Genomic DNA, 119,887 nt, shown 5'->3' with positions numbered 1-119,887 from the left:
TATAAACAAATAAAAGCAAAAGAAGACAAAGTCTAAAGAAAAAAAAATTAAGATAAAAAAATAAATAAAATTCTCTTTTGATATAGTAGCATTATAATACCATCAAATCAAATACAAAATGTTCGTTCTCCATCTCATTGTGTATGAATTTATTTATCTAGACAATAGATAAACCTTCACAATTACTTTAGTATACATTTAAAATCATGAAAGACGATGAAGTTATATAAGTATATTTTTACAAAACTTTATTCACATTAAAAAGTGCATGAACAGTTTATCTCTCATTATCGAACAGTACAACACAACTTCATACATAAACTTGATCCAAAAATATTCTACATCCATATCAAATAATACTAAAAATTGATATTGTTTTCAAAACCAGTTATTGAATGCAAACATGAATGACATACACACTAAGCTGTTTAACACCAATAAAATAAATCTTATTCATTTCTATTATGTTCCCAAGTAATTAATTCGAAAAGATAGAAGCAGAGCATTTATTTCAAAATCAAGGAAACAATGGCAAGTACACTTCATTTGTAGTACACTTCATTCAACTTTGATGAACTTATCATTCTTTTCAAGAGAAAAAATGTATATCAAATTGTGGTGACTGAAAACAGCAAGAGAAATAACTAGTACATCAATGATGTGGAGCTCATCTGGCATCTCACAACGAAATTTAACACAATATTTAATTTCAGCCCAGTTGACACTATAGTGAATTATATTGGTGACATAAATTGATGAAGAAATAAAATAGAAGCCTTTTTTCATGATTTGTGAATAAATTTTGCATAAATTAGCATAAATAATTTGTGAATTCTTTTTTAATAAAAAAATAAATAAAAGTCAGTCATGAATAAGTACCGGTACTTTTTGTGAGTTTTTGAAAAATATGCATAAATTAGCATAATTAATGATTTTCAAAATTCAGTGTTGAAATTGTGTATCCCCACCTCAAGCTCACATAAAAAGCAAACAAAATTGAAATTGATCAACAAATGAAGGAGAAAAAGCATTTTTTGTGATTTATGAATAAATTTTGCATTAAGTCAAAATTTAGAAATTCTGTGGTGACTCTCATGTAGCTCTAACAGATGGATGAAAAAAAATCAAAATTGGTCAACAAAGCATTTTTGTGACTATGAATATTTTTTGCATAAATTTACTATCATAAATAATTTTCTAGTCAAGCTTTTACAATTCTGTGTACAAGTTTGGTAATCCTAATGCAGCTCTACCACATGGAAGAAAAAAAAAATCAAAATCAGTCAACAAATAAAGGAGAGGCATTTTCTGTGATTTATGAATAAATTTTGCATAAATAAGCATAAATTATTTTCTATTCAAATTTTCAAAATTCTGTGTAGAAGTTAGTTGAACCTCATAAAGTTCTACCAGATGGAAGGAAAAAAAATAAAAAATTGGTCAAAAATAAAAGAAGCAACATGTTATGTGATTTAAAAAAAAATGTGCATAAATTTATTTTTCATAAATCAGCAGAAAGATTTTTGTCAAAATTTCAAATTCAATGTAGAAGTTTTGAATCCCCCACCTATCATATAAAGCAAACAGAACTGAAATAAAACTTGAAATGACGAAGGAGAAGCATTTTGAAATTGAGGACGGACCATGGACACCACGCCACGGCATAAGCTCATCTGGCCCTTCAGGCCGGATAAGCTAGATAAAAACTTAGAGAGGGGGTGCAGACATGTGTAAGGGCACGGAACAGAGAAAGATACAGGGGGGAAAAACCCCAGAGAGAGGGGGGGATGGAAGTCACAATTCTTTCTTCAGAATAAATAAATAAATCAATCAATCAATAAGCAAATAAAATTCCATGGAATGTATTTCAAACATAACATCAACCCAGTTCCCCTATTAATGTACCACATCTATTAAACAATAGAGGTACAAGGATTTTTCTTAATATCATTTTAAAAGTAGTCCTTAATAAATTCAACAAACTTGCAATTATGAACAAGTGGAATGCCTCTGGCAGTCTCGCCTGCATTACGCGATTCGATATAGCAGCAGTGCTCTCTTTAAAAACAGCTACTAAAAAATTATTCACAAAAGAAAACACTCACATGATAATGAAATACTATGTTCATTGACACAACATGACCTTTGACCATGATCATGTGACCTAAGACATATGCAAAACAATTATTCATACTTGATTACCCTTGTGTCTACATTTCATGAACTACATATGTAGATCAATAAACTTTCTAAGTTATGATGCAAATTCAACAAATACCCCCAACATGGCAAAAGTTCATTGACCCTAAATGAGTTTGAGTTTGGTCATGTGACCTGAAACTTGACAGGATATTTAGGGATACATCATTACTCTTATGTCTCAAATAAATCTATAAACTTTTAAAGTTATGACAATTCTACAAATACCCCCAACATGGTCAAAGTTTGTTGACCCTAAGTGACCTTTGACCTTGGTCATGTGACCAGACCTGAAACTCAGCCAGGATCTTCAATGATACACTACCACCCTCCAAGTTTCATGAACTAGGTCCATATACAATCTAAGTTATGATGACATTTCAAAAACTTAACCCTGGTTAAGATTTCAATGTTGACGACGCTGCTGTCGGTAAAGCGGTGCCTATAGTCTCGCTCTGCTATGCAGGTGAGACAAAAATAGACACAAGAATTTTAACAATAACTGGAAATCAATGATAAAATACAAAATAAAATCTTAAAGAGATTCTGATCATTTTACTGTTGCCAGCTAAAAATATTATTTACTTTATTTCAGACAAATTAATTTGATAACATCTTGTGAAGCATGAAAGCAGTGTTTTTACTTATCCATTCACACAAATAAAAGGTAACAAAGTCTGTTCAGAGACCAAAAGATAATTAAGCTTTTTATCACAACTGTAACCCTGAACAAACAACAATCAGTACCAAATCAGAATATCATTTGAACGCAATTACAAGAGCCTAAACCAGAGCTGCCAACCTGAACAAGAACATTTCAGTATTTTCAAGGCTGAAAATCAGATTTTTGGTGAGGAAATTAGTATTTTCACAGGAATACCATAGGACAACACATAAACTGAAACTTAAGAAATCAGTATTTTGCATGAAACCATCAGTATTCTTCTCTATTTTCAGTACTAAATATGGAAAATCAATACTACTTGGCAGTTCTGCTAAACCAGGTCATTTGTCATGTCTCTTAAGAACATACCAAAAACACAGCTCAACAAAAGACAATAAGTAACTTATGAAATAGGAAGACTACTTCTTGAACAGCTTACAATACTTTAAAATGTCATTTGAGTGTTTTGACAAGTTCATTATGAACACTTATGATAATTTACAAGTATTTCATATCAGAACTTGATAATGCTACATATATTTTCATTATGCATTTGTTGAGGATTCTAAAAATACAGAAGCTTGTCTTTCTCATTTACTATTCAAATTCAAAACTCTTGGCATTGATTATTTGTATAGATGTCAGTGTTGCTTAATGCTTTAATACAGATAGAACTTCATTTGGGAACATGAATTTTTTTTGGTTACTCTTATTACTAAAAAAAGTGTTCTTGTCTGACATCTATCAGAATACCTGATTCTGACCACTAAGACATCATCAGAATCTAGAAAAATTTTTTTTGACATCCCCCATCGACATAGCAGGCAAGACATTATACAGTTGCTTTAATTTTGTTGCATCATATATGGCATATTGAGTAAAATTTATTTTAAAAATCCAATGATATTCATAAATTTGAAACTACATGCAACATTTAAACAAATAAAAGATCAATTTTTTGTTTCTGAATAAATAGTGAAGTCTGCACAAGTCCAGATTTTATATCAAAGTCAAATATTACTAGTCAATACAATTTCTCAGACCAATACATATAAAGCATGTTTGATTCACAGGTTCTAATTTCTCTGAAGTCGAATATATATTTGTGGTCCCAAGAATTATACTAGTATATCAAGCCATAAATGATGGGCTATGGACCACACCATTGCAGCAACATAGCTAACCAAAGAGCCATAAGACAGCTACATGACATGAATAGGGTTTATTCATTCTGAAATTTGTTAATGTAAAATAAGTTTCATTGCATTATATTAGTCAATCACATTAGCATGAGCTCTGATTCCAGATAAGATAAGCTACAACAACTAAACGTTCTACTACATTCAAGATTAATACAAGAGAAGATTAGAAAGTGGTCCCTAGGATGTTGAAATTGTTGCTTTAAAAAAATACTTTCTTTAATGAAACCTTTATAATGAGATTATTCTAGGGGGAAAAAGTTGATTGTCCATTATAGGCAGGTGATATATATTGACCTGTTTATTCAGCAAATTCGCCAATATGTGATGGCATTAAGTTAAAAAACAATAATACAGCTTCTATAGACATTAGATCACTAAAGTAGGTTTGGACACCATCAAGTTGAATAAAAACAAATAAATATAATGATGAATAATCAGTTTAACTTTGTGTTATCAGGACGGTTTTAATATCTGGTTTCATTATAAGTCTAAAAAGTATGCCCTTAATTTGTATTAAGACTAATTTAATCGAGCAACTTTATTTATTTATCCAGTGAAACATTCTTTGTTGTCTACATCTACAAACTCACCATTTCAGGCCACTGTAGGCCTATTTATTTATGTACATGGTAACTTATCTTGGGTACCTCTTAACAGGAATCCAATTCAGTGTCTTTTCATTTTAATCCTCCCAAATCAACAGGAGATGGGAGTAAGCCTTAGTGTCAATGCATAGAAAAGACGTTCTATCAAATATCTTCTGGATCAGATTGGATTAAAATCCTAAATGCAGAGATGGGCACATCATTTGTTTAGGCACATTATATATGAGTGTAGTGTGTGGATTGGTTTCACCTTCTAGCTGCCCTTTTCTCAAGTCCTGGAGTTGTTTGTGTACTTGAAGCTACCATCTTACCTGGCTTGGTCTTTATCTTCCTTACTCTCCTGCTTGGAGTGGATACACCATCTAGTATAAAAGATAAAATCAGTTTTATTTATTTTAAAAGGACAATTACCAAAATACATGGGAGTACTCAGTCACTTATATAAAAAACAGAATCTGTAAAATATATTCAAAGGAGAGATAGTAGTAGTTAATTAAATTTATAATTTATATATTCACAATATTCATAAGAATAATATTTGCAAATGTGAATGTTAAGGTACGAGTGTCAGTAATACACTAGTGGTGGTGGTAGTAGTAGACTTTAAAGGACTACTAGCAGTAGTAGAAGTAGTATTAGTAGTAGTAGAAGACTTTGAAGAATTAGCAACAGAAGTAGTGAAAATAATGGTTAAGTTGCACCAATTAAAATTAAAATACATTTTAAATCCTGTTACTACCAAAAGCAGACCAAGTTTTTTTTTTGCGCATGCTCCGAAGAATGTGAACACCTATTCTTTTTGGCTCGGTCAAAACAACATTGTTTTTTCGTTAAATTCCTGTATTGAAGTGACGAAATCGACATGCTGGAGCGTTTTTTTAGTAAAGACGGGCACGAAGCCCGGGGATTCGAATGTAAAGACTAGAAAATCGACGAGAATACAAGAAAAAATGGCCTCTCCGCTCTCGAAAGATGCACCCGATTCATTTCCAGCACAGGAGTCTGCGAGTGGGACTGATAGCAGCAATACTGTACATGGTAAGCTTGATAAGATAACTTCTATGCTCGAGTGCGTGATTACACGGCTAGATACTATGGAATCGAAGTTTCAACACATGGAAGTAGAATTCTCTACCACTAAGCAGAAAGTAGGCGATATTGAGAATTGCCTTGAATATGCTATGAATGAAATTGAAGAAATAAAGAGTCAAAAGAGAGAATTTGGTGAAGAGAAGCTAGGAAAGATAGACAAGATAGAAGAAAGATGCAATGACATGGAGAGTAGGATGAAGCGGAATAACCTTGTATTTTGGGGTATTCCCGAAGGAGCTGAGGATAGCTTTAACAGCTGTGCAGATTTCATATCAGATACCATAACAAACTTTATGAAATTGGAAAATGGAGATGCAATAGAGATTGAAAGAGCACACAGAAGTCCTACAGGGAAAAAGGCAAAATCTCAGATAGAAGCTAGTTCAACACCACCTCGGCCAATTCACGTGGCTTTCTTGAGATTCCGAGATCGTGAAAGAGTTCTGAAATCTGCTGCGTCATCTCTGAAAGAAAAAAGAATGCAAGGTAAACAAATATTCATTACAGATGATGTTGCAAGATCAGTGAGAGATGATAGAAAGAAGCTACTTCCAGTAAAGAGAAAACTGAGAGAACAAGGTTTCTTCGCAATTATACCCTTCAATGTACCAGCATACGTACTTTTCAAAACTGAAGGACTCTTTAGGAAAGTATTCGTCACAGACATTGATAAATACAAGTGAACTGAAACAGTATTGATTGATCTAGCAGGATATTTTGGCCTTAAATTGGATGATTCTTCTTTTTTGACAGGGCCTTAAGAATGCATGCAATTTTTATTCAAGACAAGGGACAGGCTGATATAAACAGACATTGCCCGAACTCTATGATCTTTTTTTTTTCGCTTCTTTTCTTTTGTAATTTTTACTTGTCGTGTTTGAACTTTCAGGTTATAAAATATGTCAAATAGCAGATCTCTTTTCGAGACGAATGATAATGTCCTTAATATGTTATCTTTAAATGTGAGAGGTATGCAAAACGCAATTAAAAGGAGGAGTATTTTTCATTGGGTGCGAAATCAAAACGTAGATATTGTAATGTTGCAGGAGACCCATAGCTGCCAAAAGGATGAAAGCTACTGGGCAAGTGAATGGGGTGGCAATATGCTATTTTGTCATGGAACGACTCATAGCATTTTTAGAAATGGATTAGATATAAACATTAGACAAATATACAAAGACTATTTTGGAAGAATTTTATGTATCCATGCAGATTGTGGAAACGTACATTTTCTTATAGTTAATATATATGCACCAAATATAGAAAATATGCAAATACAGTTCTATAAAGATCTGTTGAATGTTATCAGAAAGGAATGGAATGGTGAAGAACACATAGTAATTGGAGGAGATTTTAATTGTGTCTTAAACCCCAACATAGATAAAATGGGTGGAACAAAATCTAGTAAAAAAAATGTTGTTGAACGGATCAAAGATATTATGATTAATTTCAATTTGATAGATATCTGGCGAAGTATGAATGTAAATAAATCCTGCTTTACTTGGAGACAAAAAGGCCTTTTGTCCAGTGTAGGCTAGATTATTTTTTAATAGATTGTGATCTTAGGCAAAAAATTAAGAAAGTTGATATAACTTCTGCCCTACGAACAGATCATTCTGCAGTATGTATGTCAATAAAGTTGAGTGAAATATCCAGAGGAAAGGGATACTGGAAGCTAAATACATCCCTATTGCAGGATGACAATTATGTTAAAGCACTATCAGAAAGTATTAAAGAATGGAAAATAGACTTTATGCATATGGACCCTCAAATAAAATGGGACTGGATAAAGTATCAAATTAAATCATTTACAATCAAATACTCAAAAATAAGAATAAAGAATCTTATAATGCTGAAAATGATCTGCGAAAGAAATTAGAAATCCTTGAAAAGGATCTAACAACCGTGAACAATACAAACAAAATTCAAGAGATAGATAAATTAAAAGAAGAAATTGTTAAAATTGAAAACAAAAAAATGGAAGGTGTTATGGTAAGGGCTAGATGTAGATGGTATGAAAAGGGAGAAAAAAGCAATGATTACTTTTTAGGATTGGAAAAAAGAAACCAAACAAGAAAATTATGCTATTCTCTTATAAGATGATATGCAGGAATTGATTACAAATCAAAAATATATCTTTAAGATACAAAAGGAGTTTTATGAAACATTGTTTAAATCAAGAACAAAAAACGACGCAAACCAGGAGGCGGAGATTTTTTTACAAAATTTACAAATGCCTTCTTTAAATGAAAGTGAGAGAATTATTATAGACAAACCTTTAAATAAGAAAGAAATTAAAGAAGCATTATATAGTATGTCGATTAACAAAAGCCCTGGAAATGACAGCCTTCCAGCCAAATTTTATAGAGTTTTTTGGAATATTTTAGAACATATCTATATAGAGGCGGTTAGCCTAAGTTTGGATAGGGGGGAATTTACAACGTCACAAAAACAAGCAATTATTACATTGATTAAAAAGGAGGGAAAAGATGAACGCTATGTAGAAAACTGGAGACCGATCTCACTACTTAATGCAGATATTAAAATTTTATCCAAAGTCTTTGCTACTAGACTCTGCAAAGTTTTACCTAGATTGATACATCCATGCCAGACAGGTTTTATGAAAGATCGATACATAGGTGAATCGATTCGAACTATCATAGATACTATGTTCTACACAAAAGAAAATAATATCGCAGGTTTGCTTTCATTTTTAGACTATCAAAAAGCCTTTGACTCCTTAGAATGGAATTTTATTTTTTCTACCCTTAGCAAATTTGGATTTAGTCAGAAATTTATAAAGTACATTCAGTCTTTTTATACAAATATCAGTAGCTGCATATGTAGTAATGGACATTCATCAGGATATTTCGATTTAAATAGAGGGGTTAGACAGGGTGACCCCTTGTCCCCGTATTTATTCATACTTTGTATTGAATCTTTTGCATGTGAGATTAGGCAAAGGGATGATATTATAGGTATTCTTATAAATGAAAATATGATTAAACTGGCCCAATATGCCGATGACACGACATTGATTTTAGCTAACAAAAAGTCTGCAGAGAAAGCATTTTCAGTTATAGATAAATTTTCCTCTTTTTCTGGTTTGAAAATAAACAGAGATAAGTGCAAAGAGAATCTCAAGATAAATATTTTGATATTGAGTGGCCAGAAAACCCAATTAAGGGTCTTGGCATTTTTTTTTCTTCTGATACTGACTTAGCTTTAAAGCTTAATTTTGACAGATGTATTAAAGATGTAAAGGTATTGCTAAATATTTGGCGAAAATGTAATCTTACTCTGATAGGAAAGATACAAATTTTAAAAACTTTTGCATTATCAAAGTTCATATTTTGTGCCTCAGTTTTATCTGTCCCTGAATATGTGGTGGAAGAACTTGAGAAAGTTATACATACTTTTTTTATGGAATGGAAAAAAGAACTATATAAAAAAGTCAACATTGATTGCCCCTTATTCTAAAGGGGGACTGAATATGATCGATATTCGTTCAATGTTTAAGGCACTCAAAATAAAATGGATAGTAAGATTTTTTGATGAAGGATCTTCTTCATGGAAAATGTATTTTAATCATTTTATAAGAAAATATGGTGGGCACTTTTTACTCTATTGTAATTTTGATAAAAAAGATTGTTCAAAGCTAAGATTTGTACCCTCTTTTTATAAAGAGGTCTTATATGCCTATTTTGAGTTAAGAGATCTGAGTAACCATGATGCATTTTCTCATGAAAGTATTATTTGGAATAATAGACAAATAAAAATAGCTGGTGTGAGTTGTTTTGTGAAGGAATTGTTCAATATTGGTATTTGGTTTATACAAGATTTATTTGATGAAAATGGTCAATAAATCCCTTTTTTAAAATGGCAACAAATTGGCTTTAAAAACTATCTTCTTTGGCGTTCAATCGTTTCTTCTATTCCACAGATAGTTAAAGCTCGTTGTTTGGAGAGGAGACATTTGTTAAAAAAATTAGATATTTTTATAGTTTTTGGTAATAAAAAAATGTTTATATCAAAATTGTCAACCAAGATCATAAATATGATATTAAAGGAAAATAAATACCAAACCCCTACTCCTGAAATATATTGGAGATCAAGGTATGATATAAGTAAAGAAGATTTTAGTTTTATTTATGAATTGCCTTTTAAAGTTATTCCAGATACAAGAACAAGAATATTTCAATATAAAATAAATACAAGATGCCTACTTGTAAATGCAAAGTTAAATAAAATGAAAGTTGTAGAAATGAGATGTGTTCTTTTTGTAAACAAGAACAGGAAACAATTGAACACCTACTGGTAGAATGTTCGCATGCTCGAGATTTTTTGAATGAATTTCTAAGATGGTGGCATACTAAATTTAAAAAGGAAACTATCCAAGTAAAGGATGAAGAGATTTTATTCGGAATTAAAAACAAGCAAGATGTGTTATTAAATCATTGCCTTATTGTAGCAAAGAAAACTTTATATCTGTGTAGATATATCAATATCCTTCCTTGTTTTGACTTGTTTATCAGTAAATTAAAACAAGTGTACCAAACAGAAAAATGTATTGCTTATAGGGACACTTCTATGTATAGATTTGTTAAAAAATGGAATCTATTAGATTTTGGGTAATGTAGACGAACAGACCTGTATTGTTTTTCTATGTTTCTATTCTTTTCCTTTTGTTGGTTTTGTATGTATTTTTTTATCAAAATGTAACTTATCCATACTGTACATCGTTATTTTATATTGCTATTAAACTTGTTTGTGATATGTGTATGAGATGGTTATACTTAATAAAAACGTTTAAAAAAAAAAAAAAAAGCAGACCAAAAAGTAGTGAAGTGGCAGTAGTGAAACTAGGAGTACCAGCAGCAATGCATTGACTTTTGAACACTGTTGAAATCACAAGAAACTTCAACTTAAAAAGTTTCCCATATACCATTAATCTATGTTCTCCATACTTACTTTGGTCTGCTTTCTTAGCTGCTGGAGTTTTTTTTCGTGCTGCGGGTGAAGTAACACGGTGCGACTTTTTGAGCGGTGACTGAGCTGGAGACTTTTCTGAAAAATACATGCACAAGAAGAAACACAAGTTAAATGATCAACATCATACAAGTCTGTCTCAATATGGGGACCCTTCGTTCAACGAGTGCTCATCTAGAAAACAATTAGGAGTATACTGATTTGTACAACAATGATGCATGAATGAGGGAATAGCAAATCAAGAGATGTGCATTTTAGATCAAGTCACTAACCTTGACGAGTTGTAATTAATCTCTTAAATCATAGCTCTTTGTAAGACAGGGATGAGAGATCTCAGCTAACCTTCTGAGAACCCCTCCTCTCTCATCTCATTATTTTTTTTATAATAATCCTGCTTAATACCAAATTAACTGTTTTCAAATATAATTAAAAAGGTAAAGTTATAAGCAACTGAGTGAAATCTTACACAAATACCAAAGATTTCAAAGAAAGTTTTAATGGTTACTTTAAAGGTATTATGATGCAAATCATCAGTATACTTAACTAAATATTGCCTCTGTTATTTTTGTTTAAGTCTTAGGAGATTTGATACTTGAATTTAAGATTTTGTTTCAATTTCTAGCAAAATACTTCATTGATTCACAATAAGTTTTTGAAATTCGCAGTAAACTGCTCCAACAAGGCAAACGCCAAGCGTTGTCTCGCCTGCATATTGCAGTCATGAAGAGACTGCATGTCAAAACTATGCTATATGACTTCTGAGGCTGTCAGCAGTTTAGGGGGTGAATTGTGGTTCTGACAGTTTACATATGCATTATGGTATAGGCCTACTTTATCCCTAGAAAATCAGATAACACTAAGAATGCTGTTAATACTATGAAGCTATAATTCTTTCCATGCAAGTAAGGAAATGAATGTTAGTGAAAAAGAATGTAATTGATAATAATGTGAGTAAAATTGTAAAATTAAATTAATTATCAAGATGCCAATCTTTAGCATTATGTTGAATGATGGTAGGGACATAACTTTTCTCAATTTGTTTTGTACAGTCTACAGTATTACCAGAACATGCACATACAGCAAATCTGAAGGGTAACATTTAAGAAACTTTGACAGCTTTTCTATTGTACCATTGGCAAATTTGTGTGAATATTACAAATGGTGCCAAGAACTATAGCTCATTAAATAAATAACAGTTTTTAAAGAATAAACAAGTAAAATACAAAATCTGGTTCAGGTATAGAGAGTACTGAGTTCTGAAGTAAAATGTTAGTGTTAAAAAGTATAAAATTATAAAGTTCATGTCATAAGATGAGCAAAGTAGTGTGAAAGTTCATTGATCTTTGACCTTAATCAAATTCAAATCACATTCGAACATGACCTGCACCTTCAAGAGATGGACCTCTGTTACGAGTTTGGCGATCAGACCTCGAAGCTATAGAAAGTTATTGTGTGTACAACACAGCACAGTGCCAGTCATGGAAAATCCATTGACCTTTGACCTTAATCAAATTCAACTCACATTCGAACTTGACCTGCACCTTCAAGAGATGGACCTCTTGTATGAATTTGGCAATCCTACCTCGAAGATATAAAAAGTTATCATATGTACAACACAGCACAGTGCCAGTCATGGAAAGTTCATTGACCTTTGACCTTAATCAAATTCAACTCACATTCGAATTTGACCTGCACCTTCAAAAGATGGACCTCTTGTATGAATTTGGCAATCCTACCTTGAAGATACAGAAAGTTGTTGTGCGTACAGCACAGCACAGTGCCAGTCATGGAAAGTTTATTGACCTTTGACCTTATTGAAATTAGGCTCACATTTGAACTGACCTGCACCTTCAAGAGATGGACCTCTGTTATGAATTTGGCAATCTCACCTCGAAGCTATAGAAAGTTATTGGGTGTACAACACAGCACAGTGCCAGTCATGGAAAGTTCATTGACCTTTGACCTATTCAAATTCGACTCGTATTCAAACTTGACCCGTGCCTTCAGGAGATGGACCTCTGGTATGAATTTGGTGATCCCACCTCAAAGATATAGAAAGTTATTATGTGTACAACATAGGACAGTGCCAGTCATGGAAAGTTCATTGACCTTTGACCTTATTCAAATTCAACTCATATTCGAACTTGACCAGTGCCTTCAGGAGATGGACCTCTGGTATGAATTTGGTGATCCCACCTCGAAGCTATAGAAAGTTATTGGGTGTACAACACAATTGTGCCAGTCATGGAAAGTTCATTGACCTTATTCAAATTCGACTCATATTCGAACTTGACCTGTGCCTTCAGGAGATGGACCTCTGGTATGAATTTGGTGATCCCACCTCGAAGATAAAGAAGGGCTATTCCACGGTTACTCACGTTACATTTGGACATTACGAAAATTTCCCGTTTGATTCTGGACCGCACTTCGGACTGCAAACTGCGGTCGGATACCCCGTTTTTCGTTTGGAAACTCTCAAACAACATTTCCAACCCCAATAAACCCATCTTGGCCAGGTAATCCCCTTGTCTCAATTTCACCACCACGGGCCAGCCAAACGAGCGTTGAGCCAAGGACGAAATGATAAACAACAGCTGTGCTATTACGTAAGACTTGTCTGCCTGTAGAAGGATCTTCGGAATGAAATTATTGTATTCGATATTAATCACGTTTTCAAAGGCATATTACATTCAGACATCCAATACTAGTCCATTTTCAATTTCGAACGAAGAAAATCGACCTCGAAATAAGGAAAGTAAGCGGAATAAAAATTACGGTATGCTTAGCATGCAAGGACCGCGATGCATCCCATATAGTTTCTGTCCGTCCAGCAAGAAAATATGGGATGCATGCCGTTCACTCACGCAATGATACAGTCTTAACGAAAGAAAGAAAGGAAGGAAGGAAGGAAGAGAGAGAGAGAGAAAGAAAGAAAGGAAGAAAAAGTTTCTATCAACGCGTGTATACATGGAACTCCATGCACTCACCAGAACTTTCAATCCATCGTGTGTGGCCCCCTGCTGTGACCGTTGATGCTGGGGTGTATTATCTTCGGACCGAGGTCAAGAAACAGGTGTTTCTATACTTAAATTTCATGCTTGAGGGCAATAGGGTTTGTAGTACTGGGAGAAGAGATTTGATAAGGGAAACTGGGGTATACTGCTCTTAAAAGCAAGATTTTCGTCATGAGACACCTTGACTCATACTTGGAGCTGAAACTCATTATTGATAGGAACTAAACATCTCCTTATCACAACAAAGTACACAGTCTGACTATCCTTGGTATAAGAACAAAACTTGGGAAATTTTATTATGCTCCTGGCAAATCTTTGAAATGTGTCGGTTACTCACTTTACATGATATGGACATGCATAAAATGAAATGTCAACATAAGTGAAAAGTCTCCTCATACAAGGCTTTTATGAAAGTTGATTATATCCATTTCAAAGAAATATATTAGGGAGACAAACTTTGTATATAATTAAAAAATAAAGAACACATGGTTTTTACTAGGGGTGCAGATAAAGTGGTTACTCACATTACATTTTGTCCATGTATGGTTAACAACATAAATGTCACTGAAAATTCAATGTTTGTAAAATTCAGGTTTCTGTTTCTGTAATAATATGAATAGGATTTCAGACACCTGTTTTTTAAGTTTAAAGTTAAAATTTCTGAATAAGTTTCCTCCTCTCTTAATATACTTATCAGTCAGTATATTGGTAATGTATTCACTAAACTATAAAAGATCTGGCTTGGGCTGTGTAAAGAAAAAAATGTAAAACCCTCAACATCCATTAAAGAACCAGCTATAAGGATAAGTAAGGCAAACACAATTAAAATGTACAGTTCAGATAGGCTGTACAGTACAAAGACACATTGAGCTCCCATTTCTTGATACTCCCTGTGTCATTTTAACCTGCATTTTGACTGTACTATACAGCTGATTAAAATGTGTCTGTGAATACTATTATTAGCAATAGACGGTGGATCTAGTTTCTTTGACATGAAGAGTGTCAGTAATATTGATCTTTGCAGAATGACTGTCAAAGTAAAAATGAGATCCCGTACATGTACATCAACCACTGGTAAACGAAAAAAAAAGCTAGAAACTGATCAACCAATCACACCATCATATCAGGATTAGAAAAAGAGCAGGTTCTACAAAGTCAATGCAAATTCTGTTTTCGACCAAAAATCATAAATGTATGATTATTTTTAGTTTTGCTGGTCTAAATGCATTTATTTTATGCTGTTTATGATCTCAGAAGTGTCCCCAACAAATTTAATGGAAAAAACAATAAAAAAACAAAAGGTCCAAAAAACAAGGAAATACATAAGAAATGTAAAAAACAATAAAATATATAAGAAATCGATCTGATATCGCAATTTTTTTTTCAAGTACACTTGCTAGGAACGCCAAAAAGTTTTTATACCAAAATTTGGAACAATTGGAGCTTTATTTAGGGAGTAAGAGGGAAAATTATGATTTCGCTTACTAATTATGCATAAATTAGCATAATTGCTTAATACCAAGCGATCGCGCAGCCAATGGCCGAGATCTCAAGGGGGGCCTGGCCCCCCTCCCCCCCGGCCATATGAACACCCAAATTACCCTGGCCTAGATAGGGTTACAGGTAAGGGCCTTCAATGTATTGTTCGAACACTCTTTAAAGTTTGTAATCGAAACATTGAGTCTTACTAATTCATTCTTGCATTGTGAATACTTCTACTCGTATTCAATTTTGTGTGTGGTCGTATGACCACTGATATTTTGATGAAAAAAAAGAGTCACATCAAAGAGGTGTACCCTTATTTTGCTTTTAATTAATCAAAAATAACTTCACAACTCACCATGAGACTTAAAACTTGACATCCCACAGAAAATATTACCTAACTTCATAATTTTTACTGGTTACTCACATTAAATGATGGTTAGTCACGTTACACAGTTACTCACGTTAGTTTTATGAACTAGACCAACATACTTTTAAAGTTATGATGGTAATTCAACAAATACCCCCAAACTGGCCAAAGTTCATTGACCCTAAATGACCTTTGACCTTGATCATGTGACTTGAAACTAGCACAGGATGTTCAGTGATACTTGATTACTATTATGTCCAAGTTTCATGAATCAGATCCAAAAACTTTTAAAGTTTTGATTGTAATTCAACAGATACCCCCAAATCAGCCAAAGTTCATTAACCCTAAATGACCTTTGACCTTGGTCATGTGACGTGAAACTCATGCAGGATGTTAAGTGATACTTGATTAACCTTATGTCCAAGTTTAATGAACTAGGTCCATATATTTTCTAAGTTATGATGACATTTAAAAAACTTAACCTCAGGTTAAGATTTTGATGTTGATTCCCCCAACATGGTCTAAGTTCATTGACCCTAAATAACCTTTGACCTTGGTCATGTGACATGAAACTCTAATAGGATCTTCAGTAATACTTGATTAACCTTATGGCCAAGTTTCATGAACTAGGCCCATATACTTTCTAAGTTATGATGTCATTTCAAAAACTTAACCTCAGGTTAAGATTTGATGTTGACGCTGCCGCCGCCGCCGTCGGAAAAGCGGCGCCTATAGTCTCACTCTGCTTCGCAGGTGAGACAATATGAATGTTTAAATTTTGTATCACCACATCCAGCTACCATATAAAGCAAACAAAACTGATCAACAAATGAAGAATATTTTTTGTGATTTATGAATAAATTTTTCATAAATTAGAATAAATAATTTTCCAGACAAAATTTCAAAATTTTGTGTACAAGTTTGGTGAACCTCATGCAGCTCTACCAGATGGAAGAAAAATATCAAAATCTGTCAACAAATAAAGAAGAAGAGGCATTTTCTGTGATTTCTGAATAAATTTTGCATAAATTAGCATAAGTAATTTTCTACTGAAAATTTCAAAAATCTGTGTAGAAGTTTGGTGAACCTCATAAAGTTCGACAAGATGGAAGAAGAAAAAAAGTAAAAATCGGTCAACAATTAAAGAAGAAAAAGCATCTTATGTGAAATTTTATGAACAAATCAATTTCGAATAAATTAGCATAAAAATTGTTCTAGTCAAAATTTCAAAATTCTGTGTACAAGATTGGTGAACCTCATGAAGCTCTACAAGATGGAAGAAAAAAAATCAAAATCGGTCAATAAATAAAGAAGAAGAAGAAGCATTTTATGTGAATTTTTAAAAATATGCATAAATTAATTTTGCATAAATTAGCATAAAATTGTTCTGGTCAAAATTTCAAAATTCTGTGTAGAAGATTGGTGAACCTCATGAAGCTCTACCAGATGGAAGCTAAAAATTCAAAATCGATCAAGAAATAAAGAAGAAGCATTTCATGTGAATTTTTAATATGCATAAATTAGCATAAAAATTGTTCTGGTCAAAATTTCAAAATTCTGTGTAGTAGTTGGTGATCCTCATGAAGCTCTACCAGATGGAAGCAAATAAAGAAGTAGCATTTTTTGTGAATTTTTAAAAATGCGCATAAATTAGCATATTTAATAAATTTCAAAATTCTGTGTAGAAGTTTTGAATGCCCCATCTAGTGCTATCATATAAAGCAAACAGAATTGAAATCGGACTTGAAATGGCGAAGTAGTAGCATTTTGAAATTGTGGACGGACGACAGGCGATGGACGCCACGGCATAAGATCATCTTGCCCTTCGGGCCGGATGAGCTAAAAACATGGGCTGACCCTCTGCAGAAGAATCCAGTTAGACAAGATACAAGATAAATAAATGTTGATATATCATAACATTCTCCAATCTTATATACAGTTTTTATAGGCTCCAAAATTAAAAATAACATAGTATATAAAAGCATATCTTAACCTAGAGCAACTCACAAATAACAATTAAGAAGATAACCTTTAAGTACACGCTGAAAAGTATAAATGCTTACCGAATTTTTTATATTTGAATTGTGAGAGTTCCAGAACCTGGGTCCTGTATTTACAACTGTCCTAAAAGCAAAACTTGTATGTAACTTGGGTAAGTGGAATGCAGAAGCATTTCGTGTATAATAGTTATGTATGTCACTATTTTTCATGAACATTGTGACCAGAGCTGGTGGCATGATGCCTGCATTGTATGCATACATTAGAGTACCAAGTTGAAAATCATAGATATCTTGTAATTTTAGAATTCTATGCTCATAAAAAAGTGGGGTAGTATGCAAGCGATAGTTAACATCACCTGAGCAGGTTGCAATATTTATTTTTGAATGAGTACTACAAATTTACTTGAAAAGCTGTTGTGTATTTCAAGTAATTTGACTCTTGTAAACTTCAGAAATATATAAAGTGGTATGACGTGGCAATAGCAAAATGGTAATAAGGCATATTTCATTTTTCACTATTTTTCTTGTATTTTGGTACAGAATGTAAAGTATCTGGTTTCCATCTCTTTGGCATTGAGGATTTGTTTAGTCTTCTATTGAAACAAGATAGATATAAAGTCAAACAAGTGGAGCGCCTCTGACAGTCTTGCCTGCATTACGCAATTTGATATAGTAGCAGTGCTACCTTTGAAAACAACTATCAAATAAATAAAAAAAAAAAAAATCTATGATATATACGTTCATTTGACCTTGGTCATGTGATCTAAGACTTGTGCAAGATGATAAGTAATATTTTTGATTACCCCTATGTCCACATTTCATGAATTATATCTATAAACTTTCAAAGTTATTTTATGATGGCAACTCAATGATTACCCACGGCTCCACACTAACCCATTTTTTCTACTGGTCCAACCTATTCATGTCGGACCAGTAGATACCCAGTTTTTCAAATTTTTACTGGTCCGAACCTAAAATCTACTGGTCCCCAAAAATAAAGAAAACATTAAAAAAAAGGCGCAAGTTTATTTTTCTATTCTTTCGTGACCCCCCCCCACCGTAAAACGAAGGAATGAAGGACAAAAAGAAAGCAAGACAGAAATGAAGAAAGAAAGAAAGAAAGAAGGAAGGAAAGAAAGAAGGAAAGAAGGAAGGAAAGAAGGAAGGAAAGAAGGAAGGAAAGAAGGAAGGAAGGAAAGAAGGAAGGAAAGTCAGAAAGAAAGAAAGGATGGAAGGAAAGAAGGAAAGGAAAGAAGGAAGGAAAGGAAAGAAGGAAGGAAAGAAGTAAGGAAAGAAGGAAGGAAGTAAAGAAGGAAGGAAAGAAAGAAAGGATGGAAGGAAGGAAAGAAGGAAGGAAAGAAGGAAGGAAAGAAGGAAGGAAAGTAAGAAAGAAAGAAAGAAAGGATGGAAGGAAGGAAGGAAGGAAGGAAGGAAGGAAGGAGGGAGGAAGGGAGGAAGGAAAGAAGGGAGGAAAGAAGGAAGGAAGGAAAGAAGGAAGGAAAGAAGGAAGGAAAGAAGGAAGGAAAGAAGGAAGGAAAGAAGGAAGGAAGGAAAGAAGGAAAGTCAGAAAGAAAGAAAGGATGGAAGGAAAGAAGGAAGGAAAGGAAAGAAGTAAGGAAAGAAGGAAGGAAGTAGAGAAGGAAGGAAAGAAAGAAAGGATGGAAGGAAGGAAGGAAAGAAGGAAGGAAAGAAGTAAGGAAAGAAGGAAGGAAAGTAAGAAAGAAAGAAAGGATGGAAGGAAGGAAGGGAGGAAAGAAGGGAGGAAAGAAGGGAGGAAAGAAGGAAGGAAGGAAAGAAGGAAGGAAAGAAGGAAGGAAAGAAGTAAGGAAAGAAGGAAGGAAAGTCAGAAAGGATGGAAGGAAAGAAGGAAGGAAGGAAAGTAAGAAAGAAAGAAAGAAAAGATGGAAGGAAGGAAGGAGGGAGGGAAGAAGGAAGGGAGGAAAGAAGGAAGGAAAGAAGAAAGGAAGGAAAGAAGGAAGGGAAGAAGGAAGGGAGGAAGGAAGGAAAGAAGGGAGGAAGGAAGGAAGGAAAGAAGGAAGGAAAGAAAGAAGGAAGGAAGGAAAGAAGGAAGGGAGGAAAGAAGGAAGGGAGGAAAGGGAGGAAAGAAGGGAGGAAAGAAGGAAGGAAAGATATAGAGAAAAAAAAATTTTAAAGAAAGATTGAAAAGAAAGAAGGAAAGAAAACAGGAAGAAAACAGAGGAAGAAAGCTAAAACTATTATTATAAATAATTTGTTTCTTTTTTGGCTCAATTAAAATAGCTACGAAAGAAAGTCAGAAACCAAGTGTATCAACACACACATAAATGCATATGTGGGGCTAATATGTATTCAGACGATACCACCCGAAACCCGATCTGTTTGAACCAAACAGAAGTGAAAATTTACCCTTTTACTGCTTACAGATGACAGAGTTACTCCAATTTTTAGGAAATATGGACATTATAAGAGCCTTTCATGAGTATGAACCGTGAATTTTGACAGTTCTGTGAGAGATTTCTGCCAGAGTTTAGCCAAGCTTCGTTCGCGCAGCCAGTAGAGAATTTACCATGTGGGTTGTGTACGTATGGCCGTGGCTGGCTACATGTACACTGATCTACTCTAGTAACACTTACGTGCGATTCATTCTGTGTGTATTCTGTGTGTGAATGGCAGAATTTATCGGGGGAAATGTTCATGCAGTGAATTTGACCATTTCTGGAAAAGTTAATTGGCCCAACAATGGTTTTTATTACTGGTCATGTCGGACCCTTAAAATCTTGCTGTTTTTTTTGAAAAATTACTGGCCCGACAATGATATTTTTTACTGGTCATGTCGGACCAGTAAATCTTCCAATTTTTGAAAATCTACTGGCCCGACGGCGATTTTTACCGGTCTGGGACTGTCGGACCGCCGCTAGTGTCGAGCCCTTGATTACCCCCAGCGGGAACAAAGTTCATTCACCTTTGACCTTGGTCATGTGACTTATAACAGGCACAGGGTGCTCAGTGATATTTGATTACTCATATGTCCAAGTTTTATGAAATAGATCCATACAATATCAAAGTTACAATGGTAATTCAACAAATACCCCCAACATGACCAAAGTTCATTGACCTTAGGTGACCTGGGTCATGTGTTCTAAAGCTCGCATAGGATGTGCAGTGATACTTGATTACTCTTATGTCCACATGTTATGAGCTAGCTCCATAAAATTTCAAAGTTAAGATGGTAATTCAACAAATTCCCCCAACATGGCTTAAGTTCATTGACCCAAAATGACCTTTGACCTTGGTAATGTGACCTGAAACTCTGGCAGGATATCAATTATACTTCATTACCCTTATGACCCATCTGCTGTATGGGTCGCTAACTAGTGCATTGTTTTCATCGGCTGGTCAGTTGCTCGCGCTCGGGATTTAAAATGCCCAAGAGTTTGCACCGGCCTATACGACTATTGCAAGCCTTATCTACGCCCTAGGTATCATAAAAACATTAATGTTTGGATAAAAAAAATGGTGGAAAAATGTGCAATTTTGTTGTTCATAGGATTTAAACTTGTTCACTCAATAGCCTGTAATGAAATTTTGAGCTACTTGTAACAATTATCAATATGTTGCTGTTAATCATTGCATGCTTTGGGAAATGAACAAGGCAAAAGCGATTTTGTGTCTCGCCCACGTATGAAAATAACCAGAAATATCATGATTCGCGAGGGCATGCAACAGAATTGTATCGAAACTTCATTGTAATATGACTGGGATGGAATAACACTTGCCTTAAGAGCCTTGCAAGTAAATTTTAATGTTGACCTGAAAATGACCTTTGACCTTATCATATGACCTCCGACTGCAGTATAACATGCAGGTCCCCCAAGTCAATCTACCATCCAAGTTTGGTTGAAAAGCACCTTACGGTTGCAGAGTTAGGTAAGGTTGACCTGAAAATGACCTTTGACCTTATCATGTGACCTCCGACTGCAGCATAACATGCAGGTCCCCCAAGTCCATCTACCATCAAAGTTTGGTTGAAAAGCACCTTACGGTTGCGGAGTTAGGTAAGGTTGACCTGAAAATGACCTTTGACCTTATTGTGTGACCTCCCACTGCAGCATAACATGCAGGTCCCCCAAGTCCATCCACCATCCAAGTTTGGTTGAAAAGTGACTTACGGTTGCAGAGTTAGGTGTCATAAGAGAGTCTTGCATGTAAACTTTAACATTGACCTGAAAATGACCTTTGACCTTACCATGTGACCTTCGACCTGCAGCCTAACATGCAGGTCCCCCAAGTCCATCTACCATCCAAGTTTGGTTGAAAAGCACCTTATGGTTCGGAGTTAGGTAAGGTTGACCTGAAAATGACCTTTGACCTTATCATGTGACCTCCGACTGCAGCATAACATGCAGGTCCCCCAAGTCAATCTACCATCAAAGTTTGGTTGAAAAGCACCTTACGGTTGCGGAGTTAGGTAAGGTTGACCTGAAAATGACCTTTGACCTTACCATGTGACCTTCGACTGCAGCCTAACATGCAGGTCCCCCAAGTCCATCTACCATCCAAGTTTGGTTGAAAAGCGACTTACGGTTGCAGAGTTAGGTGTCATAAGAGAGTCTTGCATGTAAACTTCAACGTTGACCTGAAAATGACCTTTGACCTTATGATGTGACCTTCGACTGCAGCATATCATGCAGGTCCCCAAAGTCCATCTACCATCCAAGTTTGGTTGAAAAGCGACCTACGGTTGCGTAGTTAGGTGTCATAAGAGAGTCTTGCATGTAAACTTTAACGTTGACCTGAAAATGACCTTTGACCTTACCATGTGACCTCCAACTGCAGCATAAGATGCAGGTCCCCCAAGTCCATCTACCATCCAAGTTTGGTTGAAAAGCGACTTACGGTTGTGGAGTTATGTGTCATTAGATTTGTAACGGACGGACGACGTTTGGATCCCTAAGTCTCGCCTTCACCGCTGGTGGGCGAGACAAAAATGATGATTATGCATATTTTTAAGCGTTAATACATGTATTGTTAAAAATAAGTAATTGGCGAGTTTGGACTATGGCTTATAAACTTGCTCTTTGCAAAATTGTAACAGAAATTGACAAAAATTTCTGACAGGACAGCAGACAAACGAGACTTGATAATGGCAATATAAGAAGTGATGCCACATAAATTTGATAAGGGGGGGGGGAAGGAAATAGAAATTGATTCTGAACAAGAATTAAAAAGTGTTTGAACTTGTAGTAAAATCAAGCTTTTACTAGTATTCAAATGAGGAAGAAAATCCATAGATTTTGCTGGAAAACTATTGAGCAAGAAGCAAGTAGAGCATAAAAAAGAAGCAAAAGAAAACTAGACAATTGTAATATACAGATAACGATGTGAGACAGAACCCCAGAACATTACCTACATCAACTAATATTGACTTATGCTGTTAATAGTTTCATATGAATACAAACTTCTGTCTCATACAGACCTTGATTTAATGGATATATCTTGTGTCTTTCTTATTAGATGATCAACGCCTACATTTTCAGAAATTTACAAGGTGTGAGGTTAACAATAAAAGGTTGAAAATTTTAGAAAAAGAATGAGGCATATTCTCGAATATCACAGCAACAATAGTTGTTAATAAGTTCATAATGATGATTATGACTCTTTATGAAATAAAAATCAACAACACATCTCTATAAAGAGCCTCACTAATTGGATTCAATCATTCCAGATTACCCCAATTCCTTAGAAATATTCTAGTCATTTGTAATGCCAGGCACTCACAAATGAGATAAGTAGACTTTTGCATTCTACCTGGCCCACAGTAACACAGGCCAGGAATAAATAAAAATTTACCCAATAAAGCCATTGGGTAAAATTTTATATTGATGTTGTACATTTAAACTTCTTCAGTCGGGAAATTAAAATTGAAACTCTTCAACATAATTGATATCAATTACAATTTTTGTGTAAAAAAAAATAATGAATTAATATTAAGTTTTTACCCCCTCTAAAAAAGTCTAATGAAGGAACATTAACATATCATTGCCAAAATTAGATAAATTCTGAACTGCACACAGTAAAAATTCATGACTGCAAATTCCAGATCAAATATATATTACACACATAACTATAATAACATTTTCAAATAAGAACCTCTGTAGGCAACCTCTGACCTTTGAACCCCCAAACTGATCAAATTGTCACTCCAATATGTATACTTTGAATTTCATCAAACAGTTCTTAAGCTATCATGTGAACAACATCAGGGAAAGATGGACAGCTAGAAAACATGCCTCTGGCAACCAGATGGGTGTTTCATAAAGCTGTTCACACATTAAGAGCATCTTGATGAACAACTGGTGATCCTTCTTAGGAACTACCTGAGCACAAATGAAAATCGTTCACCACAAGAAAGGATCACCAGTCACTCATAAAGGATCAGTCACTCATAAAGTCGCTAATAACTTTCAAACAGCTATATGAAACACCCACCCGCTTTGGTAGGCAGTTGCATAAAAAGAGCAAAGGGTGTAATTTCAAGCTCCTTGCATCTTTTGGGAAAGCCTTACCTGATTCTTTAGCTGATGTACTTCTTTTCTTAGGAGGGGCTCTAGAGGCAGCTCCTGATGGGCCTGGTTCATCATCCTTTGACATCTTACGCCCCTGAGAAGGTTCTCTTTCCTTAGAGGAGGCTTTTCTCTTCTTGGATATCACCGGTGATCCAGTAGGAACATCAGATGATTGAGAGCCAAAGTCAAAGACAGATCCTTCTTTAATTCCTTCACGCTTGATGACAGTTCTACATAGTGTTCTTAGTTTATTGTAATCAGGTTTCTCATCATATCCCATCTGAAAGGCATAGGTCAGGAAAGTCTTGAGTTCACCTAGGCAGGAAAAAAAATTGTTTCTCACTAGGCACATCCATTATTTTAGGTTACATAAGTCTAAAAGACTGAATATTGCCAAAGCAGGTACTTTTCTTTATTTTAATTCCAGTGCTACTTTTGAGCTCACCAACCCATTTTTGCTAAATTGTATTACTGTTTATATCAGACACTATGTGAATTTCAGGGGCCCTTTATTTATTTTTCCAGGGCTCTGTCCAGCATTTTGAGGGTGAATACGCCCTGAGTCCCTGTATAATATTTCCATGCCTATTATTCATCCATCTCATTCCCCTTGTACAAGCATAGCTCATACATTTCGAGGCATTTTAGAAACTTTAATAAATAATACAACTTGAATTTTAAAATGATGAAAATCATTTAAAGCATTCAAATAATAGAATCACAATCTCTTTTCCTGCTAAGATCCTTGATATATAAGGTGAAGCTTGTGCAAGGGGAATAATGCATTATGGGTCCACATCTTTGTATTTTGTTTCTCACCTTCATCTGGAGATGAGTATTCAATATGTTGGTGTAGTGTACCTTTAAAGTGACCAAGAAAAAAAGCCCCCAGAAATATATTTCCACAAATGCTTTCAAATACATGCGGTTCATTGCAACATATCATTTTTTGGCTTAAAAAATTAGAGTAACATTATCTACGAATAATACATACTTGGATATGAAGAAGTGAAACAAGCCTTGAGTAGTCCTGGAACATCCTTTGAATATCTGTAAGAAAATTATATTGAGGGAATGCAAGGTCATATGCAATTAGTCTTAGCCATGCATAGCCGAGGGTGGAGAGGGGTGGGGGGTGCAGATGGGTAATACACAGGCAAGCAATTTTGGTCTCATTTGCATATTGCCGACCCACGGCGTATTTGCATATACCCCCGGCTTATTTGCATAACTCCTGACCAATCACACAACGGATCAGTGCCCACCTATTGTTCTCGCGTTTGTGCGTACGGTCTTGGAGATTAGTATGAATAGAGTACGATATCGGACAATCTTTGTCACTTGATAAAGAGTTGCAGCGGCACTCGAAAGCTCGTGAACTTGTAAGCTAGTGAACACTTTTTGCGAGAGTGATCACGAATTTCCTAGAAAGCCAGTGAACACTTTTTGCGAGAGTGATCACAAATTTCCTTGTTGACCATAGTACATTGCGAGACAAATGAATACCCTCTAGCGATTATTTCAATCCGCAATAATGAACCTATTTAGTAATAATTTCATTATTTCCCAGCTGAGAGACCCCCCATAATACTTTGTGTAATAAAAAATTCATTATTTGACTGAAATCTTGTTAGTATTATGAATTCAAGTTTAATATGGAAATAAATGAATTGACATAAATCAAAATTTGCAATGTTTCCTTATTAGTTTTCTTGGGTTTTTATGATTAAAAAAGTGTCATAAATGAATTCCATCTAATAACGAGGGAAAAAAGGGTTTCAATGGACTATATAATCTTACATAAACTTAATAGAGCTATTAAAACAGTAGATCATTATCTTAAAGTTTAAACAATAAACTGCCTAATTTACTAGTTATACAGATGCCTCACTTATATTCAGTATTCTTAGATGCTAGGACAAGACAGTTGTCATTACTTAATGTTGATAACTGAGGTTAAACAAAGATGAGCTTACTTGATTTTTTGTTTCATAACGTAGTCTAGATCTGTGAGTTTGTTTTCCCACGGTAACGTTGTACATAGCCATTGAAGCATTACATAGCCAAGGATCTGTATGTCACCACGACGTGATGGAGCTATCTCAGGCAGACAATTCAAAAGAAACAAAATTACAAAATCATGAGAACCCATGGCTTGATTTTTTCACCTGGTCCCCTTATTTCTAATAGATATTACTGATATAGTCCTTGTAGAATTATAAATAATATGTTTAAGACATACATGACTGGTTACATGAAATACAAGAATAACATTAATCACTGAAAATTCCACATTCTGATTCATATACATTATCATTGAAAAAATGCAATAATGATTGTCGATTTCTAACTTAGAGAAAACGAAACACTAATACTTTGGTTGATTCTCTACTCAGAAAGCAAGTGTTTTAGCTAAACAATGATATATTTACTACAGCATAATGGAACTGAACGATCACAGTCTTTTCTCTATCATGCACTATACAATGTACAATATCCACTCCGTATCTATTACAGTTGAAGTGGTCGGTAAATCCAAAACAATACAGGTGTATTCTATCTAGGCCAAAGAATGAATACCAAAATGACTCTTATCAACCACGGAAAAAGATATATTTTTTCTTCAAATATTTGAAGTACTATAATTTTAGGTTAATATGAATTAAAATATCCAAGGTTACTGGTTGGATACATTTTTAAAACCATGACTGACATGCCCCCACAAATTTCTATGAAAAACCTCAACTGGCAAGATAGTAATTATATCTCAATGTATCATTTGGTCTCATAAATTTTCTGCGATTTCTAGGTTTTATTTTTAATTAATGCCACCCATATTAACAACTTATGTATATCAAATTTACAATTATATGTGAATAGTAAAAAAAGTGATAAACTATCTCATGTTTATGGCAGGCATATTGAAGGGGTACTCCAGGCTGAAGTAAATATGATTTAAACAGATAAAGAAATATCAGACAAACAAAACACTGAAAATTTGATCAAAATCGTTATGACATTTTAAAAAGTTTTGCATTTCCAGTGATGTCCACAGTTCTAGGCATGTCTTCATGAATATTCAATGAGCAAATTGATGATGTCATATCCCAACTTGTTCTTTTGTGTTTTATTATATGAAATCGGGTTTATTCAAAATTGTTCCTCCAAGAACTAAAAAGATTTGACTAACAACTGATTTAGTGCATTAGATGTTCATTGCTGCAACTTATTTCATTATAAGAGAGACATATTTTTCACACATGTTTGAAATAATGAAACAATTATGATTTCATGTGATAACAAGTGGGATCACACCACCAGCCCACCTAATGAATATTCATGACGACATCCATAAACTGTTTTTATAAAATATTGCTATACTTTAAAATTCAATAACTTTGTTATTTGTTATCCAATTTTAATGAAATACCAAACTGAAGCACTATCAAAACTAATGATAAAGGCCCGCATTCTGAAGTCAGGTTTAACTTAGACCATGGTCTATCTCTGTGCTAAAATTAATGGGAAGCAAAAAGTGTCAAAATTTGCATTACGTTGTATGTTTCTTATGTTTACTGTTCTCTTTCCTGATTTATCGATGGTGAATACAATCATCATTTATACTTCCTTGACAATTATGAATGATTTGATAGCCAAATGAGCTGAAATATGATATCTCTACTGTTAGTGATTTATGTAACAATTGGCTGCCCATACTTAAACCACAACTTTAAACCTGATTTAAGGTTAAACCCGACTTCAGAATACAGGCCAAAGAGTATAACTCACAGACTCCTAGGTGAGCATCAATGCTTGTGAATTCTGGAGTGCCATTGTGTCCTTTCTTGGGAAATTCTTTGTACTCTCTATGTTTACCATCAGGCCTGTATCTGTTCACCAAACCATAGTCAGCAAGGAACACCTGCAAAATGCAAAGTGATAAATACTGGATAATAAACCAGTTAAATGTCACAGCTTTCTAATGGGTTCATTAGTGCAGCAGTAAAAACAGAAAGAAAGATGTGGGCTCGACCAAAATAAATGTTTGTTTGATTCACTTGTTGGCAGTTAACCAAACAATTACAATTTTTAGAATCAATTACGTTCAACAATGCTCTGAATGGTGAAGTTCCACATTCTTATACCACTGTATTTTTAAAGTTTAATTCCAAGTTTGTAAACTGTCTAATACTTGTATTGGTGACGTAACATTTATGGTGCAAATATCTCCAATGATTGGAAACTTTTCAATTATCTTCCAGACCCCAACAGATATAAAGAAATAAGGATAGCACCAATAGGGAGTGCCTGTATTTGCAAACACTTTACACTGCATTCAAATATACCTGCATAATTAAGAAGTTTCATCAATTTACTCCCTATTTCTATATATGCTCAATTTATTCATTTTTTTTTTTACCTTATTCTTATCCTTTTGTGAGTAACCTAGTAGCAGATTGGCACTCTTGATATCAGCATGAACATAATCCTTTTCATGGAGGTATTCTAAGGCATCCAGCTAGAAGTAGTAAAAAAAGGATTTTAGGAAATAAGCAAACGTAATTCACACCTTCATCTCTTCTCACTAATGCCCCTTTTGTCTCCTTGTTTCCAGTGTTGCTGTTGAATGTCTGTGGTCTATATTATGGTTGTTCCACCTTATATGTTTGTCATTTTGCCTCCGAAGAAGATTCTGCTCGGATCGAAAGCTTAGGCCCCTTTTGACTCTCTTATTTACTCCATTGGCTCTTTTTTAGATAAGCAGTTTTCAGCAGCTTCTTTTTGCCATACTAAAATCTTATGAAAAAATTAGATCATATGAATCTCTCAAGAGTTTACTGAGGCTATTCTACATAATTTTGCTGTAGAAAAGTTAACAAAAAATATATCTGCAATAGTCCTATTCCGTTTCATGATAAATATAAGTTACATAAATCACTGAAGTTGATAGATCTATTTTATCTTAATATTTAATCATCATTCCAAAAGCCTAGCTGATGCAAACCAGAGCACATTTCATAAAAACTTGAGTTTTGACTATGTTACTAGCTATGATGGAATCCTAACTTTGAATGGCTAAGTCCTCTTTTCATGAGTTATTAGCATAATTGCTAAGTAATAGCAGTCTTATGTCCTTTACTAAATGGGCCACAGATGCAATGGGCCACCAATGCAACATTACTTAATAAACAATAAGAGTGTCACTAAGGCGAGCTCATAATACATCCACCTGAAACATGGAAAATGGAGTTATTGGTCAAGCAAGAAAAGTGGGAGGTGGCGACTTCACCTTTGACCTTCGGAACTAAAAATCAATAGAATTCCTGGGATTTATGCTAGTATCATACACACCAAATTATATGAGCCTGGATTAAGTTAAACCAAAGTTATCGCGTTTACAAGTTCAGAAGGGTAAGATGAAAACATGTCACTGTGATCTTGACCTTTGACCTCAAAATCAATAGGCTTCCTGGGATCCATAATAGTATCATACACACCAAATAATATGAGCCTGGTTTTAAGTGAAACTAAAGTGATTGCATTTACAATGACTTCATAAGGGCAAGATGGAAACATGTCACTCTGATTTTGATCTTTGACCTCAAAATCAATAGGCTTCCTGGGATCCATGCTAGTATCATACACATCTAATTATATGAGCCTAGGTTAAGGTAAACTGAAGTTATCACGCTTACAAAGATTTCAGAATGGCAAGATGAGAACATGTCACTGTGACCTTGACCTTTGACCTCAAAATCAATAGGCTTCCTGGGATCCATGCTAGTATCATGCACACCAAATTATATGAGCCTTAGTTAAGTTAAACTGAAGACATCGCGTTTACAAGGAAAAGTTAACAGATGGACACCGAGCGTACTCTATAATATGTCCCATAGGACAGGCGTATAAAAAGACACAAAAATAGTAGAAATTTAAAAAATAGTAGAAATTTAGATAAGAATAATATATGGTGGTGTAAAGATGACTTACGACTTGAATTGTTAAAGCAAAGACTATTCCTGGTGTAAATTTCTTGTTGCATGCCAGATATTTCTTCCATATATCTTCACCAAACAAAGGCATCACTAGGAATCTGTATTTGATTCCTTGACAGTCATGGCTTCCAAATCCACAAAGCTTAGGCACACCTAGGTGAGATAGTTTCTGTTGCTTCTGCCACTTTGTGACTGTTTGTGAAAATGAGATGCATTGTTACATGGGTACAAGAAAAAGATTGTCACCATATTTGAACTATTTAGGGCTCAACTCCTGTGATCTTTAAGTGTTAGATCCATCTTGAATACAGGCCTCGAAATAGGATGGGGGGGGGGGGGGCAAGGCCACTTTTTTGAGGGGCACTTTTTCACTGAGGCCAGGCAGCAGAGGGCACCAAGGCCATACAGAGGGGCACCAAGGCCACTTTTTAAGGGGCATGTAATAAATTATTTGTAGGTGTTACAGTTTCGCGGCGTGGGGGGAGGGGGGGGGGGGGCTTTCCATAGTCGATGTTATATATCAGATTCATTACCAAACCACATTATTTACTTTAGAAAGAATGAACTTTACGCACGACTGGTGATACCTTCTTGAGCTACATGTAATCAAATGTGAATCTGATTAGCACCCAAGAAAGTATCACCGGTCGTTTGTAAGTTGTTCGTAACTGACGAACAGCTTTATGAAACACTCCCATTCAAAGTACTGTACTTACGCATCGTGCGCGCTCGCCAGGACAGTACAGCGCGCGCGACATTTGTGTAGTACACATACGGAGCTCGCGCTCGTCCATTCTTATGCTGCAGCTTACATAGCATATGTAAAGCGCGCTAGCGGCCGGCCAGCTGTGTATAGCTAGCTCATCGTTCGGCGCGGCTTCGGACTAGACTGCATACATGCACTGGACGTCGCTGGTAAAGCTAAGGTATTGAATACTTTTTGAGATCGGAGAAAAGTTTTCCTCGCTCAGAAAAAAACATGCAGACTTTCAAAAGGGGTACATTATATATCAGAAAAAGGGCACATTTATGAGAAAAAAGGGCACCACGGCCATATAAAAAAAGGGCACATTTTTAGTGGCCGTAACAGTAATGGGGGCATCGACGGCCATGGCCGTCGATTATTTCGAGGCCTGTGAATATGATATTGCCAAACTAGATAGATTTGATATAATGAGCACAAGATAAAATTCATTATTCAGCTATTCTGAATGATAATTAGTTGATACACTATATTGTTAAATTTGCTATACAATTATAGTAAATACATATTGACTGACATAGCAGTGTGAATGCTTACCTTCCTCTGCTTGAGCAGCTCTCTGATAGAAATGGAGTTCTGTGTAAAGGGGTCCATTCTCATGGGGTTCCTATATGAAATGTAAATGTAATATAATGTCTTATTCAACATTATGAAATGAAAACTGCAAACAGGGACAGAACTATTTATTTGGAAAGATTAGAATGGTGATTAATAAAAACAAATAGATCTTGATAGATTTAAGATTTTCTTCAAAAACATGAACTTCCACTCCACTTCATATTACCTAATGCCCAATTATTTACAATGGCAATACAATTGGCAATTATCATATCATGACTGTGTTAAACTTTAAATTCAAATAATAGTTAACAGCCTACATGCATCAATAAAATGTAAGAAATATGATTGCATTTTGTCAAAAGGTCCTCTTTACTTTTTAATAGTTAATCACGTTGACCTCACTTACTCTACGCCTTTATTTGATTCTGATGGACAATAAAAAGAGAATCTGGCCAGGAAACACAGCCACTTAAATGAGAAGTTAAAAAAGCAAGGTTGAAATATAATAGTGATGTTATCTATACTTTTAGTGCTTTTCAACATCACTAACCCTCTCCATCTCAAGGCCAACTTTGGCTTTTATGAATATCTTGATAACAACTTTTACTATATTTCAACATTAATCAGAAAGACATTAAATATCAGAATTAAACCTGACAAACAATAAATACTATATGTTACAAATATTGCCTAGAAGGTAACTACTTCTTTCCAACTTCATACAGAAATGTTTGACTTTTAACATGATCACATCTTATTGATAACGATCTTCAAATTGTAAATTGAATGCCAATATGCTGATTGGGTGAACTGAGATGTGAAATCAAAATTAGATTTCATTCTTTAATTTTTGAAAGTTTCAGGTGACTCATGGACAACTAGTTAGAGGTGATGTTATATCTTAGAGTGTGATATGATATTTCTTTTCCAAAGAAATATTAAACCAAGTAAGAAAATATATTAAAGAAAAATAATGATTTTTTTTCTAATTTAAAGAAAGTGCTAAAAATAACAATAAATTGAAAATTTACTTACAATCTTAATTACAAAGGTTCCATCACCTTTGGATTTACCAGGAGTATTCTCAGAAGCTATCAGAAAAAAATAAACATTTTATAGACTTTAGATGCACTTTAAATTTATATATTTATTTTAGATTTCGATTTATATGAACAACATTATACTGATCAAATGTACACACATGACCAACTCTCAAGTCAAAAGAATGCATAGAGCCTTCATCATTTTTACAATGTACTCTGATCAATCATTGTTTGATTGATCATTAAATGATGAAAAAAAATAATGATGATAATAATGATGATAATAATTATTATTATTTAGAATAAAATCAAAGTAAACAACAAAGTGAGTGTAAACCAAGTCACAATTTAACCTCTGTAAATCATTCCAAATCCTCCTTGTCCAATGGGTTTTCCAAGTTTCCATTCTTTTTTTCGTATATCTCTCAAGACCTCACCCTCTGGAAGAGTCTCAGGAAGTTTGTAAGCTCTCTTGCGACCTGAACACACAAAGAAAATAATGAATTCTCAAGATCTTAATTACTGCAACATCATCAATATAGTAATGAGTTAGTGTCACTGAACTCAAGATTAACATTTTGAGGATAATGAATTCTCAAGATCTTAATTACTGCAACATCATCAATTTAGTAATGAGTTAGTGTCACTGAACAAGATTAACATTTTGAGGATTCCAGGTAAAAATATGCACAGTACAGTGTATAGGTCTATGACAGTGATCTTGGTTGGCCATTGAAATTGATTGCAACCAGTAGCGAGAGGCTTGTGTAATAATAATAGGCATTTTTATAGTGCCATCTATCTAGAAACAAACTATTCTGAGGCCCATTGTTATTATCATTATCATTACCTTGACTTTAGCGCAATCTGCCTTTCAGCGCTCACGGACATGTAGAACAGAACTAGCCAACCATGAACAGGTCAATGAGTACTATTCACACTGATCTCTTACTACTGGTTTTAGGACAAAATGTTTTCCTTTTTTTACTTGAGAGTAAATTCTAGCATTTGATCACAATGTTATATCTGACAAAATTAAAATATCAAGCCATTGAAGTCCTTAACTACATGTACAATCCATATCAAAGTTTGATTAAAAAAACCCAAAACAGTCAATTGCCAAGTTATCAAAGAATAAATGATGTTCACACTGTCTTTTAAAAAGCAATGCCCACATACGAGTAGATATACAATGTAAATTATGTTGATGATTCACTCATACCTTTGGGAGGCATTTTCTTGGATGTAGTAGATGAATATATCAAGAGGTTAAACCTATGCCATGCAGGTTGTGAATGCTGATTCTGTATAGATAGCAGTAAGAAAAAAGGCAACAATGGGCAAAGCAAACTACTTATTTGAAAATAATGTCTTCAAGCATGAGAAAATTACACAAAACGAAATTCAGCCAAATGTTTGAGACAATCTACACAAAATCATTCAGAATAGAACATGTATACTGGAGATTGGGGCTCTCCTATTGAGACTAACATTTGCACCCTTTTGGACCAAGTTTTTTTTCCAACTGTATCTAGATCTACTCACAAACAGATCCATCACTGTCCCTGGGAACATTTTTTACATAGGGGCTGCAGTGGGCTTGTTCAGGGAGTTGTCAGTAGAATATTTTCCCAAACTCTTGGAATATTTCTGGTATTCCATTCTGAGCAATATAATATAAATATTTAAGCTGTTTGAGGCTGAGACCCTCGCATGCGATGTTTTGAAATCGGCCGTGAATAATACGTGTGAGAAATTAGATACTGGCCCAAAATCACCAATTTTGATGACTGGAGGATGGACACTTAGTGAAATAAGGGTGTAGAGTAAGAAATAAAGCTTTTATTTAATGTTGATGTCTTTTTTGGGGGATAATTTTTACAATAAATATGCATTTTTTTCCACCTTTGCCACTCGGAGTATCCGAACGAGTTCACTGTCTTGATGTTAAGGTAATGTTAGGTGGAGCGTAGTGTAGCCTGCACGAACATCACTTGAGGTAGATAGTTAGAAAGCCTTTCGTGAAACAGGTTTAGTAAGATTGGGACTAGACCGAATCCTTCGGTCTCTGTTATTATGTTGGTTGTTTTGCTGAACTCTGTTGAATCCACTCACCAAATACAGAGACCCAAGATGTAGCTCGATTAGTACAGGGACTCAATGGCCTATGTTTATGTATTAAGTTCAGATAAAACAGAGAAGTGAAGTTGCGCAACAGCCAAAGTCACTGTTTTTCCTCCTTTTAAGTTAATTTTTCCCCGTTTTGGTGCATTTCAGGGGGGGTATTCTAAAAAGTCTTGTAAGTTTCCACTTAAGTTTCCTCATAAGTTACCCATTTAATGGAGCGCTAATGTGCCTCCAAATTCGTATTCTGAAAACTCTATTAGCGCTCAATTAACTCCCTTTAGTCCACTCCCCCACTCAGCCGAATTAGTCAATCAAATGCGCTCTTACAACGTAAAATTTTCTACTAGCACGCAGGGATTCTTCACTTAGCTGGCTTGCAGCGCAGCACCCAGCTGCTGCAGGTGCACTGCACCACTATCTTAGTACAAAGAATTTTTGCTGAAAAACGTATTTGCATCGGAGATTAGAGGTTCGTTATGTTGTTGAAATTAATTGTTGTCTTGTCCCTTTCTCTCTCATTTATTGTACCTTTGTGCTTCCTCTTTTTTTTTTCGAACGCGTTCTGATTTTCACATCCACCTCAGTGGCGTACCTAGGATTTTCCAAAGGGGGGGGGGGCAAATTCGTCTGCCAAAAAATTTGACAAGCACCTCCCAAAAAGGTCTTCAACCACAAATAAAGGATTTTGTACTAGAAAAAAATTTGACAAGCAAAAAAAAAAAAAAGGTCTTCATGTTCAAAGGAGCGGGCCACTTGTGGCTTGTCATCAGTTGTGACTCGTCAGGGGGGGGGGGGGGCAGGGATATGTCCCTTGCATGGGTTGTGACTTGTCAGGGGGGCAATCTGCCCCTTCTGCCACCCCCCTGTAGGTACGCTAATGATCCACCTATTTGAATCCATTTGTAGCTTTCTATCTTTCTTTTTTTTTACAATATTTTATTTGCCTGTCTCGGGGCCCTCAGCACGGGGGGGGGGGGGATTCTGCTTTAACTTAATTCCTACTTATATTTGAAATAACATACTTTTCATTTAAATAAGAAATCTTCTCCAACAAAATGTTTTTCAAAATTATTTCAATAAAAATATTCTAAAAATCAAACTAATACCCCTTTCACAAACCCATCCTCCAATTATCCGCCTAAGACTTAATGCGGATAATTCAATAAAAATTGCATTCACAAACTCCGAAAATAATCCGCACTATTTTTTACGAGTGCCCAACCTGAAAAAGACGGATAATTGCCATTGCAACTGCACACACCCTCTCCGATAGGGTTGTGTTGGAAAAACCGAAAAAGGTAACCTTCCTTGTGACCGCACTATGGCAATTATCTGCATTACTTTGGCAGTAGAGGTGCGCAGCCAATATTGGAGACTGTCTCCCATGAGAGAGATAATCTCCAATATCAGAGACTTTTGTGAAGAATTTGGGTGTCCAATTTCAGAGACAGTCTCCAGTTTGGGAGACCAATTTCCTTTGTTTACATTTGCTGCAAAAGGATTAGGCCTACCTTGGCAGCAAATAAAAATGTGATTAGCAGATTCCTCATGAATACCTTTTCACCGTCTACTTTAAAAATCTACCATCTACTTTATCTTTTGATAAGGATTTTTGTTGTCATCCACACACAAAACAAACAAGCTTCTTACATGGACCTCTGTGAGACAAAATTTTGAGTGGAAAAAACATGCTTTTGTTGGTGTTGTTTCTTTTATTTTTTTGCAAAGCAAGTCTCCAATATGGGAGACAATCTCCCATATTGGCCGTGCGCCTGTACTGGTTGGAAATGCATTCATAAAGTCAAAATCTGGTCCCGATGCTGCTATCATGCAGATAATTGCAGCACTGAAATAATGCGGATAACTCTGGTCCTGCTCCAATTTTACGACCAAATTATGCGGATATCTGCAATTTTTAATTGGGTTTATGAAATGAGTATAACTCTGGTTGGTGGATAAACTTATGACTAATTAAACTAATGTTAACTTGTCCAGGTGTTGAGGAACAAAGTTAGATCCAGGCCACTCATTCTGGTATGAACTTTAATGTGTATGGTCAGTTCCCCCATGTCTGCGCGGTCTCCCAAGTCTGCGCACCAGCGTATCTGCGCGATTCTAGTAAAAGAAGATACGCAACGAGCACGAACTTTACACATGCAATACATAGACAGGTATTCATAAAAAAATCTGACTCAAAATGATGGTAAAATAATGAATTTAATTAGGGCATTTCGTGCGACAGCCTCAAAATGTGGCCTTTCTCAACAAAATCCCTGAATCGTCATGATCGTGTGTAAAGTGAATGAGTGCGCAGACATGGGGTACCATTTTTATTTCAATCTGAAAATGACAGCCCGAGGTTTTTTCAAGGAAAATCATATATTTCTTTCAATTTTTTATGAGATATTTGGCACACTAACTCATTATGATGTAACTTGTAAGGATCAACATTATCAACTGAAAGATTTTGTGAAATAAAAAGAAATTCACTTTTTAACTCAAATCGTTAGGTGCGCAGACTTGGGGCCCACCATCATACAATAACGTTACTTAGGTCTGATTTGACCTGCAAAAATAATTCTTCAACTTCAATTCAACTAAAGCCAAAAAAGGTTTACTTTTTTAATCTTTAATTCATCTTACAATGGTTGATGTCTTACCGGCCGTGGCGTTGATCTCGGCCTGGTTCAGGTTGTACCCTAAAGGTTAACAACACCTCGACTTATGCTCGCTCATCAAATTTCAAAAGAATATGACGCCGGTTGTTTCTGTTTTTTATGCCTTTGATTTGATCTGTTTGTTTGCCACGCCACACGAGTACCGTACAGTCGTACTTCTCCGGCGCGACTTGAAGGTAAACGTACCCAGAGTTTCGGGGCAAATCTACGCCCGTTATCGTAAGACACTCGTACTTTCAAAAATAAAAACGGCGAGCGCGCCAGTTGATTTGCTGGTTCCGGGTTCAACAAAACTTTGTAGATAATGTATAATATAGCTAACTCAGCGAAAATATGGCTTAGTCTTGAAAGCTGTTGCAGTCGTTCTTACTCAAATATAATAAGTCGTAGCAGGCTTATCCACTTTGAAAAATCATGAGACCGATCAAAAGTTTAGGAAAAAGACCGGGACAAATTTCTCCATTTACCGTAATTAACTGCGTTGAGAAGAGAAGAGGGAGCAATAAGGAGTTAGTCTGACATTTCTAGATCTATAGGCGTGGTATTTACAGAAAATTTACGTTAAACTTTAACTAGCCTAGACTAGAGTAGAGGTCCCGGCATGCCGAGGTCCCTTGAAATTGAGTTCAATGCTAACGTTAGACTTTTAATTCTAACGGCGGCGTAGCGGGTGGAGTGCCTGTCCGAATTCTGAACGCCAGCCTGAATTCAACTCTGCTGCTGCCTTGCCTTGGGATGGACCTGACACTCAGCGGACACCCCAGACCGTAGACGCCGCCTACTTCCCGAGGCGAGGACCTCGGCCTTACGATCACCTGTGTACGTACCTGCTAACGTTGGGCCTACCGGTATACCGTTACATAATACGGTATGTGTTCCCTGTGCGTGTGGCCGGATTGTGTCTACCGCGGAGCCGATCGACATTGAGAAACTTTAAAGGGCCAAAGTTCCAAATCCAATTACTGACAGTACCGTACTGCCACAAAAAATCAGCTAAGCTTCACTGGCCGTGTAGATTGACTGCCAGTGTAGATTGACTGCCAGAACATGCAGAATTTCTAGACTTTTCACCTTTTCTTCTAACTTCAAAACGTCACTCGTCGTCGTTACTGATCTGACTCCAGTCTCTGTTTTAAATTAGGCCTACTGGTTGTTTATCATGTCGACAATTGATAATCTTGTTCACTGTTCTAATATAACAAGTAATTTATAGCTCAGAATTAGATTTACCTGTGGCAGTAGGGAATTCAGTCAGAAAATATTCGCAAGACAGGATCTGAATCTGAGCAAACTAACAAAGCTAATTTGAATTTTGATATAATTACAAAAAAGGAATTTAGGAAAGCCAATTCATGGCAATTGTAAATTATAGACATGTCTGTGATGCATAGACTTAGATTGGATCTGACTTATTTTGACTTTGGGGCCCTAGTGAAGTCTTCGGAAGCTTTGCTTGTTGACTCACTATTTGTATGGTACACTGTATGCTTTGACTCTGACTTCTGAGTAGCTTGCTGAATGAAAGTCTGACTGAGCCGAGTTTAACCGTCTGCGTCTATTACGGCGTACTGTCTGCGTCTATGTTACCGAGTACAGTAGCTGGTGACACGGTACACAACAACGTCAATACTCCAACAGTCTTGACAGTTGTCTGCTGAGTCGCTGACTAAGTTTCAGACAATGCAAGGTTCATGAAGTTTCAAACACCAATTATAGCTCTAGGATACACAGCTCTAGAAGTAGAACTATGTTTGATTGAAATGAGAGGAAGTACTTATTTCTAAGATATCAAGACTAAGCTTTTGAACCAGTGGCCGGTTGCCTGCTGCCAAAAGACTAGTAAAATGGACAGTATTGTGTCTTCTGAGGATTTAGCAGGGGGTTCTGATGCACAGACAGTCGTACCACTTCCGTTTAAAGAAGGGAGCAGTGCAGGTAGAGTCACAAGTGAACATCCTTTATCAGAAACGGAGATGCCTCCTGCAAGAGTGGATCATGCTGCAGAGACATGTGACAAGACTGTTACAGGAGAAGCTTGCCAGTCAGATAGGGAAGGTTTGCAAGATGGTACAACAGTGAGTCCAGCCCCAGGAAAAAAGGGATCAGGACGAAGGGTCCGATTTCCTGAAGGGAGTCTTGTTACAAGCGAGTATGAGCCACCCAATCCATGGATTAATGGTGAGATTTTTTTTTTAGTCTTGTAACATGTCATACATGTCCTTTCAGGGAATGGAAATGATTTACAAATGTAGGTTTATTCTTTTCCTCTAAACTCAAATTTTATTTGGGTTGGATTCCCCTGAGAGGTAATCTTCTTCAGTATAGTCTGCTAGTGCTACATGTATGTTCACAGATTTGTACAGAACACACATGGCAGAGTACAGTGATGGATGTAAATCTAGCTCAACTTTTATCATTTGTAGATACAAGGTTTTCCCTCCCAATGGCCAGCAGAACATTGGCTATTCCATAAAGGGCAAGTCTACCCCAACATAGAAAATAATTAATCGAGCATAAAGCAAATACAAATGATCAAATTCCTAAGTGAAATAAGAAAGTTATGTCTGGGACTAGTTATGACGTTCTAAATTTTCGCTTATTTTCACAAACTTTTGCAGTTTTAAATACATGTATGCACAACTTTGATTATAATGCAAATGAGAGAGTGAGAGTGGCAGTGTTTTACACTATTTCTTTATTTTTGTTATTTAAAGATATGACAATATGGAAGTCTCACCTTTATTCTTGCATCACAATCTAAGGTAATCCCACATATTAAAGGACAAGTTTTGATTTTAATAAATCAGAGTAAAATCAAACCAGCATAATGATGTAGATTTCATCAAAATCAGATGTAAAATAAGAAAGTTATGTCATTTTAAATTTTTGCTTATTTTTCACAAAACTATTATATGTACAACTCCATGATATGCAAATGAGAGAGTCTATGATGTCCCTCACTATTTCTTTTTTTTAATTATTTGAATTATACAATATTTCAATTTTAACAGATTTGATAATAAGGACCAACTTGACTTTGAAGTGATAATGGTAATTCCACATGTTCAGGGAGGGATTCAATTTTGTTTCACATGACAGGAGAAAATTACAATTTTTCATATTTCAATAAAATACAAAAGAAATAGTGAATGGGTGACTTTATCAGTCTGCTCATTTGCATGCCGGCCTTGATGTGCATATATTACTGTTTTGTGAAATTAAGTAAAACTTGTTAAACCGTAACCTTATTTTATGAAATTTTTGGTGTTATGCTTGTTGGATTTTTCTCCTTTTATTCAAATTAATAACTGTTTGTTGGGGTGGACTCGTCTTTCAAATGAGGAATCAAACCCTTTTTCCCATGATGTTGAGGAAAAAATTAAGATATTTCATCTAATAATGAAAAGAAACAGTGAGTGACATCATCAGTTCCCTCATTTGCATACCAACCAGAATGTGATCATGTGCACATACAATGTTCCATATATGTATATATATACTGGACAAATAACTGTCTTTTGAAAATGAGTGAAACTTAAAATTCTAATTTCTTTTTTGCATCAGATTTTGATGAAATTTGATTATGGATACTGTTTCTAAGAAAGCTAGAAACTACATGTATGTAAAATACAAATATTTAGAAAAAATAAACATCTATAGGGGAAAATACTCAAAATAGAGAAAAATTTATTGCAGCTGCTAATATTCAGAGGCGAAAGGTATTGTACATTTGTAGCTTTTTATACTCACGCCAAATGGATTTTGAAACTTTAAAGGGTATAAAAGAATAAGCGGGCTGTCAGCCCATTGCAAATCTTGTGCATCGGACTGCTTCCTCAGTTTAAATTTATAACCAATTCTCATGAAATTTTGGTGCAAAAATTGATCATGGAGTAAAGATGTGCAAGACATATATTTTGTGTTCGTCAGAAATCATGTTGCCATGGAGCAACATTATATGGCGAAAATTAGGTAAAAATCTTGCAGTTTGAATTAATTCCTCAGTTTTCAACCAATTCTCATGAAATTTGGGGTGCATACATTGGTCTTGAGGTACATGTAAAGATGTGGAGGGCATATTTTTTTGTGTTTCAGAAAGTGTATTGCCATGGTAACAGTATATTAGCAAAACTAAGGTAAAAATCTTGCAGTTCAAACTACTTCATCAAATTTCAGCTAATTCTCATAAAATTATGATAGATAGATAGATAGATTTAAAGATCTAAAGATAGATAGATAGATAGATGTACATGTAGATAGATAGATGGATAGATAGATACATGTAGATAGATAGATAGATAGATAGATGTAGATACAATGTAGATAGATAGATCATAGATACATGTAGATAGATAGATAGATAGATAGATGGATAGATAGATAGCTGTAGATAAAATTGGTTTGAGGCAAAGATGTGTTTAGTGTAATGGGGTGTTGCAAGAAATATGCGATCAATTGCAAGTCTATATCTGGTCCCTAAATCATTCATACACTGTATGTCTTGCAGTTAATTGCAAATTAGTGATTGATTGCTAATCTGCTCCTTGAAACAAGAAGTTTATTCTTATTTGCTTTAACTAATATTGATCTATCAGTTGTAAAATTGCAACAGAATATTTGCAATTGATCGCAAATATTTTCTTGCAACACCCTAATGTTGCAACCCGCTCCCGTTGTGGTATGGGTTAGCCGGGCCAAGTTCATTCTCAAACTCGCAGACTGTCATAAGAAAAAAAGGGAGAAGTAACGACGCATAATAAACACATTAACACTAAATTGAGTTAGGATCATGTGCTTTTTACGTGGCGGATTCTTTTAGAGACGTATATATTTCCTTTAAAAAATGCTGTTGTATTTTTGTCTTGTGAACAGTGAACAGGACTGAGACAGTTTGACATAATACATCGAGTTGCTCTTTCAAAGCGGTAGTTAACACGAGCTGTTTACGTAAGTTTATGGGCGCCCTCGTGCACGTTTGTATTAGTTTACAAAGAATTGGGAGAAATACAAAAACAGAAGGAAATAATATTGGAGATACACAAGAAGAAAGAATTGATTATATCATTATCCAGGTATTTATTTCAATTTTGATTACTTTATACATGGAGACGATGTCCCATAGAATTGAATATTGTAACTATGATTGTTGTGGGTCGCTGTGTCGACTGACCTGGACTGAAAAACAACATTGCCGATCTTTGCTGGGCAGCCTGGGCTAGCTAGTGTGCGCTGAGCTGCGACTCCGATCCGAGGAGTTAATTGCATAATGCTTTCAATTTCGAGATCAGAGCGGACCCATTTCATGGTACAAAGTCACGCCCAAAAACATTTTCTCTCCGGAATAAAAGGCGAATTTGCAAATTGTAAGTAAATTCACTCTAGGCTAGGTTAGTAGTTGGCATATATTTTCCTGATTTGAGCCTGTATTGTGTGGGGATTGCAGAAATAATAATTTTCATTTTTCAAAGATAATTGATTTGCGGGTTAAAAACAGTATTGTGTGCGCCTCACAGGCGACTGACTGGAATACTCCCCAGGGAGTGGAGGATGTGCACACATTGTGTGCGGGAATGACTGATTGAATCCGATGACCGGGGTAATAATATATCTGTAAAGCGCTTAGAAACGTCGTTCCGATGGATTAAGCGCTATATAAAAGCGGATTATTATTAAACCCGACAGGTCAGCGGGTCCCGCTTGCAAGCTATTGGATTATGCGGGACGGTACGGTTGGGGTTACAACATTACAACACCCCCTTAGATATTCTGTATTTTTCAGTTTGTAGCCAGTACTCATGAAAGTCAGTATAAATATTAATCTTGGAGTAAAACATACAAGATTTATTTTTATTGTGTTAATCACGTTCAGTGATTTTTCAGTGCTGAACATAACAAAATCACAATTAGAGATAGGCATTAACAATTATATTACATGGGATGGCTCAGAATGGAATACCATAAAATATTCCAAGAGTGTGGGGAAAATATTCCACAAATTGCAGATGAGTGGAATGTTGGCCCTAACGAGTGGAATATTTCTGGTATTTCATGAAATAAAGCCATGCAATATCATCTACAATGTATACAACCCCCCCCAAAAAGAGGGAGAAATTTAACAAGTCATTTCACTTACACATTATGGCATCATCACGTTAGGATCAAATTTGGTCAGTGACATGCGACTTGCATGTACATGTAGTTCATTATGACGTCATCATGATCTATGCTATGCATCGTATTACTTTATTGTTGTACGCGTTGTATATTTCACGCATTCGTGCATGCACACGAGACTGTTGATGGTCTCATTTAACTGAACGGTAAATTTTGAACAGGAGCCTATGGGATATTTGTCTGATTTCACTCATTTAAGGATACGCTCTGTTACTGCTCAGGCAATTTATGCAGACCAAAATAAAGTTGTGTTTTTAATGTATGGCTAAAACACTCTATATTATTATACTGAAAAAGGTGAGCCCGGGACTATATATACATGTACTAGCAGCTACATACATGTACCCTCCCAGCTCTATGTACATGTAGCATGTAGGTGTATGAATGTGCACTGTATCATTTCATCAAGAAGTGCAACCCAGCTTTACATGTACATAAATCTAGGTTTATTGTCTAATGCATTGTATTTTAATTTTTTGGTTTCATGGTTCAAAAAGGATTTTTTAAATGAATAGTGTAGAGAATGATGCACGAAAGGCTGCATTCATGAGGTGCTTGATTATTTCTAGGAAATGTCTACCTCAGATTAATTAGCCATGTACTTGAAGCTACAATGTACATGTACATGAATCAAAATGCATCATTACTACAGTACATTATACATGTAGGCCTATAATTGCCAGATTATAATACTTGAGATGAAGTTTTGGTCTTCCATTGCATTAAAAATTACATTGTGATAATCAAAGACTCCTTTGGCCTGGGAATGGTGTGAGATGAGATAGCCAGAAGCATGTCTTATAGTGACCAAATTTACATGTACATGTACAAGCAGTTACCTGATACGAAGTGACAGATCAAGTGAAGTAACCACCTTAGCCCTAATGGGTTTGACAGAGTGGATCATATATCAACCACTGTATACTTAGCCATCAGTAACTGAGTAATATCATCATTTGTATGCCACACCTTGAATTTTTGATATATTTTCAATTTTTTTCAAATCCAGAATAATTGACTCGTAAATTACGAATTTCTTCGTAAAAAATAGAAATCGGCATACGGTATATGTGTCGGGGGGGGGGGGCCAGTCAAATATATTGCTGTACACACGCGTGACCAAGGAATTTTCAAACACCCCCTAAACAAGTTTTTCTCTGTGTGCAAAATAACCCCCTAAACAAGTTTTTCGCGGGCTTTATTTACACATTTTGGCCCCTAAACAAGTTGTCGCCAGAAATATGACCTCATTGAAAAAGCTTGGGGAAAAAAACACCCTAAGCACGTGTTTGGCTAGTCTTTTAAAAAAAAAAAGCTTTGGGGAAAAAACATCCTAAATACGTTTGACCCCGCGATTGACCATTGACTAGTTTTTCAAAACCACTCTTTTTCTTGAAAATCTGTGTTTTTGATACCCTTAACGAGTCCATGGTGGACCTCGTCCAAAACTGAAAAAACACCCCCTTAAACACGTTTTTTTGGGGCATGCGTGTGTACAGCAATATATTTGACTGACCCCCCCCCCTGGGATATGTGTAGATGATTGCACATGTAGGCCTACATGTAGACCTTTATAGGGGTCATGTACAGTAGTTCATATGTTTTGAAAATGTACATTTATGGCAATATGTACACCGTAACAATGTCAATTTATAAATGTAAATGCATTTCCATGTACGTGTACATGTAGGCCTACATCACGAAATGAATAACTTCGTGATTTTGTTTTTTCTTTAAAATTCATATGTGTACATGTGAGACTGGTTTCCAGTTCTAATTATGAACTTGAATATGTATACGTAGTTCCAATTGCAGTATAAGCCTATCCTTCAATTGATTGCATCATGTGCACTGTGTACATGTACAGTATTACTGTATCCTGTCAATGTTACTTCATTTCTGCCCTACATATAGGGTAATGGCCGTTTAGATTTACCCCACATGCATGCACACAGACTTGTTTTCATTTCTCATCACATCATACATGTACATGTTAACAAAATATCAACGTTCAATGACAACCACCAACTGTTACAACATTGATATTGTGGAAGGAATGCAGTTTCAGCAACATGCATTTGGCTTATCTAGGCTTGTAGTGTAGGCTGATTCTGCATTTTAGTTCAAAGAAAAAGAAATGATCATGAACAATTAGAGACCTACTCCATTGCCAAATACACGTAAGACTAAAATCAATGGCAACCCCATGTATGTACATTAGGCATTTATAGCAGCTACATGTACATGTACCTGCATCACTACTTGTTCAACAAAGTTCTTTTGAAGTACGTAATGCTGATTACCACACTATAATACATGTATTTTAGGGCAAGAAGTTTATCAGAAATTAGATCTACTGAAATAGAAAATGGTTAGGCCTATGCATGTCTACTTTCATGAGTCAGTTTAATTGTCTATGAATAGGTAATTGGCATTGCTTTTGATATTTTTGGTTTGTTTTGACAAATGAAATTTTACAATTGCAATGTGGAAAGGCAGCAGGCCAATGAAGACTGAACAAACTCAAGATACACCATTATTTAAGTGGACACCATGAGTCATCGCCTCCTGAATCAAGACAAATTTCAAGGGGAGTACTAGTAGTAACAGGTCTACCAACTACATGTACGTGTGTTTGTATGTACATGGATGTACTGCATATCCATATGAATGAAGGTTTTGTAGATCTTCATTATCTTTTGTTAATTTCCTTTGGGTACATGTATATTATTGTGATGGAAGATCTTTCGAAGCCCTGTTATCTTACCAGTTCTATCATATTTGCTTTTATAAATATCATTACATGTACTTCTATGGCATTGGCATCATTGACTACCAGGAATGCTTGGCAAAAGTACATGTAAGTGACAAATAAATCCCAGTCTCATAAAATTGGGGCTCTTTCACAGTTTTAAAGAGCAAGTTCACCAGATATAATTTTATATATATTTTAAATTCAGAAAATGAAAGGAAGCACGACTTAAGAAATTTCATTAAGATTTTTCAGATGATAGATGTTTCAGTTTTTCATTCTGTGGTGTCACAGTATGTGAACAGCTTCTTTGTACATGTAGGCCTACATTATACAATGCACAGTATCATCATCATGGAATTTTGTATATGCACATCTCGGTCGGTATGCAAATGAGGAACTGATGACATCACTCCCTATTTCTTTTGTATTTCATTATATGAAATATGAAATATTTTTATTTTCTCGTCATTGTCATGTGAAATGAAGTTTCATTCCTCCTTGAACACGTGGAATTCCATTATTTTAACCTTTTTGTGCTTCAGGCAAGGAGGTCCTAATCATCAAATTCGTAAAAATTGGAATATTGTATAATTCAAACAATAAAAACAAGAAATAGTGAGTGAGTGACATCATCAACTCTCTCATTTATATGTAACTAGCTCATTCATATAACTATTTTATTAAAAATAAAGCAAAACTTTGAAATGTCATAACTTTCTTATTTTACATCCGATTTTGATGAAATTTTCAGCATTGTGCTTGTCTGATTTTTCTCTATTGATTCAAATCAACATTTTTCAGAGGTGGACTTGACCTTTAATGGGTTTACACCAAAGGTTCATTGATACATTTAAAAAAAAATAAAACCATTTTGATGTCCGGGAGGTTCCTTACTATTTGAAGGATTGTACTTGCATTTTAGTATGCTTCTGCATCCCCCAGGGCTATAATATTTTAGACTTTTTTAAATACATGTATATGAAGTGAAACTGCACACACAAATTTGTCCCCAGCTGCTCTTTTACTGTATAGAGCTTTTACTCTCACTTGACCTGGTGCATAGAGGGTTGTGATTAGGTGTATTGTATGTTGATGTGGAAGATTTCCCAAGGTAGAATACTGATAGAGCTCAATTTGATGCCCCTATCAGCTTTTTTTTTAATCACAAAAGCTGTACAGTATGTATGCAATCACCTGATCCCATAAACACATAGCCAGCCAACCAGTCTGCTGGCCCAGTACTCTTATCATGATTCTTAGGAGGATTACCGGTAATAGGCCTACATGTATAATACTGTAGTTTCAAATATGTGTACATGTATGTACCTAGGTGACTTGCATGCCTTAATACAGTCTGGTAAAGCTATATGTAGCTCACCTGTAATTGGGGAATGATGGAACTATCTTGCCAAGAAGTCCATCAGCTGTGACATCCCAGTGTTTTTTTTTTTATTTTGTGTGTGTAACCTTTCCATACTGTGTAGGTATATGTACGACATGATAATTTTTCATTGATACATTTACATAGTGGTGATTGCCCATTTTCTTATAGTACTAAAAAGAAATATAAATAAAACACAATGTCAGGATGATTGAACATTTTCTTTTGGTTAACATTTCTTTTGATTTAACTACCCTGTACATGTACATGTAAAGAATATTGTTTATCATGCATGTTATTAAAAAAGGTGCATTATTTATGTGCATATACATACATGTACATGTACAATGTATATTGCCCATTAATGAGAAACAGAAATACTATGTAACATAAATAGGTGTGGGAATAGTGGGATTGCCTTTTTTGCCAATACATTTTCTGCTAAAAAAGCAGGGATTTGATGGAATGTGTACATGTGTATGTAGCATTATTACTGATTGTTGACTCACATACTTGATACTCTATTGGATATCCCTTGCCTGTGTATGAAGCTAAATGTTCAAACATGTAGCGTATGTAGGTAAATCTTGTATCAAGGGTCCATATTGCAGGTGAGGTTCACTGCTGTGATGTGATAATATTGAAATGGGAAATTGTAATCTGCGCCAGTAAAAGTACCACGTATGTTTTATTGATTAATGATTGTAATTGTTACTTAGTACGTTATTTGATGGTTGTTTTTAATATCTGACTATCATTTTTTAAAACAAACTTGAATGCATACATATAGCCTAGGCTGCATTTATGCGACCTCAAGCCAGAATCCTGATTTGAATCATGATTCAAAATGCAAACTTGAATCACAGTACCACAGAATCAGCCTTTAGACAACCTTCATTCCAATGCTGTTTCTCCTCGAATTCTTGCGCATTACTAGTGCGCAGTTTGACAGAGGAAGCAAGTACAGCCTATAGGGCAACTTTTTCGCACACATTTGGGCTCTCGAAAAATCAACCTTTTGCTTCCAGAATTCAGTCTATTATACATCAGCCTACCTCATTTTGTTACTATTCATCTTGTCAGTTTATTGAAAATGGTGTTCGAAAGGGAATTTCAGCGTACATGTAGATCCAATTTGATATTGACACTCTCAACAACAACCGAGATCATTGTCAAGTTAGTTCATTTACTAGAATTGAAGTTAAAGACATGACCCAAAAAATGAAAAGCAGTGGATGATGCAATGACCAACAAAGAATTTTAACAAAGAAATGCATGCATATCACATCCACTGAGCATAGCGCGCGCCTTGAGCTGGCAAGAGTCAAACTGAAAGTAGCCCGGCACAGTGACGTCATAGAATCATGATTCAAATCAAGAGAGCGGTGTTGGCTCAGTCGGTAACGCGTCTGCCCGTCGAACCAAAGATCAGTGGGTTCGAGTCCACCCCGGGCGGATGACTGAAGCCAGTGCGTTGTGTGTAAACGTCTCACCATGTTTCATAGATGCAGGCTATGTTACAATGGAAAACACTCCGTCCCTCGGATAGGACGTTAAATGGAGGTCCCGTGTAGAGGAGAGTCACCATCTTTACACGTTAAGAACCCACTGCACTATTCGTATAAGAGTAGGGGGAAACCCTGGTGTAGTGGTTCACCTGCATTCCCCCCAATCAGTTACAGGGAGGAGAGACCTGCGGGTCATGGTGATTCAGTTCGCTTTTTGCCGCCCAGGCACAGGTGACGCCAAAGCAAATAGTAATAATAGTGATTGCGTTGACACAGCCTTTTTCCGTGTTTCATGTTTGTGATTTGAAAGACGTTTATTTTCACTTTTGACTAAATGCAATCGTGATTCTGCAAAATCATGATTCTAGGGTAAAAAGGTGGTGCATAAAAGCATCCTAATATAAATGTTATCAAGCAACCAACTAGACCAATGGATATAGGTCCTATGTATTTGAAAGACCTTGGAAGCATTTCTTCACTTCAGTACATACATCAGACAACTGTGACAAGCTACTGAACTCCTTGTCATTGATTGGCCATCAACAAAATCATGCACAAAGAAGCTTTGTACTTCAGGATGTGCTTCCCTGTTCATAGTGTATTCCTTACCAAAAGACAAGAATGGATCCCAATTGTTTTCTTTTGAATAATGAACCTTCATTTTGGAGTCATAGGCATTGCAATTACAAGTTGGATACCAATGCTTGTACACAAAAGCATTGAAGGGTTGTTTTTCATTGCTCGGAGATGTAGGCGTACATGTAAGCATGTACATTAAAAAATGGTATCAAAATGTTCGGATAAAATGGTATCGTACATATTTTCAACCCTGGATATATCAGAATGGTATACATGTTCACTGTAGGCCTAAACCATATTATGAAGTTTAGAATATTTGAGGCAATATTTACTGTGGGATAAACATGAAAAATACTTGTTTAGGGTATCTCTCTGAGGTAAAAGGATGGTCATTTGTTTATAAGGTGTACATGTACATTAATTTCCCCCCAAACATACAAAAAATAAGATTCCCTTTGCATGGATTATTTTTCTTTATAAATGTTCCGAATTCTGCAGGTGTTATTTCCTTACGTTCTAAATTACTACATGTAGGGCCCGTAACACAAAGCTTACCATTCATTGAAGAAGATTGACTACAATGTACAATTAATTGTGAAAATCAAGCATAAAGTTAATTGCTAACCTGTGTGTTATGTGACTCTGTATGTAATTGCGAACATACATGTAAGGAAAATAAATGTTTGCCTGCTTTTTGTATGTTTGGGGGAACTTGTTTGGAAAAGGACTTGTTACATACAATGCAATTGATATCAAGATCATTTGCAAAATATGTAGGCCTATATTTTTGACCTATTATATAAAAATAATTGTTTTTGGTAAATATCCTGTTTCATTTTCAATTTGAAATTTTGTCTCTTTTTCCCTTTTCTTTCACTTTTCTTTCACTTTTCTTTTTTCCCTTTTCTACCTGCCATAATCTGTATTTCCTTCTCTCTGACTTTCCTTTTGAATGATTCTATATAGCCAAGGAAACATGCACTGATGAGCTTTGTGCCGCTTACCAAGCTGGATGTGCACAGATGAAAGTCAAACCAAGTCAGAGTATCATTCGACAACTCCAGGTAAAAAAAATCATCTAACTTCTCCTTGTTATTACAGTCACGTAATGAGGATCATTCATATGGAGCCACCCTACGCACAAGTACAGGCTTTATTGTTCTCACACAGGCAACCTGCAAAAATTGTTGGGACCCTCGCAAGTCGCCAAAAACTCTGTACACAAAAATAACAGCTTATACAGTAGTGAGAACTTGTGTGAATTTGAATTTGATGTGAATGATTAGATTTTACCAAACTAAAAAATAGCTGTATCTTTGAAAAATGTTTATATTATACCGGTAGGTATAATGCACTATGATATAATGCTAATCACAGAACAATTTCTCAAAGCACTTTTACAGAAGTGCTTGTGAGCCTTATTCAAAGCCAGTATTAATTTTGTTAATGCTGAATATTAAAATTCATTTTCAAAGTTTTGAATTTATGGTAAGATAAAATGGAAAAGTATCATGTAACACATGTTTCATGAAAAGATGCAATCTAAATTCCCTGATATTTCCATGATTTACAATTAATTTATCAAAAAGTAATAATTTTTTGTATATTTCAAGGGGGCACATAAATGATTATTAATACTAACAAAATCTACCCTTCATTGTTGCATTTTGGTACAGTCTGTCAACCCATAGTATATATGTCATGGAGATTTTGACAACTCTATGCTTAGAGGGTATTCTGTATTAATAATATCCTGCAAATATTTGCACTACATTATGTAGGTCCACACACCCCAGAGGATTAAGCAGTACCAATGATGATAGTATTACCTTCTCACTATGCATTACGTGCACCTGAAAGTTTGTAGTGGAAATATTTGCATGCAAAATATATCAAAGCACTATTAATTACCATTATATTGATAATTACATGTCAAGTGTTGGTAATCATAACCTGTTTGAAATTGGATACTTAGTCGGCGGTGGAATAGTTTTTCAATATTGATAATATGAAAATTTGAATTTGATCATATTTGTAGTTGAGTCAAATTTTATGTTTTCGAATAAACCTGTCTCAGATTAAGTACACACTATAGACATTTTATCGGTGAAATGTGCCATTATAAAAATCTGTTAATTGAACTTTGTGGGCTGTATTTTATTATCTTCAGTAATTACACTAGGAATCACATTTTTCTGTTTGTTTTTTTTTTTGGGGGGGGGGGCAAAGTAGTACAAAATAAGGCCATTTTATTTTTAAAATTTTCATTTCAATTTTTTATGCACAACTATTCAATTTTATATATAAATTAAATATTTGTTTTAAGGCCAAAAGACAAGAGAATGATTGATTGGAAACAAGGCAATATGGATGGATTGTATATCAGATACTGGTACATGTGGAAATGCTATCACAGAACACATCAATAAGATGGAATCTTTAATCATATGCCTTTCTCCTCTCTTCCTAAAGACGGTGAAGGATTTCACAGTTCGAGCAGAAAGTCTCAATCTTCAAGGTAATTCTTTTTGCCATTCAATACATGTATCTATATTGATTGCTCATATGAAGCCATACTTTTGGGATAACACACTTGGTTTAGGGTCATGCATGATGCTGCATGAAGCCTTTCTTATTGCCTAAGGGTCATATTTCTAGCAAGCCAGTCTAACCAACTCTCTCTTTCATACATTTGGATTAGTCGATCGATGTTGGATGAATAAGCTACTGTTGCTGTTTGCAATCTATTAAAAATAATATTTTTATGCAAATTAACATTTAACTTGATTGATGATTGATTTACTTATAACATCATGATTGTGATAAATTATGAGGACATCATGTTATTAAAACTTAACCCAACAGGACGAATATATCCCCCCCAAAAAAAATGAAGCAAAATAAAATACATCCTTGATGTCCAAGATAAACAGAAGTTAGTGATCCATTTATGTAATTTATTTGAACTTATTTATTTAAAATTTAGTATTTCAGAAAAAAATGAATTTGATGCAAAATGTGCTTGAAAGTTAAAAATTTGTCCATTAGTATTGAAAAGTGATTATATTGTTTCCATCACACTGTCAATTTCGATAATCCTTCTCCTTTAACATAATAAGGTACATATGATTTAATCAGACTCAGCATCTACATTAAAAAAAATAAACCTTTAATCTGTTTGATTTTTTTGTATTTTGTATAATTTCTATAGAGCCTTGCTTTGATTTTAAGAGCGAAATGTCATTTTGCCACAGATCAATTAAAACAAACTATATCAGATCAAATCAGATACAGTATGTATAGGGATGATGATGATGATGCATCTGTGTTTTCTACTAGTTCTATATCATATTTATAGAAATGTTTGATTTTTATTCATGATTGCTTTATGAATATATGATAAGAGGCCTTAAAATCATAATTAATCCAAAGCTTTTTAATAAATGAAGTTAATACCCCAGTACATGAATTTAAAGCTTACTACTCTGAAGCATCTCTTTCCATAGGTTCTTTCAGGTACAAATTATGTACATCTGAATGAGTTCAATTTTCATAATTAGATGAAATACCAATGTACTTTGCTAGAAGCAATTTGGAAAAAAATAGTGTATAGAAGGGTTTTTTTTGTATTGGCAAATTCATGATTTATTTTTTAATATTCTGAGTTTGTGATAATGATGTCTTAGTTCTTTTATGTGAAATATCTAAATTTGAATTATATTCCAATGAGTGTCTATGTATAATTGAAATAAACCAAAATGATGTATTGTTCCAACCTTTTTAATTATAACATAATTTGAAAAAAATATATTGATTGCATAATCCAACCTGGTAATATTTAAATCAATAAAAAATCAAATTATCTATGCTCTAGTAAGTGTGTGTTTTATCCTCAGTAAAGAGAATGCATGTTGTAAAAGACATAAAATTGAAAAGTAGGCATATAAAAGTAACATGCACTTTTATATTTAGGAGAAAGAGAATATAATACCTGCTTTGATAGCATTGTTATTTCATTTCATCATGGCTTTTTATTTTTTTTATTCTAACCATTCCTATCAGAATTGCCCTTTTAAAGATTAAAAAGAAATAATAGTCTATTGAACATAATTTTTATATCAAAAGAACTTTGTAGTTAATAAAGTGTCATATCCTCTACATTATTGTCACAATCTTTATATTTAAAGGTGAAAAACTAGATCTAAAAGCTGTGGAGACTTTAGAGGAGGTATTCAAAAGGGTCCAGTTCAACACTATAGATGTGGAAGGCACATCAATGGATGATGAGGTATGAATATATGGTTCTCTTAAGATATGTGAAGAAATACAGATGAAAGTATCATTTGATTAGCTTTTGGAATGATTGATCATCTTGGGCATTGAAGGAAAGATACCTATCTTGATAATAATTGCAGATAGCCTCTGACGTGTACAGGGGGATCAGAACAGGGATTTTCCCTTATTAAAGCATGTGGGACACAAGATTAGATCTCGCCTCTATTGAGATCCAGTTAAGATTTAACTCTGTCTGCATATTTTAATGAAGAATAGAAAAACATTGGAAAAGAAAATCTTTAGGTTAAAGAAATATTTTAATGTGGTGGCTTAATTATTAATCCTGGGGCCGTTTCATAAAGCTGTTTGTTAGTTAAGAGTGACTTTAAGAACGACTGGTGAACCTTTCTTACGCGCTTAAACCATTGCCAATGAATATAATATTTCCACAAGAAGGGATCACCAGTCGTTCTTAAAGTCGCTCTTATCTTACGAACAGCTTTATGAAACACCCACCTGGTTCATACCTTTGAGTTTTGAGCTGTGTATTGCTGTGCCAGGAAAAAGCATTATGCAACAAAATATTTGGTTGCAATCACACTTTTGCATATGAGCTTGTTGGGGCTCATACAGAGTTGCACGCAGTTAAGCAAGGTGATGTGGGCTGAAGTGAGGTAATTCAAGGTGAATCAAGCAATTACGCTGCATTAATCCTTGTGTAACCTACTCGCTGTTGCTCATTCTTGTGCGTCTTTGCTCAGAAATTTTGGTTGCATTCAGTTGTGGGTGTTTGAAAATTTTTCCAACATCCAAGCTAGGCCTCTGTGTTAGTCTGTGCATTGACCTTGTATCATCTTGTTTCATTCAGTGGTATTGCGTTTGACTGCATGCATTCAGGCAATCTGCAGCTGAATGCAAGCCCAAGGTGTGACTTGAGGATTTAGTATCATTTTGTTTATAAAAGTATATAATAAACTTTAATGTTTTAATTGATTCATCTAAGTTTTATAATGCAATATACATATTTTTTGCAATTTTTGAGTATTTGAATGTTGAATTCATGTAATTAGATATTTTAAATCACATTTCTTTATTAAAAAGCATGGTAATTTTGTATACTTGTTGCATTTCTTTTATGACAAGGTAATGTTGTTATTCTCTTGAAAGAAATATATGATTAAGAATCTTACATATGTAGTACATAATATACCTTCATCTTCTTGCCTGTCTTGTCCCTTTCTGATTAAGGCTACCATGGCAATGTGTGACATGATAGAGTTTTATCAGTCTACGTGTAAGCTCATCTATGCAAGTAATAGATCTATTGGGTTCAGAGGTTGGCAAGCAGCCTCAAGGCTTCTTAGAAGGGTAAGTATATCACCATCCTCAGTTTATTGTAAAATTACTTTAACCTAAATTATAATGTAAAATAGCAAATAACGGTCGTCACTGTTTCTTTAATTTTTGTTTATTCTCATTTCCATAAAGAAAAGTAAGGGAAATATATGTGAATAAAGTTTGTATTTCCAAATATTGTTTCAATTATATGAGGGTGAATATGGGATATTAAGAGAGATCTGGAAGCACTTCTTTGTTCATGGAACCTGCATAGGCTATATTAAATTGAGTTGATGATTGTTTTTATTGTTTTCATTTTTAATTTGAGTACATTGATTAATGCTATTATAGTATGTCATTAATTTACTTGCCTTTACTGCCTGCTTATATTTTATCCATATTTTAGTAATTCCTTATTTTGAAGCATTGATTTGACAGACATTTAGAATTTAGAAGCTCATTCAAGATTTATGGATGTGCAAATTGTATAAGTATCTCAAATCTGAATCCCCCAAGGCCTAGTGATGTTCTTCTTTTTCTCTAATTAGCTATTTTAAAACAAATTTTTGTAGAAAGCGTACTATTATGAAAAAAATGTATGCATGTTAAGCATGATTCTGCTGGTAATATTTTAGTCATGTATTAATAAATTTGCCTATTTTTATCTTTGATCATTGTGTCCAAAATTTTATCAACCTGTTATGAAATATGTAACAAGCATACAAGTACTGCCCGATAATTTATGTAAACAAATCTTTGAATATAAATGTTTAGTTTTCCATCTACTGTATTCATAGTGAAGATAACTACATGTATCTGATATCACATGGTTTGATTAATGTCTTGGAGGTGCACATAATTAAGCATCCTCATTCCATTTCACCTCATGTTTATCTCACCCACTGACTTAGGGCAACTGTGTGGTAATCATTGTGGGATCTGGTTTAAAGACACCACATGAATTATAATGGGTCTTTACCTTCTTTCATTATATGATTATATCACAAAAAGATATTTTCTATTCCGCGATATATTTTTCAGTACTACCGTATGCTCCTGTCAGTATTGCAGACTGCATTTTATTGATAGTACAAATACAATAAACATAATCATTTCACATGAATAATTCACATGTAGCTCCGTAACACAAAGGTTTGCGATGGATTGCAAATATGAAAGAACCGCACTGATCGGTTCCTGGTCAGTATTTTAAACCAAATGCGCGTGTAACATTGATATTGATTGGCCAGTTCATTTAGCGATTGATCGCTAATCTTTGTGTTACGGAGCCCATATCTTGGTTTTTTTTACTGAATATATGATGAGTACCAGTACCTTACATCCCTGTTGTACCATACAAACTACTGTACCCTTTGTAGCAATTGGAAATCAAAATTAAAAAAAAAGATTCAACACCCTCACTTAATATCTTCTTTGCATGTTGTCTATGATTGTCCTTGTTGTTGTTTTAGACACCCTGTCTGCACACGTTTGATGCAAGAAACACCTGTTGGACAGAACATAGTATGCCTGCAATGTCAAGGGCTATGAGAGTTGATTCTTCCATCACAGCACTGCACCTAGAGGCTTGTAACCTTTCTGGCAGACCACACTTTCTACTCAGTAAATATACATACAAGTCTACTTTATATTTCACATTAAAGGGGGAAACCATCAAGAGATTCAGTTGTTCTAAACGTACATGATAGTATGATTATTGAAGTAAAAAGGTGAAAAATTAAAGCTTTGCTCTATTTGCCAAAACAGTGATATGCAAGAGAGTAACCTAATGATGTTTTTATATCCTAATTTTTTGTAATTTTTTTTATTTGACATGGTCAACTTTTTATTGATTTACATGAATGATGTATCCATTGTATGAAAAAAAATTAAAGGGTGATTTGAAACATTTTGTAAGGAATCTATCAAAGTCTGGGAGAAGAAAATTGTTATTTCTTATTTAATATTGTAGACTATAAATATTACAAACATTGATTTGGCCAAAGCAATGTTTTGTAAACATTGCAAAGTTTAGTTGCTGTATCTTTGTATTATTATTCACTTTAATGTAGATTTGATTTGATTTGGTTTTTTTTATACTATTTTTAATCACCACTTTTCCTATTACTCTTTCATTCATGTTATGTAGATTATCTTGTAATATGTCTCTGTTTGATTTGGATGGCTTACCAATATAAAAAAATTGACACTGAAATTTGCAATAATGTATTCACCATTGTGAATGATTTACTCTTTGGTTAAAACAAGCATATCAAACTATTCTGTTCTTACAAACTTCTGTTGATATCTATTCGCTTTGAAACTAATGACACATTTTGTTGTTGTTTATCAGTGAATTCATTGATAGATTGACTAATTCATGTATTGATCAAAATGCTAACATTTGGCTTTATTTATTTAAGTGTATGCGTGTATATGTTTGATTTCAGTGTCAGCTTTACGTACAAACTCAACCCTGAGGGAGATATTCCTTGCAGACAATCGTTTGATGCCCTCTGATGCAATCCATATTGGTGGAATGTTACGACACAACTCTGGTCTCAAACTCCTTGATCTTAGAAATAACAATATACAGGTTGAGTATAACAGACACTTGTCCTTAATAAAACTTGTTAAATTAAATTATGACAACTGTTGAAAGGTACTTGTTGCTTATAATTGACTGACAGCAAATATGATAAATAAGCCAGTTCAATAAAATAGAACTCTAAAGTTTGTTATTATATTATGTTATTGTATTTTATATAAACTTTATTCTCCAACCCCTCTATCTCTCGCTCTCTGCAAGATCATGAACATGTTTTAATACTTGATATTTAGTATTTCAACTTTAAGATTGATGAGCTCCGTTTAAATTTCCTTCTCATTCAGCTTCATTGTTAGAAATATGTCATGATAGATATAAGAAAATAATAGTTATTTTACGAAAATTATATGTGTCTACTACCGAATATCAACACATCATAATTTGGTGGATTCACAATATGGTGCACCATCTATCGGTTGCAGCGAATAGGCCAGATTTCTAATTTTGGGGTCAAGATTGGGTGCAGGCGTGGGCAGTGCACAATGCCCGTTTACTGTGATGGGACTGATGCTTCAATACTGAAAACGTTTTTAAAAGCGGAGGAAGAATTCACCAAAAGCGATCCAAATTTCACAAAGAAATATGCGGCAAATTTCTCTCCCACCTCCTGGACCCTAGTAAACAGCGTATGCAAGTTGGTCTAGGCGCGTCAGCCAGCGCAGAATAATTGCGTGCATGCAGTAGCATGCGCAGATGTTGAATATTTCCCATGATGCATTGCGAATTTTGGCCTGTCCACTGCAACCGATAGATGGCATACCGTATTGTGAATCCACCGAATTGGCTTTCATCCGTGTTAAAGGTCAAGTCCACCTCAGAAAAATGTTGATTTAAATCAATAGAGAAAAATCAGACAAGCACAATGCTGAAAATTTCATCAAAATCGGATGTAAAATAAGAAAGTTATGACATTTCAAAGTTTCGCTTATTTTTAACAAAATAGTTAAATGAACGAGCCTGTTACATCCAAATGAGTGAGTCAATGATGTCACTCACTATTTCTTTTGTGTTTTATTGTTTGAATTATACAATATTTCAATTTTTTACGAATTTGACGATTAGGACCTCCTTGCCTGAAGCACAAAATGTTAAAATAATGGAATTCCACGTGTTCAGGGAGGAATGAAACTTAATTTCACTTGACAATGATGAGAAAATAAAGATATTTCATATAATAAAATACAAAAGAAATAGTGAGTGAGTGATGTCATCAGTTCCCCATTTGCATACCGACCGAGATGTGCATATAACTAGTTTGTGAAATGAAGCAAAACTTTAAAATGCCATAACTTTCTTATTTTACATCCGATTTTGATGAAATTTTCAGTGTTATGCTTGTTAGATTTTTCTCTTTTTATTCCAATAAAGTTTTGTTGGGATGGACTTGTCCTTTAATGCTTTCATGACAGAAAAGCTGGTGACATAAAAGAAACCATTGATTAACACATTAACTTGATAATTTCAAATCTTCATGACAGCTTATAAATATGAGAGGAGCATATGGCAGTAAAGGTTCTTTTACTTGTATTCTTGGTACATAGGATACTGGTCTATCCCACATAAGCAATGGTCTATCCGCTCAGTCTAAGGGAGGTCTCTCAACTCTTGTTCTCTGGAACAACCACATCACTCATAATGGTGTAGCTCACCTTGGTAAAGCATTGGTAAGAATTTATACTACATTTAAAAATGTAATCAATGTTTCTTTTCATATCAAATGGGTGCCTGAAGAGCCTTTCATAAAGTAGTTATTAAATTATTTTTACTAAAAACTATTTGAAATCTTTGCGTCTTATTGGCTGAGAGCAGAGAGGGAAAATCACTTGCACGATGCTTCTTGCAATACTCCATTGAAGTCAAGGGCAACAAAACATGAAAGTTATTGTGCTAGTACCAATCAAATGCACCATCTTAACTGTTCTTTATATACCCCTCCAACTGGGTTGGGTTGAAGAGGACTCGATCCCTATTTTAAAAATCCATATTAGGAATCTCTTTCTTTTATCGTTTTGTTTTCTACTCACAAATGACAACAAATTTTAAATTATCAAAATTAAATAATTACCATTAGTTTGTCAATGCTTTATGTTAAAGAATTAGATAATTACAAGTTTGTTCCTTGCTGGCTAAACGAATGTGTATTTATTCTTTTTTTTGCTTGTGAATCCTTGTATCATGTTGATTCATGGATGTTTGTACACAAGCGTTTTTTTTCTTGATGTTGATGCACAAGAGTATTGTATTTCCATTGAATTGAATATATATCAATCCAAATGAGTGCTGTAACACATGTCAACTGAAATGAATCCTTTTCTCTCTAACAGATAAAGTCTACCAATCTTGAAACTCTGAATCTTGGTCAAAACAACCTTGGAACGGATGGAATCCATTTCTTGAAGGATGGTCTTATGAAGAATAAAGCTTTGATGAGACTGGGTTTATATGCATGCAAGATATCTGATGAAGGTAATGAATATCCCCAAATAGATTACACTGTCATTGATATTTAGGTATCAAATTATGTAAGTCTTTTTACTATCTTTAGCGGGTTGACTGTCAAAGTTCAAAGAAACAGCTATGAATTTACCCTGCTCTTTTGCTTTAATTGAAATAAGATACATTTTCAATAATTAAATATGGGCTCAAAATATTTCTATGAGCTTTCATGATAATTAAATAATATGTTGTATTTTTTATCTATTGCCTATTCCAATTGTGCATGATATATAAAATTGTACTGTATTAATACATCACATGGATAAGTTGTATAATGTTTATAATAGTTGGTGAGTATTTGATAATTGCTGTGTGTGTACATATTCTAGTTGAACTTGATGTAAAAAGAAATCTTCATCTCTCCATATTATTTTTGGAAATTATGCTATAAGTTGTTAATACCACCTTCATCACAAAATGTGTAAAATCATTTACGTACAATGTAGCTCTCTATGCTTTACTATCAATCCAGGTTTCCCCTATTCTCATTACGTTGTGTTCTAATAATTTATTAGTAGATCATCCTTGAACACCTGGATGGTTGTTTGATTTATTCATCATGCAGGTGCAGTAGCCTTGGCTGAATACCTAGCTGACAACTGTTTTCTGATGAGACTTGATTTAAGAGAAAATGACATACGGACCGGAGGCATGATGGCGCTATCACTGTCGTTAAACGTCAATACTATTCTGCTTAGACTTGACCTTGATAAAGATGTGAAGAAAGAATCAGTAAGTTCTATTCATCTGTTCTGATTTGCCTCGGTTGCCATAGAGATGTGTTTCATACAATGAGATGAATTATAAAAAAATGAAAACCCTGCCTTGTTCAGTTTATCTGGTTCTGAATTATAGGCAGATACTACCAATCACAATAAGGTTAAAGGGGATTCCAACCCAAACAAAACTTCTTTTTAGAGACCTACTACTCTGACAGAGTAGTAGGTCCATGATAGATAAATGTTTTAGCAATATCGGACAAACATTAAGAAAGTTATGAATATTTAAAAGAGGTAAAAATTACTATACCCATGGAGACTTCAAATTGGCCACATGTGATGTCACAGTGATGCAAGACAAGGACTACTCTTCCTTCAGTTCCTTGTACTCCAATACATGAAATAGCTAAAATGTATTTTTTTTTTAAGTTTTACTGCAAATTATTTTTTTCTTTCATTGGGACATAAAACAATATACTACCTGTGTTATATTGAAATTACTGCCCCAGGGGAATGGGTACTTCAGCGAAAAACCACAAATTCCTGATAATTAAGCTCATGGCCTATCGAAAGACGTTAGTCAGACCTGTACTTTTCCTTGATTGTAAAAACATGGAAGGTCAACAAAAGTGATGAAGAAAAGCTAGATTCGTTTTAATATCAGTGCCTTAAAAGAGTACTTCAAATATTCTGGCCAAACATTGGCATGGAGGAACTCAATAATCTCACTCAACTTAACAAAATGAGACAGGAAGTCAAAAGAAGATGTTGGAATTGGATAGGTCATGTCCTCAGAAAGCAAGATGACCATCATTGTACTCAATCATGGAATCCAGGAAGAAAACATAAAAGGGGTAGACCAAAAACAACAGGGAGGAGAACTGAAGAGAAGGACAGAAATACCAAAGGATGGAAGAGTTGCAATGAGGCCGGGGGTTGTGCTAGAGGTCGCCCAAAACGGAAAGAAAGCTTGGAGGTCTTATGTGCCACAGGGCACGAATGAGGATAGTAGTAGTAGTACTATGGGAAAGTTGTCCTTGCCCCTTGTTTACTTAACCAGTTGCCAATTTGAAGTCTACATAGTCTTAGGGATTTCAATTTTAAAGCAGCGATAACTTTATTATTGCTTGTCCATTTTCTTTCAAACTTTCACCATTCTGCTTTATTTTTCCCCTTTCCAACACAACCTTTTATTACCAAGGCTGGATTCCCCTTTGTTTGGCATGAATAGCACAACATAGCGGTTGATTGCTGAATTTGTCTTTTTTAGTAGTTGCAAAATGATTAATTGATAAATGAATTCTATAAATATTCCCCCAAAGCAAACATTGAGTTATATTACTATGCACTGATATAACATATATGGTATTTTTTTCTTGGTTTCATCCCATATTTTTCAAGGAGTTTTTAAATCATCTGTCAGGCATAAACCTATATTATTCTTTAATGAGCATCGATAATGTTTCTTGATTTGCTTGAAGCAAACACACAAGTTTACTATATTTTGTTCAAAATCTGTATATAAAAGCCAGGAGGGATTAATTGAAGGCAATGTGTTTATTCATTTTCTGTTTGATTACAGCTCAAAGGGTATGAAGAACTCCAACAATCTCTTCTGTCTGAAATATGCAGTCACCTCTCACGGAATCGAAATATCCTTGAACAACGTCAAAAAGAAGAGGAGGAGCGAGCAAAGAATGCCTATGCAAATCAAAAGGCACAATCAGAAAAGACAGACAATGAAATAGATAATGCAACTTCAGAACAGTCAGATCCCAAAGTCAATGAAATGAGTAGACAGGAAGTAGTAAGAGATACTAGGGACCCTTTGATGGGCATTGAGAGTGCTCAAGAGGCACTTGTGGTCTTAGGAAGCAGACCTAAAAGTGGACAAAAGACCCAGAAATCAAGTAAAGATATTAAACCACAAGAAGTAGGAGGATCAAGCATTGTTAATGGTCTAGAACAAAACGAGGAAGTAAAAGAAATTTTGCCATCGTCTATGCCATTAGTAACTTCAGCAATACCATTACAGAGTTATTCAGAAGGAGAATCAATATCAACTCAAGAACTTTCATCAGAAGTATCATCACCTTCATCATCATCTTCATTATCTACAGTCTCTGCTTCCAGTTTACCATCAAGTCAATCTCAAACAGCTCCTGAAGGAGAGAATCTCTTCAACTCTGATCACTTGCCATCAGTCATTCCGTTGCTTGCTCATAGCTCGAGAAGTGGAAGTATTACAAAAATTGAAATCCCCAAGGACGAATCTAAGCTTCTTCACAGTGACAGCATTGATGTTGAGTCTCCAACATCTCCGACAAACTTGAAACCATTGGATATTCCCAGTGCAATCCCAGATGGCAATGAAGAACAAGTGGGGCAATCAGTAGGAGTGAAGACGGTTGTTGGGAGGGCGATCGGAGAAGCAGGAGAGGTACCAAGTCCTGATACGGAACCGTTCGGAAGAGGGGTGCCATTGAATATAGATGGAAAGATTGGAAATAGACTAATGGCTGGAATGACTGAGAATCCATTTGTACCAGTTCCAGCTGGAAAGATTAATGGTTAGTATTAGAATCGGTGTTCAGTTAGTAAAGCTGTATTCAGTTTTGTTCTCTGTGATCCAAATATCAAATTACGGTAATCCTTATTTAGTGGTCATGATAATACTGATATAGTACAAATTTGAGATGTTTCCTGTTCATTAGAATGTGGAATTGAATAGAGTGACATTACAGTTTCATAGTGGCTTGCATCTTTTTGATATATGAGTGTATGTGATTCATATATATGAAATAATTGTGATTAGATTATTTTGTTCACTTATCTTGGAGATAGAATGTTACTATTTACCTTCAGTATTGTATAGAAAAAGGAAAAATTACACGAAAAACAATAACTTTGAAAACTCTTTAACATGCTGCACTTGCCAATTAGCAGCAAATATTTTGCATCTCAGACCTGTAATTCATTTAGCGTGATAAGAGTGTAATCTTAAGTACAAACGCACGCCACTCATTTGTGTGTTTCATTGTCACTCATTTGCATTAATTCTGAGTAATTGGTTGACTATCACTATGTTGTCTTTCAAAGTGATGATAAACCATGTTCAATCACTAGTTGTCTTGCATGCATAGCAGAACGAGACCAGAGACACTGTTTTTCAGACATCAGCGGCATTGTCAACATTAAAATATTAACCTAAGATTAAGTTTTTGAAATGTCATAACTTAAAAAGGATTTGGAACTAGTTCATGAAAATTGGACATAAAGGTAATCAAGTATTACTGAACATCCTGCCTGAGTTTCAGGTCACATGACCAAGGTCAATGGTCACTCAGGGTCAATGAACTTTGGCAATGTGGGGGATATTTGTTCGAATTGCCCTCATAAATTTGAAAGATTGTGAATCTAATTCATGAAACTTGGACAAAGAGTAATCAAGAATCATGGACCAACCCGGGCAAATTTCAGGTCACATGACCAAGGTCTAAGCTCATTTAGAGTCAATGAACGTAGATTATGTTGGGGGAATCGAGATTCAAAAAAAAATCTTTAATGAGGTTAATATTTGTTTCGCCTGAACGAAGTTGGACAGAGACCTAGTAACCACTTGTCCTGTTGGTCTGTTAAAAATGTTAAAGTATTGTAAACTTGCTCTCATTTCTTTATTTTTGCATCAATTATGTTCATACTTTTACATATGATCCTTTGATAATACCACATGCAACCTTATGAGAATGATGGGTCAAAGGTCATCTAGAGGTCAAAGGTCAAATGATCTGAGTTAATGTTCATCCTTTTTTGAAGTTTTTGTTCAACTTATTCTCATCTCTTTAGTTTTGAATCAATTATGTTCATACTTGGTAATGAACGTATAACCTTTGGGTAATATTACATGTGACCGTATGATAATGATGAGGTTAAAGGTCTTTTATGGGTCAAAAGGTCAAATGATAAGAGGTCATGTTCATCCTTTTAAAAAGTTTTTGTTCAACTTGCTCTCATTTATTTATTTGTTCAGCAGAGACCTACTTAACACTTTTCCTGTTGGTCTGTTAGTCTAGCTGTTGGTCCATCGGTCTTTTCAAAAATGTTTAATTTTTTGTTCAACCACATTGTGGTTGTTGAGAAAGATAGGGCCAAAGGTCATCTAGGGGTCAAAAGGTTAAGTTTTTGTTCAAATTGCTCTCATTTTCATGGAGCGTTGTGGCCGAGTGGATTAGTCTTCTGACTTCCAAACAGGGTTGTGGGTTCATATCCCAGCCATGGCGTAATTTTCTTTAGCAAAAAATTCATACACATTGTGCTGCACTCAACAGAGGCGCTCCATTTGTTTTCATTGGATCTCACTTTTAGTCCTGATTAATCCTCATTCTTCCTTGTTTTGGGGATTCATCATACAGTTAAATATAGCTTGAATTTTTCAGTTACTCACTCCTATCGTGTGCTTTCTAAGAATAAGTTTTTGACCTGCAAGGAAAAGTTAGGCCTCTTATGGTAAATAAGATTTGATAGCACAGGTTATTTTGAAATGCACGCATTGAGCAGGATTATAACAAATTTACAAAGTCATATCCAGAGTTTTATGTTTTTTTGTTGGGGAAGATTCAGTGTAAGCTAGCAGTCCCAATGTGAGATTGTTCTTAATTGACATACTTTTATTTTTTTCATCAATTTTGAGTGTTATGATATTATATTTCTCTTCATGTCTAGTTGACCCAGAACCTTCACCAGACCTGGAGAGGGATATTGATCATATGCTTGCTGCTGCTCATGGCTTATAGAAAGGTAATATGGTACAGGGTTAATCCAGGGAATTATTAGGAAGGAGCTGTAATTTAGGCAAGAGCATTGATGGGTTTTTGAGGTGTAACAGTGGGATTTGTAACAATTTACTTGGTTTGAAGCATCTATTTGGCACACTGTACTTCTGTTGATGTAATTTTCAGAAGTCAAGTACCAGTTATGATTTTATAACATTTTTGGTTAAATTTGCTATAAAAGTTATAAGGCTCGTGATGGTTTGTTTTAGAAATTGGACGCTAAACTTGTTTTCAAAATTTAGCTTTCTGCCCATCTTGTTATTTTTGTATCAGAGTCAATTAAAAGAATTAAGATTCTTGCAGAAATTTAAAATTTGAATATGTTCGAATCGTTTGGACACATTGTTATGTCATGTCATTTAATCCATGACTTACAATCTTGGATGTAAGGTTCCTTGTTTGTGCATTTTTATTTTATTTTGTGGTTTTATAATGTATTTGCAGTTGAAAAGAGTATGAAATTACAAAAGTTTGCTAATGTCCATGAAACACATTACATATTTGACCATTAATAAAAAAAAAATCTATAAGATGGACAGTTGCAGAGATATGATGTTCTGGTGGGTGTTTCATTAAGCTGCTTGTAAAGTTACGCACAACTTTACGAATGACTGGAACATGTTTTTATGTCCTATAAAATGAATGACATAGGGATGTATCATCTAGCACAAGAAGGGGTCTCCAGTCGTGCATAAAGTCAATCGTATCTTACGAACATCTTTATGAAACACCCAGCATATTCAGTGTTTCATAAAGCTTTTCGTAAATTTATGTATGACTGGAACATGATCTTAGGTGCTAAAGTGAGCTACATAGGGATAGTGCGGCATAAGAAAGGGTCACAGTTGTGCGTAAAGTCTTGCGTAACTTTACGAACAGCTTTATGAAACACCCACCGGGTTAACAGATCCAGATTAGCGCATACCTTATCAGCAGTGCCGAGCATGGAATCTAACTAAGGAAAACAACTTGACCCTGCCCTTTTCCAACAACTCTCTGATTAATCATAATGAAAAGAACACACTATTATACCTCATTGTATTGCATTCCACATGATAATTGCTGTCCAATCGATCAAAAGTATATCACTTGATAAATCCCGCATTTCATGAATACATGTATATCCCGCTGCAGAATTGTTACATGTAAACATTGGGAAAACCAGGAAGAGGACAAAATGGCTTGTGTTTACAGCTTGGTCAAGGATTGAAAGAAGCATGTGAAATATGAATAGCTGCTAAAATACTGTGTATAGTAATGATTATTATTTCATTTGTTTTAAATATCATGCAGGTGCCATTGGCCGCAGTACTTCATGACAGGACATGTTATAGTTGCTCAGACACCAACTTGTCTTGAAAGGCAGTCTTCTTCATGTAGATGCTATGGAACCAATCACATTGCCTGCTGATATGCTTCATGTGATATGACCAACTCATCAAACAGTAAACATTTAACAGTAACCAACTTGTTAAGAAATCTTAAGTCAAAAGAAGTCTTAAGTCAGACTCTAAGCAAAGCATGATTGATGGTTTGGAAATCTTATCAACAAAATTTATAATGACCATGATAATTGAAATTTTTTATCAGAACTGTTTTCATGATAATCAAATGACTTAGGGAATGAAATGTTGAGGTTTAAATGATATAGATTGGTCTAATGTTTTAACGAATAGATGATAAACCTCTGTCAAGGTGATAAAACCAACTGTCTATAGGTCTTACAAAATCTAAATGAAGTCAACTGCCCATAGCCGAGCAAGTGATAGTATGTCTCTGAAAGGGGATCATTTGTCTTATATTCTGAACTTGAGACCATTATGTAGTATGAAAAAGGTATTTTTAATATGCTAAGTTAGGGAAAAGGGAGAAAAATGAGCCCCCCCCCCCACTGTCCCTTATGACATTAAACAGCAAAGAGAATAATTATGATCAAATCAACCTAGGAAGGCATTGTTGAGTAAAATTGTTATGGCTTCCTCACTTAATTTTTGATAGTTGATAATCCATAGTGCAACACACTTTTAATTAACATGTAGTCAGGGACTGATTAAATCACTTAAACAAAGACAGTCATTATCAAATATGAAATTAATATGTTGACTGTTTTATTGAGTTAAAATGAAATAATTGGAAGGAAATATTCTTAATTTCTTTTCTGGAGTCTAATTCTCTTCATTGTGTAAATCTGTTTCCATTGAGCCACTCTGTAAAACTTATGCTTTGCTTCCTTCTACTATTACAATATGTATACATTTTAATCTGATATATGGGAATCCACTGCATTGGTAATGGCGTCAGAGCTGTTCAGTAGTAATGCTTTCTGTGTTCCATATGCATGTAGAATGAAATATATTGCTAAATTTTACTCTAATCATGAAGTTGTTTCATTGTGTTAAAGTATAGCTAACTACTGAAACTGATATGTAAACTTTTTTTGTTTTTGTTTCGTATTCTATGAATAAGATTTGTTCTATGCTATCTGTGCTTCAGTACTAATGAGAGAACCAAAGTTTTCAAATACATCACAGGGATAATCAAAGGGTCATGAAAAGTTCATCAAATTTCAGTTTCTTAGATTATTTTCCATTGCAATACTTATTTGAGACCTGTGTTAATTATATTCCATACATGTGTACAACATTCAATGTCAACATCTCGGTAAATATCTTTATATTAGTATTTCTTAGAAAAAATTTGTTGTAAACACTGAATGCTTTCTTTTTTATCAGCTATTTATGTTTTTAGCTCTCCATTGGGGAAAATGTCTATAAAGTCTGTGGCCCGTATTCTGAAGTCAGGTTTAAGATAAACTCTGGTTTAAAGGTGTGGTTTAATTATGGATATCCAATAGTGGCATAAATCTCTAACAGTAGGAATATGATTTAAATAAATCAGCTCATGTTTCTCTCAAATCATTCTGAACTGTTTCAGAATGATGAATGAGATAGGTTTCTTCTAATTCACAAGCTAGGTAAGACCACAGTAAACATAAGAAACATCCAATGTCAGGAAAATATAAACATTTTTGGCTGTCCATAATTTTAGCACACAGTTAGGCCATGACTTCAGAATACTGGCCAATAAGTCTTAAAATCCTAAAGTGATGGCACATAAATTTGCTATATTGATAATAAAAGTATACAAAAGTTGTCTTGAAAACTATTCACTATCTCATCTAATCGCTTTTATTAATTTCATCAGAACAATAGACCATTTCTGAGTTACCCCATGGAGAAGTTTGTTCAAATGTTTCCTTCTATGAGGATAGGAAAATTCAAAGCAAAATATAATATACACATGCTTGACATGGCAGGATGCAGATATTCAATAGGACAAGTAAACAAAATAGCATGTCAATTGTATTTTGCCAACTATTAAAAACAAGTGGCCATTGGATGCATTGTTGCTTTTCAGTGGATCTTATGAAAAGCACATTAAAAAGAATATATGATTAATCAAGACATCAAATATGGGGCTTATCTCAATGAATATTATACCACCACGCCATTTGAGTTCAAATGACCCTCTGACCATATGTAGAATGGAACTATTAACTAATTAGAAAAACATGTGAATCCATTGGCGGATCATATCATTTACTAGTCACTTGCCATTAGTAACATTTGTCATGATAGTTGAATTGTTGTCATTGAAATAAAAGGTGCAATTATTTCAGATTGCTGAATTTAACCTTAAACAATGTTAATTCTTCCCCTTTGCCCATTATTTTAATAATAAACTCTGGAAGAAATTGTAGTTTTTCTTTTGTATCCTCAGTTTTGGTAAATGAGTGGAATACTCTTCAGTGTATTATTATAGTATATAGCTAGCCATTCCTTCTAATTATCTTCAATCACCTTTATGAAGTGAAGTACTTAAAATGTTGGAAGCTAATGTACATTTTCAAATCATATATTCTTGAAATTGGGGTACTTAGATTTGAGAAATATCTGTTTTATCCCTCATATCCTCATATGTGTAAAAGAATGATTTATATGCTGTTTAAAGATAGTGAGATATTACTGCTTGACTTTTGACATGAAATATTCAGTTACATTGATATTTGACAATGATATATTTATTTGATATTTTATGTTTTACTTTGGCAGCTCTTCTCTGCAGTCAAATTTTAAGGGAAAATGCATATGGAGTTCTTGTATAACAATGACATTTAGAGAGATCTGAAACTCCTTTGACATAATTGGGAAGACACAGTTTGTTATGTTATGTAAGAAGTACAAGGATGGTTTAAGCCCTTTCCATTTCTGGTAAGATCTCATAAGGGATTTTGTCTAGTCTATCGTTTTTAGCTACATGTAGTGAGTAGCAACAAAAAGGCAAAAAATAAGTCCCTTCAATTTTTCTCCTGATCAAGATTAATAAACAAATCAGAGATAAAGAGTTCCAGTTTGACATTTCAAAAAGACTTGTTATAACAAATACCTGTACACAAGTTCAAAAACAAGTTTATTATCAGCTGATTAAATTAAGTGACCGTTGTTGCAAAATTGTTATTGTAACGAGTCTTATTATATGGGTCCCAGACTTATCATAAGCCATCGAGTGGGCAAAACAAATTCTCTGAGGATTTCCGTTTCTAACAATAAAATATTGATTTTCGATTTTCAATATTCATACGTCGCTACAAGAAGAAAAAAAAACTATTGTGCTTGTTATAGTGCGCACGCTCATCTAGAACTTGCGCAATCGTCACTGTATGTGATGGAGAAAAAAAAATGGAATGGCAACGACCTCTTCATTTCACGCATACTCAAACTAATTTATTATGTGTTATGACCCTATTGGGTTAAAAGATGGATGAAACACAAAAGTTCCATCACTGCGAGTGATGATCGATGGGGAAACTATCCTGTTCCATGGGAATGACTTCTGACCAATCTTATGGCAAGGGTCTTATTTATGCGGAATACAAATTAATTCAAATAAACTGGGCTCCTAGATGCTTAAAACATAGCAACATTCAAGAAATCAGCACTGTGACAAGTGCGTGCATTTATTATAGGACTTTCTTTTAATAATATATGCTGAATCAAGCATGAATTGATGCATAATGAGATATGTACACTTCATAGTTTAAATCATGGATGTAAAATCAACCGTATTGATGATGGGAACATTGAGTTAGTATGTATTGATTTCTTATTTCTCATTGTAAATATATTATTAATAATATAATTATTACCTGTAGGTGTGTGTATGTGATATAGTATTCATGTGACAGTACAACTGCCACTTCAGTGAAGATAGCTATAAAGTTCTCCACCGTGTGATGTATATTGTTTTTTCTAGCTTAAAGCTGTATATAGTTTATTAATATATACATTGAAATTTTATGATTATCAATTATGTGGTGCATTTGAATAGTGTTATATTATGATGGCATGATATTGTAGTGCAAGCTGTTCACAATCTGTTTCTGTACTTGCTTTTTGATAAACAGTAGCTGAAAATATTTTACTTCCATTTCAACTTGTACTGTAAAAATCTGTAAGATGAATCAACCAATTAATTGATGTAATTTGCAAAGGGAGTAACGGTACGCTGTTACAAAACAGCTGACAATCTGTTGTGGGGAAGTTTCTAATGAAGTGTTCTCTGTTAAAATCTCAATGTCAGTAAAGGTGAGCTGCATTATCAAATTTGTTTATTGTCAAGTTAGGGAAGTAATCCGCTGACCATCTTGATGAATTTACCTCTACTTCAACTGTTTGGTTATCTTCTAGCAGGTTCAGACATTTGTAATCGTTCAATTCCTGGATCTAAAGTGAAAATCCCAAAGAATATGGTATAGATGAAGCTGAATTTTTTATTGGGGGTGTGGGGCTTAGATCTACCTATTTTTGTTCTTCAACTTGAATTTATTTGTGTGAGTATGGGTGCATTACTATGAATTTGGAGTGCTTGGTGTACACATGCATATTGATAAGAGAAATGCCACCATTGTTGTAAAATGAAGAATGACTACAACTAATAATTATGGTGAAGAAACTCAACGTACAGTGAAATCAGATGTATGCAGTAATCTTTCTTTTGGTGCTCTTCACTTTCAAATACATTTTCTATCAAAATTAGTATTTATGATTTCAATTATTGAAAAATTAGATTTCAGTTTGCTTATATTTTGCGTGGATAACAATATTTCCTGTGTAATTTATCTTTCCATGTTATAATGTAAGTGGTTAATGACCAATCTTTTATTAAATGTATTTTGATTTTGCTAATGTCATTTTCTTCTTGTATTATATATCTTGATTATAGACAGGCAAATAGAGGACACATAGCTTAGATAATCAAAATTATACTGCAAACTAGTAAAGAAGTATTATGTGAGAATTCATGTCAGAATTTTACATGGATGGATATCGTTTTTATCCAAGTCATGCTGAGCTTTAATTACTGCTGTTTTTCTAGTGGAAGTAATTTGGGAAATGCAAGGTTCATGTTGTCTACGATGCTTCATGTACCCTTAAGAACATTCTGTAAACCGAGAAAACAGTGTTTTCTCACCCAAGGGCTCAACTTTCATTGAAGAGTGGACAGCATCCACACACACACACACAAAAATGAAAAGGGGGTATTTTTCAGGGGTAGGTATTGAATGCTAATAGTGTAAAAATGCAAAAAATAAATCCCCCTAAATTATGACTCCTTAAAATGTGAATAGGGTAGGTAATCTGCACAGATTGTTGGGCCTACTTAACTGTAGCAAGACAAAATTTGAATTGGAATCTCTAACCCCACATCTCAATCCTAAACCTTTTCAAATCCCCATTACTATTTGGCATACACAGCACATAGCGCTTGTGTAAAATTGGGAATATGCTGGTTTATGTCCAAATAAGTAATGCAACCCCTGTTTAGGGTGTGCAAATATAGGACATCGGCACACAATCCTTGTTTAGGGTGCCCTAGCGGCCTTCCCTTGAATCCTGGGTTAGGGTGATTTTTACACTATTTGATTCTCATGGATGCTGTCCACTCTTCAATTGAAGTACCCCCCTCCACCCTGAAGCTTGTTGTATCAAAGATTCCTGGGTCCATCAGGAATTGTAATGTTGTAAATAAAGGCAGAATATAGATTATTTAAAGGCAAATCCAACCTTGGTCATAAAATGTGTTGGAAAAAAGAAAATAAGAAAAACAGAATCGTGAAAGTTTGAAAGAAATCGCATAGGCAATAAGAAAGTTGTGGCTGCTTTAGAATTGAGATCCTTAAGACTGTAAATTTCAAATTGGCAACTGTAAGTAAATTATGACAAGGGACAAGGAATTTTCCCATTGGACATGTATGATTATCATGATTTTTCGGGTTTTCTTTTTAAGTACATATTCCCCTGTGGCAGTAATCAAATATAGCCTAGGTAAAGTTTTTATGTCCTCATGAAAGAAAAATATAATTTGAAGATAAACTTATGAAAAATAAGAAGACTTTTTAGCCATGTTATATATTTGAGTAAGTGGAAGAGTAGCCTCCTTGCCTTGCATCAATATGACATCACAAATGCGGCCAATTTGGAGTCTTTTTAGGTATAGTGATTACCACATTTTACAAATTTTAGAATTCATAATTCTTTCTTATTTTTCCGATAAGTTCAATCTTGTGTATCAACTGGTCTGATTTTTTCTTTTTCCTCTGAAAACAACTCTTTATTTGGGTTGGACTCCCCCTTAAGTGTGAAGGATTTGTATTTAAAAAGCAAATGGGTGTTTATACACAATGTTCTTGCTTTTCTAAAAGTGAAAAAGTAATGCTGGTCTTTTCTGTGGACAGTATTAAAGCAACTCTATTTTGTATTCAAAACCTACTGGTTCAATGTTATTTACTTAAGAATGTAAATACGGTAACTAAATGTATTTCGTTTTATTTCAATCATAATAGATTTCTGAAATATTGCAGGTACTTTATGACATGGTTTTGACTTGTATGAAGAATATTAAAAGAACATATTGTTCAGGATTTCAAACAGAATTTCATTGCTTGAATGATTGTAGACACAATAATGCACTTTTATATTTGAATGCCTACCAAGTATGGTAATAATTGCTGTATTACATCTGTTGAGCTTTTCCAGCTGCCATTGTATTTTATGCATAGGCTAAGAAAATACCATACATTGCTATATCTCTTTGTAATGTTTCTCTAGAAGTAAAATTTTGTAGCATTTGAGCATATATGTTTATGATAATGCTTGTTTGATTCATAAAATTTTGGATAAAAGATATGTCTAAAAATGGAAAATAGTCTTCGCTTAAAGTTATAGAATACTCCTATAGGTGATTTTGAAATTCTTTTTCCTTGGTACTAAATGTTGAGATTGACATTTATTATTTTGTAATGATCGAAATATTGATTGTGGGGTTGGGAATTGGTGTAATTGCTTTTGTTTTGAGGTCACTTATACTCAGTGTGATGTTCACTGACCTGGATCTTATCTTAATTAGTGATGCTATATTTTTCTGATATATTTGAGTTTTGATTAGGCAGAAATTGGCGAATGTAATGTAAAATGTAGCGCTCAGTGAAGATATTTATTTTCCATCATGTAGCAATTAAACTCAGGATTTCATTAGGTGTATATGTTGCAATAATAATATGAATTAAACCAATGTCTGGAAAATGCAGATTCCATGTGTATTGGACATGTTATTGTTGAGTCTTAATTGTGTGATATTTCATTTTTTAGGAGAGCATGAAGATGTTAATATGAGTTGATCACCGGGGTTGATCAAGGAATGAACTGCATGACATGAGGTGTGATCTGTTTTGTGTGCGAGTACTGATTTTTGCATGTGGCTCTGTGTTTCTGTACAATCATTCACATTTCAATTAAATCATGATGACTGTTCTGCACCCACAGTCTGCAAATGTGTGATATGATATTGTTTTATTATATACATATCATGTCTTGATAATTTTGAACCAGAATATGAACCACATAAATAGTAAAATCATATCACAAGTATGTATTCACAGCTATAAACAGGGGCTGCAGGGGGGCTGCAGCCCCCACTATTTTCCAAAACGGTATACAAAAACGTAAAAATTAGCATGTGATTGTGATTTTTTGCATGGGCAGCCCCCCCCCCCCCCCAATTTGAAAACTGTTCCGCGGCCCCTGATAAATACAAAAAAATATTGGTCAAGTGAACTGAAGTCTTCTTTAAAGCAGGCAATCTTAATATCGGATCATACCTTGAAATTCAAGAATATGATCTGATATTCAGATTGCTTGTTTTAATGTTACACAAAACAAGGTGATGATGAGTTTCTAACTTTTGGGTTCATCAAAATCAAATGAAATTTATAAATACGATGATGATATACCGGTAATTGTAATGAAAGTAAATTATTTTTGTAGGCCTTTACCGCGAAGCTAACGTAATACGGTTCACTTTCCAGAAAAATAGAAAAGCCTCCCCTCGCGTTAGAAGCTACCATACCGTATACCGGTATACTACACACACACGTCCACACACAACGTATACGGTACCGCGTAAAAAGGATCGATCATCGCTAGCTAGCTCGGCGGCGCGCGCGCGGCGAATGCATTGCAGCAAATGTTAAAAGGCCCACAACACTGGCCAGGAGCGACAGTCAACATGTCACTTTAATTCACTTGGAATTTGTAGTAAGGAACCACTCATGTGATATTTGCTGTCATAATCAGAGGACATTTTAGATAACGATTGAGTTGTTGGTAAGAAGAGAACAGTCTGAAAAAATTACTAGGCCTATTTGTTCCTTATCCGAGCTCTCCGCGTCGTCAACGTCAGCGGAGCCGACATGTAGTTAGATGTAGGCTAGGCGAGAATGCGAGCCGAAATGCATAAACTTGACGTTACACTTAGCTCTAACTAACTTAAGGCTAACCTAAAGTTAGGCCTAAGTAACACAGTTACCGTAAGTAACGGTGTATTAACCGCACCCGTGTATTAACCGCACCCCAACTTTGGACTAAAAAAAAAAAAAAAAAAATTCTCACATTTACATGCATATTTGAGGTACATGTAGGCCTACGAAGAAACAAAAGTATCCAAAGAGATTACCGGTATGCGGAAATATGCTGTTCTTGATCAATTCATCTACAAATGTTAGAAAGAACGGTCCCCGGCCGACAATATTGGCAACTTATACACTCACTCACCTCACAGTCACAGTGTACACACACAGCACTGACATTACATTGCAAACTACGATACAGTACCAGTCATGCCAGTACATCTTATCAAATTATGATCTGTGTCTTTCCCAGCGTAGGAGGAAGAAACATTCACATTTCTTGCATCACAATCTCACAATCACTTTCCGAAATTTGATGTCTTAGCATGAATTTTGGATACGGGATTACAGGAAGGTTCAAGAAACAAAGAAATTGACATTTTTTCCAGTTGTTTTTTACGGCTTCGTGCCGTCTCTCTCGTGCGTGGTTTACATGGTATCTTATGAAAAGCAAACAGGAAGGAAAAAAAAACAAGCTGGCGCGAAAAGGGACTTTGAATAGCGCCAGCTTAAGTCGCACTACAACCACATTACAACGCAATAATTAAGCTCACTCAACTCTCGCTCAGCAGTGACAAAATATTACCGAGTATGCTTGGCGTCTCTTTTAAATTAGCCAGGGAACTTCACTACTTTGAATCAAGAATAAAGTCAAAATTAGTGTCATGAAGGTGGGTGCGTTTGTTATGGACAATATTTGATTAAGATCATAATAATTGCTTCCCATTACCCTCGGCTCATACCCCTCTAAACGACATTGCCTGGGCGGCTACGCCCGGCCACTCGATGTGTTGTGATCTGGCAGACATCGTACATGTACGGGAGGGGTTACGGCGGGCTGGCTCAGACCCGTCACCGTGTATAAACCGCACCCCCGACTTTTGCTTCTATCCCGCCGAGAAAAAGGTGCGGTTAATACACCGTTACTTACGGTACTCCTGCGACATTGGTATGGTACCGTACTCATTTACAGTGAGTTAGGCCCACTCGTACTCACACTGTCACACAACATGCGAGGTTAGGCCTAGAACTAAGTAGAATGGCTAGATCTATGATGGGGTGTTCAAACATCGGCATTATCGTGATATAGAGAACCACCGTTCACTTCATACAGCAGCGCTTTATTCAGTAACACGCACGGTTCCCTATTTCCACCTCCATTCACTTTGTACACAAGTGCGCGTACACAAATCTACGAGTGGTTCCCAAAACCACGATTTGGCCCACATCTTGAATATCACTGATCAGGCTTAAAATTGTTCACAAAATATTCACAATTTATGAATATGATGGGGGACCTAAAGTAAGCTACGCACTTTGTTTTCAAACAATAAAAACTATGCCAATTTTAATATTTGAACAAATTATCTCACTAATTTGTGGCAAATATTCTAAAGATCATTAGGCCTATAACCATAGAAAAAATAGCGCAAAACTCACGTAATACGAAAATCCCGCCGTGTTTTCCGAACCCCTCTTGATTTCGCCGCCCGATGTAGAAGGGGTCCTAAAGCTACGCACTCGATTTATCATGCAAAAAATAGTATTTCCTGTGCATCAATTTCTAAAATATTTTCACATTATCATAGAATAGATATGAAATTAAAGTAAATATAAGTCAGAAATTCAAAACATTGTTGGTTTTCTCTGTATTTAGAGATTTATTGCAGCCTCTGTTGAACAAAATGAATAGGAATTGCTCGTCACTCTGCAGTAGTGCTGCAAGTCGGGCGGCATGTTCGGGTTCGGTTCGGCAATTTTTTTCCGAACTTTGGTTCGGTTCGGGGTTCGGCATTAAATGCCAAATTAAATTTAACATATGACAGTAGAGGCGCACGGCCAATATAGGGGACTCTCTCCAATATGGCACTTGTTCACTGCTACCATCTGGCCTGTGGAGAATCTACAGGTAGGACTATGGTATGCCAATGCTGTATAGAGCACACACTTTAAAAAATCATTAAAATATCACTTTTGTGACCAAAATTACTAATTTCCATATAGTTTTAATTTATTTATCATTAGTAATGTAGGAATAATTTTTGTATTCACCAGAGCGCTCAAAAACTTGAATTTTGGGCATATTTTTGTGTACGCCCTCTATTGGTGGAAAGTAATATGGCAAGAAAATTTTCATTTATTGATCTCTATTTTTAATTAAGAAAAAATGATATAAAGAATCAAATTTAAATAAGAGCCAAGCGGTATGAATTAACAAGTCTAATGGAAACTGTCAGTGTAAAAAAATCAAGCATTTGCCCCAAAGAAAAAGAGAAAATAAGCCAAACATTGCCACCTTTATTTTGTCACACATGGAGATATAACTGAGAACAAGGTTATATTATAACCTTGTTCATTGAATGAGTGCAATATGGGAGACAATCTGTGATCGACAACAAAAATCCTTATCAAAACAAAAGTAGACGGTGAATTCTTAAAGTAGACAGTGAAAACGGGTAATTTTTCATGAGGAATCTGCTTATCACATTTGTATTTGCCGCCAAGGTAATCCTTTTGCCGCAAATGTAAACAAAGGAAATTGGTCTCCAAAACTGGAGACTGTCTCTGAAATTGGATACTCAAATTCTTTACAAAAGTCTCTGATATTGGAGATAATCTCCCACATTGGAGACAGTCTCCAATATTGGCCGTGCGCCTCTACTGTATAAAAAATAAAGATCACCGACCCACAAACAAGTGATTAGTGAGCTCCAGGATGATCTGTCATATATTTATAATGAATTTTGTTTCTAAAAAGAATAGTTATGAAAATTATTGAACTTTCTTTTGTTTTAATCTTTAAACAAAAAATAAGTCATTTCTACTTTCATTTTTAAAATGGAAAAAAAAATAATGATAATGAGAGAATCAGGACAGAAACAGAATTACAAAGATCAGAATACTTTTTTCATGATTATTTCACGTAGCTATGATCATGATCGATTACGATGTCATTGCCAAACGCAGCTTCTCAAATTGGAAAGTGTTGATCGGGAATCTCGAAACAGTAGACAAACAACCTCAACTGTTATCATACCGGTAAAATTCTCATACCAAATAATATAGTTTTAGAAAAGTGGTAAAATCTGGTCAATTAATTACTTTTAAAAGATAAAATATCAGTCCATTCTTGGTCTACGTGACTTCAAACATATTTCCAACATGAAAATGAGTACATGGGACTGTACTGTGTATTTTACTGTTGTGAAATCACTCGGCGTTGATCGTCAGAACTAAGACGGAACTGATAATTTATCATTTCATTTTCAGTAATTGACCAGATTAAACCACTTTTAAGAAAATATTGACAACGGAAAAACCTTTCAAGTTCGGAATACGAATTTTACCTGTATAATACTAAAATAGCAACCGAGAGTGGGTTGTTTAGACTTCCTGTTTCAACTTTCCTTACCAACCATTTCCGGAACATCGATCATGGAACATGCGTTGATTTGGTTTGAATTTTTATATTTTCTGTTTTTTTCACCCTCATTCCTTCATCTCTTATTTATTTTTCTTTTATATTTATTTGGAAATTTCAGGTGGAATATAAACTTTACCATTTCTTTGTCAGTCACAAGGAATTAATTTATGTCTTGTCTTTTTCTTTTTTTAAATACAAAACAATTAAATGTACGTCCGATTACAGCAATACGTAATTCAACTACACTTTTTAACTGAGTTAAGCTTAAAATGTCCCCACATTTTATAAGGAAAAAATATATTCATGTTTTAAAAAGAAAATTGAAAAAGATAAAAATTTAATCAAACACGAGACCGAAACCGTCATACTTTGTCATTTACGAGGAATGAATTTATGTCTGGTTCTTTTTCTTTATTAAATACAAAATGGTTAGGTCTGATTACAATCACGATCAATTACGGCAATACGTAATTACACCACACTTTTATACCGAGTTTAGCTTCAAAATGTCCCCTCATTTTATCAAGAAAAAATATATTTATGTTAATAAAATATTCTTAAGTTGATAACAGTTCAATCAAAGACGAGATGGGAGCTATCGTAGTGGATTTTAAAAATATATTGAGTGGAGCTCTCTTTGTGCACAATCACTTACCAATATTTTTTTGTTTAATTTTATAGTTAAATTTATGTAGTCATCGCACTTACGCATTGCATATTATCATATTTTTTTTTTTACCGAACTTCCGAACCAGGCCTTTGCGTTCGGTCCGGTTCGGAAGTGCCAAGTTCGGTGAACTTCCGTTCGGTTCGGCTGCAGCACTACTCTGCAGTCACAGTTCCACATACAGTGTGCGCATTTGCCATTGAAAACTGCATGCGCGATGAGTGGTGCGTAGCTTTAGGATCCCTACCATATACAAAACCAATTCAAGAAATAGTTACCAAATTGACAGCAAGGAAAGTGCCAAGACTATCTGTAAGAATACTGAGAAGCTCTGGCAATGACGTTGGGACAGATTTACAAAAGGAAGATGGACATACCAACTCCAGCCCACAGTTGCCAGGAAGATAAACCCAGGGTTAGGGCATGAAACAGGCCCAAAACGAACAACAGCAAGATCGTAAACTATATCTTAGGCGGGGGGGTCTAATCATTTACATTGAGGAAAATGTGAAGTAGGCCAAGACTCAAGTGGTTTCGTGGGTATCGCAATTTCAAAATTCTATTCTTATAAGGACTAATTCTGATCGACGATTGCGCGCTGTGCTGGAAAATCGTTCTGAAGAAGTGTGACCTAACTTCGTGTACCAAAGTGTTTGTGAAGATTTAAACAAAAACCAAACTCAAATTAAAGGTGAGATATTGATAATATCAGATTGACAACCAAATGCTATAGGATTAACCAGTAACACATTGAACTCAAATTTTTGATGATATCTGCTTGCAAAATGATGATAACGTGATGCTTGTTGAGAACATCTGATTTCTTCGGAACAGGCGCTAACGCAGTAACGGTGGTAAATTTGCCGATCTTTTGTCAATATTTTCATGAATACTGAACTCATCCTAAAGAAACTTCCGTAATAGGGTAATTTTAGCTCGCTTTTCCATTGATGAAGTCAGATTTTAAGGAAATTGGCTAGTTTTTTAAGATAATGGCCGTCCGCGAAGTATGGACACACAGGAAGTTTGGACTCGCTGCCATACAAGTTCAACTTAACTAAGTCTTCAGACAGTTACACTGTACAAGAAGGTTCAGCACTTCTGTAACACTTACGCAAAACCATACAAAAAAACATAAAAATATATTAGGTTTACAGTTGCAAAGTAGAGTCTTATGATTGAATATTGGAAACACTAACATGCATATATGAGTCCAGATCTTGATTAGAAAATAGCTAGATCTATTAAACACGTTGAGAGAAATGTAAAAGAAGAATAGAAAATGGGGGAAAGGGAAATGATTAAATAAGAGAGACTGAGGGATGGGATGGATTGAAATAAAAGATGTTACAAACTCTAGTTAAACTTCTTGGAGTAAGCCTGAGTCGAATCGATTTTAAAATCGGTGTTCGATCGATGTCATCGAACACCGGTGCAGATTTTGCAAAATCGGTGCATTGAAAAAAAAAAAAAAAAAAAATACGTCGGCCGGCCGATTCGTTTGGTTTACACAATCAATCATCAAAATATCAGTAATGTCCAACTTTACTACTACTTACTTGATTTCTATTGCCCCCAAAATGAAACCGAATGAGTAATTATGATGCTATTCACCATTAATTTGAAGTTTATTTCGATCATAGTTCGAGTCTTACTCGTCTGCTCGTGCCGAGATAATTTATGCACGATGAATTCATGAATGGAAGTCATGGCCATCGATCGTGCATGCGCAGTACTGTTCTTTAATCAAACCAGAAAATGGCCGGAAATTGACGCGATCAACGTAAAATAAATCTTGCTTTCATGAACAATATTAAAATCATGACAATAGAACATTATTTAATCGTAATATTTAACAATAATTTGCATATGATAATCATTAATATGAATTTAGAGCTTGATGTGAAACGTTTGTATTTCGTTTCAATTTTCAATGGCGGACATCTCATGACGATCGACTTGACTTCTTGAGTCGAGCTAGTGCACTTGTCTAAAACAAATAATCATCACGTCAGGATTGATTCTCGAACATTGTCTACATGCAAAAACTCTGTTCAAGTTCGTAATATCACCATATAATAACATTTTACATGACAAAACAGAGAAATTGCGTTTGATATTTTTCCCATCAATTTGAAGCTAGTTTGTGCCCAACTTTGGGCTCTGATTTCATGAATGGGAAAATATGTCATACGTCATCAAACACGCATGCGCATTAATTGTGCTTATTTTCTCGGAGCTTGGAGGAGACGTCCAGAGATGGAATAACAATAGAAATAATCCCAGTATTATTTCTTCCATATGAACTAAGCCTGAGTCATATCGATTATTTCGAAAACCGGTGTTCGACAGCTCTAATTCGATCGAACATCGATGCATCGAATATTGAAGGCGGGGAAAATTTAGTCTTGTTTTTGCGTCGATATATGCACTATACGCACTGACGGTATGCGCTGGCTATGGCCGGGTGAGCGTTGCACAAGCAGATGACAGAGTAAAGTTCGTTTGTATTTTCCATGATCACAAAACACACAAAAAAGGCCAGGGACCAAAGCAGAATTCTTCCCAAAATATCTTCAACAATGATATTTGCAGATGACAACATATAAGTTTAAAATGAAACAATAATAAAGACATGAATCACGCAGAGTCGATCCGAATGATTTTCGGTCAACTAGCATTCGCAGTCCATTCACCAGCCCTGTCCGCAGCTCCGTACACTCACTCTCCCGAAACGACAGGCGGGCTTGACGTCAGCGCCAGCAAGTGCAATCAACGGAGAGCGCTGTAACTTGCCTGAGATTGTGTAGTTGGATCCAAAATGAGCTCCAAATAAATTTATGGGAATAAATACGTTATTTTCTCTGGATGGTCATTTGAATTGCTATTCAATGCTGATATAACGATTGTGAGGAAAGATTGTGGAATATGAGTTATGACGATGTTCGAGAATTAATCCTGATATAATGACAATCCAGTTTTTTAGACGCAATTGAGCATGCGATCAAAATAAATACGAATGGTTCGAATCGAGCCCTAAATTCGTCTAAATTATTACGATTTAACAAGATTTTATGGTCATACTAAGAATATTGACGATGTCAGCAAAGTATGTTATGTTCATATGGAAGAATTAATACTGGGATTATTTCTAAGATTCCATTTCTGGACGTCTCCTCCAAGCTCCGAGAAAATAAGCACAATGCGCATGCGTGTTCGATGACGTATGACATATTTTCCCATTCATGAAATCAGAGCCCAAAGTTGGGCACAAACTAGCTTCAAATTGATGGGAAAAAAATCAAACGCAATTTTCTCTGTTTTGTCATGTAAAATGTTATTATATGGTGATATTACGAACTTGAACAGAGTTTTTGCATGTAGACAATGTTCGAGAATCAATCCTGACGTGATTATTTTTTTTAGACAAGTGCACTAGCTCGACTCATTAATTTTGTCAAGTCGATCGTCATGAGATGTCCGCCATTGAAAATTGAAACGAAATACAAACGTTTCACATCAAGCTCTAAATTCATATTAATGATTATCATATGCAAATTATTGTTAAATATTACGATTAAATAATGTTCTATGGTCATGATATTAATATTGTTCATGAAAGCAAGATTTATTTTACGTTGATCGCGTCAATTTCCGGCCATTTTCTGGTTTGATTAAAGAACAGTAGTACTGCGCATGCACGATCGATGGCCATGACTTCCAATTCCATTCATGAATTCATCGTGCATGAATTATCTCGGCACGAGCAGACGAGTAAGACTCGAACTATGATCGAAATAAACTTCAAATTAATGGTGAATAGCATCATAATTACTCAATCGGTTTCATTTTGGGGGCAATAGAAATCAAGTAAGTAGTAGGAAAGTTGGACATTGCTGATATTTTTATGATTGATTGTGTAAACCAAACGAATCGGCCGGCCGACGTATTTTTTTTTTTTTCGATGTACCGATTTTGCAAAATCTGCACCGGTGTTCGATGACATCGATCGAACACCGATTTTAAAATCGATTCGACTCAGGCTTAATATGAACATAACATACTTTGCTGACATCGTCAATATTCTTAGTATGACCATAAAATCTTGTTAAATCGTAATAATTTAGATGAATTTAGGGCTCGATTCGAAACATTCGTATTTATTTTGATCGCATGCTCAATTGCGTCTAAAAAACTAGATTGTCATTATCAGGATTAATTCTCGAACATCGTCATAACTCATATTCCACAATCTTTCCTCACAATCGTTATATCAGCATTGAATAGCAATTCAAATGACCATCCAGAGAAAATTACGTATTTATTCCCATAAATTTATTTGGAGCTCATTTTGGATCCAACTACACAATCTCAGGCAAGTTACAGCGCTCTCCATTGATTGCAATTGTTTGCTGGGGCTTAAGTCAAGCACGCCTGTCGTTTCGGGTGAGTGAGTGTACGGCGCTGCTGACGGGGCTGATGAATGGACTGCGAATGCTAGTCGACAGACCTTCACGTTTATAATTTCGTGGAGCTCAATAAATCGCTCTCCTTATTTTTTCGAGGAGCTCAATTGAGCTTCTCAGAATCGCTCTCCGTGAGGAGCTCAAATCAATTCATTACAATACATGTATGATAAATTGTAGATTTTTCTTAACATTGTATATATGCAATAGCTGTGTTAGCTATTAATTAATCTGTGGTGAAACTAGGCCTGGGTCATGTCAATACGTTTACAAGATGTCGTACACGCTCCTGCTAAAAAAAAAAAAAAAAAAAAAAAAAAATTGAAAAATTGCTAAAATTTCACATTTTACATCTTTAAATCCATGAAATGGCCTTCTTTTTCCATAATTCCTTGAAATTACTTTGATTTAGTTGAAAACTATCAGAAAAATGAAGAATATTCACCACTTTCCCGACTCTGATTTGAACTCACCTCGGTAAATATTGTAGTCCCACATGTAGACTTCCATGGTGTTGCCATGAAAATCTACATATGGGACTACATGGGACTGCAATATTTACCGAGATTAAATTAAAATCAGAGTCGGGAAAAATGAAGGTCTGAGTCGACCGAAAATCATTCGGATCGACTCTGCGTGATTCATGTCTTTATTATTAAACTTATATGTTGTCATCTGCAAATATCATTGTTGAAGATACATGTATTTTGGGAAGAATTCTGCTTTGGTCCCCGTCCTTTTTTGTGTGTTTTGTGATCATGGAAAATACAAACAAACTTTGCTCTGTTATCTGCTTGTGCAACGCTCACCCGGCCAACGCCAGCGCATATCGTCATTGCGTAGTGCAATATGCAAAGCGCATCGACGCAAAAACAAGACTAAATTTTCCCCGCCTTCAATATTCGATGCATCGATGTTCGATCGAATTAGAGCTGTCGAACACCGGTTTTCAAAATAATCGATATGACTCAGGCTTATCTTGGAGTATGTTGGAGGAACATCATACCAAGTACCAAACTAAGATGCAGATGGGCATGGGTGGAAATCTGTCCCCAAAGGTAGGGAGGAAGAGGGGCTGGAAACTATGACAAGAAAAAAAATGGCTTTCACTTAGAATATAAGGTCATTCAGTCCAAAATACATGTATAATTTTGATTGTGAATGGTGCATTTTTATCCATCATAAAGGATAAAAAATAGTAGGGGGACATTTGATATTGTGTCCCCCTTCTATTTTTGGTATAGGGGACGCGGGGACACGTCCCCCCTGATTGTTAATTGTAAACCATGTTTATAAGCCATCTTTTTTTAACTTTCTTGTGATTTATGTTTAATATGGAGCTACATGCAGGAAGCTGCTGTATTTGATTTTTTTTCCAAGGTTGCATTGTTTTCAGGTGTCGCGCGCGTAAAACATTCCATATTGAGTTGTGTGTTAAAATGGCACTATTGAAAAATTCATTAAAATAAACATGAAATTAGAGGGTCAAATGCTTACTACCATTGGACCGACATTCTGTATCTGACAAGAGAAGTGTATTGTAGCCAGCTCATTTTAAAAATAAATCGCCGTTTATGAAGATAAATATGATGGGATCAAATTTATCAACTCAAACAGTATAATAGCCCTAATTCTTCCGCCAGTCCAGAAAAAGTTCCAAAGTCATCGATATATCTTCCCAATCTGGGCAAAGGAAGCCCAGTAGTTACATTTCTAGAATCAGTGTTAGATTTTTCAATTACATGTATATTCATACACTTACGTCAATCAGCAATATCAAATTGAAAAAAATTCGAATGGGTTGGGTCGAAGTAATATCTTTAGACTTCCTGTTGTAATTAGGCTCATGGAACCTTCAATGTCTACAGGTTTTTATAACGAAGAGAGCCCTCTAGTGCTGGTATTGATAATATGCTTGCTTTCCGATTGATTGTTCAGCACTAGCTTTACAAGAGAATAGTTTGTGTCATACTAGGCAGTATTAGATGCACATGATCCAGTAATTGAAAGGGTAGGAAGTGAGGAAGGTTAAAAATAGTTTGTTGCTAATGTGTCACACACAGATGGAAGGTACAGTAAAGGGTTGTAAAAAAGTTTCATATTCATAGAGGCCTATATTGTAAATTGTAATTTCTTTTCAGGAGGGGGGGGGGGGTCATTGGCATTGAGTATTATATGAATTGGTTTGTAAACTTTGAGGGAGGAGTTTGTTTTTATTATTCAGCTTGCGCTGTTGTGCTCTGGTTATCAATTTAGATAACCCAACAAATTTTTAGAATAGTCTGTAATTTGCAAATTGATTTTTAAGTTGAAATTTAAAGAAATTCAAGTTTTTCAACATTTCAGTAATTGTATCCTTTGAATGATGAGGAAAATGTAGGAAGAACTATCTGTTGTTCATCATGTATTTAAGAGCACTTTTGTAGTTTTTTATGTAAACGGTAGTCTTGATTGGGTTGACCACCTTTCTTGGGTATGTTTTGCCGACTCATTTTAATTTGAAATGAAATCTTCATGGCTGTATTAAATGCATTTCCATGTTTTTGTAGGGTTTATTTTTGTTTAGGAGCTCACATTGTTTTAATAGTTTCATTACATTGATTGAAATCCATGTAATAAATGGGCATTTAATCATCTATAAATAATTCAACAATAATAATAATGGTATTTTATTCAGACTGTTCGCAGCAAGAGCTGAATTGTACAGAACTTTTACATGAAAAACAGCATTAAACATAACAGTATCAAAATAGAATTATAAAAATACACAAAGCATAAAAAAATCTACTATCATTAATACTTTGGGGGTTAATATGAATCAACAGAATATTTTCAAATATAAGTAAATGCAGAGGTTTCAAATTTTGCTTAAGATATACATGTAGTACATGTATACGAGAAAGCGAAAACAATTGTAAATCTGGAATAGCATTCTTTTGTTTAAAAACTGAAATGTAAAGTTTTCAGATCTCTGGAAATATACAGTTATGCACTGGTTCATGTAGTTTCTTTATTAGGAAAGTGTCATGGGAAATGTGAAGAACATTTATTTTATAGGTGTATCATGAATTGAGTATATGGGTATAGCTTTTGTATCAATTTTTGATGACCTTGTGATGTTAGTTCAGTGAATACCTTCTCTACCAAATAAGGTAAACTACATGTATATATGATTAGTGCAATGATGCACAGTTTTGTGTGAGTAACGTTTAGAATTTATTGATGATGAAAATACATATTGTAAGAACTCAGTATGCCAAGTAAATTCCTATTTGCATAAATTGATCATGATGTTTAATAGTTAATTATCACTGCATTTTCATCTTTATTATTTGTGTGTGTGTGTTTTTGTGATCAATTTGGGCTACCATTAGAATCAATTTCACTTTTTAAACTTGTTTATTCACTTTTGAGGTTTAAAAAATAGGTATAATTTATAGAGGATGACTTAGAGAAAATAACAAGCAATAATGCAAATTTCACTCCCAGTTGAATAAAAAAAATGGAAGAATGCCACTGCTTGAACTGCTGTCTGAGCGAAGATTGCTCACTAAAAAGACAGTAATTTTCTCCTTTTTTTTGGTACCGAGACTTTTTTCTAGGGGAACTTCCTTGATATGTTAGTTCCTGGTTGTCTGTTGCTCATAGGATATTACACACACTATGATGTATAATTCACACACAGGTTTCAGGCATGAAGTGCTGAGAGTAAGTGAGTACGAAACTGAGAGGGAGAGAGAGAGTTATATATATATTTTTAATCACTGGTTATCTGCCATTGCCGAATGAAAGAAGTGCCTGAACAGCCATGGTGAGTGGAGTAGAGTTAACAGATCTTTTGTTTTTTAGTAGATGATTATTTTATAACTTGTTGCATGTATCTTTTTTTTGTTTCATGTCAGCATATACTGATAGCTCTATGATTAGAATTTTTTAGTGAACTTGCCTAAAAAGGACAATTTTGCAATCGCGTTTCATTTGTGATTGTAAACAGAGCCACTGAAGTGGGAACTCATTTCCAAACATTGTTGTGATCTGTGTCATCTTCTTTGTTGATATTGAGGGGGCTATTATTTTTCATGGTGTGATTGTGAAATACAATATTATAACCCTACATTATTTTTTTTCTTTATAAATTCCCTGATCTAATTTACTCTTTAATGCTGATGTGCATGTATGCATTCAATAAGTTGGGGAAGGAGGAGTTTGTTTTGAGTAAGTTTTGAAGTGTTGCGTAGCCCTTAGTTTTTAGGACAAGTAGTAACCAACTTGATAAATGATTTATTTGGGTCACTCAGATTATCAAATGTACCATGTATTTCTATTTTGCTGTCTGGTGTAATTTTGTTGATGATTTATTGCAATAGTTTTAATTATATTTATTTATTTAATATTTTTTTTTACTTTTGTCTGACGTTGACTTTTCTATTAGGGGTGCCTGTCCATATTCATATGCATGCAGGTACTTTAACTTATTTAGTACCATGAATCTTCTTTTTATTTTTCTTATAATGATAATAAGTACATGCAGAAAATTGATTTCAAGTGAATTGGAAAGTGAGACTAATCACTTCAGTGTATTTCAGTAATTACACACATGGTGATAGCGAGTAAGTTTTTTCTTTGTACTTTGTAAATCAAGGTTGAATTGAATATAACAACTGAGTCATTCAGTGCTATTTATAATATGTTGCCTTCTTTCATACATGTACTTGTATGTGCCTCTCTTGTTTCCTGAAAATCTATATGCTTTTATACATGTAGTTTTTCTGGAAATAACATAGAACCAGATTTGATGTATGCCATAGAACCAAATGTTTCATTTGAAAAAAGTAATTGTACATGTACATGTTCAGTATGTAGATCGATAGTATGCAGGTGTCTGTGTATTATTGAATTAATAGTTGTTTCATTACCAAAACCTAGTAGGTAGTAAGAAACAATCTTGGGACTTTGATATACATTTATTTTCATGTCAATCATATAGTAGCAAATTGCAAATGCTCACAAGATCATCTACTGTTGGAATATTGCAGATAGTAAATTAGTCATACACAGTTTGAGTGAACAATGGCAGCTGAAGATATTAAGGTTAAATGCAGATTTGTCTTTCAATTCTAATATGCATGAAGTTTGCCAACTGCCAAGATCTAACGACCCATTGTGAAGATTCAACATCTAAGAAAAAAAGAATCAACATAATTTTGTCGCCAAGAAAGATCTACTATTTAGCCAAAGTGGGCCTCTGTGAGGCTTAAAAATAATATCAGTGCAAAAATATTGCATTTACATTGTGTTTTCATTTGCTTCCAAAATTTAAATTGAATCATTCATTTGCTATTAAATAGTATCATGCTAACACCATTTTCTGTGATGAATATTGAACCAACCTGATAATATTTATATCTCTTGTGTATTGAGATTAAAATCATGTTATTCCCACATTCATTATTTTGGAAATTTTTTGTCCAACTCTTCTTGAAATTATTCAATCTTCTAATTTTCCTCAAAAAATTTCAGCTGATCTACATTTATAGATTTTCTTGTTTCTAATAATTTTTTTCAAAATTGCTTTCTTTGTATTACATAAAGAAAATCATGTACATATGTAGGCCTACCCCACCTATCAATACTGTAGATGCATTTATTTGGCAATGCAATGAATTAATAAAGCATTAATATGGCATTAATATGATTCTCCCATTTTTCTTATCGTTTTTGAGCAGAAAGGCATACAGAAATTACCGGAGCAGCACCAGCTAAGCAGCTTATTCCCCATTGTAGACCACTGGAACCCGTTTGGTAGCTATGATGGTAGGCAGGTGAAGGGTTTTGACCCCCATTCTTCCTTCAACACTACATCTTCTTCACCTACAAACAACACCAGCACCAACACCTGTAAAGCCAAACCATCTGTACCTACTAGCAGTATGAAACCAACAGACCTATTCAGAGATCAGGTTAATGCTCTTTGGTCCTGCTTCAAGGACTGGAATGAATGCGAACAGACCCTGGTCCTTTACTCTCTCCTCAAAGGGGTGTCTGGAACTCAGGCTAAGTTCCTGTCCCTGGTGCTAGATCAGGCACTTGCAGAGTCAGACCTTCAACATACAGAGAGAGAAGCAAATGATCCTGGTAAGTACTCTACATGTATAGCACTCTATGTAAATCTGTTCATTCTATCACCTGTCTAATTATATTATACGCATACACCAGTATGTAAAATGGCAGGTCCACCCAAATGAGAACTTTACTTGAATAAAAAGAGAATCTAAAACAAGATTAATGCTGAAAAAAATTAAAATGAGAGAGTTATGACATTTCATTTAGTTATTTTACAATTTAACAGAATGCATATCCCGGTCAGTATGCAAACGAAGGAACTGATGACATCATTCACTTTCTATTTAGAAAATATGGAATATTTAAAATTTTAAACAATTCTGTTTTGATTCTTCCATGAACTGGAACACAACATCTATAAATATTATGAATAAAGTGAATATTTTTTTTGGTATCACATCACAGTTCTAAAGACTGCTGAACAACCTTTAGTGGAGCAGATTTGTTTAACTTTAAAGTTACTTGAGAGTTTTTCCACTAATGATTATAAATGTTAATCAAATTTGGTAAGTAAAATTACCCCAGTAACACATTATTCTCCCCAAGAAATGAAGACATGTAGGTCTTTCAATTTTCAGATAGCGGCAAGCTACCTCTTGGTAAACTTCTTGCAAGCAGTGACAATGTTATAGTAACTATAACATTTAGTGGGTGTAGGTTTTTTGTACCCATGTGGATTATATGGTGTTATTCAAACCGGTTTGTTCTATAAAAAGTTTGAGGATATTGGGTTGTGAACTAAAGGGACTATCATACAGGACCTCACTCATAGTCTAGCCTGATAATATAGGGCTTTAAAATGTTCTCTCTCATCTCTTCAGTTGTGACAAGACAGGATATTGTCACATCTGAGTTCATGAGGGACTCGGTTGCAAGGGGAAGTTGCCCCAGACTAGGGGGGCTAGAAATTGTTGAACTCGCCAACAAACCATGTGGTAGTCTGAAAGGTTAATACATTCAATTATGTCTCTGTATTTTCCCCCATTTTAAGATAAGATAAAGATAATGAAATTGCCTTGAGTTTAATTTCAGGTTTTTTTCAGGATTAGCACTTGTAAGTTCAAGTCTACCCAAGCATAACACTGAAAATTTCCTCAAAATCGGATGTAAAATAAGTTTTTTAAAAAATCTAAAATTTTGCTTTTTTTTCAGAAAATGGTTATTTTCACAGTTTAGTGATATTCAAATAAGAGAGTCAATGCTGCCCTTCACTCACTATTTTTTTAATTGTTTGTATTTTACAATAATTTGTTTTACAGATTTGATAATAAGGACCTAGATGACTGAACCAAAATATGTTTAAATGGTAATTCCAAATGATCAGGGAGGAATAAAACTTTGTCAGAGGAGAAAATTTAAATACTTTACATTTCAATACAATAGAAATAGTTTATGGATAATGTTACCAGTCCCCTCATTTGTATACCAGAAAGGATGTGATTATAACTGTGAAATTAAGAAAAACTTTGAAATGTCATAACTTTGTTATTTTATATCCAATATTGATAAAATTTTCAGTGTTATGATTGTTTGATTTTTCTCTTTTTATTCAAATTAAACTATTTGTTGGGGTGGACTTGTCCTTTAGGATATTTGCAGCAGGCTTTATGTAAAAATTTCACAAAGGCTCAAACTCAGCTGTAAATGACTTAAATTTCCTGTTATCCTCGGATCAGATACATGGACAGTATGCCAATACAAGTGTCATCAAGACTTGGCTTTGTGCAAAGTCTGTATAGTGAGGCATGGAAATTGGAATCAAGGGACTGATGGATGTTGTGTACATGGCTGTAAATTTTGTTCAATACTTTGATATTAATCGTTGGATTTGCAAACTGGAAATACACCTCCTACAGTATATGAATTTAACAGTATATTCTAAGCAATTGAAAAAGGATTACCTCTGTCATGGAATTGTAATTTTAGTCTATGTACAGTGCATCCCACAAAAAAGGAAACCTGTTTTCAGAGATATATTTTAGAAGTATTTAAACATGTTTTTACTATGAAGTTGATACAAATGGTAAGAATGGACTCTCATCTTTAATTTGAGACCAACTGCTTTTGAAATCATTCATGCATGGCAGATTAAAAACAATAAATATTGAGGCCTATCAGAAATGATTTGCACTGAAAAACATGTTTAATCTGAATCCACTTTCATTTCAGAGATTAGTGAGAGAAACAAAGAATACAAAAGAAATGCAAATATTGTGCCAATCATCAAATAAGCGCGGTTGTCGTATCACAAACCAATCTTGTCCAAATTCTCTCCGCAACATGATTTTGACATTAAAATATCAGACTGGTCTTGCTCATTAATGTGTGAACTGTTCGTCACAGTTGTGTATCAAAATGTAGACGGAGAATTGAATTGTATGATGATGCACTAAATGACATATCATAATTAATTTGCATTGGAAGGAAAACGATGTGGGAATCCCAGTTTTCTTTTTCTGGGATGCACTGTATTAAAGTTAATAGAAAGTGATATGGTCAGATTCCAGGCACTGATATCTTTTAAAATAAATTTGCATTTTTGTGGGAAGGTGGATTTGGATTCAAGTTTGCTGTGGTCTTCAGGCATTTTTATGCATCCACTTTTCAAGCTACATGTACATGTACATGTAGAACTAGAATCAGCATTTTAATTTTGATTTTTAAGTGTTTTGATTAGTTCAAAAGATTTTTTTTTCATTTTCATATGCACTTTATTATTTCATTCATAGATTGAAAATTACATTTTGATATAAAGACACACACAAAAAAATTATAAACTAGCAGACAGCTTAAAATTTCATTTCATTTAAATAACATTTCAAAACGCTGATCGTAAACTTTTAAAAAGGTGTGTTTCAGAACATTGTTTCTCTAGAATCAGGGTTTGTTGGGGAGTATGTACAAAACCACAATCATAAAATGTGTTTAAATGGCATCAGTTGGTACATACAGTTGCATAGTTCTGACAGGGAATTACCTCCCAACTCCCCGGTTATAATAATGACCAACAATTTGCATGTGTAATTATTACCATCACTGTTTAATACTCTGCTAATTTGTCATCATAACGAACGTGAAGGGACCAAACTAACAAAACACGAGATGAGATTAGACATTGCTGAACCAGTAGCACAAACAAAAACCATAACTCAGGTCTTATTTTTTTTATTTTTTTTATGTTTTACTATTATCCTCAACATGGTGGAAATTCTATGGCTGTGCCAAGGAGCTCCATGCAAGTGTGGTACTAAAATATTTGAAGTTGCTTGAATTTAAAATGATAGTCGACCCACAAAAAAAAATACTCTAAAAAAGGCCACTCCCAATTTGACCTTGCTTTCCTGGTCAAGTGGATTTTTCCTAAAAGTTAAAAGCAAACAGCACCCCCAGAATCATGTTTATGGTCAGCGTTCTGTAAAAGCGTTTGGAAAACTGATTCTGTCTTCATAATGGAAGCATAAACTTGAATACCCTGATCATTCCATGTTAGATTTATATTTTTTCATATAATAGTAAACCTACTTAATGAAGTTCATGTGCAGGCCTACATATTCAATACAAATTAAGCAATTAGCATGTTAGTATGGCAGGAAAATTCAAACTTATCAATAAGCTTGTGATTTTGTTGCATAGTTTTACATGTATTTTAGCCCTATAGATCAAATTCTTGAAAGTTCAAAGACAGAAATAGCAATTGCAAACTTTCTGAAAGGTTGATTATTGTTTCCTCACGAGGCAGGACATATTGAAAATGAGTCATTTTGACATGACCTCCAGTCAGGAAATAGTTCACTTCAGCCAGTCTGCAACACTGTGTAATCACACACCCTCTTCTTTCTCATACTCTCTTTTGTTCAGCTTAATATGATTTCATACTAATTAACCACTGAATTTGTAAACAATTAATCTAATCCCGATTATGAAGAGAAGCTGTTATTGCCTGTTGGTATGTACATGTATGCACAATATTTACACACCCCTTCACTCTCTGCCCCAAATGTCAAAGGGAATGAAAAGAATTTAAGCACATTTCTAAGAGGATTATATGCAGTCATATGAATGAAATTAAGAATAAACTACACTTCAATGTTACCAAAGAATTTGTTTAATTTTGGTATTCTATTTTAATGTACAAACTTACTTTACACATACATGTCTATAAGCATTGACAATTTTGGGATTTAACAATAGTACATTGGAGCTGAATTATAGAGCAAAGAGAGATTTAGTGCATAAAGTGGTACCTTGTCTTATTCTAGAAATGGGTTATAATTAATCAGTTCTCATTTGTAACCCAAACCACAGTGAAATCTCAAACATGCTTTATCCTTAAAGTTAACTTAAATTACATTTGAATCATATTGATATTGTCAGTGTTTTAGTATTGATGGATTTCTATATTTATCAGCATATATGTATGTCGTTAATGTGTACTAGAAAAAATAATGTTTGCATTTAAAGAGCCACCTATTACACAATGCGATATACAGTATGGTTACCATGGCCAACATAATACTCATGTAGCTGTTATTGCTTTGGGGAAGAAAAACTGATAAAAAGTGACAGTTGCTATGGTGTTCAGTGATGCTTTCGATATATTCCAGATGGATCCTTTGTATTGACCAAAGCTTATAAAAGATGGTTATAAATTACCTGTTGGGTGCTCACGACGACATATTTGCATCCTTATTTCATATGAACCCTTGCTGTTGACGTATCATATCCTGGGAATACAAAAGCTCAGATTGAAAGGCTTTTCAAATCATGGTTTTCCAGGGCTCTGTATAGATGCCTGGTAAATACATTTACCTGTATTGGCAGTGAGCTAGCAATTTTCTTGAGCTTTCTTAAGAGCGAGAAGCCGCCTCCTCCTCTGCATTCATGCTCATGTCTGTTTAAAGACCTTATTGGAAGCAAAAAAAAAAAGCTTCATACTATTGGGGACAGCAAATAAACTATATTACATGTTTATGGGGTGTTTTAACAATGAATTTCATCCCTGGATAAAACTTGACATCATCATCATCATCATTATTCTCATCATCATCATCAAAGAAAGTTTGTTTTGGACTGCATGATGTCTGAGAGTATATACATGTAGTGCAAGAGCAACACAATCTGACGAATATTCCATATTAAATCCAAGTACAAAATGAGCTGTTTTATGGCACTGTATTGCATGGTCAAATGCGCATATGCGCTAATATGCAAATCAGACATTGATGCATACTATGAGCACTGCAGTGCATTACGCATACATAAATGTATATATTCTATATTAAATCCAAGTCATGTTATGAAGTGGGGGCCATATTAAATTGTTTTAATAAGAGACATGATGCTCTAAATATCTTTTCTCTTTTATAGTAATGATCATATTGTAGATGGCTATATTTCATAGAATACCAGACATATTCCACATGTTACACGTACATGTATGCACTACATGTATTAGTAGTAACTCTTGTAATATCTCTTGGTACGTACAACATTACTCTACAAGAGGGATGTACTCTAATGGAAGAAGAATACAAACATTATTTGCTTTAGGAACACAAAATTTGTGAGCCTTGAAAAGGGGCTCTGATTTTAGACGTCTTCTTATGTGGATGGAGACGTGATTACATAGAAAGTTAATACATTGTTTTCCTGTTTTCCAGATTACAAATTTGGATATTTGCTTAAATGGTCAGAAACCTACTGCTCTAGACCATATTTTGTGTGATTTGTATAGTCAGCCTCTTATTTGGATATGGTTACTATGCATGGCAAAACATATTACATACTTTTTCATGCAAATAAGACTTACATTGGATAAGCTGCGCGAAATAAAGTGGCTAATAAATGAAAATTAATCCGAAATGTGTAATAGAGTCCTGGGGAGTGTTTCATCTACATTTTCATCCAACAAGTTGTCAGATCTGACATCTTTCTCTGATGTTGACTGGCTGAGAGGTACTGTTACTATGGTAACTGTTGGATAAAATGGGAATTCATGAAATTCATGAAACACTCCCCTGTTTTATCAATTTGAACAGGAAATACTCTAGTGTAATTTTTGGTCCAAATTGTTCTCAAGTTTTGTAATATGAAAAGAATGAGAACTTACAGCTTTGAAATACGATGATGCCATGGGACAGAGTCAGATATGAACGCAGTGTTTTTAAACAGAATACTGAAAATGCAAAAAACTTGGAGTGTTGTATTCTACTCTCATGCCTTTTGATTTATAACAATTGCTGTGAAAAATCTGAAATGAAATGTTACCAAAATGACACTAAAATGTTGGATTTTGATTGAACTAGATTTAGAATATGAATCGTGTTGATTAGAGCTTATTGTTTTATTCACATACATGTACAATGTATGATGACAAACTGTATATTGGATTGCCTTCAAGTATTCCATCTTTCTGTGATGCATAATTTCATTCCAAATCAGATGAGAGATGAAAAAACTATGAACTTAATTTCTTCTACAGATTTTGTACGAGGCTTGAACCATGAAAGCAAAGAAGAAGCCTTGGCTCAGGTTCTTTCACACCTACCACTCCTCCAGCCCAGCAGTACAGAGGCCAAAACAGAGTATCTCAAACTCATCCCAGAGCTCCTGAGCTACATGCAGGACAATGGTATCCTCTTAAACGAAGCACATCAGCTCTTCACATACCTCGTCATTCACCCGGCTCTCAGCTGTGAAGAACAAATCCCGAGAAGTAAATGGATCAACCAGTTTGATGATCAACAGTCCTTCCCCCCATCATCATGCTACCCAAGTCAGATTGGTTCAGACCAGCTTGTTTCACCATTCCTGAAACCATCACCTTATGCTTCCCAGGTGTCGGAGGGGTCCTCCACAGGACTCCTGAGAACAGGGATGTGTGGTGATTGGTATCAAGGGAGTGGGGTTAGTGATGGAGGTGGTGGTGGTGGTGGAGGAGGAGGAGGTGGTGGCCTGTTGGTAGGGTCAAACTCTTTTCATCAGCCTCTTACAACAACCATGTCTGCACCACCAGCTGTCAATGTAACAGGACCTTCATCAGGTATGTTGCATTTAAATTCTACATTTTGTCACCTTCCCGCACAAAGGCCGTTTGCGCGTCGCCTTCCCGCGAAAGGACCGTTATCGTGTAGTGAACACTACCCGCTAACAGGCTTTGTGCGGGAAGGCGACGCTCAGTGCGCTAACGGCCTTTGTGCGGGAAGGCGACGATTTATATATCATTTCAGATAGCATAAATAGCAAAATAGCATATTAGAACTGTAGGCCTATAATACTGAGCACTATTGTCATTTAAATGTATAGCCTGAACTTGCTTATCCAGCTTGCAACTACATCTATCTTTAAAGGGGAATGAAACCTTTGGAATAAGTAGGCTTGTGTCGAAATAGAAAAATAAAAGAATAAGAAAAAAAATTGAGAAAAATCAGACAAATAATGAGAAAGATATGACAAGGATGTGTGATGTCACATGTGAACAACTTTCCTTTTGATGGACTATAAAATACCCTCAAAATGTATCTTTCTGCTTTTTCTTGTGGTGATACAAAATCTTTATCCATGATATATTATTTAAAAATCTGTATTACATGCCCTCCTATAGAAAGAGACAATTTAAAGGGGAAGTTCACCCTGAAGAAAACTTTGTTGCAAAAATAGCAGAAAAAATAGCAAAAAATATTGGTGAAGGTTTGAGGAAAATCCGTTAAAGAGTAAGAAAGTTATTAGAGTTCAAAGTTTGGATTTGTGACGTCATAGACGAGCAGCTGCCCCATGTGTTACGTAATATAAAATGCATGAATTTCAAATTTTGCATGGTTCCTGATGACTTAATTTTGTTTCCTATTCATGATCGGGTGTGAAATGATTTGTCTATTGATATACAAAAGGTACAGTGAAAACCATTTTCAATTTTCTGAGAAAATGACATTTCATTGATTTTTTACCATTCGCTATGTAGGAATGCTGCTCGCATATGACGTCACAAATCAAATAATTGAAATTCTGATAACTTTTTAATTGTTTGATGAATTTTTCTCAAACCTTCGGCAATATTTTTTATTATTTTTTCTGCTATTTTTACAATAAAGTTTTTGTCAGGGTGAACTTCCCCTTTAAGTGAAATATATACTTTAAGTAATGGGGAGATTTGTTTACAAGTCGCATTGCCAATTTGAGGATCTCCATAGCATTAGTGATCACAATATTCAAATGCTCATAAATTTCTCATTATTTGTCCGATTTTTCTCAAACTTTCGCTGATCTGGTTTTTTTTTTTTTCACACAAGCTATCTTGTTCCAAAGGTTTCATTCTCCTTTAAAGTGAAATGACAGGATATTATTCCACTTAATGTGCAGTGTGTCCCAGAAGAACGAAACCGAGAATTCTCAATGATTTATCACAACCCCAAGATTCCTCATTCAAGTAACATTTGTATACCAAACCTTAGGCAGATATCATTCTACTGATTTGACTTATCAGCTTGCAATATCCAACTCTTTACTTAGCTGAATGCAGCTGAAAATTTTCATTTTATTCACATTTATAGTTTAATAATAAACTCACTAAAGTCAATTAAAGGAAGACTGTCCTGGATTTAAAATCCCAATTTAGAATTATTATTGTTATTATTTGATTTTATCTTCCAGAAGATAGCCATCCGAAAGGAAAGAGGAATAGCTTTTTAGAAGAAAAAAGTGGAATGAAAGGTGAGCAGTTAAATATTAAGTTGAAATTTGTTTTGGTGTTTAATGGCATAAGGTTATAAATTTACACAAGTTTGAAAAGGTCTCTGATGGCAGTGTTGTATTTATTTTCTGTTTTCATGACAAGTATTTTCCCAGCATTTTGTAATCTATGTGATAAAAGCCTTTTTTGTGTGTTAAAGGATTCACCAATGTGATTTCAGCAAAATTCCTTTCTTTTTATTTTGTTTACTTTTTAATATGAAGGCTAATACTGTATGGAATATGTTGCAACCTCTTGAACTGTGAAAATTGTGCAGAATTAAAAAATGTAAAATGAACCTATTATTCATATTGCCTTAAACAAAAGTATTTTGTAAATAGATCAAAGCTGATTGCATTATGACAAGGTCAAATTCATGAGTCATTTGATAGTTTCCTGTACAGAGGGAGATATACATGTAGAAGCTTCATTCACAATGCCTACAACCAATTACTTGTTAGATAATCTTAATCCTGTTTGTTGTAGGGCAGCAAACAATAAACAATCAAAGTCTGTGGGTATCAAGTTGGTCTAGAATATAGTATAACTTAATTGTTGCCTTTATTACACTTGTATTTTATTAATGTGTATGAGAAGAAAGAATGTTACTATGTGTACATGTATATCCTAAGATTGTTATGATGTGAAAGGAATTTGTTTCTGTGGATTTATTTTGCGTTTTTGCCTGAAAATTATTTGTATTTTTTTTTTTTTTGGGGGGGAATTAATGACCATTTATAAAGCATGGAATGTATAATTGTCAGATATGCAAACACTCGGTTTGTAAAATCTATGCCCAAAGGAAATTATTTTTAAAGAAAAATATATATCATTGAGAGAGTGTGCGTTAAATATCCTCAAATATTCTTAATTTCATTTTCAAACTGATTAAAAAAAACAAGGCCACTACTTTTGTATTTATTGCAAATTTAGGTGATATTCTTATCAAATTATTGAGCTTTTACTAAACTTTTGACTGTTTTTTAAGGAAATCTTGTCAAGTTGATAGTAAGTTTAGATGTCAGTTTATGATTTCCCCTTTTGTTATTTTGATACTTGATTTAAATTCAATGTTTTATATTTCTTGACAGATGTACCAACATGGCTAAAGAGCTTGAGATTACACAAGTATACATATCTTTTTGAAAGTCTAGACTATGATGAAATGATGGCACTTACTGAAAAGCAACTGGAAGACATGGTAATTAATAAGAATATAATTATTTTTTTTCATCATCATTATCATCATAATAACCATTACTATAATGATGATAGTAATGGTGGTGGTGATTATGATGATCAAGATGATAATGACCATTATCATCATCATCGTCAGGGAAAAGTGTGGAGTTTTATGTCAATTTTTGTCAATTATGTCAAAATACTTACCTAACAACCATTTATACATATATTATGATGACATTGAGAGATCAAATACCATACAATGTCTCAAGGATCTTCTCTGAATTTGTGGCAGTCCGAACATTGTTAAGTGAATCATGTGATGTGAAACCCAATGATTTGTAATCATACCCTACATTATTTTGAATTATTATTTTTTCATCATTTACATTATTCCCCTGTATGTTTTGATTTAAGTCATCATGTGATGGGGAATTGATTATTATGATTGTGTTTATTTTATCACAGGATGTGACAAAAGGAGCGAGGAATAAGATCATGCTCAGTATACAGAAGTTGAAAGACAGGCAACCCATTCTCAGAAATCTAGAAAAGGTCAGACTAGATTGAATTGATAGGCATTAGAAGTAAACTTTTTTTCATGTTCTTTCTTGTCTGGAACTCCTTATGAGGATAGAAAGTTTTCTATTCAATCTTTTTTTATAAAATTTTCTATTTAAATTTTTGATCTTGTTCGATATGTTATTAAATACATTGCCAATATAATTTAAATATTGTATATCCTGTGCAATATAAAGATATTCATTACATTTGTTTTAGAAGTGTCAGAGTCTCTTTTTTTCATTAGTAATATGTTATTTAAAAAATAGACTTTAGAAATTTAAAAGTTAATTTGCATATTTTTAAATTTTATAGTCTAAGTCCAGAATATTTGGGAAATCACCCATGATTACAACTTACTGGGTAAACGAGAGCTAATCATACGAGATCCATGCAATTTGTAAAATTCATGATGAAATGCATTTTTGTATCAAAATGATAAGAGTTTATTTCAGAGGTAGACTATTAGACCTTGTTTTAATTCTAATACGCATTTCTGAGTTCATAGTTTCAAATTCACTAAAAGCTGATTCTACAGTGACATGCATTGTTGAATAATGAAATTGAACAAATAAAATACCTCACAAATAATTAATCAACAAATCATCCATAAATATTTTTTCTTAATGGTTGAATGATATGGTACCTTGTTCGCAATATTTATAGGATCAGCCATTATCATTGCATTTTCAGTGAAGTATAATATGTGAATTGAAGGAAAACAATCAGTTTAATGACCATTTTTTATTAATAGTTTATTATTCATGTAGAACTATCCTATATGATCTCATTGGTAAATAGATTATTAAGTTATATTAAATCAATTTGCTTTTTTGGTCATTTTTACAAGTAGTAGATTAGACTTTAATAATATTTTATTTATTGCCATATTTTTACAACTTCTCTCACTGTTAAAGAATTGCCTCTCCCTGAAAATCTAGGTTCTAAATACATGGTACACACTATAATATTTCATATTCTCACTCCATTCCACAGGATATCATGTCAACAGGTAGCTCTAAGAACCTGAGAAATGCCCTGAATGATATCAAGAATATCATTAACACACCCATCCATGCCTTCAACCCCAAAGAACATCGTAGCAGTAGCAACAAGCCTGAGGATATCAGTACAAACCCTGCAGGAGTGGTGGGTGACATGAGGCCTGAGAGTGGTTCGGATCCTGAACAAGGTTCTATGCCAGTACAGGAGGGAGACTTACCAGGACAGATTACAAGGTTCATGGGAAAAAGTAAGTACTAGGGGAGATTAAGAGATATGGCAAATTTATATGATCTATGATTTACCTCCAATGTTAATATAAGAACTTAATACATTTTATAGGAAGTATTTATTTACCTTTAGTTAACTAGGCAATGGATGGTGTGCACAGTGCTTTGGCTGAACTTAAGGAAGAAGATTTAGTAATCCATGTGGACGACTGGAATGGGTGTTGATATGTTGCATGATGGGGGGGGGGGGGGAGATCAGCCCGATTGAACACTGGGTTCCCTGCTAGGTTTCCACTGCAATCTAAACAACTTGATCAGGCCTGGTAGGTCTTGATCAGGAAAGGTTATGCTTGGATTGGAATTGATTGATAGTACTCTGGTTCCAAAAAAAATATTTTTAATACAGTATTCATGTAGAAAGTTAAAAAAAAATATTCTAAAAATTAGATAGTCATGTTGAAAATCAGAGCAATATTGATCAAGGTAGATTGACTGTGATTATCCTTGCCAAGGTAGACATGCCAAGCCCAAAATAGCTTGATCATCAGTGTTAGGGCATGTTTCAGTTGATCAGTCAGCAGTGAGAATTATGAGGGCAAGTATAAATGTTCTACCAGGGTCCATTTCCTCAGAAATAAAACAATACACCTAAGAATGTAATAAATAGACAACTCTTCTACATCTGATGATAAATCTCCTCATACCCTCATTAATATTTTGGTAGATTCTGTCAAGGGACTTGACTTATTTTGAATGTCATCCAGTAAGGTCAAAGGGGTAATGACAATCATATGTTAAAAATTGGTGTGCATTTATGTCAAATGAACAAGGTGATATTCTATAGTCTTGTCATTAAATGCATTCCACGTGCATCTTTTCAAGCTGTTTACTTGTTCAGTTTATACTAAAAATCTTTTTGTTTAAAATGTTTTATAAACCCTAAACTTGATGTCTCCATTGGTGTGGTTACTTTCACTCTTAAACATTGAGAAAATATTCCCTTTATAAAGATCAGTACTGGAACAGAACTACCAACTTCCTATTTATCCTTAGACTGCAAACTAAAATAATCTTTCTCCTTTCCCCTCCCTCTAAATTCCTGATTTAGACATTCAAATGGGATTGTTTAAGGGTTCCATGACATCTGTTCTGGCGAGAATTACTCCGCTGTAAATTCCACACATTAATAAAATGACAAACTTCAACTCTGTATTTAACACTCTACCCTACCCTAAACCTAACATAAAACCCATTGCAACGCTAACCCTAGATCTCAGACGAAATAAAGCACAGATTAATTATCACCGGAGCAAATGTTGTGTCACCTGTGTGAGTGCTCCCATTGACATTCATATCTGCTCATAATAACAGTCATCCAGGTGAATTAGTCTGGAAGAATTGGTTCAAAACTGAGATATTATCAATCCCAAAACTTGATTTTAACAATGACATTACTTATAGTTGGCAAGTCACCCTGTTATTATCTGTGGAAGATCCTGCTTGGGATAGGTTCATTTATTTTGAGCAGCAATAGAAGTTTTAAGCCCATATTCTAAAGTTGGGTTGAACTCAGACCGTGGTCTAAAGTTGTGCTAAAATTATGGGAAGCCAAATGTGCCAAAGTTTTGTTTAAATTGAATGCTTCTCATGTTTATTGTGCTCTTTTCTAATTCTTCAATGGTGAAAACAAACTATCATACATGTACTTATCCTTCCCAGGCAGTTAGCAATGTTTTTGAGAGAGTCAAATAAGCCGATACATTGAACCTCTACTGTTAGACATTCATGTCACTACTTTCTATATATAAACCACAACTTTAAACCAGAGTTTGAATTAAATCCGACTTTAGAATACAGTTCTACGGGTTTAACTAATTATTTCTTCACACAATGTAACATTTTCTAGGACATTTTTGTCTTACCCCATAAAGCCAGTAATTTCTTAGCTTTATAGCATGTTTCATTATCCATCACTTGTGAATTGCAATCCATACCCATCCCTTGCCAGCCCCTGAACTCATACATAGAGCATAGTGGGCAAACAAGTCACTTCTATGTTAAACTCTGTTGCTGTCACTTCCCCTTCAAAAAGTTTGTTCAGTACCTTATATAGAATGCCATGGGAGTCATGCCAAAAAGGTATGGATGTAATATATTAGGCCTGATTAAATTAAGTTACGAAGTTTCCTTTTCATGACAGAATAATCCCTATATCAAGTGTACGTGATAGACCTCATGTGAGCTATGGTGATAGAAAATGTTGGCATTTAACCTGATGATGATATTAAGATTTATTTTTTATTTAAAAATTGCAGAAGTAAATCCTAATCTACATTCTATTTCTAAGAAACAAATTTATTAATGTTAATTGATCAACTTAGATTAGTAGGACTTCTCTTTTCAACTTTACATTAATGGATTTTCATTCATTTTGGTTCTTACTTTCAAAAAGATCATGGTATTTCAAAGGTTCATTTTGGTCATCAACATGCAATTTTAGTTTTGTGAAGATGTGTTTATATGATTGATTGATGGTATAAAAAATTGTAATGGATGCAGATCTTGTCTTTCTCATTTCTCCGAAAATATACTTGATTCAATTGATTATTAGATGAGTAAATAACATGTCAGAAATACCTGCCAGTCATAACTATCATGAGTAATTATATTCAGTTTATTTTTTTCATATAATCTTTTTGCTAGATATGCTAGTCCTAGAAAAAGATGATATGAAATTAGAAAGTCATCATTTAAGAACTTATCTTCATAAAATATGAAAAGTGTAATTCTATATGAAAGCAAATCAAGTTCTTGGCAACAGCATGGATCACCATCATTGGAATGCAAAATTTGCAATTTGTGATTAGTTCAATATCAGATATTCTGTCTGTGTTTTTTATTAAATAATAATAAAGTGCGGAATCATGAGTGTGTATATTACCATCTCAACAACTGATAGTTTACACTTTTTATTGCAATGTCAGTTAATCATGGACTTGAATTTTTCACCCACCAATTACACTGTTTTTTATACCTGCAAAAATTGATACTTCTAAAAATATGCTTTATCACATATGATTTTTCACATTTGTGTTTTATTGCAAATTATGATACTTTTGTTTAGGTATTGGTTCCATTTTAAAAATCCTACATGTATTTGTGAATTTGCCTTAAATTAATTTGTCAAGGCAAACTTTCTTGTGGCCCTTTGTATAAGAAATCAGTGTTATCAATTCATCAACTGTGTTAATGACATCAAAGAAAGTAGCAATATAAAATGCAAAATACACATATCATCAAAATGTTATTTGTAAGCTATTTTTTTCAAAGATTGTTTAAAGTATCTCTTAAATACAAAATGTTGCAGTGGAAGTAAATGAGCATATACAAACCCCTATCCCCTCATTCTTTCCCCCTTTCCATAAAAAGGAAGTTATGATACTCTTTCATATTAACAAAAGATCAAAATTTATGCATACTTGATGGCTTAGGGTGTTAGCATGGTGATAAAGATCAAGACAAGTAATTATGAGACATGTGATTTGGATCAGTAACATTCAGAATTAGAGTATTATGTTTCTTGTACTTCTCTTAGACAAGATATTGACATCCTTACACTTCGTAACTGATATCAAACTGACAACTATTGGTTTGAAGGAAACAATATAAAGTTATGTGAAAAAGTTGTTACAAACAAAATATATATATGTATTTTTTATGAATTAATGAATAATAATATTAATGGTGACGATGGTAATGATTGAGATAATGCCCACAATGATGATTTTGATGACGATGGTGACAACATAATGGTAATAATAATTATGAAGATATATGCCAGACCTGCTTTTGATAGAAAATTTTATTGATTTTTAGTGTAGCCATATTGATTCATCAATAGCAAGAAAGAAATTGTTTATTCTAAATTGCAAATGGAAGTGATTGATAATGACAATGAAAAACTTACTCCTTACAGCATAATTTTTTTTCACAGCTTTTTATGTGAATGAAAATGATAAAAAGGTAAAAACACATTTTGATGTTTGATACAAAAGAAGTGTTTTTAAGATATCTTTTGAAAACTCCCAAAGATGGGAAAAGACATTACTATACTTTTGTTTGTTTTCCATAGTGTGTACTCAACTACTGATGTCCCCTAGACCTCACGAGGAAACGATAACACAGTACTTGCAGCTCCTTGACAAGTGCTATAACCATGAGGCTTTCACATCAGCTCAGAAGAGCAAGCTTTTATCATGGAGAAAGAATTGCCAAAAATTCAGTCCCAACCCATACGCCAGAAAGTCATCCATTGATAGCAAGCAGACAAGAGGGTAAGGATCAATACAGCAATTTAAAGGGAAGGCATATTTATAAAAAGATGACAAAAACCCATCAAGAAATTTTTTTAAGATTTAGTTTTGTGAAGTCCCCTCCAAACTGCATTGCACGCTGTACAGTGTAGAGTGAACTCCAGAAACTTCCTTATTCAGAAACAGAATTATTTTAATTGTACATTATGTAATTACACATATTTCATACATGCTTTACATGAAAATACAAAATTTATTCTTTCATCATAGACTGTTAAAATATGGCAGTTTGCAGAATTAATGATGCATTGCATATGCTGGAAAAGCTGTCAATTGACAACAGACTTAAACTAAACAAACAAAAAAATCTTGATTCCAATTATTCACCTCTGATGGATTTTTAATAAACCTTCATTGCCTTTTAAAGACTTACTTAAGATCATAATGAACATTTCCTTTATTACTATATGGATGCTTTTTGTCTTTAAATTAAATCCTAGGAGACATGTTTTATGAGTTGTGTAGATTGTGAGAAAGCATTTTATGTTTCTCCCTTAAGGATGTCAGATGGTTTAGTCTTCATGTATTTTTTTTGTATTCATATGTAGTTGAAAGGAGGCTCCTATTTTGTGTTTCATATCCTCAAAAGTATTGACATCTTTGGTTATTATTTGTTATTCATCTCTAAACGTAAGGCCATCAGTATACCCAGGTACCTGACTTTTCATAAACAAATGATTTACAAAGGATTAGAGGTTTCCAAGGCAAATGGAGTGGGAAAGATAGGATTTATTCTGATTTGCATACAAAACCAATTTGTAGCTTTATGGGGTAGTGGAGTGTGTGCCAGGTTGCATTAACTAGGATTTCAATGCAGTCCCTTTTTCACAGAATATATTATTTTCTAATTCAACAATTACGTAGAAGCTATCTTTTAAAAGCCTACCCATCAAAAGTTGGTGTATTTAGCCATCAATCATACGAGTTGATCTCTAATTCTATGTTATTCATTGGATATTGTCTGCTTGGAGAATATTGCTTACATAATTTACATGGATGTGTACCACAAGTTCATCAGAATTAAGTCTGCAGGAACTCCTTATCTACATGTATCTATATAAACAGTAAAGTGATTGATTTTACTTGTTGAAATTAGATATTTAGCCATATTACTTAGAAGCAGATGTGAAAGGAAAAGACATTTGGTTGTTTTCTCATAGCAGGGGTTTAGTTAATCTTACGTTACTATAGACGATATTTAATGGAGTGCATGTAAAAAGTAAGTCATTTATGGTCCACCCTAACCAAAATGATAATTTGAATAAAAACAAACAATCATAGCACTGAAAATTTAATTAAAATGTCATAGCATTTTAAATTATTTTCACACATGATTTGTGATATAGAAATGAAAGAGCTGGTGTTACTCATTATTTGTGTTGTTGTAAAGTGTAAATACAAATTTTTGAAGAATATTTGATAACAAGGAAACTTTTCATTAAATCACAATAAGTTTGACAATAAAAATTCTAAACATTCAAATGATGAAATTAGACCATATATGAGATACCAATTGATTTCATTGCTGGTTTGTTACAGGTGGAGTCATTATTCAGGAGCATTCAATGAGCATAGTGTTGGAAGTACAGGTGTATCAGTAGGGGGTAGAAGACCAGTGAGTAGGCAACCATTCGGGGGTATGTCACAGCCCCATCTCAACCCTCTACTATCTATGAGTAGCTTGGGTAGCCCTAGTCAGGCATACAGGCAATCACCTGGTAGTAACATGTACCTTCACAGACAGGTGAGTCCATATTATATTAGTACACTGATTGCATCAAAGTTGTTCAATTCTAAGTAATCAATATTTTATTTGTCAGCTAAATTAGAATTTTAGATAGAAATGAAATCACAGGTGAGTCCGTCCTACTTTGTAAGTACTTTGTAAGTACATTTTTTACATCAGAGTTGTTTGATTCTAAGTAATCAATATTTTATTTGTCAGCTAAATTATAATTTTAGAAAGAAATGAAATCACAGGTGAGTCCATCCTACTTATTATTTAATACACAGTTTACAAACAGTTTTTCAATTTTTAAATAATCATTGTTTTATTTGTCAGCTAAATTAGAATTGTAGAAAGAAATGAAATCATACGCATGTTTGTATTCAGTTATCAGCAAGGATCTGTTAGACAGTGCTTTGTAACAAAAGGAAAAGGCGCTGTATGAAATGACCTTTGGATTAGATTGGAGACAGCTTAATGACAACCTACTATAATGATTTATAGATAAATGAGGGGTAGGGGCAGAGCATGTTCCTACATTCACATATGTACATAATTTTCAGAACAGCATTTAAAAAGATGAACTGGGGAGCGTTTCATCAACATTTTTGTCTTACAAGTTGTCAGGTCTGACAACTTTCCTTGATTCTGATTGGCTGAGAGGCACTGTTACCATAGTAAATGTTGGATAAAACAGTACTTGTCAAATAAAATGTCTGACAAGTCCTTTCATGAAACGCACCCCTGATCTCATAATTCCAAGAATTTTAAGAACTATTATTTATTTCCGATGACTTCTGAATGTTTCTAATTATTTCACAAACTTTGCTGTAAGTAATTTGATGAGTTATCCCCTCTTTCCTCCCATTCTCAGTTTAATACCCTTCCCCTAAAGAAGTCAGCACGTTATGAGTGGTAGGGTTGAGGTTGATAATTGGGTCAATCATTAAACCAGAGAATTGCAAAATGATATTTTCAAGAAAACTGTCTCACATGCTCCCTGTGAGGGTAATAAAAAGAGGGAGTAATGTCACATGCACTCTACCATCATGTGACAATCAACTCACTACCCGCCATTTTACAGGATCTCTTTCATTGCTAATGTGGAAGTGAAAATTACTAATACCCAGTATTATGTGAATCATCTTCCTCCCTATACAAGTTTTTTTTCTCTCTCTCTATCTCTTCTTTCTTGCTCTCTCTCTCTTTAAGTCTCTCTTTCCCGATCTGTATGTGAACTTGTCAGAACTGTCTGTTCTAGTTTACACCTCTGTGGTATGAAGGCTTTCAGCTGCTCGTGATATAAGTTCAAAGGCTGTCTGTCACTCATCCATTATTTTATCTCTGTCACACATCGTTCACGCTTGCATTTAAAGAAATAGCTCTCTTTCTTATGGGGAGATTCACAAAGTTATGTTACATAAATCCAAATCTCTACATCTGATTGAATAACTTTACTTATACAAAATTTACCTAACATTTCTGTAGGCTGGTGACTAAATGAAATCCCAGGTACCCAAGTCCTGCCCAAGAGCTTCAGAAAATATAGCCTACCCTTTTAGCAAATATTGTATGGTTTACTATGCATTCATGTGACAAGGAGGGGCAGTTATGGCACTCCCTGAAGACCAGTGGATTATGATTCCTTCCTCCTGTGATCTAGAAATAATTAGCTGGACCTAATCATGCCAAACGGTCAGGTCTCAAAATACATTATACATGCAAAATCTGATACACAAAGGGCAATGGAAGTTGAACAAATGAACTTCAGGTAAATGGGAATGGATATTAGACAAAATTAGCTTTGAATTTTGATGAGAAATTCTGGAATGATTATTAAAAATGCCTATTCTGTATTTAAATTTTCTGAATCATTCATACCTGGTTTTCCTAATAATGTATTTCTTGACCCCTCCCCCGCAACCCCCCCCCAAAAAAAAAAACGAGCATGATGCACATGTGTATGTTGCTGTAAGGTAAAGTCAGGTCAAGTTTTTCTCAAATTAACTACCAGACTAATAGAATTTGATATCAGACATTATTAAAATGCTGTAATTGGATACGTTTCTGCATCTTTGATATTTCAGAATTCCTGCTCTACATATACATATGAATAATATTCGATGAGGTAGAGAAGGGCTTTGTAGATTCAACTTTATGAATATAATTAATATGCAAGGTATATTAGTGTGGTGGTTAATGTGTGGATTAAAATTAGGGCATAGGCCTATATTTATTTCATGATAAAATCAACATTCACTTTGGGGGATGACCAAAAATGCCTCTGGCAAGAAAGCTGCTTATTGAGAAAAAAATTGTAATCTCCCACAATATACTTACATGTATATGCACATAACTGCATTCGCACTTTTTTTTTAGAATATGAAAGAAAAAGTGCATTCATAATGATTCCTATTTGTACAAGTTTGCTTGATTTTGCTCTAAGTGATCTTGTGGCAAAGTGAAACTTTGACTCTTATAACATGAATTTTTCCACATTTTTGTATCGGTTCAACCACAATTTTGAGATATTTCAAGTAATACATTGTAATTGGGAAAGTACTTTTTTTAACACACCCTCAAAATGGCCTCGTAATATTTCACATTCTGTTTACCTTTGCTCAGTACATAATTTGTCATGTGAAATATGGAAAAGGAAATCCTGATGATTATCCCTTTAAGTTGTGATAGAGAACTCGTGAGCAGCCACCCAGTGAGAATAGACAGGAAACGCACAGGGAACATGTGGAGACTAGAAAATGTGAAGTCTCATTAAATCATTATATTGAATATGATTTATTTCAAAGATAAGTGCAGTAGACTTGTGAGTGGGAGAGAAAGTGAGAGAGATGGGGGGGGGGCTCAAAGTTTAATAGGAGGAAAGATAGAATTGCCGTATGACTGGGTCGAGATTGAAAAAGAGATACTATTAAGGATATTTATGTAGAGAATATATGCATTAATGTCATGACAATTGTTTTTAATTGTGAATTACAATGTAGAAGCATAAAATGTATTTTGTTGTATTCTCAGCATAAACAATGAAGACGAGCTTTGATTAAATATGTAGTGTATATTTCATATTGTCATATTTTTGCATACTGATATGCCTAACATGCTGGAGAAATATGAGCTTTGACTTGAAACTAGTTTATATTGATGTTAGACTTCATATTTTATTTTCTATTAATAAAAAAAGCTGTTTTTTTTTTTTAATTCTATTGTATAGTCTCTTGGAGGAAACCCTCATTCGATGGTACAAAGAACAAAATCAGCCCCTAACCACCGACGTTCATCACAACCAGCCCCGCCCACCTACTCACCCCAACATCCACCCTTAACGAGGGTAGAAACACCTCTTCACTCCCTGGGGGAACCAGACATCACAGATAGATTAGAGATGCTGTGTAGGAGTGTGACGGAGCATGCACTAGGTCAGGATACAGTCCCCCCTTCTAATTTTAGATTTACTGAAAGGAAGGCCTCATGCATATATGTGTTAATCTCATAATGTGACTGTGTTTGTCTTTGCCACAGGCTTTGGCTTTATTATTATTTTCAGTCAGTTCATTCTAAAATATTCAAAATTTTATAGGTAACCCTGTTGGATACTATTCATATTTAGACTAACATAGAATGCTACTATTTTTGGCATGTTCCAATCAACTATCATTAAATAAATCTGTTTTAATATTGTGTAAATATTATTCAGTTTCTAATTACATATTGCTTGAAATGTTCCTCATTGAGTAGTACCTGGTGATATAAAATGCTTTATTTCTTTGAGATGAAGAAATGTGTTTTAGAGAAATTCTTGGACTTTTTAAAACAAATTGAATAAATACATTTTCTTGTGTGATTCAGAGAAATGGCAACATTTTAAAAATGATTATATTTTCACAATGTGAAACTGATGCATATTTCATTTAATTTATTATATATGTATTTATATTTTATTTGAAAATATATGTTGTGAAAAGGTATGATTGCCTCAATATTCAGTCTTTACTTTTCAAAATACTGATATTTTCCAAATAGAATTCCCTCTTTTTCAGAAGAAACTATACCACTTGGAGAAGAAATTGATGTCTGAAAAAGTATAGATGAATATCAATGATTTAGCATTTGGGGTGATTTGTTCGTGTTTATTGATAATAAGTTCATGCTCTTTGGGACTAAATAAAGACTGCTTCATATCCGCAACTAAAAGGTTAAGGGAAATTGAATAAATCATCATCAAAGAATAAGAGGCATAATGTTCTTGTGATCACTTGGCTCTCTGAAAGCATTTACATGGATGTGCAACATTCATCAATTCCATATGTTTTCTTATTGTCATTTTTCATTCTTTCATATTCTTGATCTTTTGTACAGATGAAGCAGATCACAATGGAGAAATATCAAGACATTGACATCACTACCCTCCCACGGAGAAACAGACAAAATGATGGGATGTTATGGGCCTACTAATGATAAAATAAAGACTGATTCATCCCAGTGGCTACCAGAACTCTAGGTAACCGTGGTCTGGACAACAGGGATTCTCTATGATGACACCAAGTAGCAGCTTCATCACTGCACCATGAAGACAAAACTAGATCACACTCTAGTTTGAACAGAAGAATAGTTTTTAAGGAAGAAAAAGACATGTTTTGGTTGCAGTATTACTTTGTTTAGCAACATGCAGCTGTGTGGGTTAGGTGCATGGATGACGACGATGATGATGTATATTGTAGGGTTATTATTTCATGCTGTCTTTGTTCACTTCTTGATAATAAGTGATGTGTCAGAGAAACTAAGAGGGTAGTCTCCTTTGAAGAATCCCATCAGGCATCTGTAGTATTTTGTGTTTTCTAGGCTATAAAATCAACTCCTGTAGTTAGAATGAGGTGAATAACTACCAGTTGTCCATTATATTGTGCCATGCCAAAGTATAAGACACTGCAGAGGATATGTGCGAGATGTAAGTGATGTCATGCAAAATATGCAGAAATCAGTTTGTAGGAAGTGACTTGGCTTAGTATGTTCAATCTTTTTCAAAGCTATTTATAGTTTAGAAAGTAGTAAAGTTGATACACTTATTGGTCACTCTTTGCCAACACAGCTAGTAATGATTTGTGGACCAAACAAGATTTCATTATTTCTTGTGTTACACTGCAATCATAGGCAACAGGATTTTGACAAAGTCAAGCACCCAGCACAAGACAATACACATGAATAAATGTGCAGTATACCACAATCAAATATCTTGACTTTCAGAAATTTTCACTAATTTGGGCCTATTATTCACAGTTATATATTCCACATCCAGCAATGGTAATATGTGAAAGAGGAAAACTTAGCAAGGTTGGATTCACAAAATCAGCAAAAATAAAACCATCATGACATTTTTGCTTGTACATTGGGTGAGTATTGACTCATTAGATGTGTTCTGTATTGGCAAATGTTCTTATCATTCATAAGTCACTCTGCACAGTGACTGAAGAAAGAGGACTGTTGATATTGAACTGAACACTACACTACACTAAAAATCAAACTATCAATCACATCACCATGTCAATTATATTCATTCAGCACATTTCTACCCTATTGGAATTTGAATATGTGGTGCTATGTAAAGATCAGGGTAGTCTAAAACTCTTCAAGCAAACAATGATTGTGACAATATGGCAAATTTAGTGTGCTTACATTATTTACACTTAGAGTGACACCTTAGAATGACTGCATTCAGGAATCCATGTAGATCCAGAATGTTGTATCATGAAATCCAAAGTACAGTATTACTTTGCTTGTGACTTTCAATAAATTCTTTGGGGTAAGGTAGGCCTCTCGTAGCATAATAACCACAATCTCAAGCACCAACTTGAGTAAACTAGACCTCTGATGCCATCATTTGTGACGAATGGGTCATTTATATAGGTCTCTATTATATTCTGGACTATGTTAGTATTTTCTTGTGTAGATAAAGTGAGTTATATTGTTTTCCTCTGAGTAGAACAAACTGATATTCATTCAAGATATGTTTTTCTTCTTTTAATAAATCTAAAGTCTAAAAGGTATGTGACTTGATATATTTGGAGAAGCAGGTTATTCTCAGTTGATTTTATTTTATTTTTGGATAAGAACAAGACAAAGAGGTATTCCATTTGAAATATGTGATTTCAAATATGTACATAAATATATATGAATATATATAATATGCCGACATCAGCATCACATTTAATGTCTGATGTTTTTATATTTTTTTGCCAGTGCATGAAATGAAAAAAAGATTTCCATCGCATGTGGTGTTAATTACATATTTTTTCTAGAAGAAAAAAAGTATAGGAAATGCATTCAATTTTCATAGTGGTTCTTTTTTTTTCAAATTTATTTATTCTCATGTCTTCTAGTTGAAAAGGTAAGCTTTTCATATATAATGGTGTCATAAATGGAAAATAGGCATAATTTAAAGTTATTTCCTCTTGGTGTCTACAAAGTTATTCTTGAAACTGCTTCACAAAATCTGTTATCTTTGATCCATCTAGGCAATGAATGGATGTATTGATAGACCTAGTTATCGGACTCAGGTTTACACATCTTCCACTCCCTGAGGAGTAATGCAGCAAGCTAAGGCACTGTAATAGCAAATCTGCTATATGAATATATGTGAATGAGTTTTATTGATCCCTAGAACCATCATGTTGTGATCATAATGATTCTGACCTTTGTCTTTCAAGAAGAGGGTTCTGGGTTCAAATCCTATTCCAGGCATTCATTTTTTTTTGCAAGAATTCATTCAGTATGCTACACTCAACAGAGGTGAAATGAATGGATACTAATAAGGATACTTGTATAGCATCTCAGCTACAGCCAGGGTACATCATGGCGATACTGGCCAAAAGTGGTTTCACTATGTGAATGGACAATATATTATTGTCACTGTAAAGATGGTGATGAGGATGATGTTGATGAACAGCATTTATATAGCACCATTTAACTGTAAAAAAAGCATTCAAAGGCATCATTGATGTTTTGCATGATTGTCACTATAAAGATACATCAGATAATCTTGTTTCAAATTCCGAAATTTTTTATGGTGAAGATCAAAGAAATGTAACCAAAATGTTACGTTTCAAAGTAGAAATTTATAAAATCCCTTGATGATTTTAAGTAAATGTGAAAGCTGAATGCATTTCCTTTTGATTTGTATGCATCTATCCCCCTTTTATTTTTATTAATATGAGTATTTTATTCTTAAAACCACAAACTGGTTCATGTTTTAAAAGCTACACATGGATATCTCTTTGAGTATTGTGAATGTCTTTTTTTTTGCTTTATCATTATATTTAATTCACTTGACAGCCAAAGTAACATAGTTAGCAGTGGTTACTCATTATACTGGATGATAAAAATAGTGTTTAAAACAAGTCTCAAGGAGGGGAGAGAAATTAATCTTGAATTTCACATGCACAGCTTAAAAAATTTAATCTGAATAAAAAGAAGTCATTATTTTGTAAATCACTGCTATATTTGACATAGAAACATATTTTTTACAGAGAGATATTATGTGGTGTTTTTTTTTTAACAGAACCATTGATTTTTATTTAACAATTTATATTGTTACTGATTTCAAAGTGGTGAAAGATGATTTATATGGTGTGTGGTCACAGGAGTTGTTATATTCTATATTTCTTTTGAAAAAAGTGCTATTTTGGAGAGAGAAATTTCTTTAAGTATCGATATGATATATATGACATAAAATGTGTATAGACAATGCATGTATATGTAGAGCATATGCTTACAGAAAATGCTGGAAAACCCAAACTGGTTTGAGTTGCATTTTTTTTATTAGATTGATGATAAAAGTACAATCTATGTGAATTTTTTGAAGATTATTGTGTTCAGTCATGTAGCATGAATTTCATCAGCTGACATTCACTTGGCAGGATCACAATACAAATGTTTTGCTACAAGATTTTATCCTAGAAATTATATTTTTTCTGTGAAATCGAAACCAAACTATGGCATTTTTTCTAATATACAATCTGCTGGTTACAGTTATGCTTGAGGCATAGGCTGTCAGAAGATGCCATATGATACAAGCTGTTTGACACAGCAAACAATGTCTTCAAAACTCAAGCTGGTATTAAAATATGATTATTTTTGTGGAGTATGTGATAATTGTATGTTTATTATTTTGTTTGGGTGACCAAATAATGTTGAACATTATCTGGATATTTTTCATGTTTTTAGGAGAGGGGTAAAACATAAGTGAGGAAATTACTCCTGGGGCCTGTTTGCATAAAAACTTTTTACCCGGGAAAACTCTGGTAAAAACTGAAAACTAAGGTTAGTCTGATTTCTGCCATTGACTTTAACACAGGATAAAAACTGGTAAAAACAACCTGAGTTTTCTCAGGTAAAACGTTTTATGCAACGGGCCCCTGAGTTGACAAAAACAAACAATGTAGTGAATATGAAAGTGAATTTTGGAAATAAAAATGACTTTGAATTAGAGCAACTGTATGTTTATCATTTTGGTACAGTTAATGATTAAGTCATTAAAATCAATAATTTATGGAAAACAAAGTTTGTTGGTAGAAATTCAGTCAATGTACATTACATTCATCAGAACAATGACCAGCATATGAATGAACACTATTCATTTGCAGAATCTTGACAGTTCATCCTAGAATATTTCATCAAAATATAATCATTTTTATATCAAATTTTGTGCTTGTTACTCCACCAGTGTAAGTTTATTTTATAAGGTGCTTGGCAAAGTAGCCATGAATTCCTTTTTTGTGTTTTTATGGAGAAGCCATGACGATGTATAATCAATGTTCTCAATATTTCATGGTCAGCAGTTCAAAATTTCTGATTATGTGATGTGTTGTTGGAAGGTTGACTAATTCTTTAAGTTATTTTAAAATGAAAATGCACTTGATGGAATTCATGTCTGGTTTTATTGGTTTTCATACGATATATTTTCCATCAATACTTCATTCTGATATGCTGGTATGTATTTTGTATGAATATAATTTTGCTTCATGACAGTAGTAATGTACAGGATCATCAAAATGCATTACTTACATGACTTTGATGTATTAAAGGAAAATATGAAATCAACAAGTTATTGCCCAAATACATAGTTTTTAAAAACAGCGATGATAGAATTGATGTAAAAGAGGTAAATGCTTATTTTGTAATTGAGGATATTTCAAATATCTTGTTAAACATTTCCCGTCCATATATTGTTTGTTTTACATGTATTCTAAATGGTATTTCTATGACATGACCTTCAGATTGTATACTGACTTGATAACATATGATAATTCTCTCAATAGGATGCTCTATGTACACTCCAATATTATACTGGGATAGATAATTATTAAAAATTGTTTAATTTATAATCTTTGTTTTACGTCATGTGTTAATTGTATGTTTTTGTTTTCATTTTCCTTTTAGTTTTGACACATTCGTTTTCTTAACCAATAATGTCCCATATTGATTTTCCTTGCCCTCTTACTTCATTTCTGATGATTCTATTGAAGTTTCACAAAGTTCATGTAAATGAAATAGATAGCATGCCCATTTGTTGCTAGGTGATTATTTTATAATCAAGGAAATTCACATTGCTGTAATTTTATTTTAGCCACTTGAAGATATTCAAATTAGAGAGCAAATTTTGGATTTATCTTTAAGGACATACAAGAAATCAATAACTGTAAATGACTAACTTTTGTATCTAGTTTTCTATGGACTTACACACACAATTCAAAATTGTTTTTGTGTTAAGATCCCATAAAAAACTGATAAAGAAATGTGAAAGCCCAATATTATTGTCCAATTTAGTTCAGCAACTGACTCTTTTCCAAATTAGGCTTCATATGCAGAAGTCTGAGTGACAATTGCTTGAAATGATTGATGTGGATGTAATGATATGTGATTCTTCCAAGAAGAGAGAATAGGGGTCGTATGTACGATGTGATGAAATCAAGTACTGCACTGGTATCTCTGTCTTCTAGTAGTTTCTTGCACTTCATACTCATCTTACATTATTACAGTTGGTAATTTCCCCTCTGCAGACTGAAACATGATTTTATGTCCTAACTTGCATTTCTACCTTTCATTCTTACATACCATCCATATAGACTGCTATGCTTTATTCTGTATATCTTGGTATAGTGACACAAGTCTATATCACTGATGCCGCTCAGTAATGATTTTTTTGCTACGAAATTGATGGTATACAGTGTGTTTCATGAGGATCACTTAACAATTTAAGTTTTGTTTTGGATGTAAAGTTTGAATGTAAGTTGTAGGTGTAACTTGCTTAAACATGTGGCAGTCTACTTGCATTGGTCATAATCTGTTTTTTTTTTCTTAAATAGATGTTAAATGCAGAAGTAGCGGAGTTGCTCTCATTGCATGTTTTGACCATATAAGTTGTACCTTGTCAGAATTTAAATTATTCAGCGAGTCCCTGTAGCTTCAACTTGTGTACGGCTGTTGGTAATATGAAGTCATACTTGCATGTTTACAGCGCGATTATGTATCAGGCATGATTGTAATTACTGGATTATAAGTTACAAATGAACCTTCAATAAAAATATAAATATTTCCTTAATGAATTGATTGCCATGGTAATGTTCAGTACGTATGTGAAATATATAATTAATATCTGTATGGGCTTATTTCATATTGCATGATCATATTGCTGAACTCGTGAAGTTTTTTGCATTAGCCACTGCAAAATTTGATTGGTTCATTATCAATTTATAGTAAATACATGAAAAATAATTTTCTGCTTCTGCTTACATTGTAAGTCAGGTGCATATTCCAAGCTTCAATTCCCTTCATCTCTAATTTCTAATTGTTTCTTCAGTAAATTTCATAGGTATACATATTTGCATGCCTTGTATGTGTATTATGTCATCAAGTGTTAAAGGCATTCAGATTGCTGTGTACACTTTGAAATTTGAATTCATCCTGATATTGTGAAAACAATGACCATTTTATCCTAGAAGGATTTAACTTGGTTCTTATTGTTTACAAACACTAACAGAGATATAAAAATTGGTGAAAATTTCAGTTTAGTACCAGGCGTCTGGTCATAGAATTTAATACAAGAGAAATCGTCAGTAAAATATCACTTTTTTTTATTTGGTGAAATATTTTTTTTTGTAATAGGCCCCTGACAATAAACAATTGTATAATATATGCATATTTCACAACTTAAACAAGATAAACCTTATGACTTCAGCTCATTTTGCAAAATTCAGTACCACATTCTGCACCCTATCCACTTCACAAAAATAAGTCAGTAAAACTTTTAATTGGAGGGTATCATACTTTCAACAAGTATTGTCACATTTGTGTTGGAAATAAATTCTGGAATTGT

At 34.3% G+C, this 119,887-nt stretch overlaps 3 protein-coding genes across 9 annotated transcripts; 2 read left to right on the top strand and 1 right to left on the bottom strand.

Annotated features, from left to right (window-relative positions):
* Window positions 1-4,276: 4,276 nt before the first annotated feature.
* On the bottom strand, window positions 4,277-37,628 carry LOC121419366 (serine/threonine-protein kinase VRK1-like). Of its 5 annotated transcripts, none has more exons than XM_041613797.1 (14): window positions 37,313-37,625; window positions 33,748-33,829; window positions 32,879-33,004; window positions 32,518-32,573; window positions 31,459-31,528; window positions 30,154-30,350; window positions 28,583-28,681; window positions 27,952-28,084; window positions 26,139-26,259; window positions 25,157-25,212; window positions 24,163-24,477; window positions 23,073-23,121; window positions 10,734-10,829; window positions 4,905-5,032 (listed from the first exon to the last, which is right to left on the bottom strand). In XM_041613797.1, the coding sequence occupies exons 2-13, from the start codon at window positions 33,758-33,760 to the stop codon at window positions 10,748-10,750; spliced, it is 1,317 nt and encodes a 438-aa protein (XP_041469731.1). In that variant the 5' UTR covers window positions 33,761-33,829; window positions 37,313-37,625; the 3' UTR covers window positions 4,905-5,032; window positions 10,734-10,747. The 5 variants fall into 5 exon arrangements, with proteins under 5 accessions (XP_041469729.1, XP_041469728.1, XP_041469731.1 ...); XM_041613796.1 differs by lacking the exon at window positions 23,073-23,121 and adding an exon at window positions 6,156-6,226; XM_041613799.1 differs by lacking the exon at window positions 4,905-5,032 and adding an exon at window positions 6,163-6,226 and having other exon boundaries at window positions 37,313-37,628.
* Window positions 37,629-38,362: 734 nt separating this feature from the next.
* Window positions 38,363-74,629, top strand: LOC121419365 (protein phosphatase 1 regulatory subunit 37-like). Its single transcript, XM_041613793.1, has 13 exons — window positions 38,363-39,508; window positions 50,694-50,791; window positions 52,200-52,245; window positions 53,915-54,015; window positions 55,251-55,370; window positions 56,813-56,963; window positions 57,791-57,936; window positions 59,490-59,612; window positions 60,273-60,414; window positions 61,010-61,176; window positions 62,746-63,733; window positions 65,886-65,960; window positions 67,289-74,629. The coding sequence occupies exons 1-12, from the start codon at window positions 39,175-39,177 to the stop codon at window positions 65,954-65,956; spliced, it is 2,487 nt and encodes an 828-aa protein (XP_041469727.1). The 5' UTR covers window positions 38,363-39,174; the 3' UTR covers window positions 65,957-65,960; window positions 67,289-74,629.
* Window positions 74,630-75,584: 955 nt separating this feature from the next.
* On the top strand, window positions 75,585-114,018 carry LOC121419364 (protein Smaug homolog 1-like). 3 transcript variants are annotated; one of them, XM_041613792.1, is made up of 11 exons: window positions 75,585-75,648; window positions 90,303-90,711; window positions 97,181-97,741; window positions 99,349-99,408; window positions 100,519-100,628; window positions 101,078-101,164; window positions 102,167-102,422; window positions 106,535-106,736; window positions 108,315-108,519; window positions 111,731-111,935; window positions 112,876-114,018. In XM_041613792.1, the coding sequence occupies exons 2-11, from the start codon at window positions 90,507-90,509 to the stop codon at window positions 112,911-112,913; spliced, it is 1,929 nt and encodes a 642-aa protein (XP_041469726.1). In that variant the 5' UTR covers window positions 75,585-75,648; window positions 90,303-90,506; the 3' UTR covers window positions 112,914-114,018. The 3 variants fall into 3 exon arrangements, with proteins under 3 accessions (XP_041469726.1, XP_041469725.1, XP_041469724.1); XM_041613791.1 differs by lacking the exon at window positions 75,585-75,648 and adding an exon at window positions 88,198-88,387 and having other exon boundaries at window positions 99,352-99,408; XM_041613790.1 differs by lacking the exon at window positions 75,585-75,648 and adding an exon at window positions 88,200-88,387.
* Window positions 114,019-119,887: the final 5,869 nt, after the last annotated feature.

Source organism: Lytechinus variegatus, chromosome 7 (genome assembly GCF_018143015.1).
Source record: "Lytechinus variegatus isolate NC3 chromosome 7, Lvar_3.0, whole genome shotgun sequence".
NCBI classification, from domain to species: Eukaryota; Metazoa; Echinodermata; class Echinoidea; order Temnopleuroida; family Toxopneustidae; genus Lytechinus; species Lytechinus variegatus.
Note: the sequence above shows the minus strand (reverse complement) of the source record. Positions and strands in the feature narration are given on the sequence as shown.

Excerpts from the sequence above, each read along its gene's own strand:
- LOC121419366 (XM_041613795.1), bottom strand. Across the intron at positions 30,351-31,458 it reads AGCTGCTCAAGCAGAGGAAG|TCACAAAGTGGCAGAAGCAA; the intron begins GTAAGCATTCAC and ends TTTCACAAACAG. Across the intron at positions 5,033-10,733 it reads AGCTAAGAAAGCAGACCAAA|ATGGTGTATCCACTCCAAGC; the intron begins GTAAGTATGGAG and ends CTTTTATACTAG.
- LOC121419365 (XM_041613793.1), top strand. The coding sequence starts at position 39,175 with ATGGACAGTATTGTGTCTTCTGAGGATTTAGCAGGGGGTTCTGATGCA. Across the intron at positions 39,509-50,693 it reads ACCCAATCCATGGATTAATG|CCAAGGAAACATGCACTGAT; the intron begins GTGAGATTTTTT and ends GATTCTATATAG. Across the intron at positions 55,371-56,812 it reads CCTCAAGGCTTCTTAGAAGG|ACACCCTGTCTGCACACGTT; the intron begins GTAAGTATATCA and ends TTGTTGTTTTAG.
- LOC121419364 (XM_041613790.1), top strand. Across the intron at positions 101,165-102,166 it reads TTCTCAGAAATCTAGAAAAG|GATATCATGTCAACAGGTAG; the intron begins GTCAGACTAGAT and ends TCCATTCCACAG. Across the intron at positions 108,520-111,730 it reads ACATGTACCTTCACAGACAG|TCTCTTGGAGGAAACCCTCA; the intron begins GTGAGTCCATAT and ends TCTATTGTATAG.